The sequence below is a fragment of the Peromyscus californicus genome, unplaced genomic scaffold, assembly GCF_007827085.1.
Source record: "Peromyscus californicus insignis strain IS unplaced genomic scaffold, ASM782708v3 Scaffold_8__1_contigs__length_139910024, whole genome shotgun sequence".
NCBI classification, from domain to species: Eukaryota; Metazoa; Chordata; class Mammalia; order Rodentia; family Cricetidae; genus Peromyscus; species Peromyscus californicus.
The window spans coordinates 14614447-14746003 of NW_026294606.1; the positions used below are offsets into that span (position 1 = coordinate 14614447).

Genomic DNA, 131557 nt, shown 5'->3' on the forward strand with positions numbered 1-131557 from the left:
TGTAGACCAGGCTAGCCTCAAACTCACAGAAATCTGCCTACCTCTGCATCCTAAATGTTAGGATTAGAGGCATGCAACACCATGCCCAGTTTCTTTTTGAGATTTTACATGTCCTATTCTCATCCCTCTGTCTCTCTTAGTTAGAGTTTCTATTGCTATGATAAAACACCATGACCAAAATTGACTTAGGGAGGAATGGGATTATTTCATCTTATACTTCCAGGTCTATCATTGAGAGAAGTCAGGGCAAGAACTCAAGCAGGGCAGGAATCTAGAGGCAGGAACTGAAGCAGAAGCCATGGAGGAGTGCTGCTTATTGGCTTGCTACCTATGGTTTGCTCAATCTGCTTATAAAACCCAAGACCACCATCCAGAGGTGACACTGTTCCTTGTGGGACAGCACTGCCCGCTATGGGATGGGCCCTCCCACATCCATCATTAATCAAGAAAATGGCCCACAGCCTTAGCCTAGGTCAAGTTGACAAAAAACTGGCCGGCAGCCTGTCTCTACCACAAGGGAAACAGGCATGAGACTGTTCCTCGCACAGTGCAAAGCTGACAGTCTCCACGGAGGACGGGGCAGGCACAGCCACAGCCTCAGCCCAGGTACTGCCGTTACCTGCCCTGCCTCTAAGTGCCAAGAAGGCTCTGCTTGCATAGTTGTCTTCACTGACCTGATTGAGAGCTCACCCACTGCAGACGTCTTTTCTGGGGCATTTGTCAAAACAATCTAGAGGCTACCGTTGAGCTTCACGACTTCCGTACACAGTGGGTGACAGCAGGGCAAGCGAGTATAACCTAACCCTCAAAAAGGGAGAGCTGAGGAATGAGGACGTGCATGGAGGCTTTGGAAAGCTCCATCCAGCACATTCCTGGCAATCTAGAAAACCACCAATGGGCTTTGCAGAGAGAAGAGAAGGCCCTAAGCAAGCACTCTCTTGAGCTTATCTGAGGCTCCATGGAAGCGACAGGTAACCCAAAACTGTCCACAGCCCTGCTGAAGATTAGTGAGCTGGAGCAGGAACGCACGCACGCGCGCGCACACACACCCCTCCTCACAAAGACTGAGACGCACCGGTTTGGGAAAGAATCAATCCCAGTAAGGAGCTAATCAAGTAAAGAGTTCAGGGACCACATGTGACCAAGGACTTACATGAGGCTTTATGGGGCTGGCAAGATGGCTCAGGGGGTAAAAGAACTTGCAAAGCAAGTCTTAGAGGCCTGGGTTCCATTTTCCAGAACCCAAAGTGTAAGGAGAGAACTGACTTCCAAACACTGTCCTCTGATTGTCACATGTGTGCCTTAACATGAGTATACCCACACTCATGTACACCTCTCTCACACACACAAATAATAATAATAAAATTTAAAACACATATATAGACATTACAGAAGAAGCAGAGCAGTCACTAAATAGTAACAGAGGTAGAGACAGGAGGAGAAAGAGTTTGAAGTCAGTCTGGATCACATGAGACCCTATCTCAAAAAAAGTAAAACGGGGCTGGCAAGATGGCTCAGCGTAAAAAGCCAGATGACCTGAGCTCAATCACAGAACCTAAGCAAAAAAGCTTATGTGTAGCACACGGGTAATCCCAGCACTCCTGAGGCAAGATGGGAGGCACAGGAGGCTTGCAGTCCAGCTTGATGGACTGAGCATCGTGGCAGAGACAAGAGAGAACCCTGCCTCCACAGGGCAGAGAACTGACTCCTGAGAGCGGTCTTTGACTTCCTCATCAGGCTGTGTACACACACAACCATACACACATATACAAGTAATAGAGTAACTAATTAATTTGAAACAGTTTATAATTAAAAGGGGTTGGAGATCGGAGGAGATAAGGGATGGTGGGGGTAGTAGGACCAGAATATATTAAACACTTATATATGAAGTTATCAAAGAACAAAAAAATTTTTGAGACAGGCTTTTTCTATGTAGTCTCGGCTGTCGTGGAATTTGCTCTGTATACCAAACTGGCCTCAAACTCACCGAGATCCGCCTGCCTCTGCCTCTGCCTCTGGGGTGCTAGGATTAAAGGCTTACACCACCACCGACAGCTCAAAGAACAAATTTTTTAAGATTTTTTTTTCCTTCTGAAAAAAAATTGTATGTATATGGGTGTTTGCCTGTGTGTCTGCATACCTCATACACATATCTACACACAGATACAAACTCACATTATTTAAAATAAGAAAAATAAATATTTGTAGTAACTAGATAAATATGTAGTTGAAAAGTATAAATTAAAGGAAGAGTAACTAGGAGGGCTCAGTAGCTCTACTGAGTAAACGGAAGAGGTAAGCATGACTGTTAGAGCTCAGGATGCCCACACCTACACACACTAGGACTGCCAAAGCCAAGGACAGGAACTGGGTGTTGTACATGCTTACACTCCCAGGAGGTGGAAATCATCCTCAGCTACTTACAGACTCAAGGCCAACCTGAGCTACCTGAGACCCTGTCTTTAAAAAGCAAGAGAGGGAAGTGAGGACAGAGAAGGAGAAGGAAGGGGAGAAGGGAAGGAGTCTGGTAACATTGAATCAGTAATTAAAAAAAAAAAAACTTCCACCGGATGGTGGTGGAGCACGCCTTTAATCCCAGCACTCGGGAGGCAGAGGCAGGCGGATCTCTGTGAGTTCGAGGCCAGCCTGGGCTACAGAGTGAGTTCCAGGAAAGGTACAAAGCTACACAGACAAACCCTGTCTTGAAAAACCAAAAAAAAAAAAAAAAACCTTCCAACATAAAATAGTACCCATGTCCTGTCATGAAGACAGACAAATACACCAGTAAGTGGAAGGACAGAGAGGAGCCCCTCACCTATATGCCCAACATCTTCGAAAAGGGTACCAGGACCAATGCTTAGAGGGAAGGACATTCACAAGTACTGAGAAAATCAGATACCTATCTATATGCAAAAGAATGAAACTGGACACTTATCCAACACCATGCACAAAAACTAACTCAAAATGGCTGAGATCTGAAATCCAGAATGAAAACTCTAGAAGAAAACAGGAAGGTTCCCACCACTGGCTTTGGCAGTGACTGCTTGGCTACAACATCAAGACACAAACAACACAAGAGAAAAAGAGTTTAACTGGACTTAATTCAACACATTTATGTCTAAAAAGGCACTACCCATCAAGAAAAACAGAGAAGCACCTGCAGATCACTTCTCTCTAGGGCACTGACCAGCTGAGGACACAGAGCACTGCAACTCGGCCCTAACAAACTTGACGTGGGAAAAGCCGTCAAGGGAAAGAAAAGCTGCAGACAATGGATGGGAACGGAAAACCTTGTGTGAGGCTCAGGCTCAGAAAGGCAGGTAGCCCAGCCGTCCCATGCAGAGCCTCTCTAATCTCTATCCCTGCATACTTACATGGGGATATGCTTACAGGCCAGGGAACTACAACTGAGAACAGAGCCACGAGAGGGGAAAATGGAGCTTCCAGAGAGAAGGGGGAGGGGTGTAACAGCACGTGAGGAACAGGGCTGTGGCTCAGGCGATAGGATGCTGGCCTAGCATGCACGAAACCCACCACTTAATAGCCAGCCAGCATTGCATATACAGTTTGATCCTTAGATCTCACATGGAGGAAGGAGAGAACCAACTACAAGCTGTCCTCTGACCTCCACGCACACAAAAATTAACTATAAACAAAAAGATCAAAACTCTTAGAAAATAATAAAGTAAATATGAGTACTTAGGAAGGAAAAGAGGATTATCAACAATTCCTTGTAATCTTCTGAAACTCCCAGTGCTTCCCTCAGGCCCGACGCCACACTCTGCCCTCCTGCACCTGCCTCTGCTCTCACCTTGAGGTGCTGGTGCATGCAGTATCGGCACACCTTGTGTTTCAGCTCATGGGTAACATCATTCGAGAAAGGTATAAACCCACATTTTGGCTGTAAAATAAGAGAAAAAAATGTTTAGGGAGAAATCACATACTTCTCAACACATACACATTAACTATGAGATAGAGAAGAACAAGTACCAGGTAGAAATGTCCCCAGAAATTGTGTTTTCAGCTTTCCTCATCACAGTATACAGCTCTCTGCCTCCAGAAGACAAAAGGACAGCCCCTCTCACTGGGAGGACTGGTGGAGCTCTGCCTGGCTGACAGGAGCATAACACAGAGCAGCTTTGTACTCTCGCTGGCAGGCTGGAAAGAGTGGAGATGGGCCCGGGGCTCTCAGCTCCAAGAAGCAGAACCATTGTTCCCACTGACACTATGTAGGGCCTGCGAGGCGCCCATCTGATAGTTGCTAGGCTTCCAGAACGTAATGCATCCCAGCTGCCTTCTAAACCTTGCCTGTTGTCAGCACACACAACCTGAGCTTAGTGTTCTGGATAATGTAACTGGAGAGACATAACGTTCAGCCCGCAAGGATCACAAGGCCCACCAAGTACTTGGGCCAAGGCATGCCTCAGGATCCTCACCTCTCAGAGGGAAGGAAGAGGAGAAGGAATGGTTCTGTGGGGTAGGGGAAGCCTTCTAGGGCACCTGGCCAACTACTCAACACAGGCAGCTGAAGTAAGGGAGTCTTGGTCCCAGATCCAGGACTTTGGGCCAGTACACAGGAATCTTTGAAGGGCTCACAGGCTTCTGTGACTCTTGGAAAGCCCTCCTGAACAGGAAGCAGTCTCTAGACAAAAGGTACCCTAGATTTGAGTCTTTAATGCAGGAAGCAGGAAGCACATGGCCAAGACTGTGAGGTTTTGAGGTACACCTTTTACAGAAGAGGACCCAACAAGCTTCCTCCTGATGACCACTAACAACAGCTTTCCCAGTGCAGGTGTGTGGGGTATGTTTCCTCATTGTTAACAGCAGGAAAGTATGGAAAAGAAACACGTTGAACTCCTGAGAAAGGCTGAACACACACTCAAGGCAGAGCCAGGGAGACTCAGGGAGACTCACTGCCTGAGAACAACCTTTCCTTTACCTGTACTGTCAACCCTCCACAAATGAAAACTCACCTTAATCTCTACACACAGAATCGGCCGGTGCTCTGCAAAGTGGTAGGTCTGAAGTCTGGTTAAATTGGGAAGGCACATGGCATAACCACTGAGTGTGTCCAGGTCCTTGTCACAACGAGACTCTGAAAGACAGAACAAGAGTCACACCTGAGGGTCAAGGTAAGAGACAGACAGCCCTATAATACAAGAGTCCTCCTGTAGGGGAGATTTCCAGGACAGGATAGCCTCAGGCAGGCAACAGGAAGTGATCAGGCCACAGACTGCCATCCCTAAAGGAAGAAGAGCTGAGTTCATCATCGGAAGTCAGCCCTGTCAAGCTCTAACCCTAGACATGGAGGCTTCCAGAGCTACCCGGAGGCAATGCTCAGTGTATGCTGTCACATACAGTCACTGTAGGAGGGGATGTCTGGATTCTCCAGGACACCAACTCCACCTCTTCAATTGGCAGATTTCATCCTTACTCTCTCTCCCATGGTATAAATCGTAACCACATAACTGAGGCCTAAGGTCCTTGTAGGCAATTTTTAACTCTGAACATGACCTTGTGGAGTTTTAAAACATGTAACAGAAATCAGAAGTGAGAAGAGTCTTGGATGGCCCCTAATTCCATCACTCCCTTTGCCCAGGAACAGGGAGAAGTGTACTACACTTCTTTTCCTAATTCTTGGTGTTCCCATGTCACCTCAACATGGCTCTCCTGGAACCAGGCCATCAGCACCTGGGGACCAGCTTCCCCTTCCAAAGAGCAGACTTAATCCAACAGTCATTACAAGGGCAGCAGAGTTCTTGTCACTGTAAAGTATCACGCTCTCTACTCTCAACTGTGTATGAGATGAAATGGGGTGCGGAGCAGCAGCAGTTGAGGAGAACCCTGAAGCTGGCCTCTTTGTCCATCTTTGTGAACAGGAACACCAGAGCCCAGTGCTATCCAGCACCCTCCACCTCCTGCCCGTGGCCCAGGCAGACCCCAGAGCACTATTTCATTTTCTGAATCAAATCAGGAAGGACTTTATTGTGGACAATTCCACAGCATTATTGCTTGGTCTATAAAGTCTATTGTGTCTATAAAGAGACATTTTCACATCCAACACATGGACTTTATATGTTTGATCAGTGACCATGAAAGAAAAAGCTTTAAACCTGTTCTTGCCAGCAAAGCCCACCGGCATGCACAAGAAAACAGGACATGAGGGTGGGGACTAAGCCTCTGACCACAGAAACTGCTGCAAAATGCCTATACCTAACCTGGGGTGAACATTTCAAAACCTTTTAAAATTACACACAAGCCAACCATGGTGGTATATGCCTTTAATCACAGCACTTGGGAAGCGGAAGCCAGCCTCGTCTATACAGCAAGTTTCAGAGCTACCCTGGACCTGTCCAAAAATTAAAAAAAAAAATTAAAATAAATTAAAAAAAAGCCGGGTGGTAGTGGAACATGCCTTTAATCCCAGCACTCAGGAGGCAGAGCCAGGCGGATCTCTGTGAGTTCAAGGCCATTCTGGTCTACAGATCGAGATCCAGGACAGGCACCAAAACTACACAAAGAAACTCTGTCTTGAAAAAAAACAAAACACACACACACAAAAAAAAAAATAGCAAACACCATTCAGCACCCTTACCTGGTCTTTCACACTGTATTTTTAAACACAGTTGTTTCACAAACTCTAAAGGCAGCTGAACAACTTCCTGTAAGAAAACACACAAAATGTACAGATTGCACAATGTCCTAAAGACTGTTGTTAATGCTTCAGAACTATGCACAGTTAAACAGAGTTACAATAGTGAATTTCACAGTATGTATATTTTATCCCCCAAATACTATAGTTTAAAATTTTCAATGTGCCAGTTTGGCAGTAAGAGCTGATCTATTATTTTTCAGAACATGTAGAAGTTAAACAGAGGAAAATACATTTCAGTTTCCTAATGGCAGCTGGCTCTCCTCACAGTCAGCCAGGATCCATGACGCCAGTGACTAGCCACACCAACAATATCTCCCGTCATAGCCCCTTCTGATCCTGCAGTGTCTGTAGACACAGAGTAAGGGCCTCAGGACACCCTGGCCAGACGGTCACCAAGCTGCAGCTGCTGAGCAGCAGCCCGAGGTCTGACAGTACCGGGCTCACATGGCTGGTGCTCTCCCTCAGCTGTTCATTTGCGATTTACAACGCAAAGAAAATCTGTGTCAATCCAAACCATGTTCCTCACTGTCATCCCTGCCCTGTGCTCTCAGGATGGCAGAATTGTGACTTTCAAAAAGTCCCAAAGTGACAAGGAAACCTGCCTAGGACAAAACTAGGATCTTGCCTCAGGGAAACCGGCTGGCCTTCTTTATTCAGCCTCAACCAGAGACTGCCACTCAGTCTAGCACGCAAGGGCCAGAAGAGCATATTTCCCAGCAGATGGTACCTCTGACAACCTTTCTCCAAGAAGACATGAGGAGGTACAAACACTATTTAATGGACATATCCTGTAGAAAACTGCAGGAATCCTCCAAACATCCCCAACACTAGACACTGGAGAGGACAGGCTACAAAGTCAGCAGCCAAGAAAAAATGACAAACAGAGGAGACTTTCAAAGTCCCAAGCTCAGAAACAGGTCAGGTCAGATAGGCAGGCCAGGGGGTGTCCCCTATCTAGTCCTTCTCACCACAGGTCAGAGGCAAAGATGGTACACCCAAACAGGAGTATTAAGGGTTTTCAAAGCTTTTCTTCTAAGGCCCTCACTGAGTATCATCCACAGCAACTCACACCCATGCTCACACCCACAAGCCTCTTCCAGGAGGAGCCTCCAGGAATGGGCCCACATTGTTCCTTAACCCACAGGAACACAGGGCAAAGCTCCCTTCAGGTTCAAGGATAACGTATCAAGTCCTCACTTGAGAACTTCACCATGCAGGAGCCTCTGGGCAGGGCTGACTGGTTGCCATATGGCACAGCAGGTGGGAAAAGCTTGAAGATTCTTAGTGCCCAAGGGCTGTCCTTGAGATGTCAGTATTGTCAGCACAGAACTGGATGTAAATCGAAATGTGGATAAGTCACACTTACCCCACAATGAACATAGTTTTCCCCCAAAAAGTCTTTCATGACATTTTTGCCAAAGTCCACTATGTTCTGCAGATGCTGAAGTATCTCTTCTGAGGTCTGGAAGAGACAAGCACAGGATAGCGTCTGGATGGACCTCCAGGCAGGGCTCCTAACACTACTCCCTCCCAGGAGCCCAGCCCAGGATAGACTAACCTGCCATCCCATGTATACTCTAAGTACTGTGCACCCCACAAACCTCTGGAGAACTCACCACCCATACGCAGCAACGCTCTGCACAAGGTATGTGCAGATATCCCATAGCTCCTACAACTGGATCTTGTCAGAACTTAGCCTGACAGAAACACCCAGAACACACCCAGTGGCCCTCTACAGCTATGTCACAGCTCCTGATAAAAATCCATCTGGGGACAGAAGGGTAACCACGTGAATCCCCACCAGGAAGACACTGCCCAGGAAGGCCTAACAGGTCACCCACTGAGGTGGGGTGCCTGCACACTACAGCCATTGCACAAGCGGGACAGAAGAGGCTGCACCACCCCAAGACACATCTGACAGAAACAGAACACCTTGAGTCATTTCTCTTCCGCAGCTGAGGTAGAAGCCAAAGGATGTTTAGACCCCACCTACTCCCTCTGCCTGCTTAACCCACCTTTGGCTCTCACTCCTGCCCCATTAAAGACAGCATTCCTGCATGCTCCCAGGAGACAAGCCTTGAGGGCCTCTATCATGTCTACCACCAATGTCCCATAACGCCCATGACCTCTGCCCTCAGATGCTGACACACTGTCCCCCAGATGCTCTAATGAGACACTGAATCATCAATCCTGTGCACCGGACACAACCTCCTCACCTTCCCCCACTATGGAGCCAGGTGAGCCCTATGTGACTCACAGACAGCTGGCCATGTACAAGACAAGATGGGCCAAGTGTCTCAGCCTCCCTCACAGAGAGTGCTGAAACAAAAGGAGCAGATAAGAAGCTGTGGCCATCGGAGCCTCCAATACTCAGTATCTACCTGAGATTTACCAGGAAGCAGCAGTAGCTCAATTTGGGTAGACAAGGGGACAGGCAAGCCTTCATGGAGGGTCCACATGCTGTGCTTGGATGACTCTGCCAACACAACCTACTGCTCTACCTGAATTTGCCCACTGTGATTTTAGCAGAACAGATTGTCTACCCAGTGTGACACACTGTATTTTCTTACACACAGTTCTGCTGAGGCAACTAAGGAACTCATCGAGATCAAGTCGAAATCTGGGATCCTCTGAGCAGGGCCCACAGGCTACACCAGGGCTCATGCAGACAGACCTACCATAGAGTGACACACAGTGACTCAGAGGGCCTGTTAGGTCTCATACATCAGGAATAAGGGCCCACTACTTCCCATATTGAATGATTATATCATACTTAAATTTCTACAATTAGCATTAATATTTTTGCACTGGAAGGCTTAGGATATAGGATACACCCTAGAGGTAGAGCACTTTTCTGTTCTAGGCAAAGGTAAGTAAAGACTGTGATGACTGTAGTCAGCCTACCAATCTTACCTTCTTCTTATTTGGAGGAAACTTCAGAAAACGCAGAACTACACAGCGCTGTTGGAAAATAAAACAAAACATGATCAGTATTGGTCCAACACTCAGGTATAAGAGTCAGCAGTTGAGAAGAAAGGGCAGCACGGAGAAACCCAGTTGGGGTCACTTTCAGAAAGCTTGCACCACAAGGCAGCCAGCAAAGTCTGTGGCCTTTGGCCCGGCCCACTCACTCCTAGACATTTATCTTAAGGAAATAAGGAAGTCATCAGTCATTATCCAGCGGCTAGTGAGATGGTTCAGAGGTTAAGAGCACTGGCTATTCTTCCGGTGGTCCTGGATTTGAGTCCCAGCACCACTTATACACACAGTGCACAGGCATGCCAGAAAAAAACTATGATGTAGGAGACTCACTGGGGTAATATATGCCCAGGTACAAGTGTAGGGGCCCTCAGAGGGCACGAATCCCCTAGAACTGGAGTATAGGCAGTTTGTGAGCTGCCCAAAGTTAAGTGCAGGCAGCTGAACGCAGGTCCTCTGGAGGAGCAGTATATGTTCTTAACCTGTGAGCCATTTCTCCAGCCCTCTTGCTTTTTTTTTTTTTTTAAAGTAGGTTCTCATTATATAGCCCAGGCTGGCCTCAAATTCATCACCTCTCAAGCACTGGGATCATAGATGTGTGCCACCAAGCCCAACTCAATTTTACATCCATCAAATCACAATTTCTAGCAAGATCCTGTTTCAAAATAAACAAAAGTTGTTTTTGTTTTTTAAAGCACAAATTGTTAAATGAAGTGTGCATATGATCTCTTTGGATGAAGAACTCTCGAAGAACGCTCATGACAAGTTCAACAGCATTTCCAGGTTACAACAACACAGTCTGGGTTTGGGGTTTGGGTTTTTTTGTCTTCTGTTTTTGAAGCAGTCTCATTTCAGAACACAGTATGTAACCCAGGCTGGCCTCACGGTATACCTCCTGTCTCAGCCTCCCAAAGCTGGGATTGAGTTCCCAGCCAGCCTGGACTGCATAGCAAGAACCTACTTCAAATACATACAAAAATGCATACACCCAAGCTGGGTGTGGTGACATGCACGTAATACCAGCAGTAGGAAAGCAAGCACTTCCACGACGTCCAACCTGACCCAGGTTACATACAGTATGAAACCCTGTCTTAAAAATGGCTTTTAGCCGGGCGGTGGTGGCGCACGCCTTTAATCCCAGCACTCGGGAGGCAGAGGCCGGCGGATCTCTGTGAGTTCGAGGCCAGCCTGGGCTACCAAGTGAGTCCCAGGAAAGGCGCAAAGCTACACAGAGAAACCCTGTCTCGAAAAAAAAAAAAAAAAATGGCTTTTAAAGCCGGGCGGTGGTGGCGCACGCCTCTAATCCCAGCACTTGGGAGGCAGAGGCAGGCGGATCTCTGTGAGTTCGAGGCCATCCTGGTCTCCAAAGCGAGTTCCAGGAAAGGCGCAAAGCTACACAGAGAAACCCTGTCTCGAAAAAATCAAAAAAAAAAAAAAAAAAAAAATGGCTTTTAAAATGGGGGCTGGCAAGATGGCTCAGAGGTTAAGAGTGCATACTGCTTTTGCAAAGGACCCAGGTTTAATTCCCAGCACCCACATGGCAGCTAACAACCATCTATAACTACAGTTCCAGGGGATCTAATACCGTATTCAGACTTCTCAAGGCCTCAGGCATGTATGTGGTACAAAGACATACATGCAAGCAAAACACCCACACACACACAGAGAATATAAATAAGTCTCTAATAAAGTTTTTTGTAAAAACACAGTATTTGTGGGTTACCTAGCAACAAAGGCCCTGTGGAGACCCCCAAACATGCACACTACTCCTCTTACGCTGGTTGGGACCTCTCAGCCCCCAAGTCCATCTTGTTTAATTTAAATATTTTTTAATAAATTCTGTTTTTAATTAAAATATATAATTAAAATATAATTTCTCCCTTTCCTCCCTCCAACCCCTCTCACATACTCTGCCTCTCCTTCTCAATATCACTGAGAAGGCCTCAGCAATTCATTTTTTTTTTAAGGGTCTACATTGCCCAGATTAGGGTTAGCCTTGTACTCCTGGGCTCAAGTGATCCTCCTGCCTCAGCCATCTAAGTAGCTGGGACTATGTGAGAACTACAGGCATGCATCACCAAACACAACCTCTCCAACCCCTCTTACTGAGTTCCCATTGTCAACTGGTGCCTTGCATTGGATACACTGCTAATCAGCTGTAGAGCTGAATGCCAATCCTGGCCTGCAGAGCTGGGACCCAAGGCATACAAGCTAGAATTGTTCCCTCCCCATATTCAAAGCAGGCAACACCAATTAACCTTGGGAATCACTGGGTTAATGATCACTTTAATGGAAGTAAAATCTCATCTAAATTTTAAAAAAAGAAGTAGGTCTGCAGAAAAGCTAATTATAATCAACTTCTAGAAACTCTCTTCTAAAAGTTGATTTTCTCTTCACCTGGGTACAACAGTGCTGTTCTGCTCAAGAACCTGTCTGATTATAGCCATCCAACAATTAAGACAATGTATGTCAATGACAGGAATGAGTATGTTTTCCACAGAAAGTCTGGCCATGCTTGAACATCAACACAGGACACACTGATGCCTCCTGCCCTGCCCTACATGTAAGGGAAACCTCACTCCCACACAGGGAGCCCTCAGGAGCCATGTTTGTTCTCTCAGAGCTCTACTGCAACCAGAGGAAAGCAGGGTCTTTCTCCACTTCCCAGGGAACTAATAAGCTGCACAACAGAATTTTTTAGCCAGACAGGCCCACCCAGGAAGGGTGGTGCTAGGCAGTCACTTGAGCCTTTCTATCACAGGAACTCCCCCACTGGAACCTCAGACAAACCATTCAAAGGGCCTGTGCACACAAATGCCAACAATAGGAACTCAAAGACTCCCCACCTGGCAGCATCTTATTATTAATATGAGTGTACATTTCCAAAGTTCCTGCCACTGTGTTCCTGATAAACACAAGACAGCTGGCCTATTACAAATGGAAACTATACATTTCCTTTGCATTATTAGCACACACACACACACACACACACACACACACACACACACACACACACAAAACATGAGCATCAACATAAATTAATTCAGAAAGCAAGTCTCTAGCCTACCAAGAAAAAAAAACAAAGTTTATACCCAGGCAAGGTGGCTTATACCTACAGTCCCAGTACTTGGAAGACAGAAGGACAGCAGCCTGGTCCACAGAGTAAGTTCTACTCCAGCCTAGATTACAAAGAGACTAAAAGCCCCTTTGGTCCCAGTAACAGGAGACAGAAGCAAGCAGATCTCTGTGAGTCCAAGGTCAGCCTGGTCTACAGCCTGGTCTACAGAGTGAGTTCTAGGCTAGTCAGGGCTACATAATGAGACCATGGTGGTGGTGACGGGGAGGGGGGGGGGTGAAGAAAGTTACTAGGAAGAAAATATTGTAGGCTCACTATTCCCCCAGCACTTACTAACATCAACATTATCACTACTGCAAACAGCACATGCAGAGCACCAGAGTATACTCCCAGACTACAAACTCCCCACCACCTCTCCCTTTGAGGTGGGCCACACGAATCCCAAAATATAAAATGTAGAAAGCCCAGACATTAAGATTTTGGTCGTTAAGGTCAAAGTCATGTGCATTGGAACACTGTTTGGAGACAGGCCTGAATCATAGGGGCATCTCCACATCACATTTCCAGTTGTCCAGCTCCATGTGGCTACTGAGTTGTCAACTAAGGGATTGGGGGTGCTGGCTAGTCCCAGGCAAACAGTATGGACACAAGCCTTGAGAGGCCTAAGCAGCAAAGCCTATAGTGGCCTACTGGTTCTCTATTACTGGACCATCCCTCCACAAGGTATCCTCGGCCATCACATCCATGCGAAGTAGCTCAGTCTTTCTATCAACCACAGGAAGTCTCTCCTTTCCCATCAGGTAGCTCAAACCATGACCAACAAAGAAAAATCTCAATGCAGTGATGGATGCATTTCAAGGAAAACTGTTTTGTCCACCCACACATTCATCATCCACAAACTCCCCCAGGAGAACTGTCATCAGCTTTAAAGGTCAGTGTTAGTATCAGCACTCAGACACATTCAGCTCACCAGAGCCAAGCAACCTTCCTAAAGGGCCTCCCCTGGCTGAGATGGGTGATTATGGGAAGTGAAGAGTAGAGGCCACCAGGGGAGTGTCCAGTGACAATATAAAACAAGTGAAAAGTCAGCCCCAAAACAGCTCCCATTAGCAAGAACCGAGTAAAAGAGGTGTCATTGGCCAAAGGAGGCTAAAATAGATGCTGCGGAGGATTTCCTGCTACCAACAAAGGCATGTAACTAGGGATGAATTGGAGGCAAGAACATCAGAGTGTTCAGAAATCATGTTGGAAGTGTAGAGCCATTGGGTGTTGCCACTTTCTTCTACTATTCTGTATTTTTTCTACTACTCTGTATTTTTCTGGGAGGCAAAAAAAAAACAACCACTGAATAATAGAAATAAAAGGCCACACAGAACCTTCTAAAATGAAACTCAAAGAAATGCTTGCTTGCTCACGTTTTTCTCTTTCTTTATGGTTTTTTGAGACAGGGTTTCTCTGTGTAGCTCTGGCCGTCCTGGATCTCGCTGGATCTGCCTGCCTCTGCCTGGAGTGCTGGGACTAAAGGCGTATGCCACCACTAGCTTTCTAGCACCGTGACAAAGCATCTGGAAAAAAAAAAGCTTAAGAGGAGGAAAGGTGGAGTTGGAGAGATGGCTCTGCAGCTAAGAGCACTGGCTGCTCTTCCAAAGGACCTGGGTTCGGTTCCCAGCACCCACAGGGTGGCTAACAACTATATGGAACCCTAGTTCCAGGGGACCTGAGTCCCTCTTCTGGCCTCTGTTGGCATTGCAAACACATGGTGAACAGACATACATGCCGACAAAACAGCATACAAATAAAAATAAATAGAAAAAAGAAAATAATAAAATAATAATAGTAATAATACATAATAATAAAACAGCATACAAATAAAAAATAAATAGAATAAAGAAAAGACTTGTTTTGGCTCATGGCTTCAGAGGTTTACATCCCTGGCTGTTTAACCCACTGCTTTGAGCCTGTGGTGAGGTAGAGTATCATGATGGAAGTGCATGGCAGAGGAAAGCTATTCCCTAACTTTAGCCAGAAGAGAAAGCAAGAATTTGAAAAGGCTGGGGCCCCAATACCCTCCCTCTTCAAAGCTAAGGATCCAATGACCTAGCTTCCTTCAACTAGGTCTTGCCTCCAACAGCACTGTCAGCTGGAGACCAAGACTTCAACATGGCCTTTGAGGGTCAGTGAAGATCCAAACCATAATGGGGAGAGAGACTGGGGGGACAATTAAAGCCCTTCAGTGAAGATAAGCTATCCTACCACCTACAGGGTACTCTCAGGGTAGAAAGAACCACTATGTCAGATGTCCCAGGGACCACTGTCCTCTGACAAGGTGGTGAGGAGATAACTCAGGAAAGGGTCCATGAAAGATCCCAGGAAGCTGAGATCACTGGCAAGGGAAGGGATACAAAAGAGCATCACCCCTCAGGATATGGCCCCAGGTTCCAGAAACAGCCTTCTACCCAGACCCTCCAAACTGTAAGGATGACTTCCAGGTGGAAGCCACCATATGTCCCAAATGTGTCTCCTGAAACCAATTTCCACACAGACTCTCAACCTATAAGGAAACCATCCATGGTCTACTAGTTACCAGAGGCACAAGATGACAAACCACTGACCCCTGTGACAACCAAATACACATCCTCACAACCTGTTAAGCAGGGGGCTGAGGTGTTCACAACAGCACCCTTAGCCTCAATGACAGCTAAGAGCCTCGGAGAGAATAGGCAGACCCCCAAAGGAGAAAGAAAGCTATGGCATCAGCAGCAGTAAGCACTGGTTCCTTGTCCATCCTCCTTCCTACCCTTTGGTAGCTCTAGCTCAACCTCCCAGCCATCCTCCCAGGGTGAAGAGGACAGAGATGTGAACCATAGGGGGAGGTCACAAAGTGAAAGAATGTATACACTGATGTCATCCTGGGAGCCCAAGAGGAGCTATGGAGACAGGACAGGACAGCTCAGTGACCCCTAATGGGTAGTGGTTCCAACAATACGTGAAAAGGAGTCAAGACTCACAGAAGCCACAGGTGGTATCAGAGAAATACAAGCAAATATTAGAGCCCCTTGAACCACCCACCCAGACTGTGATGATGATGAGGGTGGGCCAGCACAGAACAGCCTTGTTCTGTAAACACACAAAAGCCTCCTGCATTGCTGCTTTCTGAAGACAGAGATCGGTACTGAGAGCTGAACTCTGACTGAATTTTGACCAAGCAGGAAGGAGTCAGGGAGGGAGAAAGGTCACCTCTGAAAATGTAAATGTAGAAAAACAAACACATCCTTATACTAGCAAGGCAACACAAGGCTAACCATCACCCAAGGGAATATGGAAATAAATTCTAACCTAGCAACACCAGATTAAGGAATAAAGAGTGAACATGCAATGAGATAGGATGTGACCAGATCAAACCATCAAGAAAGAAACACACAACAGCATCAATCTGAAAGACCACCACTGAACATCTCAAGTGTAGGACATGTCATTTTTTTAAGACATGTCAGTGACAAGAAAAAGTTCAAACTCTTTCAACCAGTTCTAGGTGAATAGTGAAGATGGACCCAGCCAGGATCTGGGTTAAACACCACGTGATTGGAAAAACAGAAATATCAGCTGTGCCTTAGCATGTCTACAAAGGAGGATAATTCCTCCAGCACTAAAGGGATGGTCTACCTAGCTATCATAAATAACCCTGTGATGGACATCTTCGTGAATAATACCTATTTTCACTTCCAATTTTCTCTTATCAACCACATGAGAACAGAAATTAGATCCCAAACTACAAACTTTAAAAAAACTTCCTTGTTCATCCTGATTTTTGTCTTTTTCACATGTTGTTGGGGTTGCCACCCCTTGGGAATCTGTCTCCACAGCTCCCCTTGAACTCCTCAGGATCAATGGGTGTTACATTCACTTTGTGACCTACACTATGGTTCACATCTGTATCCTTTTCAACCCTGGGATAGTTTTGATGCTGGGTACTAAAGTCAGGGCATCAAACATGCTAAGTGCACATTCTAACACTAAGCGACACCCACAGCTCCTTTTTCCTGATTATAATATATAGTTAATGAATATATAATTAATGTAAAAAGTTTCAGATTCTTCTCTTTTTTGAGACAGACTCTCACTATGTAGCTCTGGCTAGCCTGGAACTGGCTAGATAGACCAAGCTAGCTCCAAACTCACAGAGATCTCCCTACCTCTGGCTTTCACAGTGCAGAAAATATTTTTTAAAACAAAAAGAGGAGCCAAGTCTGGCAGCCTTTAATCCCAATTCCTAAGGAGGATGAGAAAGATGGCTTGAGTCGATGAGTTTGAGGTCAGCCAGGGTAACACAGTGACCCATTCTCAATCAAGCAATCAAGTGATACTAATGTAAGTGGCTAACTACTTATAATATTTTGATGTATTTTCTTTCAGTCATGTGTAATTGCAATCACACTACCTGTCTGTAATTTCCTTTTTCCAGTTAACATTAGTAACATTTACCCACACTAAATGGGTATTAGCCTACTTTATCTAATCCATCCACTATAAAATAGCCATCTAAACCGTTTATATTGTAATACATAAGTCCTAACACACAAGACTGAAAGAAACCTGTGAAATGACCCCACAGTTTGTCGTTCACACCTAAAAGGTCCAGACGCTACACAGTCATAGAAACGATCTGAGGCTCTCCACAGAGTCTCTGACAGGGTTTAAAACCAGACCAACTTGCAATGAGCAGTTCTCTTCAAGTTCTGATAAATGTTCTTTTTGAGCAGACTAGTTAAGTAACAAGTCTTTCATGTTACCTCTGTCAGCAAGAAGAAAACACGACAGCTCTTCATAGGAGGAGGAGTGGGCATTGATTCCCCTGCACCTCATGGCCAACACAGCCCAAAGGCTAGGTGCCCCGGACAACTAAGAGACAGGATGACAAACGAAATGTAAAGTAACCTCACAGATTCTGAGCCAAAACCAACAAGTGGGAGGTAAAGGCAGCAAATACAGCTGCCTTAGGAGAGCTAAGCTGTGGTGGCCTTGAGGGAGGCCACAGGCGTCACTGACTGAAATGGCTAGTAGCACAAGTGTCATGCCCTCAGGCTGCCTGGAGAAAAACCTGTGCTAAGATGCAGCACGTCCTTGCCCAAGAGCTCCCGGCAGGATCCATGCCTGTGGCTGCAGACAGGACAGTGAGCAGCTGCTGACAGCCTGGCAAGTGTATCAGAAGTCTGTCTGCACCGGGTACTGTACCTGGGAATGGATACACTGCAGAGGTCTCGGGACAAGATGTAACTCAGAGTGACAAGCAACAGTGGAACCTTCTGGACCTTTATTCCCTGAGAGTAGGGGGCCTAGGGAACCAACACAGCTCACCTGTGAACTGGCTGGCTATTCACAGGTGAATAGCCTGTCTACCCAAGCATCCCTATCTACTCCTGCAGCCCTCGCTAAGCTCCTCCGCCCCAAGACCTGGACACCACAGAGGCTCCTTTTCTCTCATTCCATGTTTGCACACGGCAGAACAGCACATTTTCTTTCAGAGCTGCTGGCCAGTGACAGTGCAGATGTCCCCACCGGCATACCAGCTCCTGCAGGATGGGACTAAGGATAGCTGTGCACACATACTACAGAGGAGGAAGGACTCTATAAGAGCTTTTCAACTCAGGGGTTGACACTAGCTCAGAAAAAGTGGCCATGGCTGGAGAGACTTGGACTGGATGAGGCAGGCCTGGGAGGCTGAGCAGAGACGCGAAGTTCACCGGTTCTCGAAGGGGAAGGAGGGCTACAGACATGCCCAGGACCCAAAGGAGCAGAGAGCCTCTCCATCCCGCCTAAAAACATCCGTTCTCCTTGGCCACAAAAGGCGCTGAAAAAACTGCCTTTCGGGCTTTCTCCTCTTTGGTCCACAGTCTCCACAAACACACCAGTAGGGCAGATGTCAGCTAGACTCAAGGTCCAAGCTCTAGGCGGCTCAACACTCAGTAAGGTCGGTACAAGCTTAACTTCATGAAAACAAAATGCAAGCTATTCCTAGCTTCACGTTCCTAACGCAGTCTACTGCTCCTCCGCCAGTGGCAGGCTGGGAATCACCCCAGCTCCCTGTGCTATTAACCTTCTCACATGACACCTCCTGCCTTCTACTCCCCCGGCCCACCACATTCCTGCTAGATTGTATCAGACAGCAAGACGTCAGAGAACCTGGGCCTGCACACAAATCCATACGCTTCTCTTCCTAAATTCGCCCCCTTGGAAATCACTACGTCTTCTGAAACTCTCTTCCGAAATTCGCCCCCTTGGAAATCACTACGTCTTCTGAAACTCCCTTTCAAGCTGAACGAAGGAGAAACCGTTTAAAGTTTATGATCTGGATGCGAACCTGCGGTAGCACCCGTTCCTCACAGCAGCTCCGTGGACTCCGGAGGCTGAACTCCAGGCTGAGCGTGACAGCACTGGGTACTTTCGTCAGTGCTGCCCAAGCCCTGATCCAGTCTCGGCCTCTGGCCCACCGTGGCCTGGCAGTAAGATGAGCATCCCAGCGGAGGCTGCACAGCGTGGGGCCACGCGGCACCCACAGGGTGTGGGAAAGGGTACTGAGGGGACAGAGAAACGAGAAGGGACACTAGGAGGAAAGGGGGCCAGCGGAGATAGGGCTGCCGGGATGAGCACGGAGCTGAGGAGGATACTGGGAGGGAGGGGTACCAGGGAACCACCTGAGCGGAAGCTGGAGGAGGAGTCACGACCCAAACTAGAAGGTAGTAGGCACAGGGCTGCCAGAGCCGTCGGTGAGGCCCGGAGCCGCGCTGCCCGCCAGTCGCTCACCTGCGCGTGGGCCACCACAAGGCTCTTGTTGCCTTCGCCGTGGTAACCCCATTCATTCTCGTCCATCTTCCCCTCTTCCATGCCCCGGCGCCCTGGAACTTCGCGGGCCGGGACACGGGGACGAGAGCAGGGGGCCGCCCGCCTCGCTGGGCTCCAGCCGCAGCCGTCTGAAGAAAAGCGCCTGTCAGCTGCCGCCTGCGCTCTAAGCCGCGGCTACTTGCAAGCAAGGAGCGCCGGAAGCCACGCCCCCAGAGGCCGCCATTCCCCGACCGGGCAACTTCCGGGTCCCGCCCACCTCACCGTCGACATTCGGGGCGGTCGGTGAGCTTAGGGGCCATCTTATGTGCTGGCAGAGTGACTCACTTCCGAAACGCGGACTTGGGAACCGGAAGGGAGGTTTCCGGATCTGGTACCGGACGTTGAGGCGGGAGGCTGCCTGTCACCCGGGATCCAATGTACTCAGCATCGCGTGGTCATATGGCCGCGACTGCATCTTCGTGGGCTATAGAAAGGCGCTGGGCGACTCTGAGCCTCCGCTGTCACGTCTGTAGAATGGGGTGGGATTAACTGCACCCTCATTGGCTCTCCCAAAGGCAGAGAGGGACATCAGGTGGTGGCCACAGTTCACGACGGGAAACGGGGCGAGGCGAGGGGACCTCACCGTGGCGCTTTTGCCCCCGGGACATCCAGAAATGCAGATGGGGCAGTAGACGCCATCGCGGAGAGCAACGGCCGCAATTTATCCTTTGATGCGAGGAAGAATGACGCTGCCTGGTAGAGCTGCCTTGAGGATTATATGAGGACCTTGTTATGCTCTTAAAAATGATTTAGGACTGCTCGCCTCTAATCTCATCATTCAGGATGTGGAGGCAAAAGGATCTCTGTGAGTTCAAGACCAACCAGGGTTAGATAGTGAGATCCTGTCTCAAACATAATTTTCACACTTGTATTAAGATGGTTACAGTACTGAATATTGCGTTAGCTGGTGTATGTGAAGAAAATCAAGCTTAATGCAGATATATGGTTGTTGCATTAACTTTTCCAAGGGAGACTGGGCAAATAACTGTTCACTCTAGATAGGGCACCAATAACAGACCACAGAAGTGACTGTACCCTTGATGAACCAATGAATTTACAAGGGGTGCTTAGAGAAGCATGGGGTGAGTGTAACTTACATTAGTGTGGATGACCTCAAAACAGCTGTGCCACAGAAAAGTCCCATCCTAACACAGATTTATTCCTCTTCTAAAAACTAAATGGATTTCTCCTCCAGGTAGTCTCCTTCCTTAGATACTCCTGAAAGCCCATGCAGCTGAGGCGGTTTTAAGAAGGTAAGGGCCTTGCGTTGTTCTGAAGATGGGTACACGGCACTCCCGTCTTCCTCGGGCTTTCCTTCCACCCCCTCTTTTGCTGCTGTATTCTCTGAGCATTGGGAGGTGACAGAGATGCTTGGTCATTGACTTCCATTGTGGCTGAGTACCGGACCACTGTGTCATAGCAACAGCCACTTTATTCTCTGCAACTTGATGGGCTATGAGTCTTCTCAGTAACTTACCCACTGGAAGAGAAGAGAAGGATCCTCTCTACAACAGACGCTGAGAGCTCAGTCATCTATAGGTATAAACACAAATGTTTAGCAGACTATTTGACAGGCACGTGCCCATTTAACCTACTTTTGAAAATACAGAAGTAATTGCCACACTAGGACCCTATGACCTCCCCAGGTAAAGGCTTTTATCTTACAGTTCCAACATGAGTCCCTTCCTGCAGAGCAGTTCTTAAAGACAATCAGACATTAGTTGTACCATTACTGTACCAGGGGCACATCTATCTGGCACACAGGTGACATTAACACTGGTGTCCATAGATAAGTAGGACCATTTGTGACAATTCTCCCCGAGCGGCCTACATAACACCTGGTGCATCCAAACATCAGTCTGCAAGAAGGGAGCTTTCAGCTCAACCCATTTGAATTATGCATGTCCTGCAATCAGCATGTAACATCTTCAGCAATAGCATTGTACCGTCTAGTTCCCATGTGCAACCAACAGCAGTGGCAACAGCCTGCATTGTTCTGGGATGCCAGGGACCACCCTTGCCAACAATCAAAGGAAAATAGCCCACCCCTGACACTGAGATTTTCATTCAGTAACCTTACAGTTTCTGGGAGTGTCCTTTTCCCTCCATAATGGCTACCTTACTTCAAAGATCTTTGTTTAAAGCTTACAGGTACAGGCTGTTGTAGGATTTTCTTTTTTATTCTTTTTTTTTTTTTTTTTTTTTTTTTTTTTTTAAGCTGAGGATCGAACCCAGGGCCTCGCACTTGCTAGGCAAGCACTCTACCACTGAGCTAAATCCCCAACCCGTAGGATTTTCTTAATCACTTTACTGGGTATCATCTGCATGACATCCAACCATAAAACTCAGAACCTCACAGCTGTGCATGGTCCTGGCACTTTGTGCAGGATAACTTCCCACTCTTGTTCTTTAAATGCACTTGCCTGCACTCCAGATGCTTTTCTAAGTCTGTAAGATATTCAGAGGTTAGAATTATAAAGTTCTTTTACAGATGGTGGGCAGATCTCTGAAGACCCACCGAGAAAGTGTCAACTGTCTTAAGACAAAAAAAGTTAGGGGCTCAGGATGTAGCTCGGTTGGTGGAGTCCTAGTCTGGCATGCACAATCTCTAGCACCACAAAAACCAAACTTGGTAGTACACTCCTGTAATTCCAGCACTCAGAAGGGGGAGGCAGAATGATCAAAAGTTCAAGGTCATCCCTGGCTACTTAGAGACCATACTGGGACCCATGAGATCGTATCTGTAAACCAAAAAAAGTTAGCAAGCAAGGTCCAAAACACCATGAAAAGATCCCAAACATCTGTAGCAACACTTTTTTCAAAAGAGCAATGTTGGACACAATGATGTGGGTGGGAGGGACGACCTATTTAGCTCCCTGTCATCTAGTGTTTATCCACAAGCCATCCCATTTCCTCATCCTGGGGTGCTACCAAAGGGCCACTGTACATTTTCCCACACCTAGGAGCTCAGGGGGCCTGGCTCACACTAATTGCCTTGGTCTGATGCCAAGGAGGAGTGTGGCTATACCTCGTCTGCCATGCCCACCAACTCCTTGGATCTGACAGGCTCTGGGCAGAGTGGAGGCTGATGCCTCTTCATTATCCACACCTGGCTATTGAAAGGGCCTGGCTGGGCAAACAATCTCCACCCCCACAGCACTTTCTTGCAGGAAAGAAATAAACATAGCACACACTGAGGGGCTAATTGTCAGTGCTGGGTCAAGCTTAATCCTTTTCTCCCGTATTGCCTCATTTATGCTTTCCCTTACCCGTTTGTGAACTACTGCTCAGACGTAAAAGCCTTCAGAGACACAAGCACTGAATTTAGCTGTCTCTTTTTGCCCTAGAAACTCTATCTCAACACAAACCTTCCCACACTTGCTTTTGAGTGACCTGTTTTTTTCTTTTTTTCATTTCTTCTTGATTGTTTCTATTTTGTGAACCTAGTTTATATGCCGGTATAAATCATTCAGATCTGCCAGAGCCCCTCCTACCTTATAATGATCATGATGTATCCTAGGGTTATACCAGTCCCAAAGCCCCAGCTGAATTACCTTCCTTAAGCTCTCTGGTGAACATGGGCCCCAATACCACCTCTGTCCTGTCCAGTCCCCTCAGTATCCTTTCTACCACATCTCCCCATGCAAATCATGATTCAGTTCTTCCCACTGGGCTCCATCAACTTTTGGGTTCCAGAAGGTTTGCTTGACAGTCTCTTTTCCGTCCATCCCCCAGCTGTAAGAAATGGCAAACCATCCTCTCCTTTGTGTACCTACCAGATCGAGGCTCACGAAATGATGTCTTTTTGTCACTGTTAGTTCTTCAAGCAGACAAGTTTTCTGGGCAGAGAGCTGGGCCTCAGCTGCATGCAAGGGCAATACAGCTTCACCATGGTCCTCTTATAAAACATGCCATACATGCTACTTTCAGGATCTGCAATGGATTCCCTTTTGCCAGTCACTTCTGAGATCTCCCTATACAGCCCTGTTAGACCACATGTCAAGAATGAATGCCACCCCATAAGACATTCGGGAAGACGGCACCACCAGGATTTGCTCCATGAATTTTCCCTCGGGGCAGACAGCTCAGCCTCCTTTGCATGTCTTATCACTCACAGCAGCAACAATGCAAATGCAGCCGCAACAAGGAGGCATGCTGCCCTACCCCTCACGGAGGAGAGCCACTGCAGGACTTGCCCCTGGGACAAGTGCCACCTCAAACAGCTTAGCTTCCATTGCGTGTTGTGCCACCCTACCGAAAGGACCCTGCAGCTGCTCCTCCAAAACTCACCCTTAGTTTTGTCCTGTCTCTCTGGGTACCAAGTGCTGCCTTAGTTTTTCTGAGGAAGACAAGAACAAACATCCATTCATCCCAGATAGGACAGTAGCAACTGACCAAAAGACCTTCCCATCTAGTCCAGTGGCTTTACTGGACTTATGGGAGCATGGACGACTCCCAAACAGATGCCCACTGGGAAGTCCCACCCTGGCATGGCTAATGGCTCCTGAAAGCTGCACAGATGGATCCCCCCCAGCACCCCCACTTCAGTTAACCTTCTGTCCCATATACTCCCCAGACTGTGTCTATCTAGGGCAGAATTATAACTGGGAGTGTGGTATGCAGGAGGGAGTGGCTATAATCAGAGGTGAGAATCTAATGATCCTTCTCCACACTCTACCCATGTGTGTGAATGTCAACAAGCCCAGGCTTCTTACTGTCTCATGCAGGTAGTCAAACTGTTCTGATTAAGGTGCAAACACCATGTTATATCAGGAGGGCTGCATTTCACAACATGGATTCATAAAAAGAAACCCCCTGAGAATGGCTGGTCCAGGCACCGTTGTACCTCTGGCCAGACTCAGGTTGAGAGCAGTGAAAAGAGGTCAGTGAGTCAGGAAAATGAGGTGACTTGGAGCATCTTTTTCTAGGATACTAGGACCCCCACCCCACCCCAGGGAAGGTGGTGGGAGGTTGTTTAGGATAGTTGAGAAATGGAGGTAGAAAGAGCCACTCCAGAGAAGAGACAAGCACAGGACAGTGAGAAGACAGCTCCCAGAATCTAGGTTGTCCCATACCCCTAGAAGACTGGGGACCCTGAACATGACTGAGTTCCCAACTCCCTCTGAAAAGAGCATTTTCACAGTCAGAAGCAGCAGTTCCGTGTGCTGCATTGAGACACTTCCTTGAGCAAACCTCACGACTCTGAGAAAACTGTATCTTTTTTTTCCCAGTGAGTATTATGACAGATACGACTTATAATTGCAGTTATGCTTGTGATAAAAAACAGATTATGTTTTCATTGCGATTGCTTTTAAGGTCTCCACCGACAGTGTCTGCAGAAACCACACAAACCCCCCTCCTCACTTTGATGCATCATTGGATGCAGGAGAAGAGATTCATGGAAAGAAGACTCATGGAGATGGCCTTGCAGAGGAGAATGGTCCTGTCTGAAGGGGAGGCAAGAAGGGAGGCAGGCTGGAGAGCAACATCTCAGCAAAGGCCCAGAGTGCCACAGTTGTCCCCATGGCCTGGCCCCATACTTCCTTCTCATTATAACACCGACACTTTTCAGTGGGGAAAGCACCTCTCCTCTATTCAGCTTATGCAGTCTGACTTAAGTGTCCTCCACACCTACTATCAAGCCTGGTCTCATGATACTGACCGGAATAGTTGAGAACTACATTCCTGGAGAATAAAAACCACCCCCTGCATTTGGTTCGGGAGGCACAGGGCGTGGTCCAGGTTCATGTCTTGAAGCTCACTCCTGCACTGAGTGAAGAGAGAAGCACTCAGTGAAGCGATGAAAGAGCTAGAGGTGAGAATGTCACCACAGGTGACAGGAGCAAAGGGGAAAGCTATGGAGCTGCAAAGACGGGTAAGGCATTCACCAAGTTACTTCAGGTTTCCTAGTGGATGAGCATGCTGGTATGAGCTGTAATTCCTGCAGAAATGGATTACAGAGAAGTGGAGGCAGGAGGATCCAGAGTTCAAGGCCAGCCTCAGATACACAGTGAGAGCCTGCCTTAAAAGAGAAGGAAGCAGTTAAGTTCTTCTCACTCACAGAAGACAAACCTACTGAGTTCAAATCAATAGCAGAGCATGTTAGGATGGGCTGGGACCACCTCTCACAGAGAGTTTGGTAGTGTCTAAGTAAAAAGTGTCTATCATCAGAGGGAAGTTTTGCATAGACTGTTTTGTACCCTGGAAATTCATATGCTGGAACCATAACTTAATATGTGATAGTATTTGGAGAGGGGTCCTTTGGAAGTCATGAGGGTAGAGCTCTATGATGAGATTAAGTGTCCTTAAGAGAACACTCATATCATTCTAACATCTCTCTGGCACAGCAGAACGCAGGAGGCTCCTCAGAGCCTGGCCATGTCAACACCATGATTAGATGACCAGAGCTGTGAGAAACACCTGGTTAAGCTGACAAGCCTGGGGTGCTTTGTTACGGTAGTAAACGCTGACTATATATGGTAGCATCTGCTGAGTATGAGCAACACAGGTAGCAATAGGATCGGATTTGCCTATCCCTCCAAGTCCTGCTTATATCCCCAACACTGGTTAGCAGTGTTTTCCATTTTTAAGTTAGAAACAAGTGGCAGGGAAGAGGGACAGGAGAGAAAAGGATCAAAGGGAATGAGATCTTCCCAGTCACACTGAAAAGCCGCACAGGGCAGAGGACACGGAGCATCTGCCTACGTGAAAGGCCCAGGGCTGGATCCAGCACTGTAGAACCAGCAGGAGAAGAAAGAAGACAACACCGACAGGAAAAAGAGGAAATCTAGAGTTCTGCTGACGGGACTGCACCGATGGATTCTGGCAAGTGGACCACAGTTCTGTATGTTCACTTGGGGGAAGCTATGAGGGGTATTTAGGAACCACACAGGGTCTTCCCATTAACTTTCTTCAGTGTCTGACTTACTGGGGGAGGGGAGTACACAGAGGCCACACTTGCACGTGTGCAAGTCAGAGGGTAGGTGGTAAGAGTTCCTTCTCTCTCTCCTCCATGTGGTTTCCAGGGACTCGAACTCAGGTCCTCAGGCTTGGCAGCAAACTTCACCTGCTGAGCTGAGTCACTTTGCCACCCTACTCAGCGTTTTTGTAAATCTAAAATAATCCTACCATTTTCGTTTACAAAAACAAAGTGTGCATTGTTTAGCTTCTTTCAGAGTTAAATAATTAAAATCATGAAGTAGGGACCAGAGAGATGTCTTGGGTTAAGAGCTCTATAACCACGAGGGGCAGAGTTTGGATTCCGACACCAGATAACAAGTTGGGTGTTCGCTGCAAATGCCTGTAACCCAGCTTTAAGCACGGAAGACTGCGAGGATCACTAGGGTTTGATGGCTTTCACACCAGCTAAAATGTGAGCCCTGCGTTCAGAAAGAGAGTCTGACTCAGAGGAACAGGCAGAGAGTGGAAGAAGGAAGACACCTGCACTTCCAGCCTCAGTATGCACATGTGTATACATGCAATGTACATACATTCACACAGACATGCACACAGATAAGTAAATAAGTACAGATAAAATCTTTAATACAGTGAAGTATCTTTTCTTATATGTCAAGGTGGCAAAAAAATTTTTTTTTCAAGACAGGGTTTCTCTGTGTAGCCCTACCTGCCCTGGAACTCACTCTGTAGACCAGGCTGGCCTCAAACTCAGAGAGATCTGCCTGCCTCTGCCTCCCGAGTGCTGGGATTAAAGGTATGCACCATCACATCCGGCTTTTTTTTCTTTTTTCTTTTTTTTTTTTTGGTAAGCAAAATTAAAAAACGAAATTTCTTGCAGTACTGTAGATTGAACCCAGAGCTTCACTTCACTCATGATAGGCAAGTGCTACTACCACCAATTTACAGCCCAGCCCATGAAAACAATCTTATAATTTTGCCACATATGGTAGAGACACACACTTTCACATGCTCTGGTTGAGGATGGAGAATGATACCATTGGAGGTCATTTGGAAATATTAAAACTGGTGAAGCTGGGACTGGAGAGATAGGTTAAGACCATTTCCTGTCCTTGCAGAGGACCTGGGTTATCTTCCCAGCACCCCTACCTATGGCTCACGACTGCTTGTAATTCTAGCTCTAATGAATCTGATGCACTCTTCTGGCCTCTGAGGGTACAAGGGCATCTTGCACACATGTGGTGCATATACACATACATATAAATTTTTAAAATATGTTAAGCTGATAATGCTTATCTCAACAGACTTATCACTTCCATACCTAGAAATACATCCTATAAAATTCTCAAGTGCTCAAAGATATGAAACCCCAGGCGGTGGTGGTACATGCCTTTAATCCCAGCACTCAGGGAGGCAGAGGCAGGTGGATCTCTGTGAGTTTGAGGCCAGCCTGGTCTACAGAGTGAGTTCCAGGACAGCCAGGGCTACACAGAGAAACCCTGTCTGGAAAAACAAAGCAAAAAAAAAAGGGAATGATGGAAAGAGGACTCGACTCCCAGTTTGGGACACTTCAGTACAGCATCAGGCTATCACTAATCCATCCTCGTGTGAGACCCAGAGCAAGGATTGACACTCAGGATTCCTCCACATTCACAGTGAACCTCACAATCACTGAATTACAACAGTCAGAATACTCATAAAGCTCTTAAAAAAATAAGTGAGTGTCTTAGTTAGGGTTACTATTGCTGTGATGAAACACCATGACCAAAAATATTTGAGGACTAAAGGGATTGATTATTTGGATTATGATTCCATATCACAGTTCATCATCAAAGGAAGTTAGGACAGGAACTCAAACAGGGCAGGAACTTGGAGGTAGGAGCTGATGCCGAGGCCATGGAGGAGTGCTGCTTACTGGCTTGCTCCACATGGCTTGCTCAGCCTGCTTTCTTATAGAACCCAGGACCACCAGGCCAGGGATGGTCCCAACCCAAAGAAGGCTAGGCCCTCCCACATCAATCTCTAATTAAGAAAATGCTCTACAAGCTTGCCTACAGCCCTATCTTATAGAGGCATTTTCTAAACTGAGGCTCCCTCCATACTGATGACTCTAGCTTATGTCAAGTTGACATAAAACTAGCCAGCACAGTGAGCAAACATTCTGTTTTGACTTGAATGATACCAGTCTATGGTTAAGTAAAACAAATGAGATAAATAAAGTGTATGATTTTGGATGTGTGTGAGTATAAGTACATGTGCATCAGTGCACACAATTGGAACTAGAGAGGAAATTCAGTTTCTCTTTGTATTCACCCCTCAGAACACATGCTCAAACCTCATCGGCCCTTTCAAGTTACAATGTTGAGGATCTAACTTAGAGCCTAACATGCACTAGGCAAATGTTCTACCTCTGAGTTATATCCACAGTCCTAAGTACCATACCTGTAATAAAGTTTTGTAAGTTGGGTGTGGTGGCCCATATCAGTAATGTACTTTGGAGAAAGGAAGTAGGCAGATCAGGAATTCAAGGTCATTCTCAGTTACCTGGCAACTCAGAGGCCAGTCTGGGCTACAGGAGACACTTTCTTAAGAAGGGGAACAGAGGAAACAGAGGAGAGGAGAGGATCCACGGATGGAAGCTCTATGGCTAGAATGTTTATTTCCTGCAAACTCATGTACAAATGTAGTAGCCATTGTAACTGGATTTAAGAACTTATTAGGCATTGAGGGCTTTGCAGCCATTACAAAGAATAGAACGATACATAAGTCAAAAAGGAAATATCAGAAGTTCAAGCTCATTATTAGCTACATAGAGAATTCAAAGCCAGCCCAGGATACATTAACCCCTCACACACAAAAAAGAGAGAAAATGTGAAGTCTAGGGTACTTATGCATGTATGCAGCCACCATTTGTATCAAAATTTGTAACGTAACACAAATATATAGACAACCAAATATTTCTATACGTTAGAATATTTCCAGAGGGGTCCACAGCATGTTGGCACACTTTTATGTCCTAGTGGTAAATGAGGGGTAGTAAAGTAAAACAGGAAGTTGCTGTTGTCTGTATACCCTTTCTACCTATAGAATTCTATATATTTCACAAATTTCACCTAGTAAAGATTAAAAAGAGAAGATGGATATAGAGACACATACTTGTAACCTCAGCACTATAAACACTAAGGAAGATCACAATAAAGCCTGGGCCAGCCTGGGCTACAACACAAGACCCTGTCAAGGGTGGGGGAAGAAGAAAGGTAGGGAGGGAGGAGGGGTCAGAGAGAGGGGAACGGGAGAGAGAGACATACTATTCCAGGGTCCAGCCAGGCAATTGTAGCTCTCACCCCTCAGCAAGGAAACTCCTTTTTGTAACAGACAGAGACACCATTCCAGACAACTACAACCCATCCAAGTGCAGGGTTGTGGAGGCCAGTCCCTACTGACACATCGACAACAGAACTGCTGCCCTCGGGTTCAGGGGTCATTGTAGAAGAGGGGATGGAAAGACTGCAGGGGCCAGAGGAACAGGGAGTTTGTTCTGAGACTGTGTCTCCTAGAAATGTCAAGAGATGCTGTATCCATGAAGTCTCACCAACGTGGCTGACTGAACATGAGCTGAACGAAGAGGACACCAACAGACATGTTACTGTGGAACCAGGAAGTCACAAGGCCTCAACCCTACACAACCAACTACAGCAACTATTGCTGCGAGAGAGAAACAGTCTTCCCCAGGGAAGGGCACCCAGCTGGTTTCTAAAGCCAATGGTCAGCCATGAAAACACACAGGGGTGGATTCGTATATTCATAAATAAACACAAACCAAGAAAAAAAGAAGAAAAAGAGGCCATGAATTTGAAGGGGGGGTAGTGGAGAGGGTTTGGAAGGAAGAAAGGGAAGGGATCTCAAAAAAAATTATTTTGTTTATTTATTTTTGTTTTTTCAAGGCAGGGTTTCAATGTGTAGCCCTACCTGTCCTGGAACTCACTCTGTAGACCAGGCTGGCCTCGAACTTAGAGATCCACTTGCCTCTGCCTCCCAAGTGCTGTGATTAAAGATGTGGGCCACCACTGCCCAGCTTTAAAAAAAAAAAAAATCTTTAAAAAAGTAAATTAAAGAAGACAGAGAAAGAAAAGAAAAGAAAGGAAATGTTAGAAAAGAGAGACTGAGCAAGTGAGCCTACCAGCTCACCTAGTGTAATCCTAGCACCCAGGAGGCTGAAGTCAGATTGCAGGGTCAGGCCACCTTGAACTATTTAGTGAGATTCTGTCCACGCCATTAATCCCAGCACTCTGGGAGGCAGAGGCAGGTGGATCTCTGTGAGTTTGAGGCCAGCCTGTCTACAGAGCAAGTTCCAGGACAGTCATAGCTATTACCCAGAGAAACCCTGAGCTGGGGAGGCAGCTAACATCAGACTCATATATGGTGAGAATGTTGGACTTCCCACACCAGGAACCTAAAGTCTGAACACTATGCTGAGGCTGCAGGAAGCTCTGGGCAGTGTAAGCAGAGAGAGTGACAAATCCTTCGTTTCTTTGGTTGGTTTGGTTTGATATGAGGTATTGTCTCACTCTGTAGCCCAGGTTGGCCTGGAATTCACAGTAATCCTCCTGCCTCAGCCTCCTGCTTACAGAGATTACCAATATGAACTGCCCTGCCCAGTTGAGATGGACAGATCTCAGAAGTCTTCCCTTCTTTTTTTAACATTTACTTACCTACTTTGTAGGAGAGAAGGGCATACACGACAGCCCATGTGTGGAGGTCAGAGGACAACTTGTGGGAGTTGGTTCTCTCCGTCTACAACGTCGGGTCTGAGGATTGAACTCAAGCTGTCAGACTTGGGGGGTAAAGACCTTTACCTGATAAGCCTTCTCACTGGCCCAGCAATAACTTTTGTCCCGTCCCGCACCCTCCCAGCCTTCATTCCCTCCCTACCTTTTTCTGGAAACAAGGTCTTACTATGTAGCCCTGGCTGTCCTGGAAATCCATATGTAGACTCACAGAGACCTGCCTGCCTCTGCCTCCTGACTGCTAAGACCAAAGGCATGCACCACCACACCTAGCCCACTAATAACTTTTTAAATAAAACATCAATGGTACATTCTATGGAAGAGATAATGAAAAGCTAGAATTTAAATATTTTGTTTTGCAAGAGACACTTTCAAAAGAACAAGCAAAACCAAAAAGTGGAGGAACATATTTGCAAAAGACACACTGTTAAAAGACTGCTATTTGAAATACACAAAGAACGCTTAAAAATTCAGCAATAAAAACACCAGCAGCTCAAGCTAAAAGTGGTCAAGGATCTAATGAGACGTTTTGCTGTGGGATGGTCTTTCTGTGTGCTATGAATATGTGTTGTTACCATTGGTTAATGAAGAAGCTGCTTTGGTTTATGGCAAGACAGGTTATAGCCAGGTGGGAAATCCAAGCAGAGATACAGAGAGAAGAAAGGCGGAGTCAGGGAGACACTGCGAGCCTCTTCGGGGGACCAAGATGTAACAGAACACAGGTAAGCCATGAGACACATGGCAATACATAGATGAATAGAAATGGGTTAATTTAAGATGTAACAGCTAGGGGGCTGGAGAGATGGCTCAGTGGTTAAAAGCACTGGCTGTTCTTCCAGATGTCCTGAGTTCAATTCCCAGCAACCACATGGTGGCTCACAACCATCTGTAGTGAGATCTGGTGCCCTTTTCTGGCTTGTGTACATAATAAATAAAATAAATCTTTTTAAAAAAGATGTAATAGCTAGCTGTCAATAAGCCTGAGCCATAGACCAAACAGTTTGTAATTAATATTAAGCCTCTGAGTGATTATTTTATAAGCTGCTGCGGGACCAGGTGGGACACAGAAAATCTTCCAGTTACATTTCACCAAAGAAAACAAACAGCTAGCATCAGATGAAAGGGTGATCATCAAATACCAGAAGGGAATTATAAGTTAAAGCAAAAATGAGACACCACTGCACATCTCTGAGAATAGAAAAAGAAATTTTTTTTTCCAGACACCACCACCACCATGGCTACTGGGAACACCAAAAACGGTCCCATTAGACAGAAGTCACAGAGCAGTTTTTTACAAATGTAAACAAATGTGATCTTCCCATGTGGTCAACATCTGTGCTTCTCGGTGTTTTTGAAAATGAGCTGAAACTCCACATCCTCAGCTGGGCCTGGTGACACACACCTTTAGTCCCAGCACTCAGGAGGCAAAGGCAGGCAGATCTCTGTGAGTTCGAGTCCAGCCTGTTCTACAAAGTGAGTTCCAGAACAGCTAGGGCTGTTACACAGAGAAACCATGTCTTGAAAAACCAAACCAAACCCAAATAAAACAACAACAACAACAAAATGACATATAGATAATAGTACCAGCTTTGTCCATAACTGACAAAATATGAAGACCCTCAATGCCCTTCTGTGGGGACCTCATTATCAGATGGCCCATCCACACGGAGAGCTGTTAGCTAGTGTGAAAAGAGTTGAATGCCCCAAGCTATGAGATGATTCAAAGGAACCGAGTCCAGAAACCAGCCCCCAAGTCAGCACATGGTGAGTCCAGCTCTACCACCTGGAAAAGGTAAAATTCTGGAGGCAGTAGAGACGGGTGATTGCCAGGGCCTGAGAATGGCATGCTGTAGGACTACAATGGCAGACACACGTCACCATGCATTTTCCAAGCCTGAAGAATACACCACACAAGAACAAGCCCTTTGGTGAGCCACAGACTTGAGCAGTAAGTAAGTGTCACTGTGCATGCAGCCATCCAAATAAATGCACTGCCCTGCTGGGAGGTGTGCACAGTGCGAGAGTTTGACCTGGGCATGTGGCACACCCCTGCCACTCCAGCACTTGGGACTTGGAGGCATGAAGATCAGAAGTTCAAGGTTAGTCTCTGATAAACATTTTTGAGGAGAGCCCGGGCTACACAAGACCCTATCTCAACAAACACAAGCACAGTATAATTTATTTGGGGAGATGTAGAAAACTTATTTTCTTTTTTTATTAAATCACGTTCGTTCTTTGACATTCTCATAATGTATAAATGCATTCTGATTGTCTCTCTGATGTCCATCCCTCCCATCCTGCCAACCTCCCTCCAAATCCTTTGTCCACATCCACGTCTGTTTCTTTTGTGACTAGTTTAACCAGGGTTGTTTGTGTGGCATGTGTTCGGAACTATCTACTGAAGCCTGGTGGAGTCATCAGTGGGTATGTAACTTAAAATAATGACTCCCTGCTCCCAGAATCCACCCAGTAGCTAATGGTTCTGCAGGGCCACACGAACCCATCCCAACCCATGATTGATGCTGTGAGAACTGTGGTTAGTCTTGTCAACTTGACACAATCTAATGGAAAGGAAATCTAAAACAGGGATTGTCTAGACCGGGTTGGCCTGGAGACATGTTGGCGGGGATTGCTTTGACTATTGATTGACGTGGGAAGGTCCCACCTGCTGTGGGCCACACCATTTCCTGGGGTTGGGCCTCTGTGAAAGAGTGGAGAAAGCTAATTGAGCAAGAACAGGTGTGCTCTCTGTCTGCTCATATGATGTGACTAGCCTTCCGTGATTTCCCCTCAGTGATACCTGGTGTCATGAGCTAAGATAATCCATTTCTCCCCCTAAGCTGCTTTTCATGAGGGAGTTTTGTCAACTGGAAAGAAAACTAGGACCAAACTTTCAGTACTTCCTGTTTACAGTTGATGCGAACCTTAAGCCCCCTCTTCTCCATCTGTGCCTGTGCCCAGACAACCACACCCTCCTGCACGCACATGTGTGGTCCTGCATTCGTGTGTGTGTGTGTGTGTGTGTGTGTGTGTGTGTGTGTGTGTGTGTGTGCGTGTGTGTGTGTGTGTGTGTGTGTAGTTCCCTGTACACACAGCTGTGGAGGCCAGGGACAGGCATCAAGTATCTTCCTCTGTTCTTTCCACCTTATATTTTTGGGGACAAGGTCTTTCACTGAACTTCTTTCACTTTACCATTAGGCTAGATGGGGGCAGAGACAGGAGAATCCCCAGAAGTTCCAGGGCTGGCTAGCCTGGAGTACACAGAAGCCAAGGAGACCATGTCTCAAACCAGGAGGGAAGCAAACACCCACACCCGAGGTGGTCCTCTGACCTCCCCATACATGCTGTGGCATGCATATGCCCACACTCATACACATGAACATGAGCACACATACCACACACACACAAAAAAAAAGGTTAAAATAAATATTAATCAATAAAAGAAATGGAAGATTACAATAATGTCACCAAACGTAACACACACAGCAGTTAAAACACATGTGCTTGGTACTTATAAACAAAGAATCACAGAACATAAGGCTGACAGCAGAAAAGAGAAAACGCGCCAGGCGGTGGTGGTGCACACCTTTAATCCCAGCACTCAGAAGGCAGAGCCAGGTGGATCTCTGTGAGGCCAGCCTGGTCTACAGAGCAAGATCCAGGACAGGCACCAAAGCTACACAGAGAAACCATCTAGAAAAAAAAAAAAGAGGAGAGAGAGAGAAAACGCTAGAGAACATTTCCATACTTGTTGATCTTACTCATCCTGGACTAACCTTGAAAATGATCACCATGTGATGTCTGTGGACATGCAGCCAGGAAGAACCTGGGCCCACATGGGACCACTGATGAATCCTGAATTTACAATGAGGGTACAAATATACAGGGAACCTGGTTTCTAATGTTTTACTTCTCAAATATCAAAATTAGTAAGGTCTGGGGGGTGTCACTCAGTGGTAGGGTAATTCCACAAAGCCCTGGGTTCCACCCCAGCGCCACAAAAAACAACTACAAAAGAACAAGGGGGTGGGCTTTACAGGTGGATGGTAGAAAGTGGATGGATGGACGGATGGATGGATGGATGGATGAATGGATGGATGGGTGGGTGGATGGACAGACGGACAGACGGACGGGTGGGTGGGCAGGCGGATGGATGGATGGATGGATGGATGGATGGATGGATGGATGGGTGGATGGATGGGTCAGATGGATGGGTGGATGGGTGGATGGAACTACACTCTCACTTTGGGGCATGAATGCCTTTTCACATGCATTGCTGACGTTCAGAGGATGTATGAACATGCCCACATGGTCCTTCAGTCCTGGCTAGAGTTGCTAATGGAACATTTAGAAGAGTACTTATACCTAAACTAACCAAGTGACACCATGACAGGAGGAATCCAGGAGGTAGGAGCACTAGGAGGCAGGACCAGCAGGGGACAGGGAGGAGGGGGTCCACTAAGGATGGGACTCTGAAAGTCAGAAACAGAGATCTTCTTTAAAATATTTTATTTTTCTTTATGTGTGTGTGTGTGCACATGCCCATGGAAACCAAAAACCAGTGTTGGGTCCCTTGGAACTGGAGTTAAAAGCAGTTGTGAGCTACCCACCTTGGATGTTGGGAATCAAACTCTGGACCTCTGAAGAGCAGCAAACTTGTAGAGCGGCAGCATGGGCTGGGTGGGGTCAAGCCCTGGAGACATCCTGGATCACCAGGCATATCCCTTGGCTTGGCTAAAGGGACCGAGCACCTCTCTCTTCCTCAGGGAACACGGAGACACCTATCTAGGGAGGAACTCAGGAAGCAGGCAGGGCAGCACAGTCACCTACGCACATGAGTGAGTGAGGGAGAGGCCAGCCTTTGGGACAATCGATGGGAACAATGACTACAAATCTCAGAAGACTGGAAATTCCCTGAGTCCCTGAGTCACTGGGTTATGCAAGTGCTGTGGGCGGAGTGACGAAGAGCAGGGGTATGCTGCAGGGCAGGCTGGGTCAGCAGCAGTCATAACCCATTGTACCTCAGAGAAACAGCCAGCATGTGTGAGAGCAGCTGCCTATGCAGAGGAATGGTGACGCCGCAGCCCCCGGGCTGCCTCGAGGTAGTTTCCAGACACTGGAGAACAGCTGGCAGGTGTCCAGAGGTGGGAGGACAGGCAGGAGTCATTTTAAAGCAGATGACACAGGGCTATGGGATGCTTTCAGGCTGGGACTAAGGGGGAGCAAGGCGATCCCAGCCACATCTGGCTCCGGAAAAATGCTCCTTCTGCAGGGCCAAGAAGAGAAACCAAGTCCCTCAGCAGGCCAGTTAAAGGTGAGGGAGTGCAGAGGGAAGTAAGGAGGTGGCCAGCTTAGGGCTGCTCGTGAGGGACCTCCCTACCCAGGGGACTTCATGAGGAGGTCTGGGACCTGGGGAGACTCCACTCCAAGGAAAAGACATCCCTTCCCACTGTCCCACTGCACAACTCAGGGCAGCTACCAGCCTCAGCCTCTCCCAACATGTAGCGCCAGCAAAGTCACTTACAATGAACACTCATGACTCAGTGGCTTATATCAGCAGTCAGCAAACTGCCTCACAAAACATTAGGAGACAGCTAACCCAGTCTGGCATGGTGACACATGCCTACAATCTCAGTTCCGGGAGGTGCAAGCAGGCCAGCCTCAGCTAATAGTGAATTCGAGGCACCCTGGATGACAAGGCACCCTGCCTCAAAGAAGAAACAAAGCACAGAAATATCAACTCAGCCTAAGGTGTGACATAGTTTTGGCATTTGCTGATTGAAGACTTGATTATGTGTCTCTCTGATAAGAAGAATAAAGCACAAACACTTCACAATGGGTATTAGTTATGTATCAACTTCCTGCTACAGAATACCTGACCAAAGGCAAGCTGTGGAGCAAAGGTCTACTTAGCTCACAGTCTGAGGACTGTACTCCAGCAAGGCAGCAGGAGCTGGAGGCCAGGCTGCATTTGTAGTCAGGAAGCAGAGAGCAAGGAATGCTGGTGCTTGGCATCCTTCCTCCTTCGGTTCAGTCCTGGACCCTACCTCATGCAATGTGCAGCCCACACCGGGTGTGTCCTCCTACCTCAATTAACCTAATCTAGATAACCCCTCGTAGGCACGCCCAGGGATGTCTCCAATATGATTCTGGACCCTGTCAAGTTGGCCATCAACAAAAACCATCACATGGTGAGACAAAGAAAATACACTCTCTCATACACTGTTACTCTGTTTTACATTGTTTGAGACAGGATCCTGCTGAGTAGCCCTGGCCAGCTTGGAATTTTCCGAAGTCCTCCTGCCTCTGCTTCCCAAATGCTGGGATTCTAGTCATGGGCCACCATTCTCAGCAATCTAGACACTATAAAGAATTAGGTCATTGGGAGCAATCTTTCTGGGAGACAATATGGCAATACCTATTAAAGCAGGACATGTGAGGAGTCTTGGAATGTAGTTCAGCAGTGGGACTCTTGCCTACCTTGCTTACCATGATCAAGGCACTGGGTTTAATCCCTACTACCATAAAAATAAACAAACAAAGCAAGCAAGCAGATGCTGTCTCATAGAACTTATCCTGGACATACCTTTGAATCGAGATAAATGCTACTCCGTCCCTAAACCAGAGCTTCTCTGTCTCACATCCTGACATTTGGACTGGAGAATTGTGTTGTGGTTTTTATAGGATGCTGTCGGGGTTATTTTAATGTGTCACCTAGGTCATGGGGTGCCTATGAGGTACTTCTGGATGAGCTGGTGTTTAAACCGGCAGCGATTTGTATTATCTGTCTAGGCTGCTGCATCGATCACTGCAGATGGAGAGAGGGCAGCTTATAAACAAAATTGATTTCTCATAATTCTGGAGGCTGAAGTCCAATATGGAAGACCTGATGGGCAGGGCTCCTCACAGACAGCACCTGCTGTGTGCCCACAAATGGCCCAGAGGGTAAGTAGGCTCCCTACCCATGATCTGATCTCTTCTCCAAAGTTCCCACTTCCAAATACCATGACCTTGGGGGGTCAGGATTTGAATGCATACACTTAGGAAGTACAAATATTCACACTGTAGCACTGCATAAAGCAGTGGAGGGGTGTCGGGTAGTGGTGGCGCACACCTTTAATCCCAGCACTGGGGAGGCAGAGGCAGGTGGATCTCTGTGAGTTTGAGGCCAGCCTGATCTACAGAGCATGTTCCAGGACAGGCTCCAAAGCTACAAAGAGAAACCCTGTCTCGGAAAATAAAACAAACAAACAAACAAAAAAAAAAAAACAAAAAAATAAAATAAAATAAAAGCAGCGGAGGGGCTTCAACTCTCAGTCTGAACCTAAGTTTGAGAAAGGTTAACACTGCCTCCTGGGCCTTTCCTGCCCGACTGCTTGAACTGAAATGCAGACTCCACAGAGCTTGCAGCCTTTGGACTGGACACACCTTCAGCTGTCCTCCAACCTGTCAGCTCCACAGATGCAGACTCCACAGAGCTTGCAGCCTTTGGACTGGACACACCTTCAGCTGTCCTCCAACCTGTCAGCTCTCACAGCTGTACAAGCTACTTCCTGACATTAAGCCTCTTATTCCATATATGGAGTACAGGGAACAGATGGAAATGCAGCCGGTGATGACCAGTGAGTGTCCCTGGCATTCACCCACTAGACTCCGGCAGCCACCTCCATGCCAGTTGTGACAATTAAAATTGTATATACCTTTCCAGTAAGGAAAATTCAATTCTCTGAGGCACACAGCAAAGAGCAGACACACACTGGCCAGAGCAGGTCAAGGAGCTATGATGGGAACGAGGGTCAGAAGAACAGAGGCCCATAAGAGGAGGTCAAGACCAGTTTGGCTACCATCCAGGCCCACAGCTGGGCCTTTGGTTGACCCACCCCAACATGAAGGACCTGCTGGAGCTCATGAAGGGACTGGTCCTGTGGAATGATACCTGCAGGATCTCCAAGACTTGTGCCAGTTACAGGATATCCCAGAGGAGTTCCGGAGAGGATCTAGTGATGATGGTATATCAGAAGCCAGAGGCCTTGAACCAGACCAGTGACTCATTGCAATAAACATTTACTCATTGCAATAAACAGTAAAAGTGATGGGACGAAGAGGTATACTGTATGGCACACTGAAGCCTCCAGTGCCCCCAGGACGGACGGAGAGGTGTTGGAGAAGCAGGAAGGACTGAGAAGCAGAGAGGTTTTTCTGTTGTGGTGGTTTGGGTTTGGTTTGGGTTTGGGTTTGCTTTTGTTCCCTTGCTTGCTTACTTTGATTTGTTCCCTTATGTGTGTGGGAGGCGTGGCAGGGATGAGGGGAGGATATGGGGGGGCCCAGGGGTGAATAGAATTGGGTGGATGATGTGAAACTCCCAAAGAAGAGGAAGAAGAGGAGGAGGAGGAGGAGGAGGAGGAGGAGGAGGAGGAGGAGGAAGAGGAAGAGGAAGAGAAAGTAGTAGTAGTCAAGAGAAAGACCTTCGGGGAGAGAGGAACAAATGCAAAGGTCCTGAGGCAGGGCAATCATGACCCATGGAGCTACAGAGGCCATAGAAGGCCAGGAGGGGAGATGGACACTTCCATCAAGTTTAATAGGAAAACGGTTGGGGAGTTCTGAGAGAGGAATGATGGGATTCAATGACGCTGGGGCAGGGAGGGCACAAGAGGGTTCGCACAAGCACAGTTCTTACACAACAGTTGTGGTGCGAGGGTTAAACCCACTGTACCTAGACACGTGTGCCAAGGTGCACGTCAGGGACTTCCCAGCCACCTGCTAAACAGAGAGACATTTTACAGCTATCCACAGCAACGGAAACCATGAATCCAGGGTGAGAAAGCCCTCCAGCCATAGGACAACATACAGAGCATGGAAGCTGGTGGTTCCCTCCCCTCCCTCATCCCTCCCCTCCCTCTCCTCTCCCCCTTCAGTTCTCCCTTTCCCCTCCCCCTCTTCCTCTTTTGCTCTCTCTCTATTCTCTCTCTCTCTCTCTCTCTCTCTCTCTCTCTCTCTCTTTCTCTCTTTTTTTAAAGATTTATTTATTTATTATGTATACAGCATGTATGACTGCAGGTCGGAAGAGGGAACCAGATCTCATTACAGATGGTTGTGAGCTATAATGTGGTTGCTGGGAATTGAACTCAGGACTTCTGGAAGAGCAGCCAGTGCTCTTAACCTCTGAGCCATCTCTCCAGCCCTTCTCTTCTATTCTTTAGAAGTCCCACTAGGTCACCTAGATTGGCCTTAAACTCTTGTGCTTAAATAATTCTCCTGCCTCAGCTTCCCAAGTAGCTGGGACTGAGGCACACACCACTACACCTGGCTCATTTGTAGTATGCTCTCAATTAATGGTACTAACTGAGCAGTGATACAATACAGCATTTCTTCTTTATGCTGTCTGTGCTAAAACACAGTAGATGTAACCAATTTTCACAGCACAACACTGCAGAAATTGGCTAGCTGACTTTAAAACTTAAGTAATGATGAAAATGGAAAGAGTAGGTGACATGATCTTTAAGAACAAAACTGACAATCACTGCTTGATTTCAACTGTGACAAATCTTAGTAATCAAACAGTATAGGTTTGATATATAAGGTCAAAGGATTGTTTGGGTTTTCTTGTTGTTTGTTTGTTTGTTTTTGAGATGGGGTTCCAAGCTGACCTTAAGCTCAATATGTAGTTAAGGATGGCCTTGAACTTTGAAGTTACAGGTATAATACCACACTCTATTTAATCTTTAGACCTACTTATTTTATGTGTAAGAGTGTTTTACCTGCATGTACAGCACCTGTATGTCTGGGGCCATAGAGGCCAGAAGAGGACACTGGATCCCTGTGACTGGAATCACAGACAGTTGTGAACCACAAGTTCCTGGGGGTGCTGGGAACTGAGCCTAGGCTCTACAGGAGCAGCAGATGCTCCTAACCACTGAGTCATCTCTCCAATTCCCCCTTTCCCAATGTCCTACTCTAGCCTTTTTGTGGGTACCTGCATGCATGTATGTGTGCGTGCGTGCGTGCATGCGTGCGTGCGTGTGTGTGTGTGTGTGTGTATTAAGGTGGAAGCTGAGCATGTGGCACACGCCTTTAATCTCAGCACTCAGGAGGCAGAGGCAGGTGGATCTCTATGTGTTCAAGGCCAGCTTGGCCTCCATAGTGACCAGTCAACGATACATGGTGAAACCTTGTTTTAAAAAAAACAGAAATAAGTTGAGCAGTGGTCATGCTGCCTTTGATACCAGCACTGGGGAGGCAGAGGCAGGCAATCTCTGAGTTCCAGGCCAGTCTAGTCTACAGAGCAAATTTCAGGACAGTCAGGGCTACCCAAAGAAACCCTGTTTTGAAAAACAACAAAACAAAACAAAAAATTATAAATAAATTTTAAAAACAAATAAATAAGGTGGAGAGGAATTGAAAAAGATACCCAATGTTTACCTCTGGCTTCCACATTCATAAGCACACAAGTGCATGTATACACACAAACATATACACACACACACACACACATGCACGCAGTCCTCCTGCCTCAGCCTCTTGTGCTGGGACAGCTTTGTCCGTCTGTTACAGCCATCCCTCTTTCTCTGGCTTTTCTTCAGAGACTGTAAAGCCTGCTACAGCCTCCAAAGCGCCTCCCTCCCGGGAGACAGGCTCATCACCTTTCCTTCTTTGGGCTTCTGAGAATCCCAGTGGGGACTAAACAAAGTATTCGGTCCTGTGTCAGACAACACCTCCCTGTCTGGGAACACAGCCCTCACCCACCATGTGGATCGGCTTTGAGCCTGTCCACACAGCAGTTCCTGGTGGTATAAGGTGGTAGAGGCAGCTGGAAGGAGACAAGAGAGTCCCAACTCCATCACTTCAAAGAGATACCCTCAATGCCCTAACTTCCTCCCACTAGGCCCTACGTATTTCATTTGAGACAAGGTTTCATGTAGCGAGACTAGACTCAAATTTACTATGTAACTGAGGATGGCCCTGAATTTCCGATTCTCTTGCCCCCCCCCCCCCCGCCCCCAAGTGCTGGGATTACACGTATATCTGTCACTTTGGGTTGGGGACTGGACCCAGAGCTCCATGCACACTAGGCAAATGAGCACATTTCTTGGTCCCAGGTCCCACCTTTTGAAGGTTCCGTCTCCCAATAAAGGCCCAGCGTTTAACATGGGCTTTGAGGGACATTCCAAATTGAAATGACAGACTCTTCAAGTGAGGATTATTCCATCCCCACCTGGGTCCCAGGGCCTGCAAGGCCAGCCACAGTATCCTCTGGTCATGGTCAGGCATAATGGATGGATATAGGACTTTAGGACTGCCTCCTCACATCTCCACCACCTCCTGATTCCGTGTCTTTTATTATAGCTATCACGAAATTGAGAAAACTCACACTCTCCTGCAGCAGTGGGTGTCCCTCACAAGGAGGATGCTTCTGTACTGGGCTGGGCAGTCAGGATTCTTGTTATTGCCTCCTGTGAACTGGAACAGTCCATGTGCCGACACCTGCAGGTCTGGAGCATCTGAGGGAAATGCTGGGCCGGGAGCCCCTTCCACGTGGGTTGCAGAAAACCCCTGAGGAAGAGGCATAGGCGTAAGCCATCTGTTTAAAACCAGAGGGTCAGTGAGGGCCTTTCAAGCCTATGGTGAGATCCCAGGAAACCTGGAGGCCTGCAGAGAGAACATGGTACCTATAACCACACCATTGCTTCCCTTGGAGCCCACAAGACAGCACTCATGAAATCTGGAAATGATGTCATCCCAGCTCCTGGGTGGAGACCCCCCCCCATTAGCATCAGCCAATCAGAGTCCTTCCTCCCCTAGTGATGGCCAACACCATGTATGGCATTTTCTGGCAAGCAGACAAGTGACTGACAAAGTCCCTGGATAAAAGCAGCATTTTGTTTCATGGGTGGGAAGAAAGGAGCTTTCTGTCTTCATGGATGACATGATGGGCCATGCGGAGCCTGCAACAGTTCTTGAAGCTATGTGGAGAGGAGAGGAGAGGATATGGGGAACCGAAGAGCAGGCATGGAAGTGCATTCCTGTGCACTTAGCAGGCTGAGGTGGGAGGACTGAGCTCCAGGCCAGCTTCAACTACCTAGCAAGATCTTGTCTAAAAATAAAAATAAAACCCCCAAACTGAGAGACACTGGAGTTGTGTGGCAGTGAGCGTTTGGTTAATGCTACAGAATGTCTGAGGGAACTAAAAGGGTTTACTTTCTGTCCATAGCTTTATAGGTCCTAGCTCATGCCTTGTCTCCTCTGCTTTCGGGCACTAAAGTGGGACATCATGATCAGAACATAGAATGAGGCAAAACTCGCTCACCTCATTAGCCAGGGAACGAAAGGACTGGTGCCACCACAGTCGCCAGTGGGGACACATCAAATGACTCAGAATCCTCTCACAAGAGCCCAGAGACTTTGGGGAACACACATCAAATCACAGCAGTCAAACCCTGAACAAGCCCCTCCTGATGCCTAGGTTTTTCTTCCCACAGCTCAGACTCATCACACTACATCATCAGAGAAGCCAGTTTTCAGTAGTTCACAACCAAAAGCACTGTAATCAGCATAGAGGAAACCCTGGTGTCTCCCCTTAATGTAGAGCCAGCGCTATCTGGGTCAAGCTGTGGAAGCCAGTGAGCACCCCAGGTCAGAATAAACCAAGGAGGAAGCTGGATGGAGGGCAGGCTCTGGAGAGAAAGAACAAGAACCAGGACTGGAGGGGCAGTGGGTTAGAGCAGGGGAGGAAGATGTCCACTGTGACACTCCTTCTCAAAGCCACTGCTGTGGAGGGCCCGAAGCACCAGGGTGGAGCATCAGCCTGCAGCTGGAGCTGGAGGAGACTTCCAACCTGTCTCCACTTTCACAGGGTCCAACCAGCAAGCTCTGGAATGCAGTCACAAGCTCTTGAAACCCAATGGGTACAGTGTTTTCTGGGGTCATTTTAAACCCCGAGCATTTCTTCATACGGCACACCACAGCATGCTTACATGTCCATCAGCTAGCTAATGAGCAAGTGGATTTTTTCTTTTTCATTATTATAACTAATGATGATCTAACGATCCATGTCTAAGTCTTTGAGTAGATTTTCTATTGCTCTTGGGTAAAATTCTAAGGGTAAACCAAGCATGGGGATGCACACCTACAATCTCAATATTCAGAATACAGAATCAGGTGGATTATCATGAATTCCAGGCCAGCCTGGGCTCTAAATAGCAGACTGTATCTCAAAAAAAAAGAAGGAAAAAAAGAAAACCTAGCTAGCCATGATGGCACATGCCTAGAATCTCAGCACTGGGGAAATGGAAGCAGGAGAATCAGGAGTTCAAGGTCACCTTGGCTACATCTAGAGTCAGAGACCAGCCTGGGCTACTTTTAGAAACTGTTTCAAAGGTTGGGGATTTAGCTCAGTGGTAGAGCGCTTGCCTAGCAAGTGCAAGGCCCTGGGTTCAGTCCTCAGCTCTGAAAGAAAAAAAAAAAAAAGAAAGAAACTGTTTCAAAACAAAAAATTCTAGGCATAGAAATTTCTGGGTCTTTTTTTTATTGTGTATTCTCTGTGTATGCATGACATATGTACATGATGGATGGGTGGATACATGTGCTACAGTACACTGTGGGGGGGTCCAAAGGCAACTTTGAGAGTGTGTATGTGTGTGTGTGTTTATATGTGTGTGGTGTGTATGTGTGGATAGTAATGGTATGTGGTGCGTGTATGTGTGCATGTGTGTGTAGTATGGTAATGAATTATGACTCTGTTTTGCTTCACTAATGACATTTAGGTGCTTATTAGCCAGTCATTCATGGTTTGTTTTCATTTTCTTTCTGAAACATCTATTTGAGTCTTTCATCCAACTTTAAATTAGGTTGCTTGTGAGAACTTGATCAACCAAATGGACAAGGTTCAGACAGACCATCTATAAAAATGGAACTTTGATCCCCACCCACAGACCTGTACAGGAAGGCAACCCCCTTATCTGTAGAAACCATGCAAGGAGGGAACCCTGCGTGGGCAGACTTGCAGGAAGCCAGATACTATCTCTAGGGACTCCTGGGAAGCTAAATATTAACCTCTGGAACAATCAGTCCCAAACACCAGGCCCTGATCAATAGCCAACAGCCTCTCTTAAGGTTTGTCCTGCTCCCAACTCAGGGCCAACCAGAAAGCCACATATGCTCCCCTCTCCGGGCCTGGAGCTGGCCCCCTGCTAGCCAACCTCCCCAGCAGTCTTTGAGTAATTCACCTTCCTCACCACGAAGCTTCCTCCTCTCCATTGGCCTTTAGGTCTCTGTTAAGTGCAAGGGCCTGCTGCACTGAGGGTGGGCTCTGAATGACAGCCTCTTCATCTGTGTCAACACCTGTCAACACCTGTCATCTTACTGCTGCAATGGAAGAGTGCTGTGGGGGCCACCAAGATGGCTCTGTGGGGAAAGGTACATGCTACCAAGTCTAATGACCTGAGTTCAATTCCCAAAACCCACACAGGAGAGAACCCCCACAAGTTGTCCTCTGACCACATGAACACTGTGGGGTTCTCACCCATCCACCCACACAAATGTTTAGAAGGGAAGAATGCTTTGGGGGTAGGGAGTGCCGCTCAGTTGGTAGAATACTTGCAGTATGGAGCCCTGGGTTCAGTCCCCAGCACTACATAAAACAAGTATGGTGGAGCATGCCTGTATCCCAGGACTCAGAAGATGGAGCAGGAAGATCAGAAGTTCCAGTTCCAGAACACTCTGGGCTACACAAGACTGTCTCAAAAAAGCAAAATAAAAGAGAGAAACGGTGTTGTATATATTTGAGTACTACTCATCTACTCACTTATCAGGTACACAAAAGGATATTTTTTCCAGTAATTGCTTTCTTTTCTCAATAGCTTCCTTACTTTAAAAAATTTTAAACTTAGATTTATTCGTTTTATTTTATGAGTGTTTTGCCTACGTATATGTCTGTGTACCATATGCATGCTCAATGCCCACGGACATTAGAACAGGTCATGAAATCCCCTGGAACTGGAGTTACAGGTGGTTGTGAACCACCGTGTAGGTGCTGGGAACCAAACTTAGGTTCTCTGCAAAAGCAACAAGTGCTCTTAACCCCGGAGTCACATCTACAGTCCCTAGCTTCTTTTTAAAAGATTTATGGGCGGGCGGTGGTGGCGCACGCCTTTAATCCCAGCACTTGAAAGGCAGAGGCAGGCGGATCTCTGTGAGTTCGAGGCCAGCTTGGTCTCCAAAGTGAGTTCCAGGAAAAGCGCAAAGCTACACAGAGAAACCCTGTCTCGAAAAACCAAAAAAAAAAAAAAAAAAAAAAAAAAAAAAAATGTATGTATGTATTTGGTTTTTTGAGAAAGGGTTTCTCTATATAACAGCTCTGGCTGTCCTAGAACTCACTTTGTAGACCAGGCTGACCTCAAATTCACAGAGATCTGCCTGCCTCTGTCTCCTGAGTGCTGGGATTAAAGGCATATGCCACCACTATCCAGATTTAAAGGTTTATTTTTAATTATGTGCATATGTATATCTGTGTGTGAACATGTGCACATGTGTGCAGTGCCCATGGAGTCCAGGAGAGTGATAGACCCCCTGGAGCTGGAGTTAGGGGTGATTGTGAGTTACCTGATGTGGGTGCTGGGAATTGGACTGAAGTTCTCGGCAAGGACTGTTTGTAAGTGCTGAGCCATCTCTCTAGTCCTCAAGGTTCTCCCATTCCTCAAGAATCACATTTTTAAAATTCTAATGAAGCTAGTTTGACATTTACCTTTATAGCTCATCATTTTAGTACCACATCTAAAACCAATTTAAGCTCCTGCCCCAAAGTTTTCAATATACAGAGAACTAACCCAAGACCATTTCTTTTGGGTAATACTCTACAAAATCATAGGCAGGGCCGATACCATCCATCACGTAATCTCAACACTTCAGAGGCTGAGGCAGGGTGGTGAGTTTTAGACAAGCCAGTAAGATCCTACCTCAAAAAGACCCAAACAATACAAAATCTAACCTTGGGGTTCAGGTTAGGACTTACTCTTTCCTTTTTTTTTTTTTTTTTTCACAGCTGAGGACTGAACCCAGGGCCTTGCGCTTGCCAAGTGCTCTACCAGTGAGCTAAATCCCCAACCCCAGGACTTACTCTAGTTCTCACTCTATTTCTGTTTCTACTTACCCTATTTCTCACTCCAGTTCCTTATAACATCGCTGTCCAATCCATGCATTCTTCAATCCATTAAGAAAGGTTTTCTTCTAAAACCTTCATATGGCTGTTGAGACGGCTCAGCAAGCGAGGCACTTTACTTATTGCCAAGCCCGATGGTCTGAGTTTGATCCTTGGGACCCACACAGCAGGAGAGTTATCCTACGACCTCACATGTGCACCATGACATGTGTGCTCATATACACGAAACAGATGTAAAAAATAAACCTTTTCCTCATACACTTCTTTCTTTAGGAAGATGCAAGTTTCAGAGCTATGCCATTTTTAGCATTTTTATTCTCTAGAAATAACATTTTTGTGGTAGTGGGGGCTTAACCCAAGGCCTTCCACACAACAGGTAAATTTTTTTTACCACTGAGCACTTTACCCTCAACCACCACAGTTAAAACTCACATGAAGAAAATCAGTTGGTAGAGCTGGAGAGATGGCTCAACATTTAAGAGTACTTGCAGCTTGTAGAGAACCCAAGTTTGTTCTGCAGCACAACTGCCAGTAACGTCAGATTCAGATGATCCAACACCCTCTTCCGGACTCTCACCTGCATACAAGCACACACACACACACACACACACACACACACACACACACACAATCTTTTAAAACTAAAATTTAAAAAAAAAAGATTTTTAAATGGCCTGGAGAGATGGCTCAGTGGTTAGGAGCACCAATAGCTCTTCCAGAGGACCCAGGTTCATTTCCCAATAGCCACACGACAGCTAACAACGGTCTCTAACTCCAGTTCCGGGGTTCTGGTGCCCCCTTCTGGCCTCTGTGGGAACTACAGGCACACGATACACAGACTTACGTGCAGACAAAACACCCATCCATACATGTAAAATGAAAATAAAGGCTAAAAACTATATTAAAGGAAAAAATTGATTTTTTAATCAATTAAAAAATAACTTAACTTGTATTACCCATCTCTTCTTGTGAGTCTTGGCAGACTGTTTTCCAAGGAATGGGTCCATTTCATGAATCACTGAACTTGTGGGCACAGGGTTGATGGTCCTTTGGATGTTCATGTGAATGGTAATGCTGTCTCCTCTTTCATTTCCAGTGTCAGAACTGTGTATTTCCTTACCTGCCCTCCCTTAATTAACTTGGTTAGATGTTTCCCTCTTCCCTTTACAAAGTCTTTTCAAAGAACAAGCTTTTTTTTTTTTTTTTTTTTTTTTGGCTATTTCCTGTACTGATTTCTTATTTCCTATCCCATTGACCTTTGGCTATTTTTTCCTCTTTATGCCTTGCTTTAGCTACATAACACAAAACGTGTTAAGATGCATTTTCAACTTCATCTAGTTCAATGCAATTTTACGTTTCTGTGGAGACTTCTTTTGCTCTTGTGCTCTGCAGAAGGGTGCTATTTAATTTCCAAATATTTGGGTACTTTCCAGCTTGCTTTTTGTTAATGATTTCTAGTTTAACTTCCCTATGAACTGAGAGTACACATCACATAATTCTGTTCTCACAAGTTGAGGTATACCTTGGGGCCAGAATTGGCTATCTTAGGTGTACATTCCACACATCTTCAGAAAATTCAATTTTTCTGCTGTTGAAAATATAGATGTTAATTACCTCGGGCTGACTGGGGGTGCTCAGTTAAACTATGTTCTCATTGATTTTCTGTTCTCCTCTGTGCAGGCTAAGCAAGTGCTCTACCTCTAAGCTACATCCCCAGCTCTAGAGTTTTCTGAGACAAGGTCTTGATATTGGCCTGAAACTCACTGTGTAACTCAGGGGCCTAGAACTCACAATCCTCCTGCCTCTGCTTTCTCTGTGCTGGGATTGCAGACATGGCCCATGATGCCTGGATCTGGTCATTCCCTGCTATAGCAGTACTTGTCTGTGTGATAGGGACTCATCTATTTCCCCCTGAAAGTTCTAAGAGTTTTTTTCATGTGTTTTGGTGTTCTATTGTTAAGCAGATATACACCAAGAATTGTTATGTCTTCTTGTAGGACTGAAACCACGTTTTGTTTTTGACAGTCTCTACTTCAGGTTGGTTTTGAATTCCTTATGTAGCTGAAGTGTTTTTCCAATAGTAAAGGTTCTTCCTTTGTGACTTCATTACCTCCTAGCTGCCTCGTTTCCTACTACCAACACATTAGAAATTAGTATCAATGGCCGGGCGGTGGTGGCGCACACCTTTAATAATCCCAGCACTTGGGAGGCAGAGGCAGGCAGATCTCTGTGAGTTCAAGGCCAGCCTGGTCTACAAAGCAAGTTCTAGGAGAGCCAGAGCTACACAGAGAAACCCTGTCTTGAAAAACAAAACAAACAAATAAATAAATGAATGGATGAATGAATGAATGAATAAATAAATAAATGAAAGAAAAGAAAAAAGAAATTAGTATCAACATAGGAAATGTGGGAGGATAAGAACGTTTGGACTCTGGCATTCCATTGAACTCAAGTTCATGACTATCTTACATGCAAAGTATATTCACTCCACGTCAGAAGCCACCAAACAGTTTAGATATTCCAACATCAACTCAGAAATCTAAAGCCCAGGAGGAGGCTGGGCCGGGAACTGTCTGAGGTGTTGAGCTGGGTGGGACCGGAATCCTCCTTGGAGAATACCAGGGACTGGGTTGGGCCTAGGGCAGTGTCCAAGGTGCCAATCATGTGGGCCGACAGCGCGGACCGAACTATCTGTCTGTCCGTCTGTCCTGGAGAGAACTATAAAGCGCTGGAAACGCCTACAGATGGTTTTGTGCCGGCCTTTCTTTGGGTCCCTGGAGGGTGGGAATGAAACTGTCAGGGGTAGGGCAGGAGGGTGAGAGATGGCTCAGAGGTTAAGAGCACTGACTGCTCTTCCAGAGGTCATTAGTTCAATTCCCAGCAACCCACGCATGGTGGCTCACAACCATCTATAACGAGATCTGATTCTGGCATACAGGCAAAACTTGCAGAAATAACACTGTTTATATATAATAAATAAAATAAATCTTAAAACAAACAAACAAACAAAAAAGAAATGCAAGCTAACAGTCATTACAATCAAACTTGTAGTCATATTAGGTATGTTTTCAAGGTTAAACAGAAATGTATTTTAGGGGCTGGAGAGATGGCTCAGAGGTTAAGAGCACTGACTGCTCTTCGAGAGGTCCTGAGTTCAATTCCCAGCACCCACATGGTAGCTCACAACCATCTGTAATGAGATCTGGTGCCCTCTTCTGTATACATAATAAATAAAATAAATCTTTGAAAAAAATGTATTTTAGATAGGTAGGTCATCTTCAAACACTTCAGAGATGTATAGAATATGGTATTTAAGATATTTTAATAACATAGATTTTTTTTCTTTTTTTATGACAATGAGACATGTCTGCTCCTAGCAGCACCAATCAACTTCAGAGTAGATGATGGACATTGAAGAAACTCCTTATGGAGTTTACTTTCTTTGTGGCAAAAGTTAGCCACTGGGCAAGCAAGTGCCCTTGCCTCGACTGCTGACAGTATGTTGTCCAAAATGGACAAGCAGGACACAAAAGAAAGGACTGCCGATCCTTGCCAAGACAAAGTAGAAAGGCTCTTTAGAAAATCCTGCTTCACGGATAAGTCTGTCAGATATGCTAGGCCTGTAGGCTGAAGATGATGCCCCAATGTTGCAGGGAAGCCTCAGGTGACTGTCCAGGCAGCCAGCTGTTTCTGTCATTCCTCACATTTTTTTGGAAGTCGCTTGTTTGCACTTCCTCCTTACTCAGTTAATACTATTTCCTTCTCAGGTCTCTGAGGGAGTGGAAGATTAGATAGTTATAGTTTTCCTTGTTAACAAATTCAGAGCAGAAACTCACTAAAGAGGTGTAAAGTGTATAAGTTTGACAGACATCAAAAGATAGTTTCCAACTGGTAATGCAAGTTAGGATAGAAAGTAAATTAGGTACATTTTGGACTCACCAAAATAGAATAGATAATGGAGTATTTTCACTGAATTTGTCAAATGCAAATGGTCTAGACATTGTTGATGTATGTATTGCTTGTATATATTGTATATAGTTATTGTACTTATTGTATATAGTTTTTCTTAGTTATAACCGCTGGGCGACAGTGGCGCATGACTTTAATCCAGCACTTGGGAGGCTTACCTGCAGAGTCATCTCTCCAGCCCCTTTCTCTAGTGTCTACTAACATATTTCTCATTTCCACTGAGGCTTCCGCACACCCAACCGTCTCTCCAACCTTTGATACAGCTGTCCTATAGTCACTTCTCAGGTGGGTCTTAGAACTACTTTTGTCAAGTATTTCTTCTTTCACCTTGTTGTTAGGATGGAATGACAACTTCTAACCTCCTTCTAAGCTGCTTCTCTACCAGACTCCTGCTGGAGTATTTCTATTACCAATTCAATTTCTTCTCAAATGTCTAATGATCATTTCTCAAACAGGCAAGCTAAAGTCTCTCTCTCTCTCATATTCATAATATATATATATAGACATATAGATAGATAGATATAAATTTTTAAAAGATTTATTTATTATGTATACAGTGTTCTGCCTGCATGTACAGCTGCACGCCAGAAGAGGGCACCAGATCTCATTACAGATGGTTGTGAACCACCATGTGGTTGCTAGGAATTGAACTCAGGTCCTCTGGAAGAGAAGCCAGTGCTCTTAACTGCTGAGCCATCTCTCCAGCCCCCACCCCCCTTTTTTTAAGTTCTTTCCTTTTCCCCTCTTTTTTCAAATAATCTTTAGGTCTGTTGACTTTTCCATTTTTAAATTATATGTATGTGTGTACACATGAATACATGTATGCATTGAGTTGGTTCTCTCTTCCTGAAACGTGCGTTCTGGGAACTGGCTTTAGGTCTTCTGGTGCACCTTTACCCATAAAGCCGTCTTGCTGGCCTGATCTTCCACTTTGGTTGTTTCATTTGTATCTTTGTCATTTTAATTTGCATCATTCTAATCTTTTTAAGTGTGTGTGTGTTTGTGTGTGTGTGTGTGTGTGTGTGTGTGTGTGTGTGTGTGTGTGTGTGTGTGTGTTCATGGAGACCAGAAAGAGGGTCTTGAGTCCCTGGAACTGTAGTTATAGAAGGTTGTAAGTTTCCTGATGTAGGTGCTGGGAATTGAACTAGGGTCCTTTGTAAGCACACTATGCCCTCCTAACTTCTGAGTCATAGCTCTAGCCCTGTCTCATTCTAATTTTTTAATATTCCTGTAAAAATCAATAGTAGATCTCAGTTTTCATTTCTTAGTTTAGTGTTTTGCGATCTATCTTAGCTAAAGGACTGGAGAGGAGGCTTCGGAGGGGCAGGGAAGTGTTCAGCATTCCGAAGGCTTCTGGAGGTAGACCCTGGGTAAGTGAGGCGGCCAGAAGTGGAGGCAACCAGAGAGTACCCTGGCATCTACTGCCCAAGGAGTTAAGACACTGTCCCATGTTCTCACACCCACAAGCAGTTATTCCAATGCACTGGGTGTTAATCTGTACATATTTCTACAGTTAAATACAGCTTTATATTGACCAGTGCATCACCCTTGTTCCCTAGATCTGTTCATTCCCAGGTTCCAAGCAAGACTTTGGCCAGCGCAGGTTTCCATCCCTCTGAACTGCTGTTTCCTCAACAGGAAGTGCCGGTTACTCATGGGTATGAGTCCTGTAAACACTGCAATGAGTGCTGGCCGCCTCGCTGCTGGTCTCTATACTGAATAGAGTGGGCAACCCTGGAGGCACATCCTGCAGCCAAAGAATGGACCCCAGGTTGTTTCTTGCCCCCACTCTGAGTGTCCTCCAACAGGATGGCTGTATGAGGCCCCGGCCTCACCGTACACACGGAAAGCAGTCACCTGGCGCAGAGCGAAAGTAACCACAGAGGGCAAACATGTGCTTCATTTTTTTATTATTCTTTATTGGTCCTACCAATGTGACTCTTTACCCAGGCCCACTTTTCCTATGTGCGCTGGCTGTGAAGACGTTCCCGCCACACAACTGCGCTGTAAGTCTCAGCTACTTTCTCCCTCCTATGCCTTTTCCTCACTTGGCCTCATTTTCTCAGGAACTGAAGGCATCTGCTTATTATTATTTGTTTTGGGTCTGTGTAAAGGTTCCTTGGCAGGAGAACATGCATATGACTTTTAAAATAAAGACCAACATTCTGACACTAAGGTAACACACAGAAAAAATACAGTACTTAGACATCATTGCAAATAAATACCCCATACAGATGATGTTATCTCAAATGTAACAATATTTGTATGAATCAACACTGTAACAGAAGGCAAAGAGTCCCAACAACTAGGAATAAGAAATGCTCATTCCAGGAAACAGAATTCTTCAATTCCTAACAATTTATATTATTATAATTTGTCCCGTTTTTTGGAGGCCAGAGCACAATTTCTCTTCCTCCACTAGTACCAATTTGACCATACCCTGAACCTCACTTAGCAGTTTGCTAAGGAGTTCTAGTGACTTCTGTTTCCTGAAATTAACAGTGATTAGTTACACCAAGCAAGAGAAGATATAATGTCTTGTTTTCACATTTGCAAAGAATACTATGGCTAACCCTCTTCCGTACTCACAGGCCGACTACGCCGCCGGCTCTCCCGACGCCCTCGGCTCTTCACAAACGTGACGTTTGTACAGCTTGCTTAGCCTGTCCCATGAAGTCCATTTGGTTCCCAAAGCACACTCCAGGTTTTGTGTTGGTTCTGGTTCTAAGCCCCTGAATTTGCACGGGAAGAATCACTGACTAACAGAGTTTTACACAATCACTGTTCTCTCTCTCAGTGAAGAGGCCCAGGTATGACGTGAGTCAGGTACCCGCTCCTACCTGCTGCTCCACACTGGCCTTCAGCATTCCCAACTAGCTCTCCGCTGCCCACTGTAGAGAACTTACTTGGCTGGGACACCTCCCTTAACTGATGAAGGCACTACTGGCAATGGTTACTAACAAAAAGGTGTTGAAATAGAACACCCTAAAAATCGACAACTGTAGAATTTTCTAAGTGTACCACAATTTGGCACAACAACCAGAATAACAAAACAATTCCAATTTGGAATTTCACTGGTGCAGTTGTATAAAATTCTGTTAGTCAGTCATGCTTCACAATGTCCTAAAACCCAGAAAATTCTGGAATTTGTAGGTAATACTACTCATTCAATAATTTATGCTTTCAAGTGCCTATTACTGTTTTAACCAGAGCAAAGGTCAAGTTTTCTTCTTGTTACGTTGAACTATTCCTAAGAATAATAATAATACAATATGAAAAACCCCAGAATTGGAATACCCTGGATTTCTTAATGAACATGGCATTTAAAATCTGTAATTTCAAACATGAACCACAATGCCGTGTCCTCTAAAGGCTGTTGAACCACAGCGTGGATACACTAGCCAGCTCCTTGCCGGGTCAAAGCCTCACCTGCAGTCTAGCTACACACTATGGAGCACAGCTCTGCCTCGTGCCGACGCCAGATCAACACGTCGGAGCTAGGACGGCCAGCTACAGGACCACGAGCACAGACCACGGCATCGGAGACCGTCTCTACGCAAGGAATTAAGGAAGCAAATATAATATCAAAATATCAAAAGTGCACAGGTTGATCGGATAAAAAAGGAGCATGTGTAATAAGGAGACCCCCACGGCAGGCGGTCCAGCAGGCCCTAGAGAGCCTGGCAGTGGTTGTGGAAGCAGGTTCTTCGGCCGTATACTGGCCTTTCCAAGCAGCAGCTCGCAGCATTCTCAAGAGTAAAGCTTTTTTTTTTTTTCTCCCATTAAGAACGTGGGGAATGCTATTTTGAAAAGAATTACAGTGGCATATCCAAACATCTCTAAGTGGACTTTAGGCTGCCCTTCCTTCCTCTGCATAGGCCATGGGAGGGGGGAGGGGAGGGGCTGCAGTGTGACAGGGCCGGTGGCCACATCCTCCCAGCAGCTACTCTACAGCTGAAAACAGGAGAAAACAAGAGAGCATTAGAAATCAGTCACCTGCCACTTCCTGCTCACTTGACACTAAAGCTCTAGTTCTGAGAGTGAGAGAGCACATTAGTTGGCAGAGAAGGCCTGCATGTGTGTTAGGGGATGGGGCTCCAAGTGCCTGCAAAGCCCCATATGATGTAAGAGAAGCTGCGCTCTGACCCAAAGGAAAGGAAAGGCAGAAGGAGGGTGGGCATGCGGGCAGCCATTCCTAGGGCGGACATGCAAGGGACACATGTGGCCTATTCTACCCTCAGTGCACGACTGTGTGGTGCCTAGACTCTGAAGGAGACTGAACAACCCAGACACCACACAGGGAAGAAAGAGAAAGCTGTTTGAGAGACCACAGGGTCCCATGCTGGGTACCAATGCTGTGTTCCACACCATGAAAGATACCTTTCCACAGGGAGAGACAGGCCAGCAGCTGTCATGGGAGATGGGAGTCTGGGAGAGAAATACTGAGCAGAGTCCTGCTCCACAGCGCACTAAAGCAAACGCCTGATGCCACAGCTCTGCACTGGCAGAGCCTCTGGAAAAGGAGAGCCCTCAGTGGCCTTTCTTCCTTCTGTAGCATTCCCAGATTGCACAGAGAACCACATGACTCTTACCTGCAGGTCCTGAGCACAGCTCTGGGCCCACAAAAAGCCCTTCCAGCACACAGTTGGGCTCTACTGGACCAGTGCAACTTGGTAGAGCTCAACAGCAGTTCTCAACATGCTGCTTCTTTGGGTCCTGACAACTTCTAGGCAAAGTCCCGAGCATGGGCTATGGGTCTCCAAGTACCAAAGAACAGGCAGGCTCTGTACCAAGGACCAGGGTCTGGCCAGGCACTTGGAACACTTTCTCACTAAAAAAGGAAAGCTAGGCCCTCAGGCCCTGCCGGTTTGTCACCTCACAGGGCAGAGCAGCACGTGGATCTCAGAGATGAGACCCTACGCAGCCAAGCTCTGTCCTCCTGGGCTACAGTTATTTGTGTCTGAAGTGTGGGGTCTCATCGCAGAATGCAGGCTCTTGGGGTCAGTTCCCTCTGGGACCGGGAAGAAGTTCTGCACTTCTGTCCTGAATATGCTTTGCAGTGAGATGCTGCACAAAATATAAGGAAACTTTTCATGAAAGTACACCAACCTCTGAGAGCTAACCTGGGCTGCTCCTACTGCAGGCCTGAGCCTCAGAAAACTGCTTTCAAGTGCTGCTATTAGACACATGCGGGGAACATGCAAGTTTCAGCTCAGGCTCTGCCTGGGTGCCCAGGGAAGGACGCCCTCGGGTTCTCCTAAGAGTGCCTGGGGACCCTGGAAAACACTGCCACCTCACTGTCTTACACAAAGGTGTACAGCTCCACTCCCACCCTTGATACCACCACCCCAAGACAGCAACTGATGCGGATATCCTCGAGGGGCTGTGGAGTGAGAAGCAACCCAAGCTCCAAGTGTCCTGGTGACAGATGTGCCCAATGCTGCCACTCGCCTAGAATGCTGCCCTCCGTGCGTTAGTCACATTAAGACCGGCCTAGCACTGCTGTCCCACTGCAACTGGGTTAGTTGAGGTGAAGCGGACGTTAGCGGCGTGCAGCACCCCACAGCCCTAATCACAGTAAATGCTGTGCTTCTCGCTGCAGAACACCTGGTTGGCCAGCCCGGCGCCCTCCGCCCTCTCGCTGGCACAGGCACAGGTCTGACTTACGCTCGGTGTGGCTGGCTTGGCCTTGGGGGTAGCCTTGTTGCGGCCCCTGCGGGTCTGCTCATGGTCCAGCTCTAGCAGCTCCAGCCGCTGGGTGAGTGCCAGCTTCTGCTGGATGGCCATGCGCAACAGGGAGTTAAGAGTCTTCTTCTCATCCTCTGCGGCGGCCAGCTGCCGCTGCATCTCGTCCAGCTGTGTGATGTACTCGTCACATCTATGGAGACAGAAGACAGCTGAAAGGCCCAGACAGGGGAAGGCAGGCCCCAGGCATCCCACCCCAGGGTGTTTCTCTCTTGGAGCCTGAGCCAGGGCTGCTGAGGCTTGTTGGGAATTCTTTCAGCAAAGGCTCCTTTGGAAAAAGGCCATGACCAGGACCAGAGAGGCAGTGCCCAAACAGAGTAGCCCTGTAAGCCTACCTTCAGTTCTGTGTTACTGGGTTTGTTTCTTTTACATGTGTGTGTATGGGGGGAGAGGCAGAAGGAGTGGGGTGGACTGGCTAGTTTTTATGTCAACCTGACACAGACTATAGTCATTTGAGAAGAGGGAACCTCAAATGAGAAAATGCCCTCACCAGTCTGGCCTGTGGACAAGCCTGTGCTGCATTTTCTTAATCAGTGATTGATGTGGGAAGGCCCAGCTCACCATGGGCGGTGCCATCTTTGCCTAGTGGTCCTAGGTGCTATAAGAAATCAGGCTGAGCAAGCCAGGAGAGCATGTCGGTAAGCAGCACTCCTCCATGGCCCCTGCATCATCTCCTGCCTCCAGGTTTCTGCCTCCAGTTCCTACCCTGACTTCCCTGGATGATCAACTATAAGCACTTTCCTCCCCAAGTTGCTTTGAGCCATGGTGTTTTATTACAGCAACAGAAACCCTCACTAAGCCAGGCATGGTGGGCACGCCTTTAATCCCAGCACTTGGAAGACAGAGGCAGACAGATCTCTGTGAGTTCAAGGCCAGCCTGGTCTACATAGTGAGTTCCAGGCCAGCCAGGGCTACGTAGCAAGACCCTGTCTCAAAAAAGAAGAAAAAAAATTTTTCTAAGCCCCAGTAGGAGGAAACTTCCAGAGAAATCCTGGAACTCCTTTGCTCCTGCTGCCCTGGCAGGGGCCTACCTGAAGGGATGCTAAGACACTGGGAGCAGCCAGGTGGAGTGAGGGAACAGTCTCCTAGCCCATCCTGTCTGCCTCTGAACTTCAGCTTCTTCACACTCTACAGGAAAGGGCCAAGTCTACCAAGTTCAGTTCTCAGCCTTGCCTTCCCCAGTGTCATCCCAACTTGGACCAGCAGGTGGCACCACCTGACTTTAAGGGTGATAGGCAGGGGCCTTGTTTTCCAGCCTTAAGACTGTTCTTTCCTAGCTTGGGAAGCCTATCCACCTTTAAGAGGTCCCCAGGCCACAAAGATGCCCCATGAGAGAGGAGGGAAAGCTGCATGCCTCCCAGGCCGAAAGCTCCCTTGCCCCTTCCCTGATAGAAAGACCAGAAATGGATGGCAAATTGCTGAGTTGGAACCCCCAACAGGGTCCTGCTACAGGGAGAGGAATAACAAACTAGCCTGGGCCTGTCACCACTGGAACAAAGTGAGACCTCAGTTAAATGCCCCACCTCCAAAGCTCACTTCTCTTGGCCCTTTGCTTCTAAGACTCAAGGCACAACAAGCTGAGCTCCAGGCTCATTAGTAGGGAAATCTGAACTAAGTTTCTGGGGGCCACAGGAACAGGGCAATGGATGCATACCTCTGCTGAATGTCTGCCTCGGTGGTGCCTATCAGTCCTGGTCCACAGCTGGGGACCCTGGTGCTGAACAGTCTCCCACCTCCTTGCTTTCCCCTGTGACCAACTAGAGCCAGGCCTACGTGCTGGGCTGGGCTAGGGACAGCCATTTCCAAACCTTGAGCTGTGTTGGGGTGCCTGAGGGTGCCACAGCACAGGTGCTGACCCAGCAGGCCTACAGGCCTCAGGAATAAGACTGAAGCCTGTGGCTAAGGGCAACATGGAGCTCCAGGAGGGGAGAGACTGCAGAAGAGAGGGGCCACTAGTGGTGCAGGTACCTGGTGGCAAACATGGCCCGCAGGGAGGAGAAGGTGGCTGCATCTTCCTTGAGGGCCTTGAGTTCATTCCGTAGCTTCATCATGGTCTCGGTCACCATGGCCTTCTCATTCTCATACTTGCTCTTCAGGTTGGCCAGGGCCACCTCAGCTGTCTGGGGGACAAAGAGGTATAAAGTCAGAAGGTGGGGTGAAGCTGCTCAAGGGTAGCCCTGGGTTTACAGTGGGAACCCTGGGTCCAAGGTGGTGAAAACTTCTCTGGAAAAAACCTTCCCCCATATGCAGTCTTGGAGACAGAATGACAGCCACGCTCACCGGAGGTCAGCTTGCCTCAGTGAGTCCCACCCTCTGATCCTGATTAGCAGGGAAGGATGTCCCACAGAGCCTGTCCTGGAGAAGCCAAAATGCTTCCCTCGGGGCACTTGGGCCACGGCCCTGTTACTCCAGCATCAGAATCTCTGTAAGGTGGTCGGTCGGTCAGAAGCAGCAGTTCTGGTTTAAGGGCTCTAACGCCCAGTCACTCCACCTCTTGTCTGAGAGCCCTGAGGAAGGGGACAGCAGGAGACTAATCCAACAAGGGACGGGCACAGGCCTGAGGGCCCGGCAACGAGCGGAGGAGGCACCCTCCAGTGGGCTCTGGTGCTCCACGCACTTTATCTCACCTGCTTGTTGGCCTTGAGCACTGTTCGAAGTGTGGTGATCTGTTCCCGCTTGGTGCTCAGCAGTGACTTCAGCTTGAGGATCTCCTCCATGAGCGCCTCTTTATCCTTGTCCACAGCAGGGCCCAGCTCCTGTGAGGCAATCCGCTGCCGGGACAGCTCAGTTGTACGATCTACGGCTGCCTGTAGGTGCTTGATCTGGTCTCGGATGATGGCGATCAGGTTGTAGATGTTCATAGGTTCCCGACGGGGGTCACTCAATGGTGATGGCAGTGAAGAGCTGGGTGAAGGGCTGCTGTCCCCAGTCCCATCTGCTCGGCCCACCTCTGTGGCCAATAGCCCCTTGGGCAAAAGGACAGGTGAACGGCGCCCACGGCCCTCAGGGCTGGTGCGTCCAGCCTTGCCCTGGCCCTCACGGTAATAATCCAGCATGACACGGTTGGGTGTCTCATTGTTGCACATACATACATGATGGTAGAGGTTGGCCAGCTCCTCACTGAAGGTCACCAGCTCATCCTGAGCCACATTCAGGCTGCCCTGGGTCTCACCAGCCACATCGCTCACCTTCTTCAGCTCCTTCTCCAGCTGGGCCAACAGCTCTCGGTCCTGGTGGCTAGCCTTCTCGAGCAGTGAGACCTTCTCTGTGAGCGCCTGGCCCTCAGCCTCATAACGGCCCTTTTCTTCTGCATGCTGGGCCTCACAGGCTTCGTGGGTGCTGCGCAATGCCTTGAGCTGCTCCCGGAGCTCACCGGCCTCAGCCACAGCCACATGGTACTTGCAGGCCAGGATCTCAGGCCCATTGATGTCCACCTCATAGTAGTCACCATCTTCATGGCTATCACGGTCCTTCTCGTTATCCAGGGAAGTCTGCCGTTCCTTGCCAGCCTGCAGGCGCCTCAGGGCACTAAGGTTCTCCGTGAGACGACTCACCTTCTCCTGCTGCTCAGAGAGGGTCCCCCGCGCCTGCTCCAGCTGCTTCTGTGTGTCCTGCAGGGTTGTCAACAGGCCTACCTTCTCCCGCTCCATCTGCAAAGGTAATGTGGCAGGAGAGAGGCCATTAAAGGGCTCCAGGACGCTCCAGCGACACCTCAGGCTAGGCCAGACGGGCACGGGCTGTGCCAGCAGACTGGACAGAATTCACTACAAAGACCATGAGTATCACCACAATAGTGGTCACCCATAAATGTTCACTCTGCATGTGTTGGAGGGAAGCTGGGCTTCAAATGTAGAATTCCAGGGCACATTGGCAGGGTCCTTAAGGGTCCAGCTCTCTACCACTTTCCTTTCTCATGTTGTGGAGAACACTCACTTACTAGATCAACTACAAACTTTCAGATATGCCAACGCACGGCCCTGCTGAGACCCTGGCTTGTGGTCTGTAGGTAGGAGTTACATGAGGGGCCATGTCACCTCACCCTGACATGATCTGGGTAGCAAAGAGAGCCACAGGGCACCATGGTACAACAATCAGGAACCTACTTCTCCAGGACACTACTCTTCACTAACGGAGTTTCATTTGTGGTAAAGATACAGGATTTAAACCCAGTATGAGTAAATTACAGGCAGCCACGTGTCCCCAAAGCACTGTGTACATAGAACATGCAGTCCTGCCGGCACTGCAAAAGGCACGGGATGGGGAAGACTGGGACATGATGCCCTGCCTACTTACCTGCACCAGCTGCTGCTTCAGCTTCTGGATCTCAGATATGTGGAGCTCACTGAGCAGGTCAGAAACGAGGCTCGGGGAGGGGGGAGCCAGACCATCCTTCCTGGGTGTGGATGTCTTGTTGTCCAGCGAGGATTTGACCAAGCCACTGTGCTCAAAGCCATTGACCAGGGCTTCCGCGTCATTGTTGGGCTCAGCAGTGACGGCATCATCACTGAACTTGAGGCCGTCTAAGGAGACGGGCAGGTGGCTAGTGTAGAAGGAGTCGTTGATGCTCATGTAGTGCGACAGCTCCTTGCGTAGGTTGTTCTTCTGCTCCCGCTCTGTCTTCAGCGTCTCCAGCGCCTCCTCCAACTGCCGTTCAGAGATCTCCTTAAGCCGGATGGCATCCTCCAGCTGGCTGTTGAGGTACTCGGTCTCCTCCTCCAAGCGCTTGATTTCATGCTTGAGGCCCTCAAACTCCACCTGGGGAATAATACAAACACTCCCATGTCAAGGCAATGTGGAGGCTCCACTCAGGGTGATGAATCCCAACAGTGTCAGAACACTACCTCCCCAACCACAAAGAATAAGGAGACCCAAAGAATGAAATGCCACCCTGTAGGAGAGGGCAGTGGCTGCAGCCAAGGCCACTTCCTACACTGAGCAACATGGATGCTAAAAGGTACTTCTACAGCACTAGAAGTAACAGAAACATTCAGCCCACTGCCAGGACCAGTGTGCCTCTGAGGCACATGGAACCTCTAATGCTATGGCTGAGGATTCACATGGAGGCTGCCAAATTCCTATTGTATTTCTGAAAATTAGTACCAGTGTGCACAGATTTAAAATTCTATAAAATTACTCAGTTAACATTAACAGCTAACCAAATCTCTCTTTTAGATGTGTGTGCATATGCATGTGTGCATGATGTATGTGTGTGGGTGTACACGCCACTATGCAATGTGGAGATTCTCTCCTTCCGCCTTTATGTGAGTTCTGGGAACTGCGCTCAGGTCACAAGGCTTGCCTGGTAAACACCTTTACCCACTGAACCACCTCACCAGCCCTAACCAGATGATTTTAAGGCACATAAAATATATGCTTTGTTGTATGCTATAACCGTTATTTTGAATCATATTTCAAAACAAAGGAACTGGACTTCCCCTGAAGGTCAAATGCCTCAGCACCAATTCCTCAGAATGCCAGCTTGGAGGAGCTGGAGGATGAGTGGGAAAGCACACTGGTCTTGTTAACACACACAATCTGAGAGTGGACAAAGAAAGAGTAGATGGAAGTCGATGCTCACTGTACAGGGGCTCGGTCGGGGCTTACGGCATATATAAAAACATCTCATTGTAATATTAAGGAAGACTTAGGGCAGGAAGGGAAACCTGGTACAATATTCTAAGTGTGCCTACACCCCAGTGCCCCAAGTGGGGCTGAGGAACCTTACAGCAGGTGTGGCTCCACTGAGAGTAGGTCTCCTTGAGCTTTGCTTTCTCTCCTCCTCAGGGCACTGTGGGCAGCAGTACCAATCAATGCCCAATGGCTCCTCATGCTTATGAGCTACAAGATGGCGAGGTGAGCCCTGCTCCTGTGGTTCCCAGCACCAGAATCCATCCCTTGCCTGCTTTTGCACACTCAAAAGCGTCTACATAGACACATGGGCTTTCTCCTACAGGATATAAATACTGGGTCCACTGACAATGAGGCCTTTGCTGTAAGATGATCGGGGTGCCAGCGGGGTTCTAATGAAAGCAGGACAGCATCCATGGCGCTTGGGGGTAAGGTCTGGGATTTCTTGAGAGAAAAGGTTCCCTGTTGGCTATAGTTCTTAGAGAATGGAAAGCATGCTCAGGCACCGAGTGGTTCTCACCCTCACCCACCTCCTAAGATGAGGACCTCCTAATCTTTGCCACAGGCAGAGGGGACACCTCCCATCCCTACAACAGGCAGAATCATGGTCAGTCTCTGGAGGTTGGTTTGTTTGTTTTTCTTTTCCAAGACAGGGTCTCTCAGTGTAGCCTTGGCTGTCCTGGAACTCACTCTGTAGACCAGGCTAGCCTTGAACTCGCAGAGATCTGCCTGCCTCTGCCTCCGGAGTCCTGGGATTAAAGATGTGCGCCACCACCGCCCAGCCTCTGAAGGTTTTAGTACACCCTCTTCATCTGAGTTTCCCCCATACCTTGGTGATGTGGAACACTGTCTTCCAGACATGACATGGCCCTTGCTGACTCAAAATCAGAGCAGCCATGATTACCCAGCCTGGAGACCCTCATAAGATCAGGCCCATAAACACTCTCTCATAGAAGGAAGGGTAAAATACAATTAGACTCTCACCCAAGATTCCAGCCATCCCTCCCTTCTGTGCCCTGACCCCAGCTACACCCAATCCTCTTGAAGCTATCTAAGAGTTTGCTAGAGCAGACAGGAAGCAGAATGTTAAATAGAGAACTTCATCTAGCAACTGCTGGAAGTCATCACCCATGTTCCTGAAACCCTTCATCCATGCTCCTGAAACCCCTTACTCATGCTCCTGAAATTCCTTACCCATGCTCCTATGATTTCTCCTGACCCATGCTCCTGTAAATAAGCTCAACACTGTCACTGGCTCACCAAGGTGGACTTTCTGGTGTGTCATCAGTACCCTAACTGTGCTAAACAGAAACAGACTCCCCAGCAAAAGTCATGCTACCCCTGGCTTGGGAAATTGTCATACTAAAGCCGCAGGCCTTGTTTTGTGCTCTTGGAGTGCTAGGTGCTGTGAGCTACAATCCTCTGTCTCCACTGTGGAGGCACTACTAGTCCTGGCCTCAGGTATGTGGAACAAGACAGAAAAGGAAGGTGGGAAAGGCCTGAGATGCCCAGGGTGACTCTACACTGGAGACTTGCCTGGTTCTGCCTGAGCACAGACACTTGTTTCTGCAGGCTGATGTTCTCCTCCTCCAGCTCTGAGTAGTCCTGAAGTAGACGGGCTTCCCGGAACTTGTATTCCTTGATGTCATCCCGCAGACGGCCACGCTGAATCTCCACATTCTGGTTGATCTGCAGGGGCAGAGAAAAAGGCTGTGTAGACTGCTGATAGCTGGTCCTACCACTTGTGCTTCCAAGTGCCCTAAGGAGGCTCAGCGCTGCCAGCATGCTGTGAGCCCTTAGGACAACAGTGTGGCTGCTTGGAGGGGAGAAGCCCAGGGCAATGGGGTTTGTGCAGACCGCTACAGTCCACAATCAGATCTGTCATGGACCACATCGTGACCATTGCTGCTTGACAAAGTTCCAGCATTTCAACATTTGCAGACCATACTTCTCGAGAACCTTTTTTACTTTCATTTTTAATGATTCTCAATATGAATGCCTTTCCTTTTGGGAAATTTGTGTGGGCTTTGGTAAAGGATAAAAATGTGTACAATGGTAGCCTCTCTAAACAAAATAATTCTTTGGAAAAAAAAAATCTCTGCCACTGTGGAACTAGGAATTCCAATGTGCCCTCCGAATTACACCAAGAACAGGAAAGTTAGAGATTTACTAGACATACCTGATCCCAAGGATGAAATGCCTACAATTCAGATCCAGAGCCTGAGGCCATTAAGGGCAAGAGTTCAGTTAATAAATACAGAGAAAGTAGAATGGTAGAGTATAATGGGAAAAGAGTAAGGCATCAGGACCTTCCCTTTTGGGAGCATTAGGCATCAGGACCTTCCCTTTTGGGAGCGTTATGAGGGGAACAGGCCCCTTATATACAGTGAGACTAAGACATTGTAATATAGTGTCTGGTTCCCAGATGTCCTTTTCCCAAGGTCAGGCATTTGGGTAAGGGTCTCTTCCCTGGGGGTTTGATATCAAGTTCCTGCTTGATAAAGCAGTCATTCTTATCTCCAGCAAGAGGAACTGTGGCCTTTCCATTAACCTTGCCTATTGTCAAGGTCAATGCTAGATTCCTCAACCCCTGATCTCAAGCCACACCCCAGCTCACAGGCCACTTGTCTCCTATTTAATCCTATGTGCAACCATAGAGTATAAAAGGTGTATTCTTTTTTTCAATTAAATGCTGTTGGCAGGCATCCTGATTCACCTTCAGATCATGTCCGTCTTGTCAGTCTCCTCCTTAACCCCACCACCACCACCCCCACCCCCAACTCTACACATCCTCTTTGGGACCTGAACACCACCACCACCCCATCCCCCACTGAGCAGGTCTCTGGCACAGGTCCCTTCTACTTCTCTTTGGTGTGGAACTTCAGGCAAGTGACTCAACCTGCTCTAACCATGCTGAGCTCTGCAAGTTCCAGTACTGACCTAACTGGGGCAATGAGGAAATGAAGAAATGACAGACACACAGACACAGAAAGGCTGGGATGGGGTGATCTGGACTCTAATGAAGAAGCCACAGCATCTCAGATGCGTAGCATTTTAATATACACAGCTGAACCAGGAAGCAGGCTTAGCTAATCTAAGTAGGAGCCGTCTCTGCAGGGGGGCAGTGTTCAGGCCGCAAACATCCAGGGAAAGACATTTTCTGCACACACTGTCAGCGCACACGCTTGGACTTAAGGAAGAATTTGCCGTCCCTCTAAGCCTCACCTGGGGAAGGCTTCGCCATTCTCATGGATCTGAGGGAGGCACTGGTGTCTCTGACATGGCCATGGCCATGTCAAACAATACATATTCACTCAGGACTTCCCTCACTCCCTAACACTAATCCTTTTCTCTATCTGCAAGATGGGGTCATCTGACTGGTGAATTGGTAAGTGGGGCAACATGTGACATGTTTACAGATGTTCAAACAGTTAAACAGAGTGTCTACCCCAGAGAAATAAAACACACCCACACAGAACCCTGCACATCAGTGTTCCCAGTGTTCAAGATGGATGCAACCCAAGTATCCATTGGCCGGTGAATGGATAAACAAAACATGGTCTATCTATACAATGCAGGGTTATTCAGCCACATTAAAGAATGACGTCTTGACACTTGCTACAACACGAATGAAGCGTGAAGACATTCTGCTAAGTCAAGGAGGCCATTCTTTGTATGACTCCAATTATAAGAAAGGTCTAGAACAAGCAATCAATGGCCACAGAAAGTAGACTACTGGGGCTAAAGAGGTGTGTGGGAGTAACTGAAAAACAAGCTTCATTTGGAATGACGAAATACTCTAAAATTAACCGAAAGGCTGGAAGTGTGTGTCAGTGGCAGAAGGCCTGCCTGGCACCCTGGTTCAACCCCAGCACCACAAACAGAGTAACAACTGTAGGACAGTGCACATACCTACAGCTATGTAGATGCTGAGGGACAGCACTAGTGAGGACAGAGCTGGGCCTAGGCTTCTTGCTCGGGGCCTGGAGCAGGTGTGTCTTGGTCTGGGAGGCCATCTGAGCATTAGGAATACACTTTTAAGTGAGTTGTATAGGATATGTACCATCTCAACAAATCTGCTGAAAGCTGGTTTCTGTCTCCAAGGCATGTGTGAGGAGTTGGGAAGACTCCTCACAGGGAAGGGCTAGTGCAGGGCCAAGAGGAGCACAACAAAACCCACACTGGTAACTCTCAACCCACACTGCCTCCACTGTATACAGGACATAGGAACCTCATTCCTACACATTCAGATTCCCACACCAGAGCCACACCACCCTTTATTGTGGTTGCTATCCTCTATGTTGTAGGTTGTTCAGCATTTCCTGACCTCTGCCCACCAGCTGCAGCCCTCTCTTAGCCTGTGACCAGTGAAGATATTTTCACACACCACCAATGTCCCCTGGGAGCAAAATCCCCTAAATAACTCCCATACCCTCCATACCCTCCCTGCCCCATGCTTGCTTCTAACCCCTGTTCCTAATGCTCAGATGGTCTCTCAGACCAACAGCACACCTGCTCTAGAGCCTAGGCCCACGGCTCTGTCCTCTCAGCTCTACAGGAACTGCCCTTGTCACATCTGTGTGTCCACTGAGGAACATATGCCTCGTAAGATGCCATGCAGGGGGACAGACCAAACAGTAGTGCTGGATGAGTGAGAGGAAGTAATATCAGAAAAGGGAGGATGGGGAGGAAGGGGACAGAACAGAGAGTGGAAGAGGGTGACACACAGCAAGCATCCTGACAAAGGCTCGGCACTCAAGACCAAGACTTAGTTCACAGTCAGGAAGAGAGACACAGCCCTCTCACCAAGTGACTGAAAGAGGCAACAGAACTGACACCAGAGGAAACAGATACCACAGGAAGAGGAAGAGAAGGCCAAAGGGAGACAGAGCATCACCAGGGAGAAGACGGGGAGGGAAACGGCCCAGGTACAGCTTCCATGGAGCCAGGACCACAAACAGACCTTCTCTTGAAAGCCTGGGGTGCTATGCAGATGGAAACACATCCAGGCTCTCTACACCCCACCTGGAGCTCAAAGACAGGTCTGAGAGTAACGACTAAATATTCTCTGTCTGCCAGAAATGATCTCAATTCCTGTTCTCTCTCAGCCAACTCAAAAGTGCTTGCCATGTAGAAAGTATCCAAACATGTACAAAGAGGGTCCATGTGGTCACAGCCCTCAGGTAGACTGGTAACTGAGGGCAAGGTCTGAGTCCCCCCAGTATCCCAGGGATATTCAGCAGGAATTAGAGACCTAGAAGGCAGGGGTAAGAGGCACAGTGGTAGCTTCCACATGGCTAGGGCAGGAAGTGCAGTTTCTTTGACTGAAGATGGAGGCCGCAGGCCAGGATGGAAGGCTGAGAGAACTAGGCCCAGAGCCATACCAGGAGTGTTGTACCCCTACATCAGTACCCATAAGTTCCTCAGGCCTCTATAAACCTGGCCCTCACAAGGCTCTCTAGGAGTTCTGCTCTTACGCCACTGCTAGGATCAGAATCCAGGGTACTAAAATGTGTTTCCCTTTGGTGGAGTGTATGGACCTGCATGGGCCTGTGGATGAGTGTCCTTGTGGAAAGACAAGCATAGAGAAATGTGCATACACGCAAGTCATGTGCTGGCAAGGTGATATCACATGACAGGTTAACTGCACCTTCTCTGCTGACAGCGCAGGGCTCAAACACACACACTTTCTGTCTATGGAGACCGCTTTCAAGCCCAGCCACCAGGCTCAGCAGAGAGGTTTGGCTGGCCTGCTGCCTGGCTCCTCCACCCATCACATGCCCAACTCCTCAGAAATCCAGCAGGCTCCAACTAGCCACAGGGGTTTAGTTTTCCCTCAGAAAGTACCTCCTCCCAGGTTGAGTGTCTAATGTCAGGGTACAGGCTCTGCTCTGTGTAGATGACCAGCCCATATGTAAACAGTGAGCATATGGGCTTGGAGGCAAACATCTGAGGTCCTATCCACCAGCTCTCCTTCACCTGGACCCCCTGACCAGCAAGAGGGGTGTGACAACTGCATGCCTCAAGAGGCCACTGTGTTGGGGAGTGTCAGTCCTCTCTGCTGGCCTCGTGAGCTCTCAACACTTTCTACACAGGGCTTGTCTCTTAATCACCTGGAGTGGTACACTCAGCCTTTACTGAGACTACTGGGCCTCAAGTTATCCATCTGAGAAAGAGCGTCATGTCTGCAACAAGCCACTCCTCAAATGCTCACCGACCTACCAGGACTAATGCCAGCAAGACGAAACACTGAGCAAACTGTCCACTCCTGGTCCTACACACAGCGCAGCCATCACAGGTCAGGTCCCCAGAGTTGTTCTTCCCTCAGCTTCTTCATGTGTGACACAACACGGAGAGGGTCATTAGGATGACCTGACACGGGCAAACTGTTTGGTACTGTGACGTTAACACTGGCTTTAGCCCTCACTTAGACGAGAGACTTGGACAAAGCCTCGTCTTCAGTCTCTGAAACCCTGTGTAGGAGACACCCTGTCCCTTCACTGCGCACCCCCCAAGCTCTCTGGGCCCCACTCCAGCTGTGGAAGCCTCCCCTCTGCAGTCCATGTTCTCACTTGGAAGTCAGCAGAGCACAGGCCTTGAGGGTGTGCTGTAGTCAAGGCCCTGGAGGGAGCTGCATTCCAAGCAGGAAGTCACAGGAGAGGAAAAACAGGAGTGCTATTAGGGACAGAGGTCATAGGACAGAGGTCATAAGGAATCACCAAAGGCCAGCAAAACCAAATTCAACCCAGAGGGGCCAGTGCTGGGCAGTGAGGGGACTGTCATGCTAAGCCAGGAGAGAGGAGCAGAGGAAAAACCAAAGCTAAGGCTGGTGAGACGGCTGTGAGGACAGAACCTCTCCCCCAGCCAGGTATGCGGACAGACAAGGGGACACTTAAAGAACAGGCGGCTAAGGGGTGTGTAGGGACTCAGGATTTCCTCCTAAAGCATAAACAGGAACAACAGGAATCTCTCCCCACCCCAGAGCTGCCTGTCTTCAATTCACTGAGCTCATTTCCGGCTCAGGATAGTCATCCAGCCTTCTTGGCTGCCTGGGGGCTGAATGTGGGAGAAAGCCTTGCACTGGCCTTTCAGGAAGGAGGGGTAGACAGATGGATTGTCACCAGAGCTGCTTCTCTTCCTCAGTGACAGCCCCTCCTCCACCCTCACCAGAGCCACACTTGTGGGAGGAAATGAGATCATGCACTGGGCTCCAGGAGCCGAGGCTGCCTTCCCCCAACCCCTTATTCAGACTGAGTTCCTGAAGACCTCAGAAACCCCACACCAGGGGAAGTGACTGTTCCCTCCTATTGATGGCCCCTGGTCAGAGTCCCTGGGCCTAGCATGCACGGCGGCCCTGACTACAGCACACCCTCAAGGCCTGTGCTCTGCTGACTTCCAAGTGAGAACATGGACTGCAGAGGGGAGGCTTCCACAGCTGGAGTGGGGCCCAGAGAGCTTGGGGGGTGCACAGTGAAGGGACAGGGTGTCTCCTACACAGGGTTTCAGGGACTGAAGACAAGGCTTTGTCTGGGTCTCTGGTCCATGTGACATGGGCTAAAGCCAGTGTTATCTCAAGCCTCCAGAAGGATCTTGAGGGTAACCCCCAAAACCATGGATAGGTGGACCTCGACCAGGATCCTGGCTCACATGGAGGCTTAGTGACGGGTCCTCAACCTCCTCAGGGTTCCAAAGACTCTCTATGGCTCTTGGCTTATCTTTGTCCCAATTGTCACCAAATCACAAGCTGGGCCATTCATCATTTAGGCTGCGGTACTCTACCTTGATATTCCTCCCTCCTGGTCAGGGAGTAGTTCAGGCCCAGAACTGTGTGTGTGTTCAGCTCTGAGAGGCCACACAGCCCACTGTCACAGGACACATGTCACTCCCATCCACTTACCTCTTTTAGCTCCTGGGCCACGGACGTGAGGCGCTCATTCTCAGACTGAGTGTTGGTAAGGACATTTCGAAGTTGCTTCAGCTCTGTCTGCAGCTCCAGCACCTTCCGCACATAGTACTGCTCCTTGGAGGCTGACTCCTGGATCAGGCTCTCCTCCCGGCTCTCACCATCAGCAGCCACCTTCTTGTGGTTTGTGTGTGCTTGGCCAAATGCCTGCACGGAGAGAAAAGACACTCGTGAGGTAAGTGTCCTGGGGCCACAAAGCAATGGAGACCCAAAATCACAAGAAACATGAAGGCCCTTGACCTTCTATGTTGTGCATATGTTAAAAGACACACTGAGATGCACGTGGCAGGCACATGTTTCGTTACAGTGAAACCAAACTAGTCTTAGGAGCATTATTATGTGGAGTGACAGGAAGGAACATGAAGAATACAGGGTCACAAACATAGGCAGAACTTCCTTTTTAAGAGACAAAGTTTAAGGCCTGATGATGTGAACCAGCTGGAAAGTTCCCAGACCAGGAAGTAAGTGGTCTATACTGTGAGCCTGGACAAGCTAATGGGAAACAACCCTAGAGCGGTACACCCAACACACGTTCCAGTTTTACAAAATTGTGCCAGCCATTACAAGCGAGGGGTGAGGAGCGGCCCCATCCTGCTACCTGATGTCAAATCATCCTTCATTTGTTCTGGGACAAACAGGGCTAGGCAACCAGAGCCCCTAGCCCTAAGGACAGGGCACAGTAACAACTAGCTAGAGTTGCCACCCCAGGGTGCATAGGCCCAGATGCATGTACCTGCATGTTTCAGACACTGGGGTGAGGAGCAAGTGTGTCAGGCCCTAAGACTCAGGAAGAAAACCTACCAAGGGAGAGCAACAAGTACTAGCCACACCCACAACACCATGTCAGTCACACACTGAGGCCAGCAGCTGTGCTGAAACCATACCCTAGGGCCCTGGCCAGCCTGGCTTCCATTACAAACCCCATTGAGGGGCTGTGCCATCTACTCGGCCTTCCTTTCCTGACTCTTTATAGGACTTATGGATCATGGCAAGAAACAATATTAAGAAAAGAGTTACAGGGCGGTGGTGGCAGCACACTTTTAATCCCAACACTGGGGAGGCAGAGCCAGGAAGATCTCTGTGAGTTTGAGGCCAGCCTGGTCTACAGAGCAAGATCCAGGACAGGTACCAAAACTACACAGAGAAACCCTGTCTCGAAAAACCAAAAAAAAAGAAAAGAGCTACAGCAGGGCGGTGGTGGCACACGCCTTTAATCCCAGCACTTGGGAGGCAGAGCCAGGCGCATCTCTGTGAGTTCGAGGCCAGCCTGGTCTACAGAGTGAGTTCCAGGACAGGCAGAACTGTTTCACAGAGAAACCCTTTTTCAAAAAATCAAAAAAATAAATAAATAAAACAAAAAACAACAAAAATAAAATGATGGTTTTCACTAGTTTTAAAAGAGAAAAGGACTATTTTCTTTCATTTATTACTTCACAAGTCTAAGGACTCAGTCCAAAAAAACAATGAGCAAAGCACACAAAGCCAAATTGTACAGGGGTGTTACTGAGCTGAGCAGTTTCTAACACTAACACATGAAAATGCAGAAAGCAATTAATTTTCATCCTGATAGGGAAGTGGTAGAATGGAGCAGGGTCTAGTCTGAGGCATATGCTGTGTCCAAGATACTGTGGGAAGGCCTCACAATGGTCCCGAGGACACACAGAACCAGAGCTGGCATCGGGAGTGTGTGTGGAGGGCTCACAGTGTAACACTCCTGCAGTAGACTGGATTCCCTCCCGAGGCAGCCAGGCCTTGCCCATACACTCTCGGTCCTCCAACACAGCATCCATTCTACACAAACCAAAGCAGCTCAGCTTTGTGATTTCTGGTCTGTTTGCCTTCACCCCGATCCTAGGGAAGGATCACGTCACACATTGCTACTACACAGCAACTGACCCATGCTGCCTGTCCACCATAAGACACACAAAGGAACCAAACACTGAGCTGGCCCCCAACTCAGGGCGTTGGGACTGTACTGAAGAGTCCAGCACCTGTGGCTGCTTGGGACACTCCCATCAACTTGGGGGTTGGGGCAAGGACATCTAGGAAGTTTTCTGTAAAGTGTGATGGCTAAGCACTATGATACAATATTCAAGCCCAGGCTTGCCAACCTGGGCCCTGACTCTCTTCCTCCACCCAAGCTACCAGCCTAGGGCACAGGAGCAGCCCTGGGCAGCTTTTCAAACACGCTGTGATGGAGACATCTACCTTCAACTGAGAAGATACACAGTCACAGCGACAGACTCCACTTCCTGTGTGGGAAGGAGCAGTCTGATGGAACAGGGCTGGTGAGATGGCTCAGCAGGTGAAAGCATGTGCCATCAAACCTGGCAACCTAAGTACTAAACTCAAGACCCATGTGGCAGGAGAGAGCTGACTCCAAAATCTGTCCTATGACTTCCACATGTGCATTACGGCACATGCATGCCAGGCACGTGGTATGTGCCCCCACACAAATAACTTTAAATATGATAAAATAATAAGCATCGGTTTACTGCGGTACCAGGTAAAATGGCAGGATGAAGGGGCTCCTGCCACAGCTCTCATCCCTTCAGAAGGAGCTTCGGGCACGACACAGGACAGAGGACTGAGGGGGGTGGCAGGTCCTGTGGAAAAAGATGACCAGAGACAGGGAAGTAGGGCAGCCAGAGCTAAGGACTAGAGTGAGTCTTCACTGAGGATGGTCAGCATAGGGCTGAGGAAGCCATGGGAAAGGACCATACTGGAGAGCAGGACAATCCCTGGCACACTCTGAAAAAACAAGCCTGTTCTCACTAGCCAGATTCACAGGCTTGGGGAGAGCATGTCAGGGGCCTGGCAATCAGCCTGGATTACACACTGCTCTAACACAGCAGAACGAGGCGTAAAGACAGACCATGGAAGGATTAATCCATTTCCAAGCCATTACATCCTAGAACAAAGCTCAGAACACATTCAGGAAAACAAACACATCCAGCTGCCATTCCGTGTGAATTCCGTGTTGAAGAGTTGCTAAGGAAGAGAGGACCAGCAGGCAGCACACGGCCCTGAGCGGCCCACAAGGGAGGGCAGGCAGGCCTAGAGTCTGGTACCAGAACCAAATCCTCAACTCAGAAGCAAAGAATGATGCCAGTAGAACCTCTTCAGAGGAGAGGCAGGGGTCAAGAACAGACACACTGTGCATCTGAAGGATGAACCAACTCTGAAAGGCAGCCGAAGTGAGGGCCCAGAGGAAACAAACAAACAAAATACTGATCAAAGCAGGGCCAACAAAGCTGAGAAAGAAACCATGAAGTGTGCATCAATTTCAAGGAGCCTGTCTATCAACTCCTCACAATGCCAGGGCAAAGGTCCACAGCTCTCAGTAGAAACCTGACTGGCTCATTCTAAAATCCATGCAGCAATTTTAAGGACCTAGAACAGACTAAATGACTTTGAGAGAGCAGAACTATCTCCACCTGCTACCCTAACTCCAAGTCACCTCACTGTGTAGAGACAGACTAACTGACCCAAGATTGGCGCATGCTCTCCCCCCACGGGGGTGGGGGCGGAGGGAGGGGGAGAAGGAGAGGGAGAAGAGAACCTCAATTCTGAGCATGGTAGTCAACAATAACACATGTAAACCCAAATACTCAGGAGGCTGAGGCCGGAAGATAGAACAGCCTGGGCAATAGAGATGATCCCATCTTGGGGAAAAGAACAACCACAATGGGGTAGGGAGATGGCTCATTGGTACAATGCTGGCCATGTAATAATAAGGACCTGAGTTTGAATCATCCACAGCTACATAAAGACCAGATGTGGTAGTGTATGCATCTGTAATCCCAGCTCTAAATTATTTTAAAGTACAGGGCCTGAGAGATGGCTCAGCATGTAAAAGCATTTGCCATTCAAGCGTACTAACCTGAATTCAATGCCCAGAATCCACATAAATAAAGGTGGAAGGAGAAAGTTAGTTCTACAAAGCTGTCCTCTAACTTCTATACACATGCTGTGGCATGTACACACACACACACACACACACACACACACACACACACACACACGTACACATACACACTCACACACACAGATGATAAATTTAAAATTTTTTACATATGGTATATCCATATAATGAAGTACTACTCCCAATAAAAAAGAATTGATACATCAATATAGATACACCTCAAAATCATGGAAAAAGATAGTCTGTTCAATTCTCTTTCTATAAACCTCTAGAATGCAAACTAAGATGGGGTTCAGTGGGTGGAGGTGAAGGGACTGTAGAGGGAACAGGAATGACCAGAGACAAGCTCATTACCGTGATTTTGCCAATGGTCTCACGAACATATGCTTACATGAAAACTTATACTGAACACCCTAACATGCACGAAGCTCACTAAAGTTGCCTAAAGAAACAGTGTGGATGTTTCTGAAGTGCTGTGCCCCTCACCTGCAGAGTATAGACCTACAAGACATAGCCCATCCATCCCTGTGGCCACCATCTCCAGCTTACAGGCTAGGAGAATGAGGGTTAGAGAGGTGGCCATGTCTGTCTGATCACATTTCTTTTGACCTTTTCAGATCCCACTGCATCCAATCTTATGCAACCTTTCAAATCCTGCTGCACCCAGGATGATCCTCCCATTCTATTGGTTGTAGGCTCCCTTCTGTCCTCCCTTGAGGAAGTGCTCCCTGGAAAGGAGTTCCTGTCTGACCTGGGGGTTGGTGGGGGACAGCTGTGGATGTGTTTATAGATTTCCCTGCCTCATCCTGTGGGCCTCCTAGGTGGTACCCCAGGAGATGGGAGACTTTGTCTACTACCCTAGTGTCAGGACCTGCCCCGGACCCCAGATGCAGGCTCTAACCTGCCCCTTCCACAAACTTTCCCAGATGATTCAAGGAAAGGAAATAGAAAACCAGCTCTCCTCCAGTCTTCCCCACAGAATGGTGGATGCTCTGTGCTGTGAGGAGAGTAGTCCACCCAGGCAGATTCAGTTCTCAACACAGGCTCTTGGCCCACATCCTGCCTACTGCTCTGAAGTTGCCCAGGTTCAGCAAGACCCAACAAGGCCGGCAGAGCTGGAGCATGAGGTCACGGCCAGTCAGGCGCCTTCAGAGGAACACAGCCCATGTTTGCTTCTGGCCAACACATAGCCCCCTGGGATGCTGGCTTCAAGGTCAGCCACACCCATGTAGCCATGGTGCAATCATCTATGCCTACAAGGAACCAGGCCAATCATGACTTCAGCAGCAGGATCATCCTCAGAGATGGGACTTGGGACAGACTACAGAACCCTAGTGGACCTATCAAATGTGACTGGGATGGAAAAGAGAAGCTCTGGGTAGGAGGGGGAAAAAAAAATCACAGCAGCCCTAACAGGTAAATTTCAAAATCAGGTATAGTGGGAAGAGTGGCCTCGGGTGAGGCAACAGCACGAGCAATGATGGGGGTGGGGGGTAAGGTGGACAAAAGGCTTGGGCAGGAAGGGCAGGTGAAACTGTACCCCTGGAAGGAGGTCAGCGCAGGCGGGGCACAGGCTGGGGTCTATGACAAAGGCTCAATGCCTGCAGCCATAAAACAGGCATGCCCACTGAATGGTGGTGCGCACACCTTTGATCCCAGCACTCAGGAGGCAGAGACAGGTGGAACTTTGTGAGTTCCTGGATAGCCTGGTCTACAGAGCAAGTTTCAGGACAGCCAAGGCTACACAAAGAAACCCTGTCTTGAAAAACCAAACCAGCCAAGCGGTGGTGGCGCACACCTTTAATCCCAGCACTTGGGAGGCAGAGGTAGGTGGATCTCTGAGTTCAAGGCCATCCTGGTCTACAGGGTGAGTTCCAGGACAGCCAGAGCTACACAGAGAAAAAAAAAAGAAAGGAAGGAAAGGAGGGAGGGAGGGAGGGATGAAGGAAGGAAGGAAGAAAGGAAGGAAGGAAGGAAGGAAGGAAGGAAGGAAGGAAGGAAGGAAGGAAGGAAAAGGAAAAAGAAAAACCAAACCAAGCAAAACAGGCATGCCCTAAGCATTAGACTGTTTCATGATGCCATGGTGTGAGGGGCTGCACAAGCAGCCACTGTGCACATACAAACTGAGGCAAAACAGAGCTTAAGTGTTCTGCCACAGGTGCTAGGCCTGGCTGCACTGTGGGTGGTATAATACTGATGGAGGGCTGATAGGGCAGAGTTTTGGGGTCACATCCAAGAAGCGTGTCTTTATCCCTCCACTCCTGGAAACCAGACAGCAGAGCAAGGGAGAACAGACCCTGAGTACATGTGGAAGCATATAAGCCCACCTATGCCCACCATCTCAGGAAAGGACAACTAACATATAATGCTGCTTAGTTGATCCACCTCTGAAATATGGTAAACTAGTACAGATGGGGGCCACATTGAGAGCAGATTACAGTGTCCCTAGCTGCAGAGGAGGAGGGTGAGCAGGTATATGCACATCTGGAACCAGGCTGCCTGGGCCCACCTTCTGTGCACTGACAGCCAGATTCAGTGTGAACACTCCTTGCTGAAACTGTTTGAAAACTGGGCTACAAGGCTAAGTTCCCACGGCTGGATGTGAAGAAATCCAGGACTATGTTGACAGAATATGGTACCAAGCCAGGGTTATCCACAACTAGCCTACTAATTAAAAGGATGAGGACTTGAAGACCAGCCCAAATCAGTGCCTACCCCTTTCGCCTTTCCACACAGTTGGCCAGGTCCTCCTACGGATCCAACAAGGTCACTGCTCTAGAGTGAGCCAGAGGGTAGCTCCCTGCCAATGTCTACTGAAAGTTTCCTCACCTACAAAGGAAAGCCCCAACCACTTAAGAGGGCAATGTGGACATCTCACACTGAGAGCCACTCTACTGTACCAGCAGGACAGACTGACCTTTTAATCCGAGAATACATGAACGGCCCGAGAACAGGTGTAATCAGAACCGAGCACAAACCCTCTGCATGCCCCACCACCCCAGATATCCATGGGGACCTGGCTCCCTGGAAAAGGAAGGCCTACACCAACAAGTCAAGGAAGAGTCCTCCAGACAGGGCTATCCCATATAATTCTTCCTAAACCAGTTTGATGCAGCAGGCACAACCCTTGCCAAACCAGGGGAGCCAGCCTCTGCAATCTAATGAGACAAGGCTTGTTCCAGGAAGCAGATTCCACAACAAAGCCAGGATCCTCCAATGCTTTGTCTGGGCTGATCCAGTACTGCCTACCCACAGCCTGTGGGTTCCACACTTGTTCCTAAAGGGCCATCACGCCTGCATCAGGCTGGGCCTGGAATCCCAGGAATCCCTAAGCTGTACCAGCTGCCCATCCTGGCACGCCTGCTGGGCAGGGCTTCCCCTACCACCTGCTGAAATGGAGATGCTGTTTGGTTCTTGGTGAGGACTGGAGAAGCAGAGGAGGTTTGCTTCTCATCCACTCCCTCCATCCCCACCCCACAGAGAAAGGGGACATGAGGATAGTCCCATCACAACACCTGTCTTTCTATCTAAGCTTGTTAGAAATGCCTAGAGGCTTGGGACATGCATCCTATCAACCTTTACCAACGACACTTGGTAGTACTTACTGCAGGCCTGGCCTCTGATGGGCACCAGTAGTGTAAACACTGCACAGTGTCAGGATCCCCAGTACTCAACTGTTTAAAAGACACCGACAGACTAAAGGATTCCCCACCCTTTCACATATGCAAGCCACTAGGCTACTACAAGGGGACTCCAATGTCTTAAAGGTCTGGAGAAGAGCTGAGGTGGCTGGAAAGAAAAACACCAGCCTGGGAGGCACGGCCAGATGGGTCTGTGAGCCTTGCTCCATCTTGGGAAGTTCCATGTGAATGCTCAAAGTCCTGCATTACCAGGATTCCAGGACACCAAATGGCATCAAATCTTATTAAATGCAAGATGGTGCTCTGGATATTAAGCTGATATAGACGCAAGCTCAACACCATTCATTTAGAGATAAAGAACTTATAGCATTAAGAGATTAAATCTATAATCAAAGTTTGATTAAACCTATGCTGCCTGGAAAAGGCTAGTATACAAATTGACAAGTAGGTAAAGGGACCAATCAGGACCTCCTCAATGACAATCAGGACTGGCAGAGACAGAAGACTCTACAGCAGGACAGACACAATCTTCTTCCCAAACAGAGCCGATTGTAAGGAAAACTATAGAAGGAGCTGTAAACGATGAAAGAGGGGTCTAAAATAAGAAGAAACTGCTAGCATGCTTGTGTGCCATAGAGAACAAAATATATTTTTCATGTTTGTTTTATGATCTAAAACTCTTCTGAAAAAATGCAACAGAAAACTATGCCAGCATGTACCCAACAGACAAAAATTAAAAAAAAAAAAATCTCTTATCAGGAAAGGCATACAGAACCAAACAACAGGAAACAGAGTAAATAAAAATAGAAACATCTTATCAACACTCAGGATAGTCTAGAAGGACTGTGCAAGGGGAAAGGCCGCCACTAAAAATAAACATGAATGATAAAAAAGAGCTGTTCCTTGACTCTAAACAAAGTAGCAAGCCAAAGCCTCACACAGCAGAGATGGACCCGGAAAACAAAAGGCAAAGCAATCATATTAGTGTATCTTTTTACCCAGTAACAACTATTAAGGTTGACAAATGTACAGTTATCACCCCAGACTGAGGAGCTTGGTTCCTGCAGATATGTGAGAGTTGAGCTCCCACATCCATGGCACCACCTCCTTGGGCAAGCCACAGAGTAGGACTTGAACCCAGGAGCCCAGGACCAGAGTCCCTGACTACCACTGCATCCATTCAAATGAAGGCATTGACAGGATCTCAGCAGATCTTCCCTTCCAAATGGCAGATGCTCAGAGACCAATCCCATGCTAGAAGTGAAAACCCAGCAAAGCCAATAACAGAACCTGCTTTATAAATTATTCAGTCACCAGAAGACCATGCCCGGCCGGAACTCAAATGTGAGGCAAGCCAGTTCAATTTTTAAAGTGTGCATTCAGCATGTGCTAAGGAGCAAGATAGGCCAAGAAGCATAAGTAAACCATAATGTCAGAAGATGAACGACCAACTGCCACACATACACTAATTATTGAAAGGAACTGAAAAAAAATGAATCCCCCCCAAAATTAATTAAAAGTAAAATGAATAAATAAAAAGAATCTCCAAAGTAGATTGTTCAGTTAGGAATACGTAATTTTAAAAATTACACTTATGGATATCAATTTCAGTAAAAACAACATATTCAATGAGAATTATAAACACAGTAACAAGAAAGGCTAAGAATTAGTAAAATAACTTAGTCTCTCAATGTCATGCAAAGCTCTTCCCATATGGGCACCATAGCTAGAAAGCCTTAGATCCTCTGATGATTTCTTCAGACTGTAGAGAAATTTATCTAGAAAATTTTGCAAACAAAAATTCTCCCCTTTCATTAAAAATGTATTTGTATTTGTTTTTGTTTTATTGAGACAGTGTCTCCTATATCCCAGGCTGGCCTCAAACTTGCTATGTAGCCAACTAGGACTTTTAATTTCCTGATCCTCCTTTTCCCACCTCCTGGCTGTGGGCTTACTCACTAATCCTGACTAATGTGGTACTGCGGATGGAACCCAGGGCTTTGTGGGTTAGACAAGCACTCTACCAACTGAGCTACATCCTCAGAAGCCATACACAACCCAAATTTTAAAAATAATAGCCCATCTTTTGAATTCAAGGATGTTGAATCCAGTGTTTTAGGTTTTTTGGTTTTTTGGGTTTTTTTTGTGCACGCGCGCACGGGGATGTTACATTTATAGATGTGAGAAAACTATCATTAACTCCACACTAACACCCCTCTTCAGAGAGAAACCCAGTCTCCATTAGCAATAACTCTTCAGCAGTTCCCCTTTGCCAGAGTCAGGCAACCAACAATCTATTTATTTTCTGTTCCCATAAATTTGTCTATTTCTAGACATTTCATGTAACCCATATAATACTGGTCTTATGTGGCTTTTTTTTTTTTTCACTTAGCACATTTTTCAGGTCCATGCATGTTACATACAAGCTTTTATCAGGGCTGCACATCATTCTACTGCACAGGCCACCATGTTTACCATGTGTCGTCTTCCCTTGGAGGCTATTAAGAATAGCAGTACTATGGTCGTTCATTTAAGTCTTCAGGAGATTTTTGTTTTTGTTTGTTTGAGGTTTTTGCCTTTTAATATTTTGAGACAGGGTCTCACTATATAGCCCAGGCTGGTCTTGAACTTGCAATTCTGTTGCCCATCTCTTTTTTTTTTTTTTTTTTTTGGTTTTTCGAGACAGGGTTTCTCTGTGTAGCTTTGCGCCTTTCCTGGGACTCACTTGGTAGCCCAGGCTGGCCTCGAACTCACAGAGATCCGCCTGGCTCTGCCTCCCAAGTGCTGGGATTAAAGGCGTGCGCCACCACCGCCCGGCTGGTTGCCCATCTCTTGAGTACAGGAATCACAGGCACATGTGCCACCATGCCAGGCCCTCACCTCTAAGTTTCTGTGTGGGTGTATATGGTGAGTGTCTTGGTTATCTGTCATGATCTGAATATGAATTGCTCCCACAGGTTCATGTGTTAACAAGATGTCCCTAGCTATTCGATGCTATCTGGGGAGGCTATGGAACTGTTAGAAGGTGGCACATAACTGAAAAGTGAGGATCACTGGGGCATAAGGCTTGGTTATGACTCACCTCTGCTTCAGGTCAGAGATCTCTCTGCTTCTCAATTTGCTAAGATGTGACCAGCTTATGCTACAAGCTCCTGCCACCAAGTGTGAAGCCACAGCTACCATGCCTTTCTGCCATGTTGGACTGTATTTCCTGAACAATGAGCCAAAAAATAAATCCCCTCTCCCCTAAACTGTCTAGTCAAGCATTACACCAGTTAGATAAATAAGAGAATTAACACAGCACACACCTGGGAAGGGGATGCTAGGTCATACTGTAGCTCCAGGGTGTTTTTTTTTTTTTTTTGGGGGGGGGGGCGTTATTTTCGAGACAGGGTTTCTCTGTGTAATAGCCCTGGCTGTCCTAGAACTCGCTCTGTGGGCAGACTAGCCTCAAACTCACAGAGATCTGCCTGCCTCTGCCTCCAAGTACTGGGATCAAAGGTGTGTGCCACCACTGCCCAGATGAGGATGGCTTTCTTGAAGGGCCCAAACCATTTCCCAGGGGGATACCCCATAGTACACTCCACCTGCAGAGAAGCAACCTTCTTTCTAGTCTGTCCACACGTGTGCCGCATTTGTTGTCTGTCTATGACAACAACCACCATAGTGGGTGTGAGGTCTTTTTCATTTTATTGTTAGTAACAATAGCAGCTACCAATGTGTAGGTCTCCTAAGGTATACTACTGCATTCAGTCCTACCTCATGATTCTAAGAACTCATGTTCCCATTTTAGGGGAGGAAGAAATCCAGTTCCCAGAGGTCAAGACTGTGACAGGGGAGAAGCACAATTAGATCAGAGCTGTCCCTCTCCCAACTGCTGTCTCATTCCTCAGCACTGTGCCAGAGATGCTGCCTGGTGGGAAAGGATACACGTACACCTTGATTCCCAGGAATAAGGAAGATGCTCAGACACCTAATGAAGGTCATAACAGCTCTTTCTGGTCTTCATTCGTCAGAAAACATGAAAACCATCCACGGGAAAAGGCAAACAGCCCAGCAAAGGTCTACTGCACTGATCAGAATGGCTGCATTAAAGCCAGCAGTAATGCCAAGTGCCTGCAGTGAGGATAGGTGCTCTGCACATTGCTGTGCTATCTGGTGGGCTTCCCACTGTCCAGCCATTCCACCCAGAAGAAAAGGGCACCTGCCATCCACGTAAGCATTCCAAAGCCCCATGATGGAAATGACCCGAATGTGGTCTGACACTAGGTGAGGAAGGTATGACACACCCCCAGGCAATCACCATGCAGCAAGAAGTGTCAACAACCTACAGGCACTACAGTGAGGACCAACCCCACAATGTAAATGCTACAAACACACCCCAAACAGGCAATGTGTGGCTCCATGGGAAACACTCAAGTGATCAGCTCAGTGTCAGCTACTCATGAAGACCTACCTAGAGAGCAGCCACAGGAGGCTGACCACACATGCCTTCTTACTTTCTCATTGGCTGCATTCACTGGAATGATCACAGAGCTGTACAACTGCAACCTGGGCATTTTCTGTAAGTCTTACACACCAATGATAGCTCACGTTAGCTTTAAATATGAACACAGGGGATGGGCATTGAAGAGATGGCTCAGGAGTTAAGAACACTTGTTCTTGTAGATGACCTGGGTTCAGTTCCCAGCACCCACATGACCCTCTTCAGACCTCTGCAGGCACTGCGTGCATAGACCTACACACATATACAAAAATTAAAATAAATCCTTAAAAAAACTACCACAAATAAGGCTTTAAAATAAACAGAAAGTCAATTACATTTCAATAAAATAACCTGGGTCAGTGAGATGGTTTAGTGAGTCTTAAGGATTCCTGTCACCAAACCTGATGACCTGAGTTTGATCCCCAGAACCCACATGATAGAAGGAGTACCAGCTCCCAGGTTGTCTTCCTACCTTTACACACATGCATATACATGTGTGTTCTTGTGTGTAGTTGCCCATGCACACATACACAAATGTAAAAACAATTTTTTTTTAAATAAAAAAGAATAACCCAACAATAGGGACTGGTATCTAAAGTGTTACTGGAACACACACTAGGCACACTAGGCATGGAGCATAGAGCTGTGGTCACTCCAGCTCCTGGAGTGTAAAAAGAAAGGGAGCCAAACTACAGGTGACCAGCGATGGTGCCAACACATACATGCATTTGAATGTCTGCGCACTATGTAATTATAGTTTAAAAGTTAATAAAAACCCAAGCCAAACATACTTAAAGTCTGAATCCACCCATGGAGTTCAATTACCCATGATTAATGAAACAGACGGCATCACAGACAAGATGAAAGATCACATTTCCATAAATGCACTTTCAACAAAAAACTTGATATAAGAAGACAGAACCACACTCAGGAGGCAGAGCCAGGTGGATCTCTGTGAGTTCGAGGCCAGCCTGGGCTACAGAGTGAGTTCCAGGAAAGGCACAAAGCTACACAGAGAAACCCTGTCTTGAAAAGCCAAAAAAAAAAAAAAAAAAAAAAAAAAAAAAAAAAAAGAACATAGACCCAGGTAGGCGTAGTGGTGGTGGGTTTTAATCCCAGCACTCGGGAGGCAGAGACACGAAGATCTCAGAGTTTGGGGCCAGCATGGTCAATATAGCAAGTTCCAAGACAGCCAGAACTAACAGTGACACCCGATCTCAAAAACATCACAGAACCAGGCAAGGGATGCAGGAGCAGAAGGGTTTCAAGTTCAAAGGCAACTAATGAGAGACTCCATCAAAAAAAAGAAAAAAAAAACAAAGACAAAAACAAAAAACCAGACTGGACAGGTAATGGTGGCCAAAAAATGGACTGCAGGTATACAGTCCACAATGTGCACAAACTCACCCCACAGACAGATGCACAGACAGCTACAGAGCACCACAGAAAGACCCTCAGGGTGAACGCCGCATACATAGATCTGGATGGGGACATAGAGTTAGAGAATGGAGCTCCTGACCTGGATCGAAGACACAAAGGCCTGGGTCCTGACACAGGCAGGCAGAAAGTCCAGTGGAAGGTGGGACTCTCTAAACACATCCTGAGCAGTCTCTGAGGCATCTTTACTAGGTCTGCTAAGTTGAGGTGTCCCCCCACCCCAACCTCCAGTCACATAAACTCCACCAGTCTTGGGCTGCTCCATATGAAGACAACTCAGGCTATAAGCACAGCTTGTTCCAGCTCTGGTGAAGGCCCAGAAGACAATGACAAATAGCTGTTCAAAGGTAAGCAAGAGTGGGCCCAAAGAAGAAAAGCAATAATCTTCAGGGTCACTGCACTTTACAGTTTGCCCTGACAGAAGCTCACTAGCTCCCCACAGGAATGCTAGTTTCTTCTAGAACTGAAAAAATAACTATGAGAAAGAACACTTGTCTCCAAACAAGCTTCCCCAAGAGAGTCTGACAGAAAGAGCAAAAAGTCTGAGACTTATGAGACGGAAGTCCCAGAGCCCGACCAAGCCCTGCTTGTTTCCCAGAATCCTCTGGGGAATAGGGAATGTCTATGTCCAGAGCAGGCACACCTGTGGTGTGTGTGGCCTGGATCCTGGGAAGCTTGGACTTAGCAGGAGGAAGGCCTATTTCAGACAAAGCAAAACATGTCCTGACAGTCCTGAGTCTCACCTTGCTTCCCACAGAAAACCAATTCCCTCTTGACACCTGCCTCCCTAGACACAAGGTTAACAGGCAACAGCAAGAAGTGAAGGCCCCTCCTCACTGGCAGCCTGTCCATGCATGTGTGGAAAGGAAGATGTGACCTACGCAAACATCACCACCAAGCCTGGTACATGGTCCACAGGTGCTACTGCCCACTCCCAACATGCACCATCATGGGGGTGAGAAGAACCACACTTAGAGTCGTCCTCTGGTCACTGCAGAACAGAAAGTACTGGGTGTGAACCTTCATGAGAGTGAGCTGTAGCTACTGTGTGCACTACTCGGAGTTTCTTTTTTCTTTTCTTTCTTTCTTTCTTTTTTTTTTTGTTTGGTTTGGTTTGGATTGGTTTTTCGAGACAGGTTTCTCTGTGTAGCTTTGGTGCCTGTTCTGGATCTCTCTCTGTGTAGACCAGGCTGGCCTTGAACTCACAGAGATCCGCCTGCCTCAGCCTCCCAAGTGCTGGGATTAAAGGTGTGTGCCACCACTGGTCTAGCCAGATACACAAAATTAAAAAATGAAACCTTTTATAATTTTTTTTTATTTGATGAAGAATGCTTTGTCTGAATGTGTATCTGTGCAACACATGTGTACCTGGTGCCCTCAGAGGCCAGAAAAGGGCATCAGAGCCCAGGGACTGGAGTTACAAACTGTTGTGAGCTTCCATTTGGGTGCTGGAAAACTAAAACTGGGTCGTCTAGAAGAGCAGCCAGTGTTCTCAACCATGAGCCATCTCTCCAGTAACAATAAAATAAATCTTTTAAAACAATGAGAGCTAACAGATATCTGATTAGCAGCCCACTATAGAACAGACACCTTTGGAGCCAAAGGCTGCCCTAAAAATCCAGCCTGATTTAAAAACTAGTTCGCCCTCACAGTGATTCACACTCACCCCAACAGTGAGCAGCAGGGTCTCCTAGGAGCCTCTGAGGAAGGCCTACCCAAGATCATATATGAATAAAGAGCTTTCTGGATGGCTGGAAAGAGCCCTATGACTTCCCTCTTGTATTTCAATTAGGCCACACCTAAGAACCAGGGTGTCAACTGAGGTCCAGAACCAACACGATACAACTCCTGCCAAGAGCAGTGGTTACTGTCTTGGCCAGTATGGAGAGTCAGGCAGTTCTATAAAGAAGCGCTTAGCCTCAGACCCTCCTCCAGGAAGTGGACCTGCACTCCTGGAGCCCCTTCCAAAGCCCCTGCACACTCCTGGAAGCAGCACACCACCCTCTACCTTCCTCATGGGAACCTGTATGTGAGGAGCTTCTAAGTATCATAGTTCAGGACACAGGATTGACCTAGGGTCAGCAGGGAGGGCCAGACCTGCTTAGGCAGTAATGCAAAGTTCAGCAGCAATCCGAAACAGCAGAATGCCCTTTAGGCCAATACCACCCTCAACCCTGCAGGAAGTGAGGCAGGACCATCCCCACAAAACATAGTGAGGTGGGGCAGCTGCCTAGTGCACTATAATGCAAGAAGTTCATACCTCCTGTGCTCATGCACATTCCTGGATGCACCTTTGTATCCACGGGTCAAATCATAATCAATGGATAATGTTGGCAAGTTTCAGAAAACCCAGTGATTGAACTCCCACCTAGATCCCTAGGACTATTTCAGAAACATCAATACCACTGATGATTTAATCACCCTAGTTTGTGGTCTGAGTTTTGGAATATTTAAAGTCCCACATGATTTGTATGTAGGCAGTTTTTGGGCAAGTAGACCTGCCAACTCCCTTAAAGGGGACCCTAGAAACATCATGGGAGACTCTACGCCACCCCACCCCCACCCCAGCCAGCTGTTCACCCCCGACTCCTACTGTGTGAGAAGGTTCTAAGGAGGACTCCCAAGATCACCTCTCTCCACCACTGTTTAAAGGACTTCTGAGCAGGCATGGGCAATGCCGGGCACAAGGGCACCAGAGACAGCAGGAGGGGAAAGGGGTTTCACACACAAGAGAACCTTTATGTCCCCATCTCACAGGTAAGCCAACTAGGGCTCAGAAAAGCTGAGCAGTTCACCTCAGGGCATCACCAGGGGTGTTTTTTACTATCAAAACCCATCTATGTCTTTGCAGCAAAGTCTCTATGAGAAAAGTAAGGGCTTCCAGGAAGGCAGGAGCTATGTGGACACAATGACCACCTACCTCTGCCTAACCCCACAGCCTAACAGGCCTCAATCATCTATCACATGACCCACCAAACCCAGGAGGCCCACCAAACCCAGGCCTCTCCAAAAACACATCCTGCCCACAGCAAGAAGCTGAGGCAGCCACCAAATGATTTCCTTTCTCCAAGGAGCCATATGTTTACGACTGTGAGGATCATTAGGACCAGGGGCCCTGGAGGCACTCCAAAACAGCATAGGGCTTCAGTGATTGTCTCTGGTCCTTGTCTGTGTTGGTCCCCCTCCACTCCCTAAGGTCTGTGTCAATCCACAGGGGCCATTCCATTGCCAACTGAGAACCCCAGCTGCCCTGGGCAGCGTCCAAATGTTAAGCTGCTTTTAGAAAACTGGGGATTCATCCCTGGGCAGAAGGGATTTAGCCAGAATTGGGCGCCATTTAGAGAAGATTACACCCTAATTGCCCTGGTGTCAGCAGGCAGCCTCCTGCCAGCTGAGCCCTGGGACTGGCATAAGTCCCTAGAGACCCTGGCTTCCCTATCTAAGGACACAGAGCCCAGCACTGGGACTTGGGGACCAGCCGTCATATTCCACAGCAGATGGCTCAACACGGGACTTCCACTTGGTGGCTGTGGTCAGGACAGAAGGAGGGGCCTAGAGGCCCCATGGACAGCTTCCAGCTCACATCTGTTCTGGGCCAGAGGAAGACAACTCCACAGGCAGGCAGAGCAGCCTGAATCAAGCCAGGCTACAGACCACAGGTACGTGTGGCAGCAGCCTGCTTTTCTTAGTGTCTCTAGCCCTCACCACATTCCTTCACCTCACTAGCCTGTTTTAGCAAGAGAAATCAGAGAGGCTCATGGTCAGAAAATTTGTGGAGAATCTCAAGTATAGGCCACCTCCATTCAGGCCCTAGAGGGTTTCTCACCACAGGACCAATAACAAGAAAAGAGCCCAAGGAAAGTTGAGAAACCATTACAAGCTGTAAAGGCAGACATGCTTAGTTTTCCAGTTCTGACAGTTCTAGATGGTGGTTAAGCCTGTAGACAACATTCCAGCACTGTAGCACTGTCCCAGGATGCAGTGGTGACATACACCCTGGGTGCACATCTAACCCTGGTCCTCTACGGGCAGATCCCTGTCATAAGAGACTTGCATACCTTGAAATGATATCATAAGGCTCAGACTAAAGGATGCTGGAACTATGTGTGGTGGTATTGTGTTCCCCAAAATATTATGCACCCTAATAAACTTATCTGGGGTCAGAGAAGAGGACAGCCACTAGGTACAGAGGCTAGAAAATGGTGGTGCTCACACCTTTAATCCTAGCATTCCAGAGGCAGAAATCCTTCTGGATCTCTGTGAGTTCAAGGCCACATTTGAAACAGCCAGGCATGGTGACTCACGCCTTTAATCCCAGGGAGTGATGGCAGACAGCAGAAAGGTATATGAGGCGTGAGGACCAGGAACTAGAAGCTTTTGGCTGGTTAAGCTTTCAGGCTTTGAGCAGCACAGTTCAGCTGAGGCATCTAGTCTGAGGAAACAGGATCACCTGAGGAATTGGCGAGGTGAGGAAGCTGTGGCTTGTTCTGCTTCTCTGATCTTCCAGCACTCACCCCAATAACTGGCTCAGGTCTGATTTTATTAATAAGCACCATTAAGATTCCTGCTACAACTATGTGTCCCGAAAGAGTGACCACAGCTGTCTGGGCTTCGATCCCAGCTTAGAGATCTTGGCCTCATCATGCCTTGTAACCCTTGTCAACTAACCCTAGGGCGCCTTCCATTCCTTCTCATGCTGTCACATGACCCTCACACTGTCACCCTGGACATCCTCCTTTGGAGACTACACCGGCTATGTCATCGTCTGCTTTAGTTTGACTGGTTTGTACCCCACCATACATCGGTGCTGGGAGGTGGGGTCTAACAGGAGACCTAAAGGTCACAAGAGGGTAGTCTTCGAGAATGAGTGCTTCTTGTGCAGCCACACACACCTGTTTCCCTCTGCTTTCCACCAGGAGTTGAGCAGCACAAGGCCTTCAGCAGAGGACCAGCAAGTGCAGTGTTCTTGGACATTCCAGCCTCCAGAACCATTTGTTCAAAAAAGCCCTCTCCTTTAGATGTTCTGTTATAGCAATAGAAGAAGACTAAGATGGAGTCAGGTATAATAGCAAGAACCCTGGTTGCAGCTGCAGCAGCAGCCATAATGCAAACCACAGCTGATGTCTGGAAAAGCCACCTTACAACTCCTCACCAAGAATTTACAGTATGGGGCTGTATGTGGGGTCCTTAAAGTGGGGGAGACACTAATGAAGGGTGCAGACAAGCTCAAGTCGCCAAACCAAGATGACTTCTTGGTGGAGTGGGGGAGAGGCCTCTGACCCTCACTCACCCTTGGCATTTCTGAGAGTAGGATGGTGTTTCAGACTCCAGCTCTTAACAAGTAGGGAGAAAGGCAACCCATAGTGAAAAGTGAGGCACAGCCAAAGGATGAGGAAAAAGGAAGTGTGGCCAAGAGCAGCTGTGCTCCTGATCAAGAAGGCTCAGGCATGGGACAGGACACCATATCACAGGAAACCTGGGATGATCTTGTCTGGAGTTCAGAGAGCCACCCAAATAACCAGAGATCCTTATGCAAGCATACATACACCTGCCCCAATGTAAAGAGGGGCAGGCGCAGGAGGAGAAGGCATTTGTCCAAGAGTGGCTGAGCCCTAGGTCTTCAGTGAGGATGAGACAAGGAACCAGTCAAGGGGCAAGAAAGGACTCCCAGAGGGAGGTTGTGACAGCAGGTACCGGCAGGCACTCCATGAAGATGGTTTGACACTGAAATGACAGCATCTGACTCAAACGCACGGTAACCTGACACCTTTAGGAGGGCCAGATCAGCAGAACTGGAGCCCAGCAGCTGATCCCTCCCTTAATGACTGTCATGATCAAAATACACATGGCTCAGACAACAGGCTGCTTACAGGAGTGAGGGCCATCCTCAGCTGAGTGTAGGCAGAAAGAAAATAACACAGAAACATCTTGTGGACAGATTTAGAAGCAAGAGCATGGGGACACACTAGAAGAGAAATGTCACACTCATTGCTTATGAAAAAAAAAATCTATCCATTATCTACTGGGGGAAATCCTATTACCTTTTCTCAAGACTAAACACCAAACAATACTATCATTAATTGTCAATAACCAAGGGTAACCCCAACATTCCAGGGACTGGCAAGCCTCAGCCAGGAAGTCAGGGAAGAGCCAGGCCTTGGTCTGCATTACACAGGTGTTCCTAAAACTCTCTACACTATACATAAAGAAAAACTACAGGGCTACAGAGGAAGACAGGTTGAGACAAAACAAAAAATAAATAAAGAGGGGCTGGGATGACAGCCCAACAAGTCTGATGACCTGAGTTTGATTCTTAGAACCCAGATGGTGCAAAGAGGACTGACTCCCATAAGTTGTCCTCTGACCTCCAAGCACACAGGCATGATGTGTGTGTGTGTGTGTGTGTGTGTATACAAATTTAAAAAGTGGGGAAAAAAACAAAGAGGAGATGGGTCAGTGGGTAAGAGTGCTTACAGTGCAAGCTTGAAGATCTGAGTTCAAATCCCCAAGAACCCACATAAAAAGCCAGGCATGGCAATGCATGCTGTTACCCCCAGTGACGGGTGGGGGTAGAGTAATGCAAAGGTAGAAGGGCCACTGTGGCTTGCTGGCCACCAGCCTAGCTCCAGGCTCCATGAGAGACTCTGTCTCAAAGGAATGTCCTCCTCTGACTTCTGCACAGTGCAGAGTTGCATACACCACACATATATCCCTTCCTCCCTCCCTTCTTTCATACACACACACACACACACACACACACACACACACACACACACATATATATATATATATATATATATATATATATATATAAATTTTAAAAGATAGAAGCCCAATTAAAGTGGCTAACATACTGTTAAAACAGCATTGCATTGACAAAAGAAAAATCACACAGCTCAATAGAACAGAACAGGGGCCCAGAAACAGAGCCATACGAACAGTACCAAATGATGTGACAAGGGGCAAAGCAACTAGCCATGCCAAACCAACTGGACACCCACACACAAAGTAATCACACACAGCCCCAAACTCTTCACAAAAGTTCATTCAAAAGAGACCAGAGACTCACATGAAAAATACAGAGCTATGAAGGTAGCTAAAATAAAAGAAATATCTATGGGACCTTGCGTTTGGTTATAAAGTTTGAAACACTATAAACATGATCCACAGATGCAAGAGCAGCATAAAATTAAAAAAACCTGTTTGTCAAAGACACTAGTAAGATACTGAAAAGACTAGTATGATCTGGGACTTAGACTCAAAATAGCTAAGTGATTGCTGTGGCTACACATATGCTGATTAGATCACTTAGAATTGAATAAAAGCAAGCAAGCAACTGGGTTGAAAATGACCAATAGACCAGGAAAGATATCAAATCATACTGATGGCAAAGGAGCATATGAAAAATGTCCTGGGTTCCAATCTCAGCATGGCACAATAATAATAATGATGGAATGAAAGGGTGAAAAGATGCCCAGGCCATGCATCCTCAGAGAACTGCCAATTAAACAATAACCACCTTCCACTATGCACATACGAATACAGACAGCCACTCTCCAACAACAGTAGGGAGTGCTACCAAGAATGGGGGCAGCAGGTACTCTCAGTTACTGCTGATGGAAATACCAAATGGACCAGCCAGTTTGGAAGAGAGCTTTGCATTTTACACAGCTAAACAGTTTAAACCTCACTCACATAGTTACCCAAATGATTTGAAAACTTGTCTACAGTAGCTTTATTTATAATTGAAAAAAGTAAAGCAACCAAAATACCCTTCAATGGGTGAATAGTTGGTCAAACATGAGAAAAGATGAAGACACAGATGAATCTTCCATGGTTCCAATTGTATGGCATTCTGATAAAACAGCATTATAGAGATGATAAAAAGATTAGCGACTGGCAAAGAGTTGGTGGAGGTGAAGGTAAGCAGGTGAACTTCATGAACTGCAAGGGATTCTTTCTCAAGGTGGTAAGCAATTCTGTATGACACTGGAAGGGTACACACACGATACTATGAACCTGGTCAAAGCCAGATAACACACACACACACACACACACACACACACACACACACACACACACACACACGCCAGCTTTCTGAAGCAGTGTCTCATGCACCAGTGAGTAAATCTGAATATATGTGTACATTTTAGAAACTATATTGGAGATCCTAGGATGGAATACGGAATGTGGCCAAACAATCTAAACTGCAAATGAGGGGTGCAGAACTATCACAATGGGGTAAGTAACTGTTGGAAAAAGTGAAATCCAAACATTAAAGGCAAAAGACTGATGAAGTAGCCTACTGGGACACAAATGAACCTGGACACCTGCACATGTGAACTAGGACCAGTAAGTTACAGTGTGACAGATGGTGGGTGCCAGGCATCTCCCTGCTGGAGTAGGAGGTTCCAGACAAGCAGGTGGTGAGAATGACCCATGTGGTGATGGATGAAGCTGGATGAAGTAATATGAATTTATATTTGCAGATATATGTGTACATGACTCGGGAGATACACTACTTGCTCTGTAGCTGAAAGGGCCTAGCACTAGCCATACCTTGGTACAATGAGCAACTAGACCTTTGTTTCTAGTTCCTCTCTCATCAAAGGCAACTAGAGCTTCCTGGGAGAAATGTCTAGTTCCAGAACTAAGTAGAGAACATATGTCTGGAACATCCTATAGTATCAGAAAGGTCAAAAAGATGCTTAACAAGGCCGTTAGAGAGATGGTGAGATCAGTGAAGTTTTTGCTGCTCAAGTGACCTATAACCTGTAGGTCACTATAACCTATAACCCTAGCACTAACTAGGGAGGCAGACAGGAGATTGGTAGGGAGGGGCCTTGCTGGCCAGCCAGGCTAGCCAAATCAGTGAACTGTAGGTTCAGTGAAAAACCCTGTCCAAAAAGTATGGGGGGGGGGGGGGCAACTGAAGAAAACACCCCTGGCCTTTACACATATGTGCACCTGCACACTAGTCCCCGCCACAAACACAAAATGTTTAGAAAGAAAGAAAGAAAGAAAGAAAGAAGAAAGAAAGAAAGAAAGAAAGAAAGAAAGAAAGAAAGAAAGAAAGAAAGAAAGTCACAATAATAGAGCATGTCAGGATGATAAGAGGCAAAGCTAGAGAAATTTTTATCAGCCAAATTAAGTATTATTACAACCCACAGAATAATATAAAAGTCCAATGTATCTATACATATAAAATAATCAAGAAAGGGTGAGAGCTAAGGTCAAGTCTATGTAAAACTGACCTTGAACATTCTGCAGACTTCCTTCCCAGAGCTCTAGGTGGAAAGAGGGAGAGGAGCAACTCTAATGTGGAGGAGTCTGTGAAGACTGATACACGAGGCACTGTCTCAGAACTTCACATTGGTTTCTTTGTGTTTTTTTCCACATTACCTGGTTTTGACAAGTGCATAAAATCATTTTCATGCCCTTCCAGTGTCATAAAGAATTGTTTTACCATCTTGAAAACCAATCACTGCACTTCACACACTGCCCACCCCCATGAGTCTCAGCCAGGTGATCACAGTCAACAACAGCCATGACGAAGCACAGACCTGACATGTCGACAGGACAGGGCTATGACTGTTCTCCTACGAACCCGAAATGCAAACCTGCTCAAAAATAAATAAATAAATAAAAAATCAAGTAGCAAATGTCGCCAGTAACTTTCTACAAAACATCTGACCAATCTTCCTTAAAACTGTCAAAGCCACCAAAGATAAGGAATATCTGAGAACTGTCATACCCTCAAGTAGCCTGAGAAGACATGGTGACCAAATGTGAGACCCAGGTGAGACCCTGGGTTAGCAGGAGGACACCACAGAAAAGCAAAGACAACCTAGACAAGCACAGGCGTTATGACAACTCCCTGATACTGGTTCATCAACTTTAATGCACGACATGAATGAGAGGGACAAGGGGGGATGTCCACACCAAGACTCTCTGCACCATCTGCAATTTTTCTATAAATCTAGAATGGTGCAAAAGTGATTTATTTTTAAATTAATGATAAAAATGCTAGCACACAGTTTGACAGTCAATGGTTAAAACACAGAAATGTTTTTAAAACCAAATGACACTTGGTTTTAACCAAGGTGCTGAGGGGCTGGTATGGATGTGGTGTCATAGGCTGGCAGCTCTGGAGCTTCTGTGAGGTGAGGAGAGGCAGACTTTTCTCTTGGTACAGGAAGTATACAATCAGATGTGCAAGTGTGTCCTCACATGGCTTAGGTCAGCTGTATCTGGGGCTCTGTGTTCACTAGTGTTACTTGAGACATGAGGGTCTCATGTAGTTCAATCTGGACTTGAACTTGCATCTGAGGATGACCTTGACCTTGACCCTCCTGCCTCTACTTCACAAGAGCTGGGATTGCAGGCTGTGCACCATCTCACCCTGTTTTATGAGGCACTGAGGAGCAAACCCAGGATTCATGCCTGCTAGCCAAGCACTCTACCAAACTAGCTATATCTCCGACCTCTTTGATGTTTTTTCACGAGTGAAATTACACAAAGGCAAATGTAAAATTCCCATTATTCTCATATCTTTTCTCCATATACCAGTCACTTTGGAACAAATAACTCTAGAAATCTCAATTGAGCCAATTGGAAAAACTGAAGTGCTGCTCAGACAACATTAAGGAATTCTTAGGTTTCTGGTGTGAAAACTCAATAGATCTTGTTATGTAGGAAAACACTCCTTAACTTTCTCAACAAAGCCACTGCTACAGAAGTAACAAAGCAAGATGAACTAAGCAAGATGAACTGAGGCACAGGAGCAAGACTGGCCACAGCTAGAAGCTGCATGTGCAGGCAGGAGCATGGATGGGTCCACTGCATCCTTCTCTCTACTTTTGCTTTGCTTAAAACTCTTCAGACTGGCGTGGTAGCGCACACCTTTAATCCCAGCACTGCGGAGACAGAGGCAGGCAGATCTGTGAGTTCAAGGCCAGCCTGGTAAGTAAGTTCCAGGACTGTCAGGGCTTCCAGAGAAACCCTGTCTCAAAACACACACACACACACACACACACACACACACACACACACACACACACCACACACACACACAGACAGTCACCAAAAAAAAAACCCAACTCTTCTATTTTTTGAAAACTGTGACAGATGCACCATGGTTTCCCTGTATCATAGTGTCTGTGTCTGTTGCATACTCATGGGAAGAGGAACCAGCAAGGAGAAACGCCCAATATTCCACTTTTCCCTCACTGCATGGGGTTCTACAACAGATATTCGTTGCTCTGCTCTATATTCTGAAGCTGCTAAAATATACCATTTTAAACACAGTGATTTCTAAGGAGTGAGGTGGCCCTCCACTCCTGCTCTCCTCAATGCCATCGTCCACCTGAGCAGGTGTAGGACTTCAGGGAAGTTGAGGGGCCCTGCCCTGAGCCTCCACCTCTGTCCACCTGCAGGCTTGGTCTAGAGAGGAAGGAGATGGCCACACTACTTTCTGCTTCAAGAGTGGGTTGAGGAACTACTTTGAACACTAAACCAAAAGGGGCCTGGCCTTGAGCCCAAACCTCACCTATCTGAGCTTGCACGGTCATGAGTCTCACATGCTGCCATCACAACATGGCAGAGAATGCCAAGAAATGAAATCATTCTTTACCCTACATGCAGAACAGCCTGTCATCCGGTCCACATGTGGAAAAAAGGGCTGACAAGTGGGAGTGTAGCCCCAGTTGGCAAGAACATATCTACTCTCCCACACTCAAAGACCTGGGTCCCTGAGTGAACCCAGCAGGAATGCCACATGAACCAGGGCCAGGGCTCTTGCTAAGGGTGGCTGCTCAGACCAAAGAAAAGGACAGTGACCACCCAAGTATTCCTAGTGTGCCAGACTGTAGTGACAGGCACCATTATTAAGCCACCAAGGCCTAGACAAAGGAGTGGATCATTTAAGGCCACACAGTTCTTGAGAACCCAGGCAGGGTCCCAAAACGCCCCTCTGGCATTACAGGACTGGGCACCACATGCAACTAGCCTCCTCTCTTGCTCAGGCAAAGCCTGGTTTCTCTGAGGCCTGCTGGGCTCTCCTGAGAGCTGTAGGCTCCCAGGACTGGGCCTGGGCCTCCTTTGCCCCCCCCACCACCTGCTAAGCCTCAAAGTATGCTCGGCATCTCTGAAGACAGCCTTGCTCCATCACAGCTGTGCCAGCCCTGTGCCCAGTGGAAGGTAGCCAAGGCCACACCTCCACATGCTGGCAGTGCTGGCCTGGAGCAGCCATTCACATGCCTGGGGCAGATTCTCTGCCAGGTACAGGCGTCTGATTCCCATACCCCTCAGAACAGCAGGGTCCGTCTGATGTGGCAGTTAAAGTCATTGTTAAAAGCAGAAGAACCCTATCAAATTCCTTCATGACCCCCTGCCCCACATTTGCTGGTTAGAAAGGCAGGCCCAGAAGAAGGGCGGTCATCCGGGAGTCACTAGCAGAAGTGGGACCACAAGGCCACTGTCTAGATGCCTGTAGCTGCCTCTCTTCAACTGCCTCAAGGACTTGCAAGACTCTCAAGTCAATCACCTTCACACAAAACAGTAGATTACTGACACCCCACCTGGCACCCACAAAACACATTTGTGGCTCCTGTGTCTGCCCCCAATATCTGTCTGCTCAAGAAATACATAAAATGACAGTCTGAGGATGTCAGAGGAACAGAGGAACCCCTTACACGTTTAAAATGAAACCAGGACTTTCCCCTCTCTGGAAGCAAACACTCCAGGAGGCTGGGCCTCATTTTGGTAGGGCACCAATCTATGCACCTTGAAGTGCATCCTCTGCTAACCCCTTCATCACTCCTGCCTCAAGTGGTGCAAAGTGCTGGAAACAGCAGCTCACACAAGCCCGGAGTCAAAGGACCTGCCAGAAAGTGTCTAAGCTTGAGAAGTGAATGGGACTTCCAGGAAGAAGGGAGAAGCAGGGTGGTCCCACAAACTGGCAAGGCATGACGCACAGGGCAGTCCTCAGAGGTGGCAATGAGAGACATTCAAGCAAGACAAACAGACATAGGGAGGTGCTACATGTAGCACAGGAGCTTGAGGCCTGACTGAGGTGGAGCTAGGCTGACAAAGCATTTACTGGGTGCCAGGTACTGTGCCCAGCCTGGCGCTGGATTCCACCCACATGGGCATGATGATGCACAGAACTCAGCACCTCCAGAAGTGACAGGGGACCGCAGTGAGGGTGTGTCCAGGTCTGTTTTGGGCCAAGCCCAGGTGGAGCAGAAACTGCTCCTGGGAATCTCATGACAGAGATGGGGAACCTGAACTCAGCCCATTCACCTACAGTAACTACCCTGCTCTGCCAGCCCAACATACCTGTATCCCCAAAGCTGCAGCTAAGGATATAGCAAGCTGTTTCATAGCCACTCAGGACCAACATGGGGCTGAAAAATTCTCTGTCCCACCATACTGGATAAGGAAAGAAGGCACAGCATGACTTGGGACAGATGTGGCCCTTCCTGACTCAACACCAAAAAGTAAGCAGAATGGACCACTGGACATCCTCTCTACTTCTAGCCTCAGTCAACACCTTGGCCATGGCTGTCAGCAGGACACAGCCATTCACCCAGAAATAAAGACAGCAGGGCCAACACTGAGTCGGCTCACCTACCACAAGCCTCTCCTTAGCTCTGGTCATAAACCCTTTCACCTGGGTAAGCCAGCGTCCTCATCTCAAAGACTTTCATCGTTAAATGCAGGCAGGAATACAAAAAACTCAACCACAGCATGACTTGTTAGTAACTAAATCTACCACAGCTACAGGAACAATTAAGATGGTCCACCTCTCTATGGGAGAAAACTTCCCACATACACTGTCTCCTTAAAGCTTAACTTGTTTTTTAAGTAGAAGTTAGTATTTTCAAATACAATACTGACCAAAATTAATGAGTTTGACAAGGGCCTGCTCTGGCATGGGTGTGAGGAACAGACACAATATTGACAGGAAACAAATTGGCACAAACTTTTGGCAGTACCCTCTGAAGCTGATGTACTCTTCGAGACTCTACTAGGAACTTCTGGAAGAAACCTTATCCCATCTTACCAAGGGGAGAGGGGCGGTCTGTCCAGCCTGTACAGCCCATGTGGGGATGAGGCAAGAGGTGGCATTAGGCTAAACAGACACCTAAGGAGCACCTAGAGAACAGATCACACCTCTTCCTCATCTCCTAAGAGCTTTCCCTCCAGATAAAGACAAGGCTGTATGCATGTCATGGTTCTTCACTGTGCCATAAAATGATTGCACCCATAACGATAACTGCAGAGAGCCGACAAATGAAAGTCACTGAGGTGGGGGCTGGATAGGTCCCCAACAGCCTGTTTGTACAGCAAATACTACTGAAGGAAACCTGCTAATTCAGAAGAGGATAGTGCGCTTCCCAGGAAGTGGCATTCCACCACAAGTGGGAAGGCAGCCTATCCATATGTGCAAAGGGAGCGGCACTCTAATTAACAGCTGCTACCTGCCAGGAGGACCAAGGAAGGGGGAGGGGGAGCCCCAGACAGAAGACCAGAAATGAGAGGAGGGCACACCCACTCCCGATTTTCACAGCCCCAACCTTCATCTGTCACATCACTTGACCCCAAGGGAAGGGTGCCCGTTCTGTTCCTCTTGGCACTGCCAGTGGAGCCTGGCTTGGGAAAGTCACTGATGTCCTCTGACAGACAATGGATTTGAGGTTCTGTGTGAGGACCCAATTCCTGCCCGCCCAAATAAGCAGTCACTTCTGGTACTCACCCAGGCCTGCTCTACCTAGACCTTAAGGATTCACTCCTCAGAAAAGTAACAGAGGCTCTGAAGAGTCCAGGCCTATCCAAGGCTGACTGGGAAGTACCAGAGGAGATCAGCCTGTGACCAATATCCAAGACCAGAACTGAGTCTGATGGGGAAGGGAACGGTTCAGATAATCTAACAAGCTACCTGCCTGGACCAATGCCAGGCCTTTCCTAATACAGAATACTAAGAGCAATACTTCTGGGTTGGCAAAGCTGCACCCCTATTTTGCAGAGGTGGAAGCTAAGGCTTGGGGAGAGCTTGCACCCATGGCCACATCACAAGCAACAGGGAAGGGCTGTGTGTCTTTCTCTCAAAAAGCATTTCTCCACAGTCTCCAGAACAAGGCTGGGAAATCAAGAAGGATGGGAGACACTAACACTAAAATCATCCCATCGCGCCTCCCCAGGTCCCTTCTACTGCCCTTCCCCAAGCTCTTGGCCAGCTTGGGTCTCATCTCTCTCCCCACACTGGGATGACACAAAGCACCATGTTTCCTACAAAGGAATACAGACACCACGGTAACTGACAGGGTCCAGGAGGCAGAGCAAGACAGGAAGTGGTCGATGGAAGCCATGTATCCCAGCGGTGGGAGCACCATTACTGAGATGAGGGAAAAGCAGGTAGCTAAGCCAGAGCTAAGTCACAGATGGAAAGGATATGGAGAAATCCAGCCTGTCGAGGGCCACAGGCAACCAGGAGCCACGACTCACTCAGCCCTGTATTCATTCCTTCCCAGCCTCAGGCAGTCATGAAACCAGATGAAATGCAGAGAGAGGAAGTGATTTGCTTGAAGGTGACAAATAGTGGCCAAGCAGACCCAGGCCCGGGCTCGGCCTTTCCCAGAGGGTCAGCCTTGCATCGATGGCTTCAGCTGTAAGCGCATCATCTGCTCGCCCCCCACCTACACAGACACACCCAAGACAGCAACGACCACAGCAGAGCATCAGACCTTAACGAAAGGGCCATCAAGGCCTGCAGAGAAAACTAGCCGGTGCATGGGGCTGCAGGGAACCTGGACCCCCTCAGCCTGGCACTGGCCGCCAGAGGAGGCCGAGCTCGCTCACTCTCCCCCCCACTGCCCTGGGCCGCAACTCTGGGTTCCCTGCCCCACCCCTGGTACCTCCCACCACTGAACAGGGTGACCTTAGCGCCCCAGGCGGGGGTCGCAGCCGGGCACTCACCTCTTTGAGCTGCTCCATCTCGCTGCGGATGGCCTCATAGTCCACCTCGAGCTCCTCGAACTGCAGCTTGAGCTGGTGCTTCTCCTCGAGCACCGCCAGCCCATACTCGGCCGCCTGGATCTTCTCACGCGTGGTCTCGGCCAGTTCGTGGGACAGCCGCTTCACCTCCGCGCGCAGCCAGTCCGGCTGTGCCTCCATCACCAGATGCGCATACTCCTCCTCCTCCGACGGCGCGGACATGGTGGCCGCGCGCCGAGGCCGGCTCCCACCTTGGCTCCCACAAACCGGGCCCTCTTAGCTGCCGCCGCCGCCGCCGCCCAGCCCCGACGGCCGCCCGCGCCGCCGCACTACTCCTCCCTGACGCGCGGGGAACACTGGGGGCTGCAGTCCCACTGCGTATGAACTACACAACCCGTAGTCCTTTACGCCCGCCTGGCCTGCGGCTGTGATTGGTCTAAATCCCAAGGGGGCGTGGTCCTAGCATGATGCAAGCCTACGTCTCCTTAGCATTGTGGGAGATGTAGTCCTGCTTCGCGCTCACTCCTTGGCCGGTTGTACGCCGCGCCCGCTTGGCTTCAGTCGGTGATTGGCCGGCGCCGCTGACGTGACAGAATTGGGGGTGCCAACGACCCGAGCCCAGGGACCCGGCAGCCACCCAGGAAACCTCCAGCCTCGCCCTGCCAGCCTTTGTAGAATAAGGCGAGCCGAGCTGTGGATACCACGAGTAAGATTTGTGTCCTACAACGTCAGAGCATCGCTTGTGAGACTGTGGCGCGCGCTCTATGCGAGATTTGAATGAGTTGCGGCGCGTCACCGGCACTGCCAAAAGGATGTAGACAGCTCGACGCTAGGGACTCAGGGGAGCCCAAACCCGGACACTGCTTCCTCTTGTCCCACAGTCCGTTAGGATATTCTTTCATGGAAATGAAGGCACTTCCATGAGCACAGTGTCGTATACAGTGTTTAAATGTTGTCTATCCCCCGTTTTCGGCATGACAGATTATTTCAAGCATAGCTGTACTCTTCACTATAAATCTAAATAAAACTTCCCTCCTCCCATGGTGGCTTGGATATAACACGCTTGCTTATTCTCTTCTCACTGCCCCCCCCCCCACACGCAAACACCACACCCTACAGCTGCCGACCACCATAAAACATCGAGGTCAGCTGGAGAGATGGCTCAGAGGATAAAGCGCTTGCTGAGCAAGCGCAAGGATCTAAATTTGCATCCCCAGAGCCCACATAAAGCACAGTCTATAATCCCAATGTTCCCGAGGCAAGACGGGAGGTGGAGACCGGAGAATCTCTTGAAGCTAGCCTGGTGTATGAAAAGAAAATAAACAAAGATACCCTGTCTCAAACAAGATGGAAGACAAAAATTGACAACTGGGTGTTGTCTTCTGACTCCCATCTGCATGTGGGCACTTGTGCACACGCAGGAACACAGACCCACTTCACACACAAAGATTAAAAGAAAATCTGGGGTTAACACAAGAGTTGTGTAGTAAATAGACTGAGCATGGTGGAACACACTTTTAATCTCAACACTAAGGAGGATCTCTATGAATTCAAGGCCAGCCTGGTCTACATAGCAAATTCCAGGACAGCCAGGACTACATAGAGAGACCCTGTTTCGAACACAAAAAGAGCTGTGTAAATGAAGTGTGCCAGTCCCCCCTTTTCTTTAGCCAACCACCCAGTTGTCTAGGACAGTCCTGGCTCTACATTGAAAGGCCCACCACATATCAGACCCATGCTGTTCCCAGGGAGGAAGGCTCTAGAAGGAACAAACCTTGCTCCAACAAGTGCAGAGCTCCACAGTAGCTGCACCTATCCCAGCTGGCCTGACTGGGAATGCCCCCCCACCCACCCACCCACACCTGTCTATGAGGCAAGTGTGAGGAGGGCAGGGGAGAGCCATGAGCATCTGTGCCGAAACTGACCAGAGAACTTTGAACTTGAAGACAAGGTGATGGCAGGCATGTTGAGATACAGAGAGTGGGTCACTACCATTATGGGCTTCCTTCCTGAAGCAGAGACAGTGCTGACCAGCAAGGTTAGGGCCAGGAGCAAGTATTCTAGGACCCAGTTTGTCACTGGTAGGAGTGGGGGAACCAGGAAATACTTCCCTGAGGAGGTGACAGCAGGGAGAGATCCAGAGGACTCCACATCGAGGATGTGCAAGTAGGGAACCCACAAAAATAAAATTAGATGAATCTCCCCAACTCCAGATGATGGGCCACCTCTTGAGGTCTCCCTAGCTCACAAACCTTGCCAAGTCTTTGACCTGCATCAGCTCACTCAGTGCTCTCAAAAGTCCAGTTCACACCATGTTTTATGAATGAGGAAACAGAGGTCCATTACCAAATCCTAGGTATTGACCTTGACTTCCCACCCCCTCATCCATTCATGCTGCCAGCCAAGGCTGACACCCTGTGCAGTGGCTTGAATGTAATTGGCCCCCATAAGCTCATGGGAAATGGCACTATCAGGAGGTGTGACTTTGTTGGAGGAAGTGTGTCATTGTGGAGGTGGGCTTTGAGGTCTCATATATGTTCAAACCATGCCCAGTGTCTCAAACCACTTCCTGTTATCTATGGGTTAAGATGTAAGGACTCTCAGCCCCTTCTCCAGCACCATGTCTGTCTGCATGTTGCCTTGCTTCCTGCCATGACAATAATGGACTAAACCTCTGAACTGTAAGCGACCCACCCCAATTAAATATTTTGCTTTATAAGAGTTATGGTGGTCAGGTGGTGGTGGTGCATGCCTTTAATTCCAGCACTTGGGAGGCAGAGGCAAGGAGATCTCTGAGTTCAAGGCCAGCCTGACCTACAGAGTGAGTTCCAGGATAGCCAGGGCTACACAGAGAAACTCTGTCTCAAAAAACAAACAAGCAATAACAAAAAAAGTTATCATGGTCATAGTGTCTCTTCACAGCAATAGAAGGCATGGTGCTCCTCAGCAAATACTGCATGAGAATATCCCAATGGCCATTCCCCAGCCACAGTCCAATCACCTCTGTCTGAATCATTGGCATCACCTCTCCCTCTCCCTCCCAAGACAAAGTTAAGATGTCGCAACCACTTCCAAAGCTGTACACGCTCTAAAAGGCCCCTTCACACCATCCAAGTGTTGATTCCTCTTCTGGTCTTTAGTTGCTTCCTTATGTTGAGTGCTGTGGGTCACCTTAGGATGTCAGCTCCAGGAGGGCAGAAACCTTGAAAAGGCCCAGCATCTTCGGCCCATATCTGGGACTCCTGTCAGGATCCCAAGAGATTCCTCTCATATGTCTGATCTAATTGACATAAAAATGATGGGAAGAAAGGGTAGATGATTATGGTGGGGAAAAAAGGGTAGGTTATTGAATCTACTTTAATCCAAAAAACAACTATTAATCTCAAAATATTTTACATTAGTATGGATTTTAGTTTATTGATGTAAATTTAAAGTTAATTTTGTTATACTGTATGTATATTTCTACCCTAAGGTATTATGTTTATGCAGCTCACTTAAAAATGTAAAACTTATAGTTATGTTTTCTAACTATACAAACATATATTTCAGATAGATAATCTTCAAACACTTCAAAGTCCTACAGAATATGACATTTAAAATGTTTTAATAACTTAGACTTTTCATGACAGTGAGACATGTCTGCTCCTGGCAGCACCAATCTACTTCAGAGAAGATGATGGGCATCAAAGAAACTCCATACAAAGTTTGCTTTCTTTATGGCAAAAGCTAGCCATGTGGGCAAAGAAACTGCCCTTGCCTCAATTGCTGGCAGTTATTGTCCAAACTGGACAGCTGGACGTAAGAAAAGCAACTACCAAACTTTGCCAAAACAAGATAGGTCGGTCAGTCCTTCAAAATTTCCTGCTTCTGAGAAAAGTCTTTCAGCTATGCCAAGCCTGTAGGCCAAAGATGGATGCCCCATTGTTACAGAGGAACTTCTGATGACTGTCCAGGCAACCTAATGTCCCAGTCATTAGGTAACATTCATCCTTCTGGAGTCTTTGATAGAATTGAAAACTAGATAGAGTTATAAATTTTCTTGGTTATAATAAAAGGTAAATTAGATATAAAAGTTCAGACATTAATAAGATAGATAATTGAGTGTTTTCTCTGATTTTGTCAAATACAAATAGACTAAACATTGTAACTATAATTCTTGCTTGATAACTGATTTGTTATATGTAATTTTACTACGTTAAAATTAAAACCTTTCTTTTTGATTAAACAGAAAGGGGGAAATGCTGCAGGATCGTCCTTGTGTATGCTGTGAATGTGAATTGCCCCATTGGTTGATAATAAAGCTGTTTTGGCCTATGGCAAGGCAGGATAACTTTAGGCAGAACAATCAAACTGAGGATTCAGAGGAAGAGGGGCGGAGTCTGGCAGACTCAAGCCGGTCACCCAAGGAACAAGATATCAGAGGATCATTAAGCCACTGACCACATGGCAATACATAGATTAAAAGAAATGGGTTAATTTATTCTTTTATTTTTAAAAAAGATTTAATTATTTATTATGTACACAGTGTTCTGCCTGCATGTTTGCCTGAATGTTAGAAGAGGGGACCAGATCTCATTATAGATGGTTGTGAGCCACCATGTGGTTGCTGGGAATTGAACTCGGGGCTTCTGGAAAAGCAGTCAGTGCTCTTAACCTCTGAGCCATATCACCAGCCCCAGAAATGGGTTACTTTAAATATAAGACTAGTTAATAAGCCTGAGCCATTGGCCAAGCATTTATTATTAATATAAGCCTCTGTGTGGTAATTTGGGAAGTGGCTGCTAGGCATTTGGCATCAGGTATCAGAACAGAAAGACTTCACCTCCATTTACACCTAATGCAGCACTACTCCCCGGAAGTGAGCACTGTTGGGGAATATTATTTTTAGGTGTGTTGTTTTTGTTTATGTTGCATTTGTTTAACTCTGTGAAGCTGTGTTGCTGTGCCTGTGTAAAGCACCTGATGGTCTAATAAAGAACTGTCCAATAGCAAGGCAGGAGAAAGGATAGGCGGGGCTGGCAGGCAGAGAGAGTATATAGAGGGGGAAATCTGGGAGAAGAGATTGAGGAGCCAGAGAAGGAGGAGGGCTTCAGGAGTCAGTCACCCGGCTACACAGCAGGCCACGGAGTAAAGTTTACAAATAAGAGAATGGGAAAAGCCCGGAGGCAAAAGAGAGATGGGATAATTTAAGTTAAGAAAAGCTTGCTAGAAACAAAACAAGCTAAAGCCAAGTATTTATAATTAAGAATAAGCCTCTGTATGTGGTTTACTTGGGAACTTGTTGCCAGGCCTCCACCCCACCCCACCCTCCGCCCCCAAGACCAAAGACCAACCAACAACAGCGCACCCTCTGATGATAAGGTAGGTAATGTATAAGAGGATGGAGGCAGTCTGTTGTGTGGGTATCTTTGTGGATTTCTGTGGGCCTCTCTAGCACTTTGCTTCTTCCTATTCTCATGTGGTCTTTATTTACCATGGTCTCCTATTCCTTGTTCTCCCTCTCTGTTGTTGATCCAGCTGGGATCTCCCGCTCCCCCAAGCTCTCTTTCCCTCAACCCTCGCCTTTCATTATCCCCACTCATGTCCAGGCTGTTCATGTAGATCTCATTCCATTTCTCTGTCATTGGGCGATCCCTGTGTCTTTCTTGGGGTCCTGTTTTCCAGGTAGCCTCCCTGGTGATGTGAGTAGCAGACAAGTCATCCTTGTTTCTGCTGGCAGTGGTCGAGAGACAGCCCGAACTGACCTACTCTGGTGATGGGATGGCCAAACACCCTAATTGTTGTGCTAGAAACCTCATCCAACTACTGAGGGATCTGGATGCAGAGATCCATGACTAGGCCCCGGGTGGATCTCTGGGAGTCCAATTAGCGAGAATGAGGAGGGTTTATATGAGCGAGAATTGTTGAGACCAAGGTTGGATAAAGCACAGGGACAAATAGCCAAATGAATGGAAACACATGAACTATGAACCAATGGCTGAGGGGTCCCCACTGGATCAGGCCCTCTGAATGGATGAGACAGTTGATTGGCTTGATCTGTTTGGGAGGCACCCAGGCAGTGGGACCAGATCTTGTGCTCATTGCATGAGTTGGCTGTTTGAAACCTGGGGCCTATGCAGGATTGTTTGGCTCGGCCTGGGAGGAGGGGACTAGACCTACCTGGACTGAGTCTACCAGGTTGACCTCAGTCTGTGGGGAAGGCTTTGCCCTGGAGGAGATGGGAATGGGGGGGGGGGGGTTGGGGGGAAGGTGAGGGGGACGGGAGGGGGGAGAACAAGGGAATCCGTGGCTGATATGTAGAACTGAATTGTATTGCAAAATAAATTAATAAAAAAAAAAAAGTGAAAAAAAAAAAAAAAAGAGGATGGAGGCAGCCTGGCAGAGAAGAGCCAAAGCAAGCAGTTAGGACTCCTACCAGAAATGCAGACAGCTTCGGCCTTATCTAGCAAGGGACTGCCAAAGCCCTGGGGCAAAGAGGAATGAATTTCTCCCTATCAACCTGCTATGCCATTGTGAGCAAAGGTTCCAATGTCACAGACATCCCAGACAAAGCTGACCAGTCCTGCACCAAGATGCCCTGGCTGGGACTTGACCCATATGGGGCACATTGTTGGGCTCTTCCTACTCGCTGTTGGCCTGGAGAGCTGCCCTTGCCCATATGAGCACCTCCTTGATGGCCTAGGAGCAAAGTGCTCCCATCTTCCGGTGGCAGCCTGCTTGGGTATGCTTGGCTAACCTAGAAGAATGGTGCATGACATAGGATTCCTGAACACCCATGCTGTATGACAGCAAATGGTCATTGGCTTAAATCTAAACGTCACTCATTCAACAAACTCCTCTGTGTCAGGCCTTGGAGGGCTCAGACACATCACTAGTGAAGGTACTGGAGACCTTAAGAGCCTTTTTAGCATTTACCCTGCTCCAAGGCCTGTGCCTTGGTATTAATTTTGTGGGCTAGTGAGATGGTTCAGAGGGTAAAGGCACTTGCTCCAAGACTGATCTGAGTTCAATCCCCAGACCTATATGGTTAAAGGAGAGAACTGACTTCCACAAGTTGTTTTTGGACCTACACGCGCGTGCGCGCGCGCGCGCGCGCACACACACACACACACACACACACACACGCACACACACACGCACACACACAGCACATGGTCACTCACTGACAGAGCTTGGATGGGAGCTGGCTTTCACACTTCCTCTCCTCTCCCTCCTGGCTGATGAGCAAATGGATACTCCTCTCCCTCGGGTGTTCCTGCCCTGACCTCCTCCTCTTTGCTCATGTATCTGGGGGCATGGGGTCCTGTGGCTTGAGCCAAGACAGCTCTGGATGAGACAGCCCACTGGGACTATCACCCAACAGTTAGGCTGTCTGCCAATGCCTCTCCCAGCTTCACAGAGAACCTTTTTGTCCTGTAAAACTCTGACCTACTCCTTAACTGATCCACAGATTCAACTTGGACCCTGCCTGAACCCCAGGTGGCTCTGTTTGTTTTCTAGAACTCTACCAACCAATGGGATAGAGTTGAAAACCTAGGAACTAACCCACGGTGAGCAAACGCTCCAGAAAGGACGTCAAAGAGTAAAGTCAGAACCACCTCATGTCAGATGCTAATTAAGCCCAACTAGGATTAGAATTAGCACTCCAGAAGAAACATAGGTGTAGATTTTTGTGTCCTTGGATTAAGCAGTGGTTTCTTAGGTATGACATCTGAGTCTAAGGTGAGCAGAGTGAGAGCTCCCAATTAAAATGTCTCCTTCCACAGATGACTTTAAACAAAATGGAAGAAGTCTTGAGACTGGGGTTCAGCCCCTGAGCACAGAGGTGTCAGTCACAAGCCTTAGCCTTGGATCCTTTGCACAAGGTGTCTTTGACCTCTGCAGGCCATATGCGTTATGAGGACCCCATCTGGGGAAGGGCTGGGGGGAAGGGCTTAAGGGTTTTTCTCTCTCTTTCTCTTCCCTTTCTTTTTTCTTTCTTTTCTCTCTCTCTCTCTCTCTCTCTCTCTCTCTCTCTCTCTCTCTTTGACAGTCTCTCTACATAATGGGTCTCTGGGACTCACTCTGTAGTCCAGGCTGGCCTTGAACTCACAGAGCTTGGCCTGCCTCTGCCTCCCAAGTGCTACGGGAGTGAAACATTTTCATCTGAAGTGAGGGATGAGGCGGTGGCATGGAGGGGGGGCGGGAGGGGAGGGTAAAAAGAGTAGAGAGCGGGAAGAGAAGCCTCTTGTGCACTGACATTGAACTTTAATAATAACATTAACACCAGCGAGTGCATTTGTTTGCTTGTGCTGCCATAGCAACAGCCATAGACAGAGGGGTCCAAATAACAGAAATCTATTTTCTCACAGTCCTAGATCACCCAGATACCAGCATGGCCCAGCTCTTGGTAAAGTTTTCCTTCCGAGTTCACAAATAGCAATCTTCTGGATCTGGTTTTCTTTTCTTTTTTTTTCTGGTTTTTCAAGATAGGGTTTTCCTGTAGCTTTGTGCCTTTCCTGGAACTCACTTGGTAGCCCAGGCTGGCCTTGAACTCACAGAGATCCGCCTGGCTCGGCCTCCCGAGTGCTGGGATTAAAGGCGTGCGCCACCACTGCCGGTCTGGATCTGGTTTTATGCTTACATGGTAGAGACAGCTCTCTGTTACCCCCTTCTTATTAAAAGGGGGTGTGTGTGCCTGTGTGTGTCGCACATGCTTGTATGCCCGTGGAGGTCAGAAGAAGGTATTAAGTGTCCTGCTCTATTAATCCTCCTCTGACCTGTTCCTTTCAGACAGGGTCTCTCCCTGAACCTGGAGCTCACATTTTCTAGGCTACATTAGGAGCCAGCAAGCTCCAGTAATTCTCCTGTCTCTGCTCTCCTTAGAGCTGGAGTTCCAGATGTTCATGGAGCACCTGGCTTGTTATATGTGGGTACTAGGATCAGCACTCTTGTGCTCATGATTGTGTGCAAGCTCTTTTAACCACTAAGCTATCTATCTCTCCAACCCCTGCCCTCTCTCCAGAGGGTCACCAGCCCTGTTAGATCAGCCCCTCCCCATGCATGAGTTCATTTAATCTTTATTACCTCCTCACAGGCCCCATCAGGGATTGGAGTGTCTATGTAACTGGGGCAGGGGTACCCAATGCAGTCCCTAGCAACAGGAATAACAGCTATCAAATGGTGGTTGGTAGATGTGTAACAATGCACCCATTAAAAATGAAAGTCCCAGGAGCTGGAGAGATGGTTAAGAAAACTTGTTGCTCTTGCAGAAGACCTAAGTTTGGTTACCAACACCCTCATGGTGGCTCACAAACATCTGTAACTCCAGATATAGAGGATCTGACACCTTATTCTGACCTCCATGGGCACCAGGCACACATGTGATGCATCCACATACATACAGGCAAAACGCTCACACAAATAAAAAAATAAAATAGTCTAAGAAAGTAAAGTCCCAATTTATACAGTTTTATAGTTTCTTTACTCAAAATACTTCATCCACTGCCAATTTTAAGCTACCAATGCCAACTAAAATGAATGGTGTTGGAAAGAGACACACAGTAGCAACTATTGCCTGATGATTCCACTCAGATAAACAGACTGAGACGATCTCAAGAGGATAGATGAATGTAAAACAGGAGTTAGATAGTGATGAAGCTTTTAGAAGAGTGTAATTAGAAGTACACGTAATTAAACTTTTAAGCAGAAGCTGTTAGTAAGAACGTTTCTGTAGAAACGGTTACCAGCCTGCTTTCTCAACTTCAGCATGAACTGAACCTCATAGTTCTAGTTACAGCCAAGTGCTTTGCTACTGTTGTTATTTTCCTTTATTGATATATTTATATATTATAAATCATCCAAGCCGGCTCTTAGGTTCTGCCTGTCTCTACTCTTCAAGGCTGGAGTAATAGGCACATGCAGCCATGTCTGTCTCTTTAAATAGGGGCTGGAGATTCAGGCTCAAGTCCTTATGCTCACATAGCAAGCTTTCTTCCCCACAGAAACAACCACCTCTCCATCTCCAAGCCATAGGTGCCTTAATAAAAATAACAAGCCGGGCATGGGAGACTCAGGCAGGACTCTGAGACCAACCTGGACTACTTAGTGAACTGCAAGCCAGCTTGGATAAATAGCAAGCACTGGCCTTGCAAGTGTGAAGACTTCAGTTCCATCTTCAGAACACAGGTAAAAAGCAGAGCAGGAAGCTGGGCAGTGGTGGAGCACGCCTTTAATCCCAGCACTTGGGAGGCAGAGGCAGGTCTCTGTGAGTTTGAGGCCAGCCTGGTCTACAGAGCTAGTTCTAGGAGCTAGGGCTACACAAAGAAACCATGTTTTGAAAAAAAGAAAAAAAAAAAAAAGGCAGAGGACCGTGGGCTATTTGTAAACCCAGAGACAGCAAGGTGGGAGGCAGAGGCAGGTGGATCTCTGGAGCTCACTGGCCAGTGTGCTGTACTTGGTGAAGTTCCAGGCCAATGAGAGATACTGTCTTAAACAAAAGGTGGGAGACATCTGAGAGACAGCACCCAAGGTTGGCCTCTGACTTTTTTTTGTTTTGTTTTGTTTTTTTTGGTTTCTCCGTGTAGCTTTGCGCCTTTCCTGAAACTCAGTCTGTAGCCCAGGCTGGCCTCGAGCTCACAGAGATCCGCTTGGCTCTGCCTCCCGAGTGCTAGGATTAAAGGGGTGCACCACCACCACTCGGCTGACTTTAATTTTAAATTGATGCGTAGATTGTTACACATCTACCAAGCATCATTTGATAGCTATTATTCCTGTTGTTATGAACTGAATTGGGTATCTCTGCTCTAGTTGTGTAGAAGCTCCAATCCCTAATGGGGCCTGTGAGGAGGAGTTCGAATGGAATTGGCCCCATAAGCTCATTGGGAGTGGCACTATTAGGAGGTGTGGTTTTGTTGGAGTGGGTGTGGCCTTGGAGGAAGTGTGTTGCGGTGGGGGTGGGCTTGTGTAACATGAATTGATAAATGGTCTTTTAATAAAAAACTGGAAGCCTGATAGTGGAGTGAAAGCTGAAAGATCAGAGAGATAAAGGAACAAGTCACCTCTTACCTTTAGGCCTCCTCAGCCTGAAAAGCTCCAGCTGAAAGAGCTTTTAGCTGAAAGGGACGCTTCTGCTGAAAACCCTTTAGTTCCTGTCTCCTCATGCCTTGTACACCTTTCTTGTTGGGATTAAGGGTATGTGATTCCCAAATACTGGGATTACAGGTGTGTGCCATCACTGCCTGGCCTCTGTGTTTAATCTAGTGGCTTGTTCTGTCCTCTGATCTACTGACAAATTTTATTAGGGTACATAATATATCACCACAAGCTTTGAGGTCTCCTTTGCTTAAACGTTGCTCAGTGTGACACACACTTCCTGTTGCCTACAGGTCAAGATGTAGGACTCTCAGCTCCAGCACTATGTCTGCTTGCACACCACCATGTCCCACCATGATGATAATGGATTAAACCTCTGAAACTGTAAGCCATAAGCCAACCCATTAAATGTTTTCCTTTATAAGAGTTGCAGTGGTCATTGTGGGGGGGCCCAAACAGCTTGACCACACAGCTGCCATGACAGGCTTAGGGGTCCAGACATAGCTGCCAAGACAGGCTTACTGGTAGGCAACACCCAGATCCAGGAAAAGCCATAAGCTTATACTACCCAGGGATCCACCCAGGGATGGGCCAGCATCTAAGGGGAAGTACCTGACATCCCAAACATTCCAGCTATTAGATAAGATTGCCAGATGTCCCAGAACCTAGCACACACCTATTTCCCCTTTATACCAAGATACCCTAGACAAATGTCAGCCAATCAGGGACCTGAACCCTGGAAATCCCCTCACCCCAACCTCTGCTATGATAAAAACCCTACCCCACCCAGGCTCAGGCCTCTCTGATCTCACTGCTGAATCAGACAGACGGAGAGACAAAGCTCAAGCTTGAAAGCAAGGCTGTAACATGAATCTTAAAGGTCTTATTAATAAAATCAAACCTGAAGCCAGGTATTGGGGTGAATGCTGGAAGACCAGAGAAACAGAACAAGCCACAGCTTCCTCATCTCGCCAATTCCTCAGCTGATCCTGTTTCCTCAGACTGGAAGCCTCTGAGTCCTCATCCAAATGGATCTCAGCTGAACTGCTGCTAAAAGCTTAACCAGACTCTAGTTCCTGGTCCTCACATCTTATATACCTTTCTGTTTCCTGCTATCACTTCCTGGGATTAAAGGCATGTGTCACCATGCCTGGCTGTTTCCAGTGTGGCTTTGAACTCACAGAGATCCAGATGGATCTCTGCCTCCAGAATGCTAGGATTAAAGGTGTGTGTCCCACCTTCTGGCCTCTATGTCTATCTAGTGGCTCTTCTGTCCTCTGACCCCAGATAAGTTTATTAGGATGCACAATATATTGGGGGACACAATATCACCACATTTTCCCTTTTTTTGTCTAAAATTTAAAGAAGCTTATAACTAATACAAGAAAAACTATATCCAATAAGTTTATACAATATATACAGTCAAGAATTACATTAACGGGCTAGAGAGATGGCTCAGAGGTTAAGAGCACTAACTGCTCTTCCAGAGGTCCTGAGTTCAATTCCCAGCAACCACATGGTGGCTCATCTGTAATGAGATCTGGTGCCCTCTTCTGGCCTGCAGACAAACATGCAGGCAGAACTCTGTATACATAATAAATAAACAAATCTTTAAAAAAAAAACAAGAATTATATTAACAATGTCTAGTCCATTAACATTTGACAGATTCAGACAAAAATTTTCATTACTTATCCTATTAAAAACAAGCAGTTCCTTTTTAAAAGTAGATTCAATAACCTCCCTTTTTATCTTGTCATATTCAAAAGGCTCTTTGCTTTTATGTATGGGTTTCTGTCTCTGTGGTGGTCTTTTGGGGGTCCCCATGATCTGGGCATAATAGTCATGATGTCTCGTTACAGCAATAGAAACCCAAAGACAAGAGGTAATAAAGATTAAATGAGGGATGGAGAGATGGCTCAGAGGTTAAGAACCTGTTCTTCCAGAGGTCCTGAGTTCAATTCCCAGCAACCACATGATGGATCACAACCATCTGTAATGAGATCTGATGCCCCATTCTGGCCTGCAGGGATGCATGCAGGCAGAGCACTGTATACATAATAACAACTAAATAAAACAGATTAAATGAGCTCATATATGGGGAGGGGCAGAACTAATAGGACTGGTGTCTACATGGACATGCATACCTGTATAATGCACACACACACACACACTAAAAATACAAAAGAAAAAACGTGCCTACTGTTCGTTGAGAATCTACTTTGTCTCATATTTTGTTCAAGCCGTAAGCATTTGCCTTTGTTAGTCCTTACTGAAGGTTCATGAGTGTGTGAGCTTTCTATCACTATAAGGAATATTTGAGACAGCTTCAAAAGTGAAAGGGTTCCCTTTGGTCCACAGGTTTGGAAGTTTCAAATCACGATTGGTTGAGCCCTTTGCTTCTGGGGCCTGCAGTGAGGCAATACTTCACATAGAGTGATACTATTGTCTTGTGACCAGAATTATAAGAGGAGACAGGAAGGGGTAGGGTCCCACTCTCCCCTTCAGTGGTAAGTCTCCCAGTGACTCAAATACTTCCTACCTGGCTAACTAGCACACTCCTATAAAATATAATTGTGCACGTGAGGTTGTAGTTCAGAAGTTGAAATCATTCTTGATGTTTCAGACAGAGGGAGATTTAAAACTAGGGGTTAATTATGAAATGACAAGGCCCAAAAAGTAGCTGTCAGGGACCTGTGGCTAGATCTCCAAGTCATGCTGCAGTAGTGGTGTTTCAACTGTGCAACAAGAACATATAGGAAATCACGGCCAAGGTCACAGCTGCCTAGATCCATGAAGCTGGATGAGAGCTCAGTGAGACAGGTCCTTGTGAAGTTTACATCGGGCAGAGCCTGCACATCTTGTGCCACCACTGTCTGGGGAGTAGTACCTTCTTCCTTCTCCCCGCTAGAAGTCAAATCTCACTGGCATAACCATGTCTGTCCATCCAGCATTCTAAAAGGAAAGATCACTAGGAGATGGAGCTTTCGGCTTGAAGGCCCTTGCAGCCCAGGGTATAGAGGAATAAGTAAGTGTCGTAGAAGTGGTTTATGAATAGAAATAGGTAACAAGAAAAGAGAGTTTTTTAAAAAGGTTTATCTGTGTTTATGTGTATGTATGAGTGTCTGTGTGAGTGTATGCCATGTATGTGCAGGTGCCCAAGGAGGTCAGAAAATGATGTCAGATCCCCTGGAACTGGAGTGACAGACAGTTGCTGGAACCAAACTCAAGTGCTCTGGAAGGGCAACAAAGAGTCTCAGCCACTGAGCCATCTCTCCAGGTAAAATTTTTGCAATTTTTGCAGTAAAAGTGTTATTTGGATGTAGGTGTAGTGGTACATGCCCATAATCCCAGCACTTGGGAGGCCTAGGCAAGAGATCAAAAGATGAAAGCTTGCCTGGGCTACAGAGATAGTTCAAGGATAGCCTAAACAACTTAGTGGGTCCCTGGCTTGAAAGATAAAATAAATAGAGTGCAGGAGATAGAATGCAGTAGTAGAGTGCTTTTTTGTTTGGTTTTGTTTTTGTTTTTTTGAGGCAGAGTTTCTCTGTGTGGGTTTGGAGCCTGTCCTGGAACTTGCTCTGTAGACCAGCTTGGCCTCGAACTCACAGAGATCCATCTGCCTCTGCCTCCTGAGTGCTGGTATTAAAGGCGTGGGCCACCACTGCCAGGCTAGTGCTTTCTTACTAAGCATGAAGCTTTAGGTTTAACTATAGTATTACAAAAATAAATAGATTGATAGATAACACTAAAAACAAGATGTTATTTGCAGTTTTGTTGTGAGGGTACATGTATATTGTGGAATATTATTTTAAGATGTGTTACATTTGTTTATGCTGTGGAACATTTGTTTAAAATGATGCAAAGATGTGTTGCATTCTTTTATGTTGCATTTGTTTAACTCTGTGAAGCTGTGTTGCTGTGCCTGTCTAAAACACCTGATTGGTTGGTCTAATAAATAGCTGAATGGCCAATAGTGAGGAAGGAGAAAGAAATAGGTGGGGCTGGCAGGCAGAGAGAATAAATAGAAGGAGAAAAACATTAGAGGGAAGAAGAAAAGAGAGATCAAGGAGGAGGACATCAGGGGCCAACCACCCAGCCACACAGTGAGCCACAGAGTAATAATGAAAGTAAGATATACAGAAGTAAGAAAAGAAAAAAGTCCAGAGGCAAAAGACAGATGGGATAATTTAAGTTAAGGAAATCTGACTAGAAATAAGCCAAGTTAAGGCCGGGTATTTATAGGTAATAATAAGTCTCCATGTGTATTTATTTAGGAGCTGGGTGGCAGGCACCCCAAAAGAGTAATAAAAAAAAATGAACAACACGTGCGTGCGTGTGTGCGTGTGCGTGTGTGTGCGCGTGCGTGCGTGCGTGTGTGTGTGTGTGTGTGTGTGTGTTATATGAGTTCATGTGGTGTGGGCTGTGACAGTGTGAGTGGAAGCCAGAGGTCAATATGGAGCATCTTCCTCAACAGCCTTCCATCTTATTTTTGGCAGTGAACCTGCAGTGCGTCAATTCAGCCAGACTTGCTGCTCAGCAAGCCCCAGGGATCCTCCTGTGTCTGCTTCCTCAGGGCTGGGATTACAGGCACACGCTGGGAATCTGAATTCAGGTCCACTCTCATGCTTGCACAGCAAGCCCTTTACTGACCAAGCCAGTAATCATCAATTTTGATGCGATATAGTTACAGGATTAGTAAATTTTTTTCCCCAAAGAGTACCTCTGAGTCTGTAAGAAATAATCAAAACAGTGAAACCAAAAAAGCAAAAGCCCAGTCCACTCAGTGCTCTGGAAATTTCCCAATAGCATGCATCAAACTAAATATTTATGGAAATTGCTGATGCTGGATACAAAGAGCCTGTGCTGTTCTTGACTAGTAAAATTGCTATCCATCTGCATTTCTTTTTGTTTTCAAATTGGCCAATTTGTATTGATCCGTCTTGAAGTTTGCAATTGTTTGCTCTGCCTTTAATGTCTCTAGTAAGTGCCCCTCTTCTGTTACTATGCTTTTCAATTCCAAAATTAGAATTTCCACTTGATTCTTCTGTATAACCTGTCTTTGTTGAATTTCCTTATTCATTGAATCATTGCTGTCATGCTCATCTTTTAGCTACTTAACTTTTCTAAAACTTAATCTTTGAACTTCTTTAGAATAGCTACTTTGAAGGCTTTGTCTGATAAACCCAGTGTCTGGGACAAAAGGACACAATTCTTTCTGGATTTCTTTTTTCTGAGTGTTTGTTAAATTCTTGGCCTTTGAAGTACAGTATTGTACCAACTCAAATGGTGTTTTTGTTTGTGTGTTTGCTCCAAACTCCGTCTCCCTGACGATATGTAGCTGCTTTGTTTATTTTTATGTGTAAGCCTTGCTTCCCAGCTTTTGCCTCTGTGACTGCATAGTTGAGCATTCAGCCAAAGGCTTGCCAATTTATACTCAGAGCCAAAACGGCTTCTACCCTTGGCCAAGAGCAGAGGCTGAGCAGAAGAATGGGTTCTGACCATGACCACATTCAAGTCTTCTCTGGCTTCTATACTAGGTAAGAAATGAATCTCAACAAAATGACCACACAATCCAAAATATTTCATCAAGATAAAAGGTTTTATTTTGCAGAAGGGTGAATACCGGTGCCCCATTAAGCAGTCAAGCACTCCCCAGCAGGGGTACCACTGGGTTTTTAATCCTTGTGTGAATCATTGTGCCTCCCTCTGAGTGGTCAGGAGCTAGACTTCACATCCTTATATGATTGGCTAATTTAGTGCACCACAGCTGGTGAGTAGAGTGAAATTTTCAGCACTGAGTGCAACCTCGCATATATATTTTAATTTCAGAAAGTACTGACCCTGGAGGAATTTGAATTTCTTTCAAGTGGCTTCTTTACAATTAAAAAAAAAGAATTTTGAGCCGGGCGGTGGTGGTGCATGCCTTTAATCCTAGCACTCGGGAGGCAGAGCCAGGCGGATCTCTGTGAGTTCGAGGCCAGCCTGGACTACCAAGCGAGTTCCAGGAAAGGTGCAAAGCTGCACAGAGAAACCCTGTCTCGAAAAACCAAAAAAAAAAAAAAAAAAAAAAAAAAAAAAAAAAGAATTTTGCCTTATTTTACCTTTTGATAGAAAAGATAGTACAAAGTAAGAAATAAAGGGGGGGGGGAGTACATTTCTTTTACATATCCCACAATCGGAGAGGGAAAGGAGGTAGATGGGGAGAAAAGAAGCCCTGACAGGAGCCCCACCCTCATGACCTCCCAAAGGCTCCTCAAATATGCTCAAATGTGTAAGTTCCCAGGAGCTGGGGGAAAAAAACCTTTCTGTCGTACTTGGACATGGGACCTCTATAAAGTGAAATTCCACCTGGGGCTCCAGTTATATGGGAAAGATATGAGGACGTAATGGCTGCTGGGTCAAGGAGACTAAGCTGAGAATGTACAGGAACGTGTGAATGGATTTCTGCAGAATGACTGCAGCTGTCTCCTCTACATGAATATGTTCCTGGGGTGGACACTACATCATATTAGAGACCTCCCTCCCTATTGTGAGATGGCAAATAGGTAAGCTTACTCTTCAGTCCATATTAACTGACTACACTCCATGAGAACATACAGAATTACCTAATCTCTTATACATCATCATATGCCATTAATTTGAAACAATGATCAATATCTTCTGAGCAAATAGATGATCACTTTTAGTAATGATAATGTTAAACATTGCCATCTTATCACCAACAAATTCTCTTCAGACCATCATGTGGCTCTCTCACGCACATAAAAGGTGACAGTTCGTAGACCTTAGATTGGGGTAGATGGCAGGAGTCCTTGAGTGCCACCCAGTGGTGAGTCCTGGGATTTTGGACAAGGCCCTTGTCAGTTGCTATGTACCTATCTATTGTTAGAGACAAAATTACTGGCCTGCAAGTGGACGTTAACTGGAACTCCACTAAGCCCGAGGAACCTAAAATAATCTTGAAATCTGAAATTCCCACAATGCATGAGTGATGTCAGAGACACACCCCAGGGAAGACAGTGCCAAGAAGAGTTCCACAAGATGGAACATCATATGGGGATGCACACCTACAGGATGACTGGAGAACCATCTGGGGGTCTCCCAGGTCTATGGCCACAATGATGACACCCCATGAACAGTCCCCACTGAGCTGGAGGGCTGCTTAATTTACAAATAGCTATTTTAAAGTGAATGGCTAATATCCGACCCCAAGGCCACCATAACATGACCTACTAATGAAACTCAGAGCCAAGGCAGTAAGAACAAATCCACCCAGTGAGATGACCAGTAAGCTGTTTTCCTTACAGTTGTGGAAGGGTAGCACAATGCTAAGAGCCCTCACGTTAGGATTTCACTGACATACGAGCAGTGACCAGTGGCTTGGCCATGTGACAGACAGCAGTGGTGAAGTGGGTCATTGAAAGGATACCCAAGTTGCGTGTAGCCCTGTGGAACTCATTATTGGCACCTGAAGAACCCTTCTAAAATCAATGATCGAGTACGTCTAGCAGGTGTGTGTCCTAGGGGACTCAAGTGAGGTGCCCTCCGGGGTTTGACAAGTGGGAGCACTTGGAGAACTGCAGCTGAGCAGAGGTGGGCTGCTTGTGAGTGAGTTGCTTGCACCTTCTGGGGTACAAAATGCCCTTAATAACTCTCTTGTCAAGGCAGATATGACAGTGCATGCTTGTAATCCCAGTGCTGGGGAGACAGACAGGAGAATCCCTGGGGCTCATTGGCCAGCCAGTCTAACTGAACAGGTCAACTCTGGGTTCAGTGAGAAACCTTGTTTCAAAAAATAAGGTGGGACTGGGGATAGAGGTTAGTGATAGAACATTTGCCAAGCACGCTCAAGGACTTAGGTTCAATCCCTAGTACTGCCAGTGTGACAATTATATGGGAAACGGTTGAGGAGACATTCAACATTAATCTCACACAAGTGCATACACGTACACACACATGTGCACACACACAAGAACTCTCCTTTCTGATAGCAGAGACAGAAACTACAGAGAGATACAGGACAGATTCCCAAGGGAAACTCCCAACCACAGCTGAAAATGGAATACATGGAGGCCATGCTAGTCACCCCTTGTTGGAGCTATAAGCTGGTTCTGGCAGGAACAGACACATTGCACTGGACTTTTCATAGTGAACCATAGTTGAAAATGTTAAAAGTATGATAAAAAGTACCAATAGAAGATAACTGTGTCATTTTATACTGTGAAGTTACATTTCTACAGACCAAGAGGCACACTTCACAGACCACATGAAGCAAAGATATCATATCAAATGGGTAGGTGCTGGTGCACATAATCCTCAGAGTGATAATTCATTAGAGAATTGAAATGAGAATGGAAAAATATGTTCTCTCTCTTTTTCAAAAAACATATTTATGTATATGAGTGATCTGTCTTCACACACACACTAGAAGAGGGAATCAGACCCCATTATAGATGGTTGTGAGCCACCATGTGATTGCTGGGAATTGGACTCAGGACCTCTGGAAGAGCAGTCAGTGCTCTTAACCGCTGAACCATTTCTCCAGGCCCAATTTGTTCTCTTTTTATTTTTATTAAATATTTATTTATTTTGTATGCATGTCAAGGGGGGAGACACACAAGCAGCGTCACACACATAGAGGTCAGAGAACTACTTGTAGGAGTCAGTTCTCTGCTTGCACCGTGTGAATCCTCGGGATCAAACTCAGACCATCAGGTTTGGCGGCATGTATTTTTACCCTTTGAGCCATCTCACTGGCTTATGAGATTGGTGAGTTTTATCCCCTTTCTCCTGTTAGGGGCTGTGGTAGTTTGAATGTAATTGCCCCCATAAGCTCATGGGGAGTGGCACTATTAGGAGGTGTGGTTTGTTGGAGTAGGTGTGACCTCATTGGCGGAAGTGTGTCATTGTGGAGGTGGGCTTTGAGGTCTTATATGCTTAAGATATGCCCAGTGTCTCAGATCACTCCCTGTTGCCTATAGGTCAAGATGTAGGACTTTTAGCTCCTTATCCAGCACCATGTCTGCCTGAAAGCCATCACATTGCACCGTGATGATAATGGACTAAATCTCTGAAAATGTAAGCTATTAAAAAATTAAGTATTTTTCCTCTATAAGAGTTGCCATGGGGCCAGGCCGTGGTGGCGCATGCCTTTAGTCCTAGCACTTGGGAGGCAGAGGCAGGAGGATCTCTGTGAGTTCTAGTCCAGCCTGGTCTACAGAGTGAGTTTCAGGACAGCCAGGGCTGTTAGAGAAACCCTGTCTTGTAAAAACAAAATAAATAAATAAAAATAAGAAAGAATTGCCATGGTCCCGGTGTCTCTTCACAGCAATAGAGCCCAACTAAGACAGGGGCTCAGCATTCGCCGACTTGTTGAATCTATTCGAAGGACCAAGCGCTGGATTTGCTGATTTTCTCACTGAGTCTGCTGCTGTCTTTCATTGTTTCCTTCTGTTTGTTTTAGGGCTGTTTTGTTCCTTAGTTTCTCAAGATAGACGCTTAGACGGCCACCCATACATTCCTTCTCTTTAACAAACACCTCTCACAAACATCCAGTGCCAACATGGTTTTACCCACCTCCAGCAAAATCTGAGATGTATCTTTTATTTCAGCCTAAAGTATTTTCTAATCGAGCATGGTGGTTTGTAACAATTGCTAAATGGTCTTATTAATAAAAAACCTGGAGCCAGACATTGGGGTAAAAACCTGAGAGGTCAGAAGAATAGGAAAAGCCACAGACAACCTCACCTCAGTCTCCAAAGAGACCTACTTCCTGTATACCCATGCCTATATGCCTTTCTGTTCTGCCATCTCATTTCCTCTCTCCACCCAGCTACATCACTATCTGTCTGTCTGTACAGACCTCCAGACCTCTATGGTTAGTGCTGGGATTAAAGGTGTGTATCACCATGCCTGGCTCTGTTCCCAGTGTGGCCTTGAACTCACAGATATCCAGATAGATCCCTGCCTCCCGAATGATGGGATTAAAGGCATGTGCTACCATTGCTTGACTTCTATGTTTAATATAGTGGCTGGCTTTTTCATCTGATCCTCAGATAAACTTTATTAGGGTGCACAATATTGGGGGACACAATACATCACCACAGTGGTTCACTCCTAAGAACTCAGCATAAGGAGGTGGAGGCAAGAGGATCAGAAATTCAAGGTCATCCTCAGCTACATAGTAAATACGAGGCCATTACACAGACCCATTCTCAAGCCCCAACCCCCACCATTACTTATACTTCTCTTGAGATTTCTTCTTTGCCCCAATAATAGTTAGAAGTGTGTTGTCTGAGAATAGGAACCAGCCCGGCTATGGGGAAAGTGCCTGAGTTCCTGAACTGCAGTGCCCAGCCCAGGGCAGGTATAGCCCATGTGATATCTAAGTATAGCTGGTATTGACATCTGCGATTTCTTGATGGAGGAAGCACTAAGTATCAGGTATTGCTGATCCATTTGGATGTGGCGATGGTGTCTGGTCTAGCCTGATACCTTTTTGGTCTTTGGATGCAGTGCTGAATTGTGTGCTTCTCAGTCTCCTTCCCTGGGCTTTGCATGGGCCTGGAACTCACAGAACTCAGACTTGAGGCACTTGGAGTGGCCTGGAGGTAGGAGGAGGAGCAGAAACTTGGGCTGAGGAAATATCAGGATATTGGTTTGGGGCCTGGGCAATGTACCTAAGATATTGGACAGGATGTTGTCAGCCAACATGAACACTGTGCCAGGCTATAAACAATCATGGGGTCAGGGGACCACATTTAGACCCAAACCAGGAGACTGAGCATTTATGATATAGATAAAGAAATTGAAGCAGTAGTAACAAGTCTCTTTTGACATACAGAATGAACACTGGCCTCTAGGCAGCAGCTAGCTTCCTGAGCACAGTTCAGTTCCATCAAATAGAGTGGAAAAATATCAGCTAGATATTCAGGACCCAACCAAGTGGTATGGAAGGTCTGGGACATCAGCCTCAGGACTCATTGACAGCTGATCACAACCTACCATGATCCAGAAGCTTCCCACTTCCTGTCTCATAGCCCACTGTTACCCACTCTGGTCCCAGAATCATATCACCATTTCTTCCCTACCATGTGCTCATGACAGACAACTGAAAACTGATCCTTTCACAGGCCACAACAGAGTCCCTCATGTAGCCATCAAGGTAGTTAGAACCCATCAAACTTATCTTCCACATGAGCTCCACCTGAACTCTGGCTGCAGCAACCTTTATACCTTCTGTTTCAACACCTAGAATGCCTGCCCCAGCCTCCTCCTAGAGATTTCCCACTTATCCTTCAAGATCCATGAGCTCCTATTAAGGAAGCGTTGACGGCCCTATCCAATTCTATGCTCCTGGTGCTTACACAGTCTCACCCACTTCTGCTGCGTCTGTCTTATCATTGTATTAGCTCTTGGAATTCATAGCTTCCTGCTCTGTTAGACCAAGATATTGAAACAGGACCTTCCACCTCTCCATGCTACAATCAGGGCAGCTTCATGGGTCCATGACTGTGCAGTTTCAGGGCCTGACGCTCAAGATGGTCCTGCACTTGGTACGGCTATGCTGTTACTATTTTATGATGCTAAACCCTTTTATCATTGAGCGTGTGTTTGTGGGTAAAACCCAATAGAATAATGGCCATTCACCAGGAGTGCACAGGGGTCCTATTACGGCTGCCCTCCTGCCCTTCTCAGTGATCCCTTCCTTTTCTCCCTGGTGTCTCAGATCCTGCCCCCACCCCCTTGCCTCCCAGCCTGACAATATCTGCCACCCTCTGCCTAGTTCTGTGAACAGATTCTTTTAGGCCAAAGGAGGCTCATGTGGGGACTAAAGAGTCAGATTAGAGACCCTGGGATATCTAGGAGTGAGAGTGAACATTGCTGCAGTCATTCAAACTCTGAGTCTTTGGGGTCACCTATGGTCACAGAATGGGGTGATGACTGTGGGCAGGAAGAGGCTAGCTCAACTGCTTCAGAGTCTGCAGAGCAATCAAAGGGTCCCAGCAGCTGTGGCGCATGAGTCACCGGTGGGTGAGAACCCTTGAGGATCCACATCTTCTGTGAGTCTCCAAGTTCCCTGATTCTAAGAGCTGGGGACCTCTCCTCCTCCTTCCAGCCCACCAATCAGCTGGCATTTGCTTCTCTGTCCAGCCTGCAGCTCCTCCACCCTGAAGCAGCTACAAAGTACAGCCTCTTTGACTGGTGATCCTGCCTGCAAGTCAGATGCATTTATATTTGCATTTGAGATTGTGTGTGTGTGTGTGTGTGTGTGTGTGTGTGTGTGTGTGTGTGTCCGTCCATGTGAGTATGTGGTACTGGGGATTTAACTTCAGGTTTTATGCATATGTCTGCATGTATGCCTGCAGGCCAGAAGATGGCGCCAGATCTCATTACAGATGGTTGTGAGCCATCATGTGGTTGCTGGGAACTGAACTCGTGACCTCTGGAAGGACAGTCAGTGCTCTTAACCTCTGAGCCATCTCTCCAGCACCCTATTTATTTATTTTTCATCAAGGGAAACGTAAAGTAATGAACAAACAAACAAAACCCACTGACGAGTTCTTATTATGGGTAGAAGTCTTCAGGGGGAAAAACATTCCATAGTGGAAAATGTGGGGCCTGTGTTAGAAGCATTTGTTCCCATAAATGACTGTCCTGCTGAGTTTGGCCTTTCTCTCTCTCTCAATGCTGAGTCATTTTTATCGCAGGCTTTGAGAACAATGCCATTTTTGAAATCTACAGTTCCCTACAATCTATTCTCCAACCCCTACAATCTATTCTCCAACCCCCATCCCCTCCCTCCTTCCTCAGAGAAAACCATGCCTTGAATTTGCCTTTTCTGCAGTTCATGTTTTCTCAGTCTTTCAGCCAATTTGTCTATGTGTTGGTTTCTAAGTTGGCACGCATGCTCTTTATACCATAGGGAATTTGTACTACAGCTATGTGCTATCACATCCAGCTTTTTATGTGGGTTCTGGGGATCTGAACTCAGTTCATCAGGCTCGTGCATTAAGTACTTTTACTCATTAAACCATCTGCCTGGATTTCTTGCTCATTTACTTCTGAGACAGGCTGGCCTCCAACTCAGGCAGCTGAGAGTGACCTTAAACCCCCAATTCTCCTGCTTCCACCTCCCAAGAGCTGGGGTTACCACCATGACTGATTTGTTTGATGCCTGGGATGGAACCTGGGGCTTTGTGTATGCTAGACAAGTACTCTACCAACTGAGCTATAACTCTTGCCCAGAATCTCTTTTCTTTGTAGCATTTGCCTATGCCTGTAACATTTTACAGGATGAATAGGAACTTTGTGTTGCCTAGCATATTCATCCCAGGTCCTCTCCCTTGGTAGCTCTGATTCATAGGAGAAAGAGTGGTAGAATCAACTCCTCCCCAAGTTAGTCTGCTGAGCTGGGAGCAACCCTCAGCACTGGAGTACTACCATGAGATACATAATATATCAGGCCTGCCAGGGCCCACAGGCCAGAAATGGCGTCTCAGGTATGTTAGCATGTGACAACACAAGATGGAATGAGCAATATCCTGATGGAGGCTTTTCTCTATCCCACTTCGTCCTGCAGCTGTTTCCAAATAATCACTCAGAGGCTTATATTAATTATAAATGTTTGGCCAATGACTCAGGCTTATTATTAGTTAGTGCTTACATTTAAATTAACTCATATTTCTTATCTATGCTTTGCCATGTGGTTTGTGGCTTGTTACCTCATTTTCTACACATCTTGCTTCTTCAGTGGCTGGCTGGTGTGCCCCCTGATTCTGCCCTTCTTCATCTCCAGATTGAATGTACTGCCTAACCTTATTCTGCCTGGCTATTGGCAGAATTTTTTTGAATTGGCAGAATTGGCAGCTTTATTTATCAACCAATGAGAGCAACACATATTCACAGTGCACAGAAAGACCATCCCACAGCATTTCCTCCTTTCTGTCTAATCAAAAAGGAAGGTTTTAACTTTAACATAGTAAAATTACATATAATAAAACAATTTATCAAGCAAGAATTACAGTTACACTGGACAGTGGTGGTACGCCTATAATCCCAGCACTCCGGAGGCAGAGGCAGGTGGATCTCTGTGAGTTCGAGGCCAGCCTGGTCTACAGAGCAAGTTCCAGGACAGGCTCCAAAGCTACACAGAGAAACCTTGTCTCAAAAAAAAAACAACCCCCCCAAAACAAACAAACAAACAAACAAACAAAAAAAGAATTATAGTTACAATATCTAGTCTATTTGTATTTGGCAAAGTTAAAGAAAATTATCTATCCTATCTTTATGAATCTAACGCTTTATATCTAATTTACCTTTTATCATAATGAAGGAAAACTTTAACTATCCAGTCTTCAACTCCAGGGTGCCAGGTATTGTGGCAGGCCACAGAACTTTTGGATCAGGAAGATTTATTAAAGGATGAAATCGATACAATACACTCACAAATACAGAATGAAGTGCTACCGCTGCTTCTTCTCCACTAGGGAAAGATGGGGAAACTCCCCACAGGGTCACCTAGCCATGGCATCAGGAACCCTCCACCTAAAAAAGGGCGTGAATGACCTTCTTCCTCTTTTTTTTTTAAAAAGATTTATTTATTTTATGTATATGAGTGCTCTATGAGCATGTACATGTTTATGTCAGAAGAGGGCATCAGATGCCACTATGGGTGGCTGTGAGTCACCTTGTGGTTGCTGGGAATTGAACTCAAGACCTCTGGAAGAGCAGCCAGTGCTCTTAACAGCTGAGCCATTTCTCCAACCCACCTCGTCTGACCATGCCCATTGGACCAACCTGCTCCATTCCATTGGTCATTAGACCGAAGGCAGAATTCCCACAACAATATCCTGAAAAGGTGTCAAATGTGTTGCTGATTGGTCAATAAATAAAACACTGATTGGCCATTGGCTAGGCAGGAAGTATAGGCGGGACAAGGAGGAGAATAAAGCTGGGAAGTGGAAGACTGAGTCAGAGAGACACTGCCAGCTGCCACCAGGACAAGCAGCATGTGAAGATGCCGGTAAGCCACGAGCCATGTGGCAAGGTATAGATTAATGGAAATGGATTAATTTAAGCTGTAAGAACAGTTAGCAAGAAGCCTGCCATGGCCATACAGTTTGTAACCAATATAAGTCTCTGTATTTACTTGGTCAGGTTTGAGCGACTGTGGGACTGGCGGGTGAGAGAGATTTGTCCTGACTGTGGGCCAGGCAGGAAAACTCTAGCTACAAATGGCGTCCAACGTGGTGGCAAGAGTTTCCACCTAAAAACTGAGAAAAAAGATTCTAAAACAGAGCTAAAAACAGCTTCCTAATTGTCTCTCTCAAATGAGCGGCAGCTGCCGGTTTGAGCTACTTGTGGGTTCCTAGCATATGCCCTGTGGCGGGAATGAGGCCTCTGCAAGTGGCACATTAAGCTGCTTGATAGATTTAGCCTTTGCTAGTACAAAACAAAAAGAGAGGTTTCTGGGCTACACGCTGCTTGGATAAAAGCATAGACCCACAATAGCTCCCAGAGCTGGCGGAATACCACCGCCATGTTGGGAAGCTGAGGTGGGCGGAGCCAGCAGCCACAGCTGCTGCAGTTTAAAGCAATAGATTCGCAATAAGACAGATTCAGATGTAATAGTTTACAATGTGCGTAAAATATACGTAGGCTTAAAAGAGACAACAAAGGTGATATATACAGTTATATAAACAAATACATAGTTTAAAAAAATAAAGTCTTTAAAGAGACAGTAAAATTAATATAAAAAATAAGCTACATAAAGATGAATATTACACAGAGAATCTGGATTGTGTTGTCTTTGGGATTCTTAACTGCAGAGAGATATTTGATTGTAAAAGAAACTGAGTTATGCCAAAATGTATATTTTAAAGGTACCTTGACTTCAAAATTTGAATATAAGGATATGTTACTTTGGAAAGGAGACTCTGCTTATGTTCCCACAGAAAGCCAGAGGCTATGGATTTGTTCCAGATTAAGATACATCAGGTTTGACCAGCCAAGACCACCTGAAAGGTCTCCGATGACACCATGGCCCAGATGATCCAACATCCAGAATGGTTTGAAGGCAACTGGCTCAGATGATACAGCCTCACGGACTATTCCATAATCCTTAAATTTTCTTTATGTCCCCATAAGATACAGTGCCCTCCTCCAACAGGAAGTAGTAAGAGAAGCTACGCCCAAATTCCCAAATTATATGTAATTTTACTTTGTTAAGGTTAAAACCTTCCTTTTTGAAAAAAAAAGAAAAGGGGAAGTGCTGTGGGATGTTCTGTATGTCAAATGTGTTGCTGATTGGTCAATAAATAAAACACTGATTGGCCATTGGCTAGGCAGGAAGTATAGGCGGGACAAGGAGGAGAATAAAGCTGGGAAGTGGAAGGCTGAGTCAGAGAGACACTGCCAGCCGCCATGATGATAAACAGCATGTGAAGATGCCGGTAAGCCACGAGCCATGTGGCAAGGTATAGATTAATGGAAATGGATTAATTTAAGATATAAGAACAGTTAGCAAGAAGCCTGCCACGGCCATACAGTTTGTAACCAATATAAGTCTCTGTGTTTATTTGGTCGGGTCTGAGGGGCTGTGGGACTGGCAGGTGAGAGAGATTTGTCCTGACTGTGAGCCAGGCGGGAAAACTCTAGCTACAGTTTTAACTTTAACATAGTAAAATTACATATAATAAAACAATTATCAAGCAAGAATTACAGTTACACCGGGCAGTGGTGGTACGCCTATAATCCCAGCACTCAGGAGGCAGAGGCAGGTGGGTCTCTGTGAGTTCGAGGCCAGCCTGATCTACAGAGCAAGTTCCAGGACAGGCTCCAAAGCTACATAGAGAAACCTTGTCTCGAAAAAGAAAGAAGGGCGTGCACGACCTTCTTCCTCTTTTTTTTTTTTAAAAAAGATTTATTTATTTTATGTATATGAGTGCTCTATGAGCATGTACATGTTTATGTCAGAAGAGGGCATCAGATGCCACTATGGGTGGCTGTGAGTCACCTTGTGGTTGCTGGGAATTGAACTCAAGACCTCTGGAAGAGCAGCCAGTGCTCTTAACAGCTGAGCCATTTCTCCAACCCACCTCGTCTGACCATGCCCATTGGGCCAACCTGCTCCATTCCATTGGTCATTAGACCGAAGGCAGAATTCCCACAACAATATCCTGAAAAGGAAAACCCACCTCCAAACAGAATTTGGGAAGGTGTGACAGTGCACAGCTGGAGTCTTATTACCCAGGAGGCTGAGGCAGAAGGATCCTGAGCTACATTAAAAAAAAAAAAAAAAGGTCTATCCAGAATTTGTGTTCTGTATGAGAACAAAAGACAGAAATAAAATATCATATATATTAAATAAAAATTTAAGTATTGCTTACTAAATATTTATAGGATAAGTGATGGATTAATCACTGTGAACACTTTGAGTGCACTAAGCCCTCACATCTTTAATTCTAGCACTCTCATGTGGGATGGAAGGCTGGGTGGTAAAGTGGCCTGGGAACTCAAGGGCCAGTTATCCTGCAGTTCACAGCCCAGCCCAAGAAACAACACACACACACACACACACACACACACACACACACACACACACACACACACACCCTGCGCGCGCAGAGGGAGGGAGGGAGGGAGGGAGGGAGGGAGGGGAGAGGAGAATGTCATGAGCCTCTGTAGCAAAGGAGAAATGTCTCACAGGCACAGCCAGCTGCCAGGGTCTCTTCAAACCCAGCCGATGAAGCTCAGAGTTAAAACACGGCCCACAATCTTCTGTGTGCCGCTGGGAAACCCACAATCCTCAAACCTCAAATTTAAATTTTGAACTACAAAGTCCACTGTAGGCTCAGATCCTCTGGGGGTGAGTTCTGTGTGACATGTGGTTCGAACCACTGAGGGCTTCTTTTGGGGAGCAGAATTTGGAGTGAATCCTGGAAATGAGACTGTGCTGCTCCCCTCCCAGTGTTTTAGAAATTACAAAGCAGTTTTTTTTTTCTTATTTTTGATACAGGGTCCCAGGCTAGCCTTCAACTCACTATATAGCCAAGAATGATCTTGAACTTCTGATCCTGATGTCTCCACCAAACACTAGGATTATAGGAACATGCCACCATTCCTGGTTTCTGTAGTGCTGGAGTTCGAACCCAAGACTTTCTGTATGCTAGGCAAGTGCTCTACCAACTGAGCTACATCCCAGTAGCTTTCTTTTTTTTTCTTTTTCTTCTCAAGAGATGGTTAGTTTGGGGCAAAATGATCTGAATTTGGACAATTAAATGAAAGCATTTATGGAAAGTGCCTGTCACATAATGAAGACCCCAGAAACAAAGGAACTCCTCCCGTTTTGTTTACGGCCTGTCATCACAGCAGGAGGAAGAGGAGGGAGCACTTCCCATGGCCCCTCACATGCTCTGCCTGCCCCACATCTCCAGCAATCATTTTTTTTCCGAGTGCTAACCACAGCGCTGCCTATTTTGAGTGACTCCCTGTGTTGCTGGGCCACCCTCTGGTTATTCCGGTGACCACATGACATAGAGTGCCTCGGTTCTTCACATCAAGGGCTCCTCAGGAGACAAAGACACTCATCCCAGACCTCAAGCCAATGCTGTTATTTTCAGGGATTTTCCCGACATAGTGGAGGTCAGATGACATTTACAGCTTCGAAGCCAGAGCCTCCTCCAGGCGGGAAGGGTTGAGAGGTAAGCAGTTTTGGGGGGCCAAGCACCTCCCCTGATCGGAGTCTCTCCTGCCTAGCACTGCGTGCAGGGGCACACACAAGGAGACCCCACCACCTTGTGGGCCGCTGCAGCTGTGGGATTGGGGTACAGGACGTTAGATCACTGTTATTCCTTCCCTAACACGACACTCAGGAACAAATAAAAACCGTGGTCATAAAGACCAGGGATTCGGGGTCTGGATGTGGGGGTGTAGTCCAGTGTTTGCCTAGGATGCAGGGAGCGCTGGGTTGGATCCCCAGCCCCACATAAACTAGATATGGTGACACACACCTATAATCCCAGTACTTGGGAGGGGGAGGTAAAAGCATCAGAGTTTCAGGCTGGCCAGAGAGGCGTGTCTCAAACAAACAACAAAGGAAAACAACGAGCTAAATAAACCTCTGAACAAACAAATAGAACCTGAGATCTGGAGGGGTGAGGCCTTCATGCTCTGGGTGGTGTGAGGTATTTTAGGACGGCAAAAAGTTCTCCATCCATCTCTAAATGGCCACGTGGTCATGTAAAATGAGTCACTTTCTGTGGTCGTCATCCTGGTTGGCAGCTGGGGCTGCGTGGGCCTGTGGTTCAGGACTGGAGTATAGAACCCAGCACACTGGGGAGAGAGAAGTGCCTCATTCCTGGTTTCCACCCCTTTCCAACTCCTGTCAGGGTCTGAAAATGGGGAAGGTGGAGAAGGCTGAGGAAAGAACAGGCCAGGAAGCAGAAGGACTGGGTGGAAAGGGTCTCAGTGGTGGAGAATCAGAATTAACAGAACAATGTCTACAGTTGGATGCAGGGTGGGAAAACTGTGTCTACATGTGGGCTAGATTCTGGTTAAAGAAAAAAAAAAAGTACATACAAATACTGACCGCACCTGCAGAAATTACCTAGGCGATGCCTGTGAGCTGGGCCCTGCATCAGAGACCCTGGCTTTGGTATCCACAGACTCCTCCAGCATAGAGGAATAAGAACTCACTCAGAGATCTTGACAGAGAGTTGGCGCAAGACCCAGCCCTCCAGGAGGGAATGAGCTCAGGCCCGACTAATGCTGCTCACAGGGACAACCATTTCCTTTAGAATGGATTCTTTGTTGCACTTTAATTTCACAAGTAACATCTTAGATCCCTAGGTTTCTGACTTCCTCTCTGTCCTACTGCTGACATGTGGAGAGCACTTCAGGAATATCTGTGGGACTTTGGCCTTGTTCTAATGAATCCCACATGTGTAGTGAGACGGTGGGTTTATAGACAAATGAACAAAACCTGAGAAGCTCTGGGCTTGGAGGCAGATGGCTGGACAGGACTGGCCACCCAGAGCCACTGACTCACGCTTCTGGTCAGCTGGTGGGCACGTGGGACTGTGGGATTCTTTAGGGCTTACTCCACCTTCCCGTTTACAACAAGTAAACACCATGGTAGAGACTGTCCGGGCTTCTTAGAGCCCTTACAAAACATAACACCATATACACACCACATACCTACAATATAGATACATACCACACACGTCACATACCCAGACATACACGAT

General features: G+C 47.1%; 2 protein-coding genes and 1 long non-coding RNA gene across 6 annotated transcripts in view; 1 reads left to right on the forward strand and 2 right to left on the reverse strand.

Moving 5' to 3' along the window:
• Ippk (inositol-pentakisphosphate 2-kinase) overlaps positions 1 to 19726 on the reverse strand; it is a 71281-nt gene extending 51555 nt beyond the window's left edge. The window contains exons 1-6 of one of the 3 annotated variants that reach the window (XM_052727296.1): positions 19512 to 19726; positions 9569 to 9616; positions 8022 to 8117; positions 6596 to 6662; positions 4974 to 5095; positions 3812 to 3901 (exon numbers count right to left, since the gene is read on the reverse strand). In XM_052727296.1, the coding sequence (XP_052583256.1) occupies positions 3812 to 3901; positions 4974 to 5095; positions 6596 to 6662; positions 8022 to 8117; positions 9569 to 9616; positions 19512 to 19592 (504 nt within the window). In that variant the 5' untranslated portion in view covers positions 19593 to 19726. The remainder of the gene's footprint in view (positions 1 to 3811; positions 3902 to 4973; positions 5096 to 6595; positions 6663 to 8021; positions 8118 to 9568; positions 9617 to 19511) is intronic. The other 2 variants (XM_052727295.1, XM_052727297.1) reach the window with 2 other exon arrangements.
• Positions 19727 to 20732: 1006 nt separating this feature from the next.
• On the forward strand, positions 20733 to 27313 carry LOC128103178 (uncharacterized). The gene is made up of 2 exons (XR_008215645.1): positions 20733 to 20842; positions 24906 to 27313. It is a non-coding gene; the product is annotated as an uncharacterized LOC128103178 (long non-coding RNA).
• A 25993-nt stretch (positions 27314 to 53306) lies between these two features.
• On the reverse strand, positions 53307 to 100573 carry Bicd2 (BICD cargo adaptor 2). 2 transcript variants are annotated; one of them, XM_052728247.1, is made up of 8 exons: positions 100217 to 100573; positions 70684 to 70896; positions 64323 to 64475; positions 61452 to 61913; positions 59786 to 60808; positions 59127 to 59278; positions 57081 to 57291; positions 53307 to 55367 (listed from the first exon to the last, which is right to left on the reverse strand). In XM_052728247.1, the coding sequence occupies exons 1-8, from the start codon at positions 100454 to 100456 to the stop codon at positions 55362 to 55364; spliced, it is 2460 nt and encodes an 819-aa protein (XP_052584207.1). In that variant the 5' UTR covers positions 100457 to 100573; the 3' UTR covers positions 53307 to 55361. The 2 variants fall into 2 exon arrangements, with proteins under 2 accessions (XP_052584207.1, XP_052584205.1); XM_052728245.1 differs by having other exon boundaries at positions 53307 to 57291.
• Positions 100574 to 131557: the final 30984 nt, after the last annotated feature.

What these genes read in the sequence shown, in the direction of transcription:
- Bicd2 (XM_052728245.1), bottom strand. Translation starts at nt 100,456, where the DNA reads ATGTCCGCGCCGTCGGAGGAGGAGGAGTATGCGCATCTGGTGATGGAG. An exon ending in TGGCCCAGGAGCTAAAAGAG is followed by an intron (nt 64,476 to 70,683) that starts GTAAGTGGATGG and finishes CTGCCCCTGCAG; the next exon opens with ATCAACCAGAATGTGGAGAT. An exon ending in CTGTGCTCAGGCAGAACCAG is followed by an intron (nt 61,914 to 64,322) that starts GCAAGTCTCCAG and finishes ATTATTCCCCAG; the next exon opens with GTGGAGTTTGAGGGCCTCAA.